Below are 109,267 nucleotides of genomic sequence, written 5' to 3'. Positions count from 1 at the left end.
CTTTACTAGCACGTTAATTTGTTAACCTCTACCTCTCTCTCTCTGTAACCTACATGGCTACATGCTGTTAATGAACAGTGGTTGCACTAACTGGTAAATGAATTTGGCTTCGAATAACCATGGCCAGACCTTGTGGATTGTGGGTGAGTTGGGCTTTCTCATCACATGGTTGGTGAACAGTTTAAAAGGTTTACACTGTTTGCTTATGAACAAAAAACCAAAGTCTATATAGATGGATTGAAGATACCCATTTGCCTTGGTAAGTTTTACGAATAAACAAAAGATGAGATGGTTATTTTAATACAAAAATAAAGCTTTCAATTAAGGCGGATTTTTAATTAACTGTACCATTCATTTTATGATATAATAATAGTTTAGACTTTTCAGCTAAAAACATTTTATTAATTTATGCATATTATCTCAGCTAAGACAAAAAAAAGGAAAAGAAATAACTGTTATATTTATGGCATTAAATTTGTAGTTTGTGAATTAAATAATTATGCATGGATAGAATCATAGAACATTTTTTATTGAAATTAAACAATAAAAATACCGTTTGACATTTGTAATTCTTAATTTATAAAATAAATTACAAGGAACCAGCTGGGCCCCCCACCTCCACCTCTCCCATTAGAGTGGTGAAGTCAACTCGCCTTTCCATGTGCTCCATGGATTATGTAAAGGTACAAAAAGGGTACACCGTCCCTTGGGTCTACCCGACAAGAACCCATATTTCGCCCAATTTCATTCCCTTAAGCAATGGTTAATGTCTAAGTGTGAGAGAGAGAGAGGACATGTTTGGCATTTTCTTGTACCAAGTATATTTCCAGTTTGACAGGTATGAATTATCAAACGTATATAATTCAAATTTAAAGGTTTGACAATTGATTCTAATGACCCTTTTGTTCCTTAAACGCAAAGGAAGCTTTATTGGAAATGGGTCGATTACTCCTACCTCCTTTCACCGAGAACTCTCTCTCTCCATCTGGTTTTCTTATTAAATTAATATAGAAACGTTGTCACATGGAAGGAAGAGCGCCAACATGCATTTCATCTCTATGTTAATCCATCGGATTCAAGCTGTCAAACTCCCAAAACACCCCACCTGCACCTGCTAAGATCTCTCTAGCTTCCTCACCTTTTCTTTCTTTTCTCTTACTTTCTTCACAATTTCATTCCTTCTCTATGCTTCCTCTTCTCATCATTTCTCTCCTCCACCACCATGTCTATGAGGATACCACATTTATTAGGCGTCATTCTCTGGCTCTCTCTCCTTCTGTTGTTGGTCCATGAATTCAATAATTTCATGCTCCATAACTACTCCATCACCCATCTATCTGTGTCTCATCATCATCATCACACCGGCTCCACGATCAACAGGAAGATGTTGTCCAGCAAATTCGACTTCACCCCGTTCCAGAGGCGTCTTCGGCAAAGACACCACCGGAGACACTCGCCGCAGTCATCCTCATACGTCGTGGTGCAGCCGGAACCAACAGGAAGCGAGATTGATCCGCTTTACGGTGTTGAGAAGCGCCGAGTCCCAACTGGTCCAAACCCATTGCACCATTGAGATTGAGGTCCCCTAGTGATCAAAATCATACTCTTGTCTTGTATATGCGTCGTCTCAATCCTCTGTCTGACCGGCGAGAACTATGGTTGGTGCATGAGAGTTCTCATATTGCTTGTATGATGATATGTTGACCTCATTCTTTTTTTTTTCTTCTTCTTCTTTCTCAGCGCACGATTTGAAAAGAAAAAGCTCTAATTCAGATCAGATCAAATAACAGCGCGCGATTGGATCGGAATGAGTTCTAGCAAGTATTAACTGTTTAATACTTAATTTCTTGGGATTAAACAAGAGTAGCTACGACGCCACGGCAAAGAGCAAGCTGAGAGGAAATAAAGCAGCACGAAATGATAAATAGATGGATGAAGTCGGTCATGGTGATAGATTTATAACTTCATATTCAGTATGATTATATATATGTGCATGACATTATTATGGTTTATACGTACAAGCAGCGAGGAACCAGATCTATTAAAGAGTTGATGATCATCTTATCATTTTTTTTTCCTACTGAAATCCCTGAGCTTCACATTAAGTCCCCGAGTCCAGACCCCTATTCTCTTGCCTATTGTTTTCCTTGTTGTTTTGATGTTATGATTCTATGCAAAAACGTTGTATAAAATTATAAAATGGTTTGACCCAAAAGAGGTTTCTTTAACGACTCGTTGTTTGCAAATTAAATTATAAAAAAATGATTTGGGCACACCACCACGGTTGATTTAATTTGATATATATGGAGGCAACACGATTGATTTACTTTGAAAAGATGATTAATTTAATGCAGACAGTTGATTTAATTTGATATGGGCAAGTCCATGGTTGATTTAATTTAATTTGATAGTGATACATCATCAGGGTTGATTTAATTTGATTTGATAAGACCACATCTGTATTTTGCACATTTTGCATAGCATCACATTACTTGCATTTGATATTGATGGAAAAATTAAGAAAATTATTATTTAGGTAGAGCTGCAAACTGGAAGATATATTTACACTACAAGAAAAAAGGGTTATAGTGAAAGACCAAATCTATCACTATAGACTGAAAATCCGTCACTATAGAATCTATAGTGACAAATAGATGGCAGAATTTCATCCATCACTACAAGTGGCACCATTATAGCCGATGGTGACGGATTTCAAAATCCATCACTAATGTTAGGCTTATAGTGACTGTTACTTTCATCACTATAGAGTTGTGTTATAGTAATAAACAACATATGACTGCCACTATAGCTATTTAACTATGGTGACGGATTTTAAAATCTGTCACTAATATTAGGCTTATAGTGATGGTTACGTTCGTTACTATAATGTCATGTTATAGTTACAAACAATATATAACTGTCACTATAGCTATTTACCTATGGTGACAGATTTCAAAATCTGCCACTAATGTTAGGCCTATAGTGACAATTATGTTTGTCGCTATAATTTTATTATAGTAACAAACAACACATGGCCATCACTATAGGTATTTAGCTATAGTGATAGGTTTCAAAACCCGTTACTAATTTTAGACTTATAGCAACGGTTGCACTTGTCACTATAGAATCTTGCTATAGTAACAAACATGACCACATTGTCATTATAGATATTTATAGTGACAATACTCTCTGTCACTATATTGGATTTTGGATCTCTTTAGTAATAATCTTGTCCATCACTATATCAAGTTTTGAGTCCTTATAGTGATGATTTTGTCGGTCACTATATTCGATTTTGATCACCTACAATGATGGCTTTTCTACCACTACAAGTTTTTATTTCTCCAACCTACAATATATTTATGTGAAAATCACCTGTCTTCTTTTCACATCATATTAAATTTATTTATTTACAAATAAATTTCTACAAAAATTTAATATATTAATTAAAATAAAATACATGACAATTTGTCTTGTTACATATAATGAACCACAATAAAAATAAAAGTATTGATCTCAGATCTCTTTATCCATGTATGTTGTTATTCTTTTCATATGCATTCAACCTGAAAAACAAAATAAAACAAAAATTAGATTTTTGATGTAATATACATGAAAATTTAAACATAAATTGGAACACATTGGATGAGTGTGACATAGTGTTGTATGATTAAGAAACAAGATATCCATAAAATGAGTGTATAGGAGAATACCAAAAGGGGGAATAACGCAAAGGAACTCTACCTAATCTGCCACATTTGAAAGAGCTTTGTATAGTCAAATCCAAACAGGTATTGTAGCAATAGTGGGTAGGCATTCTGTCACAAGCAGTAAAGTAAGAGAGATGATAAGTACACAATTTATCTTCAAAAGATCCCTTCTCTAAATAAACCATTTATCTTGAAAAGATTCATTCTCTAAATAAACCTTACTAAAAGATACTCTGTAAATTGATTAGAGTATCTAGTTCACCCATCCAAGACCAATGTACTAAACACTTGTAAACACCTCAATACTGGCCACCCACACCAAGATACTTAGATTAAGAGTGGAGATATCTGCTTAGAGTAAGCAATAAGCTGTTGGAAAAGCTTGATTTGATACTGCTTGGTGCATGATTTTCAAAAATAAAATAAAATAAAATAAAATAAATGCTGATAAAATTGACATCGAAGACCCTTGTAAGAGATTACAGAACAACATACGCAAGATGATGCAACCCATTATAGGATTTCCTATCTTCCACAAAAATTTCTTAAATGATGGCTATACTTTCTTTATAGTATTTGGTTCAAGGAATGGAGGCTATAACTTGGAATTGGAATTCCAATTCTAGAGCTGTTTCTGTTTAGCAAATTAAGACTAAAAATTAGAAGACAAACTAATCCATGTAACTGTATTTTACTATACATACAGGAATTCAAAAAGAACAAAAAGAAACTGTTTTTCCAATTCCATGGTTGGGAGAGTTTAGGAACCATAGTAAACACATGTCATTGCCATAAGGTTTCATAAGGTTTGGCTCCTTTGCAAACCACTCTCCTGCAAATCACTCAAATTATCAAGGATGAAGTAGCTAATAATCATGCATGTATTTTTGTTAACATTAACACACCTAAGTTTGTAATCTGAAAATGGAATACACCACTACCTTCCCATGATACAGAAAAGTAGATACCAATTAGCTGTAGGCTATTGCCACACGAATATAGGCTACGGTTTTCTGTCCATAGCTAAACTGTAGCTATATATCTATAGCTACGGTTTTTCTGACATTTAACTACGTTTTTGTCCATAGAAAGTCATATTTCTGGTAGTGGGACTTACCACATTCGATAGAACCTGCCGATGCCCAATTATCAATCATCTTTTATCACCATCCCAACACCAGCCTGCATCAGTTGTTCTTCAAACCTTCCGGTGTTGAATTTTACCAAACATAGAAGAAACCCCAGACATGTCTGAATGTTAGAAGTTGAAGGCAAGATGCCATAGGAGACATGTACCTTGAAACTGAGAAACTATTCAACAATCCCATGGATTTGAAGATTAGTTGATTAATTGTACGCAAACAACTAGCTGTGCCATTTATGGGAGATCCTGATTGGTGAAGAAAGGTTTATTACTTGTTTATGGATTATTTAAAAATTTATTAAAATGATTAAAGAATGAAATATATACAACATACATAGCATCCCTTCTATAAGTATGCCTACCCCATATTCAGTTTAGGCATTCTACATGTAAAGGACCCATAAGTTCCCTATTCACTCCTTGCTTCATAAGTATCAATCAAGCAACTTGCAGATCTATTAGTCCAATCAAAGGTACGTAACATTTGTCTCCCTTAGATATGTAATCTCTTCCACGATCTGCCTAGAGCATCAGTGTCCTTGTTTTTAGTTTTATAACCAACCCACCACCATCTTAGCATTTCTTTCTATTTGTAGATTGATGTAGTTCAAATATTTATCCATTCTCAGGTCTTGTAATGCTGCCATGAGTTCTTCCCTTACTGAACTTTGAGGCTTTATTGACCCTGAGTAGCACGCTGGCCCATACCGGAGAAAGATGCTCTCAACAAGGCCAAGGCCTTTGATGATCGGTAGGTTATGTTTCCAATCAGCCATTTATGCAAATACAAATAGGGTTCAATTACTGAAACATTTTACAAGTCTACAAAGAATCCAAAGATTTATACAATAATTTTTGTAGAGAATCGAAGAACAAGGAATAGGGATTCAGAGTTCACCAACAACAAAGAGGGAGATTAGAAGCAATACCTTTACAAAAGAAGACCAGAATGGTAGCACTGCGATGATGGCTTTGCTTTGGTAGCAGGAGCAGTCCAAAATGATAGCACTGCAGTGATGGGTTGCTTTGGCGGTACAAGAATCGTAAAGGATCGAACTTGAAGGGTTTGGTAGATTGAGAGGGAGCCGTCCACAACGATACTACTGCGGTGGTGAGCTGCTTTGGTGGCAGCTGGAATCGTGGAGTAAAGGCCCGAACTTGAAGGTTTGGGTAGATTGAGAGGGAGAATGAAGGGTTTCTCACTATGAAGGACAGAACTTTGAAGCGCTTCTATTTTCCCTGCATATCATGAAGGAAAGTGAAGGGTCTTTTTGTTCGTTGCATATTCAAACCGAATTCTATATTTTCATTGTATATCAAGAGGGAAAGTGAAAGGTGTTTTGTTTGTTGCATATTGAGAGTCAGAGGCGGGAGATTTTGAATGTTTTAACGATAAAAGTTTTTTATTAATTAATCTTACATATTATGCAATCATTTTTTGAATAGAATTAAGTGGATTTTAAATTGTAGTTAAATTTTACTTTAAATTTTAATAAGATAAATATTAACTAATAATTGTTAATTAATAATTAAATAACTATTTATTAAAATTAATCAATTAGCTAATTATTTAACTAGATAATTAAATAGTAAAATATTAATGATTAATAATTAAATAATTAAAGATTAATAATTAAATATACAATAATATAAGTTATTGGTTAAAATAACACTTAATTAATTTATTTACTAAATCATGATTAGGTAGGGATGGCATTTTCCCCATTCCTACCGAGTACCTAACATCAAGCCAGGGATGGGGATTGCTTTGGTGAGGTGGGGATGGGTATGGGGATTAATAGGGATCCCCAATCAAGGTCGGGGTTGGGATGTGGAATGAAGTCCTTGCCCCGCCCTGACCCCGATTATATATATTAAATGGTATTCATATTAAATATATATATTATTTATATTGTATATATATATCAAAATATATTTAAAATATTATTTATATTTAAAAAAAAATTTTATTTTAGTACATTTATTTTTCAAAAAAATATTGTTGATTAACAAATTTTGGGGATTCGGGTCCCGACGGGGAACCCATCTCTGTTAGGGATCGGGGATAGAGGACAACTTTTATCTCCAATAGGAAACGGGGGTCAAGGATGGGGATTTATTTCAAAATTGAGGTTGGGGACAGGGAATATGATCCCTGCCCTGAACCCACCTCATTGCCATTCTTACGATTAGGGATACAAGCTAGGCTCGATAGTAGGGGTGGAAACGATCGAGCTTCTGATAAGCTATTGAGCTTGACCCGTAAAAAGCTTGATTCAGAATGATCAAAATCAAGCTTCGAGCCAAGATCAAGCCCAATATATAGGCTTGTTTGCTAATTGAGCTGAACTCATGAGGCTCACCAATGATTTAATATATATATATATATATATATATATATATATATATATATATATATATATGTATCATAATACTTTTATTTTTTTATATATATGATAATAAATGATTTTTATAATTCTTAAATATTTGTATGTAAAATAAAAAATAATTTTTATATGTATGATTTTTATTTTTATAAGAAGCTTGGCTCACATTCAAACTTGAACATATGAGCTTTTGAGCCAAGCCGAATTCGAGCCCAAATCTCTACCTTGAATCGAGCTTGAGCCTGATGGATTTTTGGCAAGCCAAGCTCAAATAGCCAAATATTCGGCTCGAGTCCACTCCTACTAGGTAGCCTAGATTAGGTTAGGGATTGGAGTTAAGGCCAAGTTTAAACATTTCAACTCGAGTCTGATGGGTTTTTGGCAAGCCAAGCTAGGAATGGCAATGGGGCGGGGCGGGGACAAGGAGCCTCTCCCCATCCTCATCCCCACAAAAATCCCCATCCCCGTCCTTATCCCCATCCTCACTAACAGGGACAAAGTTATTCCCATTCCCATCCCTACGGGGATGCCTATTTCTCGTGATTTTTTATAATGTTAACCATTTTGTTTTTATTTTTTTATTTTATCTAAAAATAAAAATAAAATAATTAAAATTTACAATCCTATTAGAAAAGGTTCAAGCATATTCAACCATATTTTTTAAAATATTAATATATAGATGTATGTGCACATATATACATATATAACATATGCATACATATATACATATATATCAGTGGGGATCCCATTGGGCGGGGATCGGGGTCCCCGTGGGGCGGGGAGTGCTCTCCCCATCCTCGCCTCATCCCCGCTAACGGGGATGAAAATTTCCCCATCCCCATCCCTGCCCCATTCGGGGCAGATCCCCACAGGGATCGGGGAAATGGGGAAAATTGTCATCCCTAAGCCAAGCTCAAATAGCCAAATATTCAGCTTGAGTCCACCTCTACTGATTGGAGTTAGGGTTGAGTCAAACTTTTTCAACATCTATCTATCTATATAACAAGATGGTCCACGTCACTATGCCTCTCCTTACTCCATTACCCCCACCCTGCATTCTCCTTGACTCTCTCTCTCCCCCCTCCTTTTCCACCACTCTCATTTTGCCAATTCAGCACCCTTTCTCTCAATTCCTTAATTAACTCAATATATTACCTATAACATCTCCCCCATTCTTGGGTTGTATAAAACCAATGATTTACATAAATAACACTAATTAATTTAATTAGATTTATTTACATAATTAATAGTAAAATGGTTAATTATAAGTTTATGTAGTAATTACTTAATTTACACCAATTAATTTACTGAATCTTTAACACTTTAAACCTTTACTTTATTAGGTTGCTTAATGAAACTTAGCTAAATTGTTTAATTAACAAAATTATTTAGGGATGGCAATTTTCCCTATCCTTGCTAGCTACTCAACCTCCTCGACCTAATGGGGATTAATAGGGTGGGGATAGAGGAAGGGCGGGGATGGGGATTAATAAGGATCCCTAATTGAGGATGGGGATGGGTATGGAGAGTGAAGTCCCTGCCCTGCCCCGACCCCCGATTATATATATTAAATATTATTTACATTATATATAAATATATTAATAATGTTTTCAAAATTTTCTCTAGTTTAAGTGAATCTATTTTCCAAATTTAATTAAAATTTTTAATTAGCTTTAATTACATAATTAACAGTAAATTGGTTAAATTTGTTATCTTACTTAATTATAAGAAATTAAGAGAAAGGGTGTTGAGTTGGAAAAATGGGAGTGGTGGGAAGGGGAAAGGAGAGAGAGTTAAGGAGGAAGGGGTTTAGAGAAAGGAAAGGGTAGCTGACATGGACCGCTTTGCTTTATATATATAATATATATATATTTTTTACATTATATATAAATATATTTACAATATTATTTATATTTTGAATTATTCTTTATTTTAAGTAAATTTATTTTCCAAAAAATACTTTTAATTAAAAAAATTTGGGGATTCAGATCCCCACAGTAAACTCGTACTCGTCAGGGATTGGGAATGGAGGGTAACTTTTGTCCCTAACAGTGGTTGAGGTTGGGGTGAGGATTTGTTTCAAAATCGAGGTTGGGGATGGGGAATATGGTCTTTGCCTCGAACCCGCTCCATCGCCATTCAATTACTTATCATAAAACAGTAATTTACTTATTTTACTATTAACTAACAACTATTATTTATATTTAATTACAAAAATTAAAATAATTCATAACAATAATTGTGGTTTAATTAACCTTAAATTAAAGGTAATTATGCATTTATTATTTCACTGTGAATTACCTTCCTTATATATATATATATGTGTATACAAGAGAGAGTGAGAGAGAGAAATATATAGTATACTTTGGTTATGAATTTAGAAAAAAAAATTTGCATATTTTTCTATAATTTTAATTATAAAATTAAATTAATGTTTTATATTTGTTTTTCATATAATTTATTAATTCATTGGCTAGCAAGGTCGAATGCCAAGCCCTAGACATATTATCAAGCATAATGTATGGACCAATCAAGCCTCCACAAAATTAAAAGCCATATATTAATGATCTATAAAAACTTGATTACTTAAATGGAATAATATCTAATGTTTAACCAATTGCTCATTGTTTAAATATATCAATTTAACAATTCAAATGACCAATTCATTATATTATTTTAAACAAAATATCCTTTAAACAATGATTATGAGAAAATGTCACTACAAAAAATGTCCCAAAATGAAGATGTTGTGATTTTAAATTGTGAAAAAGCATTAATTGTCTGTTATTAAAGATAAAATATTTGTAACAAATACACACATCACTATAAATAAAAATTTTATGATTGATATTAAACTATTCATTAGTATAAATCAAATTTTATGGTTTTGTGACAGATATTTAATTGTTCGTCACTACAACTCGACAATTAGTGATGATGATTTAATTGTACGTCACTATAAATCATTATTTAGTGGCGATGATTAAATTGTCTGTCACTATAAGTCAATCAGTTGTGACGGATTTATGCTTTTGTGATGGACATTTAATTATCTGTCACTATAATTTACCATTTAGTGATGATGATTTAATTGTTCATCACCATAACTCAATATTTAGTGACAATGATTAAGTGGCTCGCCACTATTAAGTGACAATGATATTTAGTGACAATATCCATCACTATACATCAAGATTTCATGTTTTTGTGACGAACATTTAGTTTTTTGTCACTATAAATTACAATTTGGTGACGGAGCTTCAACCGTCAGTTACTATAATCTCTTTATGACTAAATAATGTATTTTTAGTGATGGAACTTTAAATTCGTCACTATAGAATTATTTATAGTGATGAACATCACTCACTAAAACCCATTTTTCCTGTAGTGTTATAATGTAAGTAAATTCAAAGTTGATTTGTTTAATTACATTCAAAATTGAAAAGTTGAATGGAAATGGTTTGTAATATATAAATAAGTTGAAGGGAAAATTCCAGAATAATACTTAGTATCACTTTGGTCCCCGAACTTTAAAATGTGCCAATTACTTAGAACTTTCAAAACATATTAATTTAGTACATGACTGCTAAGTGCATATGAAAAATCACAAATATCCTTCCATCATATCATCTAATTATCTCTATCAACCATCGAAATTAGTTTTCCTCCTTTCTCCTACCAATCTAACAACTAGATAAATCTAACTCCGCCAACCATATTCATTGTCTCCACACACTCGAGAAACACACTTAACATTTTCCTGTCGCCATTACAGCCACTCAATTTCGGCCCTCTCACCTATAAAATCTTGACCCACCCCAAGAAGCAATACAACCTCGTATTTAGAGACGACGGCTATGCAGTAATCCGACTGTGGCTCAGTCGTCACCATCAAGGTTTTTAAAACCAGACCAGACAGTGAACCGTTTTGGGTTAGGTTCCCGGGTCAAACAGTCTGACCGTTTGATCCGAAATGGATGGCTTGTTCTAACAAAAAAATTAAAAGAAAGCCAAAAAGTGACAAAAAAACCATTTCTGGGTCGAATGGTTCGATCGCTCGGGTCAGCAATTCGTTGACGAAATCAACAGTTTTTGGCCAAATAGTGATTTTGGAGTAAAACAGAACCAATCAGGTAACTGGTTCCCGGATTTTCTGATCCAACCATCCGGTTTGATCCAGTTTTAAAAACATTGGTCTCCATTGAATTTGGCGGCCTTAAGGTTCCAGAAGACATCCACCGCCTTGCCTTCCACTATAAACTGCTTGGAACCTTGTTTCCTCTTGCAGGCATCAGCTCAACTTTGCAGTTGGTTATCTTCATCCGGTCCTTTGATGGAGATAACTATTCGTTAACAGCAGATACTGAATTGGTACGTTTTAAAATTCAGGGGCCAAAGTAACACTAGACCTAAAGTTGGGTTTCAATTTGTCCCTCACAAATTCAACAACAATAGCATACTCTCTATTGCTATTTCATCCATTCACAACATTTTAAGTTTTGCATCAGTTTCCATCATTGCGAAGTAATTTTAAGGATGAGGTAAAAAAGATCTTAGATATATATTCATGTCGTCCATTCTTGAATCAACTATTGATGCATAATCTATCATTACAGGAAAGCAGACTTTTAGCAACTGAAATTTAACTACGGTCATAAAAACCGTAGCTAAAACAATGGATATAGCCACGGACAACTTCGCTTCAGTGGCAAAAAGGTTGTGATTTAGCTACGGATAGATTGTCTGTGGTTATAACCCATTTGTCCGTAGCTAAAAGATATTTATAGCCACGGTTTTAAGATGCCCGATGTTATAAGTTACAAAAGCAGAAATTGACTTATAGCTACGGCCATTTTGTCCGTGGCTAAAGAGATCTTTGTCCGTGCTTAAAAGTTATTTATCACAATAGCTACGGAATTTTAATTATCCATGGCTATAACTACAAAAGTCAATAATCTTTAGCTACATTATTTTTATTCATAGCTATTTAATATATATAACGCACTGAAAATTAATAAATAATAATCATATAGCATTAATTTAAAATATTTATTGTTTATTTATTACTATTTCTAGTAAATTAATAATTATGGATTTATCAAAACAAATAAATGTAATTGATAATTAACAAATTATTAGTTCATTATATTGAATTACAATAATAATTAATGTGATCAATTGCTATTTAATAATAAGTAAACTAGAAAATAAATTATTAATTAATAATTTCATAAGTTCATTAACAAAAAAATAATAATAATTTATAAAATAGAAACAAATATATATTAACTATTATTTACTAATTAAAATTAATCATAAAAAAATAATTCAATCATTTAAATAAATTAATAAATAATAGGATATAAGAAATAAATAAATAATAAATAATAAATGACCAACCACTAATATTTTATTAATTTATTAATAATATTTAATGATAAATGAAAAAGAATAATCTCAATTTGGACTATATTATTTAATTTCATAAAATCATTAATAGGGTAGTAGTTATATATTAAATATAGATAAGTAATTATTAATTAATAGTTAATTAATTAAGATAAGTATTTATTTAATAAATTAACACTTCATTAATTATTAAATACTTTTATAAGTATTTGATAAATTAATACTTATTTAATAACTTATTTCAACCATTATATTTCACAAAAAAAAACACATTTTCCCTCAAAACATAATATTTAAGTTTTTTATTTATAAAAGGATGAAAAACTAAAATAATATATATATCTATATAAATATTTATTCTATATATATAATAAAAACATATATATGCACTAACCAATGTTTAGGAAGTTGGACCAATTCACCAAACCGATTGACCAATCAGACTATCATTAAACCATGACCCAACCCTTAGCCAATTTGATCAATACCCTTATCCTTGTTTATCAAAAAAAAAAACATTGGGCAAAACCATATCCTCCTAACTGGTCCAAATCATATCCTCCTATCAAGTTTGATCCGATCGATCATTTTTTTAAATTATATAATTTTTAATGTATTTATATCAAACCCAATCCAATCCATTTACAATCCTAACCGAAGTTCGGGCCCTTAGTAGAGATAGGGGTGTTCACGGTTCAGTGCCTTTTTTGTAACGGAATCGGTACTATTGGTTTTTGGAAAACTAGTAACCGAAACTGAACCAAAGTCAATCGATTAACCAGTTGATCGTTTTGGTTAATTGTCAGTTTAGTTCATCGGTTTTCAGTTTTTTAATGTTTATAATATATATATATATATATATAATATTATATTTTAAATAATAAATAATATATTATATATTATAAATATATATTTATATATAAATGCATATTTATTAATTTATAATATATAAAATATATAGAAATATATGTATACCGGTCGATATGGTTAACTACCGATTTTCTATATTGGTTACCCAAAACTGAACTGGTACCTTCGGTTTTTTTAAAACACTGAACCAAAACCAAACCGATCGGTTTAATTAACTGATTTTTCGATTCGATTTTAATGGGTTTTTCGGGTATTTTTGCTCACCTGTAGTAGAGCCAAAAATTTTAGGTTCGGGCCTAGGGCTACTTTAAGCCTACTTTGGGCCCGACCTAACCCACATGTATTTAAATAAATGTATATTATATATATATTATTTTATATTACATATATAAATATAATTGGGTTGAGAAAGCTAACCCACCTGGACTTGCCTTAAGCCATAGACCATAGTTCTAAAACCCGGTCCATTGTCACCCCTAACCCTATTGTATCCAAGGTTTCCCTCTTGCCGCCCCTTCGAATTTCCCCCTCCCTTCCTCTTTCACGCTATCAAATCTGCTGTGCTCTGCAAGACTGCAACACTTTCACTGTAGCTTGCACCTTTCACTAACGAACCGTAGGTATTTCTCTACTTCCCCTTCTCTCTCGCGGTCTCTATCTCTCTATCTCTCAATCTCTTAGTCGAAAATTTTGCCTTGCTGCCTTGCAAGCAAGACCCTATACCTGGATACAAATACAAGAGTGAAGAAGCGACCTGCATATCTCCACCCCTCATTCTTTTAGTCGAATGGTGCAACCAGAATCGGGTTTCTCTGTGAAGCAAAAAAGAGGGGCATTCCAATGACGCGAAAGGAGTTATGGTAAGATGACAGCCGCAAACAATTGTTGCCCTAAAGTTCCTTATACAACGACCAAATTAATTGTTGCCAATTGTAGATTAGCAACAACTGAACAATTGTTTCTTATAAATATTTATGGCAACAATTATTATGAACTGTTGTTGAATTAACAATAATCAAGCACTTGTTGCCTTAAGCTTCCATACACAACAATCAAGTCAATTTGCTAATTGTAAAGTGGCCACAATTGAATAAATGTTTCTCATAAATATTTTAAGCAAAAAATCTTGTGAACTGATGTTAAATTACATCCCAATTGTATTTATAAAAAAATGTGTTAAAAATATATTACAATTTCCAAATTGCTTTCATAAATAATACAATTAACACATAGAAATTTGGTCCAATGCATCCACCCATACATCTAAAGCTATGTCTTGGGCTAAATAACCATGGTAATGAATTGATTGAAAATGATGAATAACTCATGAGAGGTTGATTCTACATCTTAAAGAACTCCAATTTTACTTTACATGTAACTATCTTGTGATGGAATACTTGGAGCATGTCTCATTCCTTCAAAAAATAAGATATAATAAGTCAAAAAAATAAAACAAAATGAATGAACATCAAGTGACCCTTCTTGCAACTTGTATACAAATTAAAGTTACATGAATCAAGTTCCAAGCCTCATCATTATTTTATAATGTAAACGTATTTCCATCAAAGCCGCTAGAGCAAACTCTACCTCTTTTTTGTAAGCTGGTATATTCCTCCACATGATTTCTATATAAAATTAAAATTACCACCGAATTGCATGCCATAGCAAGTTAGTAATGAATGAACAATGTTTTGGATCATACTTCAGAGAGCTTTTCTTATGATATAAAAGAAAAGACCTCTACAGAAAACGTGGTATCAATAGTAAAGGAGATAAGCAAATGAAGCATCACATTAGAGAAGTGGAAGCTCTTGCATTTAGGGTGAACATCTCATTTACATGAATCAAGAGATCAGAAAATGCTTTGGATGATAGTTTAGCTAGATCAAAGGTGGATAGAACAGAATTGTGTTAAGGGTATTCTGTTCCATATTAATAGATTGCAAATGTATTTTTCAGGGGAGTATTGTTTTTCGGTTTGTCTTCTTTGAGAGTAAAGAGGGGTCTACTGATTAGACCATGCTTGTGCTTTCTATCTTTTCATTTTTTTAACTTATTAACAAAGTACTTATGTGCTTTGCTACTGATCAAGATAAAATCAACACTAGATGACAATATACAATATATAACTGGCTGGCCTGATAATCACAAAAAATGAGGGAATATATGCCAAAAAAGAGATACTAATTGATCAAAAAGAAAAAAGAACACAAAAGATATGAAGTATCTTAGGGCTGAAAACCTGGGCATGGTTATCCCCATCAACCCTAAACAATTCTCCCCTTTTAGTGTGACAGTCAAGTCATTTGCTGATATTGGGATCCATCTAAATGAGCAGTTCAGATTATAGGGTAATGCCTTTGTTTCTCTAATACTGTGCCTAGGAATCTAGAAGCTACCTTTTATCAATAACACTTAAAATAGGGAAGTTAGAACCAGTAAAAAACAGATCCTGGCTGATTCCCTTGTTATATGATTTACACTGTTACTATTTAACGTCGGACATTGGGCCCCCAAACTAATTCAGATCTTGTGACATGAACTATAAACCATCAAATAGACCAGAATTCTGTTGACTGCAGTGTTTGAAGTGCAAGTCAGTGAGTTACATGGCAAAGCACTTGATCAGGATTAGTAGATTGATTAGTAAAGCTAGAAACCATTGGATAAGTCTGAAACTTGATTGATTCTTTATATTGAGATTTTCTTCTTTTTTTTGTTTTTTTCTTCTTTGTACAACATTGTACAACAAAAATAACTTTAGAATTTTGTACAACATTGTACAACAAAAACAACTTTAGAATTTTGTTTTAGGGTAAATTACAATGACCCCCCTTGTACTATTGGGGTCAGTGACAAAGTCCCCATGTACTTTTTTTTTGCGACAAAGACCCTCTTGGCCGTTAAGTCAGATGACATAAAGCGTTAAATTACTAAAATACCCCACTAAACTTTTTCTATTTTCTTTTTCTTACCCTTTTTTTCTTAAAACCTATTTAACCTAGGAAAAGGATATCTGGTCCTATAGAGGAAATTGCTTCTGAAAAATACAGAAGTGCATTGTATAGATAATTATAAAAGAAAATGGATCTATGGTCTGGAAAAATAATAAAACAGTAAGGTAAGTGTCTTACCCAGCCTTTTTGAAGAAATTGTTCAGTCCATCCCATCTAGACATGGATAAGCACCCCGTGTAAAGCCAAACAGCTAGGAACTGTTTTTAACGAACTGGGTGCAGGGTTGTGGAGGGCTTCTTGTGTCATATATGACCTTATCTTGCAAGGTGCCTCCTAATCTAAGCTTCAAAGGGGAAAAGGCTGAAAAAAGATTGGAAGAGTTCTACTTCAGATTTTCATAAAGAATGAGGAACAAAATTAATAAATTCAATCATTAGAAAGTGTTTCTTAAGTACTATCAGGTTTCTGTACCTTTCACTGCATTTAACAAAGCGTTGTTGTTAAGATCCTGTAAAGAGCATAAGAAATATGCAGATTTCAGAAAACCATCAAACTCAGAATTCATTTAATAACTTATATCAACCTTTTTTTTACCTTCACAAAAGGAAAAAGAGCTGATCATCATATTGAAAACCAAACCCAAATCAAATATTATGATTTCTGACATCCTGATCCATAATATCCCCTCAAACAGAAAAATGAGGTAGAAAAGAACAATCTTACCAAGAATAAAAACCAAAAAGGGGAGAAAAAAAAACGGATTGAGAAACCCACATTAAACAGGGTATGGGATTTGATAACAAGAACTATGGATTAATAAAATTTCCAGCCCATTTCCAGTTAAACGATATCATAATAATGTGTACTTAAATTTAGATGGAAAAAGAAATCGATAGCCAGTAGATAGAACTTACCAGATTGAGCATAGAAGCATGACCCCAGCTGCAAGTCCCATGGTCACATTTCTCTGGTGGCCACCACAGTCCATTGTGGCACAAATAAGATCATCGTCTATCCTCCCAATGGAAGCGCTTCCATTAATTAAGACAGTACCTTCAATAGTTCCACCTCCTGATACATTCTGTGACACTACTGTTATCGAACTGTAAATATAGAAAACCACCCAGAAGCGCAGCTGAAACCGAGAACCCATTACGGGATTCAGAGTTTCAATCAATGCTGAGGATTCTAATCCTTCTCAATGGGCGAAAACCCCCATGAAAGTGCAAAGCTAGTTGAATCTAAAGCTGCCCATTGGAGGAAAGGAAGAATGGTAACTGATTAGTTTCAAGATATTGATTTGTACACACTATACTCAAGATATTGATATGTACATCTCCCTTGCGACTAAAACTCATGAGGGAGAAATCTAGTGCCGTCGTGAGGCTGAAACTCGTGAGGGAGATGACCCTTGCTAGTATAACCCTAAGCTTGTGACTGAAACTCGTGAGGGAAAAATCCGTGCGACTGAAACTCGTGAGGGAGATGTCCCTTGTTACTGTAACTCGGGGCTTAGTCACAAAGGAGAAATCCATGGATTGCAAGGGAGAAATAAGGTGAGAAAACGTATAAATCATGAAAAAAGGGTTAAAATTTTTCCAGTAGTATGGAGATTAAAAAATATTGCAACGGCAAATTTTTCATCTTTTATCTTTTTGGACGGAAAGCTAATGGAAGAGAGTCTTTTCTTTGTCACAGACCCTAAAGGGGGTCTTTGTAATTTACCCTTTATTTTATTTTTTACTTTTATAAATTGTAATAATGAGAAAATTAAAATATGAATCCCAAAATTTTGGTTTTCCATTTGCTTCTTATTTTTGGTCATCTTCTCACTTTTGAATGTTGGAGCCTTGAAGGGAAAATGAAATAATCTACTAACCTCAAGTAGGGTCAACCGTAAAACTTGTTTCTAGTTAGCAAGGGTGGCAGTTTTAATCGCAACTTCATTTATGGGGTGATTGGACAGTTGAGATTGGTTTTTCATTTGACAAACCGCTAACATTATATATATATGAAAAACATCTACCAGTCAAACAAAATCATAAACGTAGTGAGTTTTGATTAATCAAAACTCTTTTGATACCATATCTTTCCTGAATCATAGATTTTCCCATGAGAATTCTAGAATTATAACACACGAGACGTTGTTCTTAGGAAATCCAAAAAGTGAGGGCCCAATGAGTGCATACTCCTCTTATGGCCCTATGAGAGTATGACCCTATAGCTGCACCTATGAAAGTAAGAAATTAAACAAAATTCTAAAGTTGTTTTGTTGCACAATGTATTTCATTTAATTTGACAGAGTTCATCATCCTACATAAACATCTCAAACGTGCAAGAAACACCTTTTATACTTGTCAATGAGAGCAAGGTTCAAAATATCGATATAAGTCAATAATCTGGTAAGGCCCAGTTAAGCCCATTGGTAAGGTGTATTAGCTTGTATTGGTGTTTTTTTTTGTATTTTTTAATTTTTTCGAATCTGGTTCAAAGGGATCGATTTAAGGCTCATGTACCCTCTGAACCATAGTATGACCCGAAACACCCCCTGTAGAGATATATAGGGAAGGCCATGATACGATACATATTCACCGATACGTAACGAAATTTTAAACTTAATTGAAAGATATTCTCAGTATACAGGATGTGCGGTGGGGGCGTGCTTACGAATTCCATTTGCCATATTGTGTCCTATGCCCATTGGTTGTGGATCCCCACGTAGCAGTTCACCATAGCCCAAGATATATATCACTTTGCAAAATAACAACTGGATTGGATCATGCATGGATGGACCGGTATAGGTTAGGTTTCACTCATGCCGGATGGATTGAAATTCAACCGAAACCCAACCCACCCAGTCGCCACCCCTACGTCATGAGCAATTAACCATCACATTAGCCCCCTTACCAGTAATTCTTTAAAAAAATCTAGGCATAAATCTTTCACAAAAATAAAACAAATATCTATTTTATTTCAGCACGTATATCTATTTTGTTTATATTCTCTTCCCTTTTTTCCATTATCTATTATTTTCTGAAACTTTAATCTCTTTTTTTTTCCATTTTCTTTTCTCCTTGTACAACCAGACAACCACGTCAGGATCAAGAAATAAAAAATCTCCCGACACCTTAATTTTAGAACCGAACTAAGGAGCGGAAGAATTTGGTTTATTATAAAATTTTCATTATATAACTCGACCCCAAAAGAAAATTCCTAACTCCACGTCTCCACCCCTGATTGATCCATTAAAAAGGAAAAGAAACAAGGTACAGCTTGCTAGCAATCGCATGGGCCACTTGATGGGCCTCCCGCCTTACAAGAAAAAACAAGGTTCTGAATTCTTCTTATGTCCTCAAAACTCTCAAAGATGCAACCGATGGAAGATAGCTTATTTTTTTGAAACATACCTAAATCTTGGAATTCTGTAGCCCATACATTGGCTCAATTTGCTATTACCCATTTTTCTTGTTTTTCTTGAGAGGATGCCCTCTTCTTGTTTTTCACCGTTGTCAGATGATTTGTAAATCGAACTTTTCATTAAAGGATTTGCCTTCAGGTTTCAAAAAAAATAAAATAAAATAAAATAAAAGTTAAAAAAAAAGAAAAAGGTAAATTTCTAAAACTCTCCTAAAGTTTTTGACCGTTGTTGAAACCTCCTTTGAATTTTCTGATATAGTTGCAAGTGGACTTTCTCAGTTAAAATCCTCCAATAAGAGACACAATGTCCAAAATACCTTTGTAATTACTACTTAAGCTGATTTTTATGGAAAAATACAATACGAACTTTATGACCAAAAAAAGGGAGTTTAAAGTTGTAGTTTTACACTTGTGCGATTGATATGAATGACAAATGAGGCTTGAGAGTTTGGATAGCTAGTGATTGATATGAAGAAAAAAAATTGGAAAATAAACATTTTGACCAAAAGTAATTTCATTGATATTTTGGACATTTTCATGCCTCTTATTAGAGGATTCTAACAAAGGAGGTCTACTTGCAACTATGTCAAAAAGTTCAAAGAAGGTTGCTGAAATTACCAAACTTCAGGGGAGGTTTCAGCAATTTACCCAATACATTTATTGTGGCGGTAGGGGTGCAATGCCCGAGTTAACACTTTATACTGTTTCAGACTTTGGCATTCAAGCGAGGCCCGTTTTAAATTTTAACAAGAGCCCAATCTGAGCCTGTCCAAGTTGCACCCCAAAACGATAGCAATTTGATGTTTTGATTCAGTTTCAATGCATCTATTCGTTTTGTCAATCCATTAATGACCCATTTAAATAAAAACCAAATAAATGAAACCTAGACATACATGGCAAAATGAAAGATATTGGGTTGCAACAACCCCCTCCACTATGGGGTTAGTGAAAATTATCTCTTGATATCCTCAAATGCAGGGATGCAACTGTTGTGAGGTCAGTGCAAGGACAAATTTTAATACTGAATTCGGATTCCCGCATCAACCTCCCTAGATGGCCCAATGTGTCCACACCCCACCAATTATCTGATCTATAATGGTCCGTGCATTAACGACCTATATTAAAATATTCATTTCAACCCACAAATAAAATGGGTGTGGATTGGGTGGATTAAAGAGGAAACAAGTATCCAAAAATATCTTCATTCGCCCTACTCAAAGGTTGGTAGATAGAGTACTTCGTTCTCCCTTCAACATTAAAAAGAGGAAGACGGTGAAGATGAAAATGATAAGCAAGTGCAAAAACCAAAATATTGGGCTTAATTTGTCTTATATATATATATATATTCCTTATTATTCAAACCCAATAATATATAAACATTCAGACAAAGGGGAATTCAATCAACATAGACAGTGACAGAAATGCAAATTGCGCATTCTTTTGCAAAATCCTCCCTTACTATTTTGACTACAATTTTGATTGCATATTTCGTTCTTGCAATTAGGGGTATGATAATCGGTACAAGCTTTGTACTTTGCATCTTGACCAACGACACCATTTCCTGAAGGAAATACAAAATCTCAAACGTAAGAAGATAGAAAAGCAAGCAGGAAAGGAAAATTCTAAATTCTTGAGAGAGAGAGAGAGAGAGACCTGCACACAGCACAAGAAACACCATAATGCACAGTACCACAACTCTTCCTCTTCCGGCCATTTCTTAGAGACAGTCGATCCCTATATATGCTTTGTTTGTTTGCTTATGTCTTAGAAATTCATGCATTGTCTTCCCTCTTATATATATACAGATATCAATGGGTTGTTTGCTTATGCGGATGTTCTTCTTTTTTCACTAAAAGCAATTTACGACCAAATTAGCATGTCAATCTTCTCAAATTTCTTGTCCAAAAATATAAGATTGCCTAATATTTACTTCCACTTTTGTCAGACTGCAGATTTGTTTCAAGTTATTTGAATATTTTATCTAGTAATGTTATTACATGTATTGCAATTTATTGAAATTACGATAATCATGTATATCGTACCTAGCTAGAAGTGTTTAATTAAGCTAAAATATAGAATCAGGTGAATTTAAGTGAAATATCAGTTCACTTGTTATTAATTTGTCAGGTACCATAGCGAGGACTCAAAATGAAAACATGATGCAAAAGTTACAAAGAATGTTTTTCCAAGATGAGAAAGCCAAGGTAATGGGTTCTTCAATCAAATAAAATTATGGGTTTAAAATTCAAAGAAAACAAAAATAACTTAATTAATGTTGTCTATGTTTAAAAAAAAATGTTGTCATTTGCATTAGCATAAATGCATTGCGGTGCAAATCGGTTAAGTTGTAAATTCTGATTCATTTTTTCTTATACGTAATTCAATGAATATCACTCGCATAACCCAACTGGCTAACGAGATCAGAATAACATACCGCAAGAAGCTGACCAATCTCACTAACATATTACAATAACCAACAGCTATTGGTTATTGAGTCCGAATTGGTCGGAGACAATACAGCAGGTTGGGCAATCTACCACGACTCCACGAGTGAACTCATCAGTGGTCCGTATGCATAAGGTAGGTACCATATGGGTCTCATGTCTGAATTGGGATTTGCTCTTCTAGAGATGGAATCTGCTCTTTAGAGAGCGCATCTCACACCGACCTCATAGATACATTTTATCATGTATTGAGAACATCTTTCATAACTTATGTATTATTATTCATGGGAAATGTTTTCAATACATAGAGGGATGTGCTAGTGAAGTGCGTTTTGTGAGGAACAGATCTCAGTTTGTTACTCACACACATTCCATTGTGTATATAGGAAATATCTTCCATGAATAATAACTTAAAGTTTGGGAAGTATTTCCGATGTGTAAGTGGAACATGTTGTGAGGTTGATGTGAGTAGCAGGCCCAGACCCCCCTTGTGCGAGTGGGACATGCTGTGAGGTTGCCCCCAGCACATGATTTTGTGTCCAGCCCATCTGATTTCATGATTGCAGCCAAGACAAAACCACCTGACCTGATCATGGTCCCCTTCCACTATGAAATCTTTTTAACCGTTCATTTGTGCTAACTTTCATCCTTGTGTTACAACCATCAATTCTACCCTTATAATTTTTTTGGTTTCCACAAACCAGATGAAAAAATAGGAATATTCATCCAAGATCCATGTTTTCCGTTTGTTTTGGGTGAAAGAGTGAAATAGGTGTATACTCCACTGACAAACGAAAAATCTAAGACGTGAATGAAAAAAAAAAAAAACTATCGAGAGCGTGAGAGCTGGTCTCCTGATTCCTAACCGAGCATCACACCCCTGAAATGGTCAAAATTCGGACCATTGAAGTCTACGTCTACAGCAAAGGTAGGACCTCCGGTCGTCACCTTCATCTCCGTTTTACAACATTTAAACCTTTTTTTTTATTTTCTTTGCTTGGAATCCCATTCTCTTTCTTTCTCCAGTTCAGCTTCAAATCCCCAATGTTAAGGAGTCAAATCATTGATCTCTTCATCTCTGGCGAAGGTAGGACCTCCGATCATCATCTTCCTTTGATCATCATCTTCATCTCCGTTTCACAACATTTAAACTTTTTTTTTTGTTTGTATTCTCTTTGCCTAGAACCCCATTTCCTTTCTATCACCATCTTCTTCATCTCCGGCGAAGGTAACATTGTAAATGTATTTTGTTTGCCTCATTGATCTTTCTTTTGTTTTTTTTGTTTTTTTTTTTTCCTCAAAACCTCATTTTTCTTCCCATGTGTTTCGGTCCCCTAACAGCCAAGGAATCCGAAGTTGTCTCCTTTGTCTTCAAAGTTATCTTCTTCCCATGTCTTCTTCATCTGCTAACCCCCCGTTATTGTCATTGTAGATCTAAACCCCTGTAGAATAATGGGTCTGAGCAAACAAACACAGGATACCAAAAATGAAAAAATAAATTCTCCCTTCTAATCTCATCCCATTGTTTTTCAGCAACCAAATGAACCACTAGAGAGTTTCCTGACCCAGGAGGACTAGAAAAACTGAGTCTTAATTATTTGGCCTTCTCCGTCCCTAAACACCCCACAATGTTGGAAGAAATGCACTGCCAAGAATGCATGTGAGACAAAGTTACCAGCTGGTGAGAAACTGTCGACAAAGGTATTAGTATTACGATCATGAAACCATCAGCTTATGCTGATTCAGCCTCTTCCAATGGTAAGAAGCTGTCGACAAAGTTACCAGTTAAAGTTTAGGCTGATGAGTGATGTTTATCCATCAGCTAAACTACCGTCGGGATAGGTCCGACGGCGGGTATGGCTTCATAATACATCAAGACAAAGTGGGCTAGGACCTACAGCTATGACTGCAGGCGCTGGTCTTTCGGTAGTTCATGCCGTTATATATGACTGCTGGGATAGCTTTCATTATAGGTGTAGGAAGAATCAAGGTTGAACTCTCGGCTCTTCATCAGTAAAAGGAACCACAAGTTATGACGATATGATCTAGCTAGGTCAACTGAGACAACAATACTCTATCAATGATTAAGTTACAGTTTCAAATCAAGCGAAGAATTGATTAATTAATGGTTATGATCACTGTCTTGATGGCTCAATTGCTCAATTGCTAGGATGGCTGAAAGCGTTGTAAAGTTGGTATGAGATGTGGTTTGTGAGGAACAAATCTGTTTCTGTTGTGTATAAGCCATTTTTTTAATCAAAGCCAAACCATATTAAGTTAAAACCGAAATAATCAAATAAAAAATTTCAGTTATCTTCTCAGTTAACTAAATTTTTAAATCTAAAAAACAAAATTGAAACCAAATTAACCCAAAAGCTGAAATGATCAAACCAAGAAAACTGAAACCAAAATTTTAGTTAAAGAAGCTAGTGTTCACATACATCTGCATAGGATTTGCACACAAGAGAGGGACATCATATACAACTCAAAAGCTTAAGCTATTGGGTTGTGAGCCACTCTCCTTGCATATAAGCTTATTGTACCTCTCATGCCTTTCCAATGTGGGATTCTCTTCAACTATTCATACATGACTCTCAACATATTTTATGTTTACAAGATAGATTTTATAATCATTAATTGAGATAATTTTGATTAAAAACACTTAGATTATATTATCAAAAATGAAGTTCCAAATTATTACTATCATAGGCAATTATAAATATCAAATATAATCAGGCCTAATTGGTCCAGACCCTTATCCTAATTAATAGGTTCGATTCTGTCTATTTTATGAAACCGACTAATTCAGTTCAGGACTGGTCCAGGCCTGATCCAGTTGTAAGTATATTGTGTGTAGCCAAAGGCAAAACTTCAAATATAGTTTTTCCAACAAAAGTCGCTACCATATAGTCATCTAACAACCTTATAGGATATCTTGGGTATGCAAAATATTTTCCTATTTTCCAGGTTATTCTCTGAAACTATAGCGTATTAATTGAACTTAATTTTAAACAGAATTTAGCGTATTAATATGAAGTTAGTATCATAATCTTGTAAAACCACGGATGGTACACGATCTTGATTTCTAGCAATGCATTCTCCACCCCTTGGAAAGAAATTTGGTACAAACATCTGTTAGATTGGACTTTTTTTGACTAAAATATTTTTATTTATTAATTTGGTCCTCTATTTTAAGTTCTTCTATTCCCTCTCATTAAGGTTTATATTTATTAATTATTAATTCTCATTCCCTCCAGTTAAATCCTATTTTTAAAATATATTTATAATATCAACCAAAAAATAAATATAATAAATAGGAAGTCAGCAGAAATGAAATATAAGCTTTAAAACTACTCATACAAGATACTCTGATTACTTAATTCTAATATAACTATATTAATATAAGTTTATGTCATAATTAATCTTGTGAAACTGTGGATGGTACACAAGATATTGATTCGTATCAATGCCTCCTCCTCCACCCCTTGGAAGAGAGAAATTTGGTTGAAAGATCTGTCACTCTGTTAGGTTGGACTGTCTAAGAGACAAAAAACCAAATAAGAGAATACGTACCACAAGTCTTGAGTTTGTGTCAAATGGGTGAACGACTCGCCGCCAATACATAAATATAAAGCGTTTCTGACTTGAGGGAAACACAGAGACACAAGTTGCTTTATTCTGAGACAAATTTTGGTAAACGAACTAGAATTCCACAACCATTAATTTTAGGGTATCTGGGCTTTTGAAGCTTATCAGAGTTAGTTGACCTAAACTTTGAAAATGCTACTGTGGAAGGCTACCTTCCAAATTCCATCAACCCAGAGAGAGAGAGACAATAGCTTTCATTGACATTTTGGAGCTGTCGGCTCCTGGCCCAATTCTCTCAATTACCCTGCTGGACAGGGTTGGCTTTTTGGCTTTAAGCACCCAATGAGTTGGGCCAAACTCGCATGAACCATACCCAGAAAAGCCGGCACAGCCAATGTTGATAAGAACCAAAAAACCAACATTAGTAGAAAACAAGAAAACAAAAAAAAAGAGATTTTGAAAAAAGTGGTTGACGCACCACCCTGCCGCTATCATCATGGACCAATACATATCCCCAACCATATGGGGTTGGATTTTTTTTGGTAAAATATTGGGGTTTATTATATCAATATTTTCACTCTTCTATTTTTGTTTAATGCTATATCCATTTTTAAATTGCTCAACTCATCACGCCCTAACATGCGTGTCTCATGGTTTCCAAATGCAATTAATGCTAATTGTCAGGGCTGTCAAGGGGTTTGGGTCCGGGTGAGAAATAGGGTAAAATCGGAACTGATCCAATAAGAAATATCAAATAACCAGAATCGAATCAGACCTTATAGGATCTATAATTTCAAACTCAGTAATCAATTAGTTTTCGAGACAATTGGTTTTAATTCGATAGACCCTAATGAATCAATCAGGTCTGAATCGATTCGGGACTGGATAAAACCAATTAGCACAATAAATTAGGAATCGAAACAAATCCATCAGTACATAAGGTCAGAGTCAGACCCGACCCATTGACATCACTGCCTAATACAACCTTCCTCCTTTATCCGGGGTTAAAAACCGGCGGTATAAGATTAGCTGACGCTGGTGCAATTGACAATTGCCACCCATAGAGGATAAACACCCACTGGCTAAAATAGATCACACATCACAGTCGTCCGATCAGATCAGCATTTTGAGTGAACCCATTTTTGAGCTGGGATATGGACTTGTATGATGTGTTACGATGAGCAGGTGACATGTGTTCATATAAAGCAGAGTGATTAGCTAATCAAATAATAAATACGTTTTTGGGGGAAGACGAAAGGAGAAGGAAGTGGTGGACCCTCTTCTTAAGTGAGTTGTGGTGGGCGGTGGGCTCCCACTAAAAAAAGCAAGCACCCAAGTTGAGTTGCAAATCAGGTTAAAAATTATTAATAAATTAATGATAATGATAATAATAAATAAATACCCACGTTGGTCTTGGCGTGTCGACCTCCAAAGTCCATCACATTTCACACCCTTTGCGTTGACATACCATTTTTCAACTCTCCCTCGTTGAACATGTGTAGGTGGTCCCTGGGGATTCATCTTAAACACCCAATCAGAATTATACTTGAAAACGAGTACCAATCCTGACCATCCAGTTGAGTTACTGGTTCATGGATTTGACCGTAGATGGATGGATGATGGATGATCTTCTGTGGTCCCACCAGGGACCACCGCCTTTGTCCGTTTACAGTCCAACCAGAGCGAGTTTCACTTGGCTCTTTGGTCCTCTATAAATAGACAAATAAATGTTCGGCTTTCCAAACAAAACAATCGAATTGCCATTGAGACAGGAAAGCCATGGCCGGAGAAGGCGAAGCAGCCCAAGCTCCAAGAAACCGCTTGCTCGTCTCTGTATCGGCCCTCATAGCTCTCTGCGCCAAGCAGATCAGCAGGGTTTCGAGGAAGTTTAGAACGGAGATTAGCAGTCCAAGAACACCGCCCAAGTCGCCGTTAGCAACGCCGAAGCAGCTTCTCACGACTCTCAGCAACAAGGCGATCACGTTCCGCCACAAGAAGAGAATCAGTGAAGAATCCGAAACCGGCGGTGGAGAGAAGGACGAAGGATTCGGAGACGGTGGGCTGTGGCAGAAGACGATCTTGATGGGGGAGAAGTGTCAACCGCCGGATTTCTCGGGTGTCATCTATTACGATAGCAACGGGAAGCTGATTAACGAAATTCCGCTGAGATCTCCGCGTGCAAGTCCTTTGCCGAGCTTTGCTTTTCCCGCGACCAAGGATGCTTACTGAGTCCTTAGTTCTTTCATGTACAAAAGGCTTTGGGGCACTGGCAGGAGGGGAAGACTTTTCGATTCGAACATATATGGCTTTTAATTTTTGTTGAATTTTCTTTAGTTCATTTAGTATACAGCGTTTATGTTTTGAGCTATCAGCTTGATTGTGTTTTCGCTGCGGTTTTGGCTTTTCCGTTACAGCTGCTTTAGTTAAATACTTATGACACTCACACTTGCACCTCATGACAACTAGACAGTTCGCTACTTTCAGGTAGCTCGTCACTTATAGGCAGTTTGCCATCATGTAGCACTTACAGGCAGTTTGCCACCATGTAGCACTTACAGGCAGCTCGCCACCATACAGCACTTACAGGCAGTTCACCACTAGGCAGCTCGCCACTAGGCAGCTCGCCACCATGCAGCCTAGCACCTCACATACAGTTCACTTCCAAGTCAGACCGACCACCGCATGACAACCCTGAGGAGCTCACCACCGTACCTCGCATTTTATGGGATTGTGACTTGTAACGGATATATTAGCTCACCCACTCCCCGATTTAGGCGGAAATGGGCAACCTCACCAGTTGGTGGCATTACCCCCACCTAACACGAAAACAGGTCCCATCATAGCGGGAATCCAAGAACTACTCCACCAAAGCCACGAGGACTCCAGTATATAAAAGCCTCACCCCCCAGGGGCGAGGAAGGGAGGAAAAATAAGAAGAAATGGGGGAAAAATGAAGGGTGATCTCTGCTCTCTAGCTCTCTCATTCTCTAATATCATTTTCAGCTCATTATTAACTGTTGATTTAGCCATCGAAGTGTCCTCGCCGGGTAAGCCACCCCGGGTTCTCTGATTCAGTTATTGCAGGCAACTAGTTCCCGCCGTCTACAAAGATGAGTAGATAATCTCCTACAGGGAGCAGTCGGGTTGCACTACACTAGAGAGCTCCACATCGACCTCTGAGTCATCGGCCACTTGGGAGCAGACAGGATGACGAGGTACTTAGCCAAAAAAAAAATGATACGTGACCAGAAACAATTACATATCATTTTTTTCTGGTCACATGGGAGCAGACGGTTAATTAATGTAACCATTTCTGGTCACGTATCATTTTTTCTGACGAAGTATCTCGTCATCCCGTCTGCTCCCAAGTGGCCGATGTGGAGTTCCCTAATGTAGTGCAACCAGACTGCTCCCTGTAGGAGATGATCTGCTCATCTTTGTAGACGGCGGGAACTAGTTGCCTGCAAGAATTGAATTAGAGAACCCGGAGTGGCTTACCCGACGGGGACACTCCAATGGCTAAGTCAGCACTTAATAATGAGTTGAAAATGATATTAGAGAATGAGAGAGCTAGAGAGTAGAGATCACCCTTCATTTTTCCCCCATTTCTTCTTCTTTTTCCTCCCTTCTTCGCCCCTGGGGGGTGAGGTCTTTATATACTGGAGTCCTCGCGGCTTTGGTGGAGCAATTCCTAGATTCCCACTATGATGGGACTTGTTTTTGTGTTAGGTGGGGATAATACCACCAATTGGTGAGGTTGCCCATTTCCGCCTAAATCAGGGAGTGGGTGAGGTAATATAGCCGTTACAAGTCACAATTCCGTAAAATACAGGATACGGTGGTGAGTACCTCAGGGTTGTTATGCGGTGGTCAATCTGACTTGAAAGCGAGCTGTTTGTGAGGTGCCAAGCTGCATGATAGCGAACTGCCTATAAGTGCTGCATAGTGGCGAGCTGACTAGTTGTCATGGGGTGCCAATTGTGATAATGTCATTTGAGGGCCAAATCCGCCCTCATCTGTTTCGTTATTTTCTTTTGTTTATTGGCTCTTAGTTGTTTGGCTTACCTTGTTCTTTAGAAAGAATGTGAAAGCTAGTATATAGCGAGGAGGCTATTACTAGACCGGTTTGTTGTATATAATTCAAGGGTTGAGGTCCACTTTTGAATGGGTCCAGACTCCAGAAGATCGACTTGTATTTGTATATAATTCAGTGATCTGGAATTCCCTGTTGAACGAGTCCACTAGCTTAGACAGTGCTTACACCAACAAAAATCTGAATGACAAGATGCTAATATTCCATTAACTTATTATTTCAAATTTTCAATCTTGATTTGATGATTTTAGATATCAATGTTTTGAAAGCTAGATCAGACCGACCGGTTGAACCAAATTCAATCAAAAGTGATAACAGGTAACCCTTTCTAGTTGTAAACATGAACCGCTTTTTAGATATCCAAAAAAAAAAAAAAACATGATCTGCTTTTTTTTAATTTATGATCATGTACTAACGTGACGTGACAACTAAACATGTTAAATTGGTCGACCCATGAACCAGAGGCCTTCCCCCGGTCCAGCTAATTAAATTAGAGCTACGGGTCCACTCTGTTGATGAATAATTTTATATTAAATCAATCACTGCTATAAACTGTGTATATACAAATTTCAATTAATTTTCCAAAAACACTGAACAAGTACAATGGCCGATCGACCTGGTCCACACAGGAAACAAATAAATTCTGTATCAGACCCAGAAATGGGAGATGGTGTGTTGTTGGACTTGCTTGCCTCGTTATGATTTGTTTTTTCTCTTATTAACAGGCACAGACGCAGTCATGAAAAATATATATAATATCCATGTACACATATAAACCCACGTAGTGACTAACATTCTTAGATGGTTCAACAAATTCGATTATTGAAATAATCGTGGAACAATAAGATGATTCCTCCTTAATCTAATACTAAGACTAGCTAATCGGTGATTTCTTCCATTGGTGGAGATATAAATAATTTATTAATGTTGGATAGCTGAGCCTATAATACACGTACGTACGAGAGTTCTTCCTTAACCTACTCATTCAATCCCCTTTACTCGTTCATCACAAGTTCACAACCATACTCTATAGATCGATCCATCAAAAAATTTTTTCTCTAAGATCAGTCTCGCTCATGAGCTTATCCACTTAATTCCGCCTCCCCCTTCCAAAGAGGGATTAAAAAGAAGAAATAAAAACCTCAGGAAACGAAGAAGTCCAAAGATGTAAAAAAATAATACATATAAGAAAAAGGAAAGAGTTTTGATGCAACAACAAAAAACAACAGAACCACCAAAAGCAAAGAAACAAAACCCGATCACGATCACCCTGTATCCTCATCGGAGGGTCTGGTCAATCGAGGACTCAAGCCCCAGGAGCGGCATCTCTAACCTTACTCTGCAAGTACCCACCATACTCCCTGGCGTAATCCTTCATGTGGTTGGCCGTGTCGGCGATCCTACTTCGCGCATAGTCGACGCGGTCGGAGCCCGGCGGGTGCCACCCACGGAAGTACTTGTACAACCAGGACGCCCCGGCCAAGACGGCGACACCAAACCCACACATAGACAAAAGCCCTGCGATGGACACGAACAGTATCGTCCCTGCCGGGACCCATATGGGGCTTGATATTACAATCAACGGCGTGAAGAAGATCAGACCCAACACGGTTGCCGTCAGCGTTAGCCCCGTCAGGAGAAGCAAGATTCCCCCTGAAATTACCAACGTTAGGAACCCGACTAGTTGGGTTGAATTGGGTGCATGGTCTTGGAGTCTCCTCAGAAACGTTTCACAACCGCTGCTAGTTCTTAACACATTTCTCTGGCCTTGGCCTTGGCCTGGGCCGGTTTGGCGATCTGCCATTGTTGTCTTCCCAGCTAACCTTCAATAATCTGTTCCACCTGTAAACAGCTCTTACCAAACAGGCAGACAGAGAAAGAGAGACAGATAAAGAGAGAAAAGTAGAGAGAGAGAGAGAGAGAGAGAGTGGAGTATGGGAATGTGTTTGTGCCGATTCTTTTGAAGGTGGAGGGATTTGAGAAGTGTGATGACAGATGTGAGGAAGTTCGCTTTGAGTGGCATGCAAAGCTACACATGGTAGTTGTTCAGAAGTAGTCCCAGATTAGCTTTTGGGGATGACTGTTTCTTCTTGTAGACGGATTCGGGTCCTTGTGAATTATCCAGTGTGGCGCCACGTTCAGCCATGGTCTATGATTAAGCTTTTGATACGCCCAACTGAACGTAGTTACGCCTCTCATCATCTTTGATTGGCCTCGACCATCAGATGGCCCACCAAATCATCCAACAGTTGAGCAAGAAATTAAGAACCAGACCAGCCAAATTAAGACAAACGGCAGATTCACAAGAGGATCGGACCTTCCGATCTATTCGTTCAAAAGTTCCAGCAGTAGGCCCGACTTTAATGACGCTCTGTAATACTGCAATCCACGCTACGTGCCCACTTGGGTACGCTTCCGTTCAGTGGTTTCTGTCTTTGCGAGGTGGGCTTCACATGGATATCGTTATGACGTTATGTTGGTGAAGAATCCGGAAGAAGCTTATATGTAACAATGGCAACGGGGCGAATTCGGGGCGTTGATATTTCCGTCCCTAACCTAATTATACACAGAAATATATACACATATATGTCAAATTTCAGTATGGATTAATTGCCCAACTCAGGCCCAAACCCAACCCAACCGGAGTGCATCAAATGTCACTTTGGACGGGCCTGAATTGGATAGATTAAAATTGACCTCTAAATTGGACCTTTGGGCCAAGTCTTAAGATTGAGTCTGGGTCGAATCAAAACCTGGCCCAGCCCACTCAACTTACACCCGTATCGGTGAAAACATTAAACACATAATCAATGATTCATTGTATAACACCTGTCTTGCAAATGTGCCTTCAGCCTACCTCTTTAATGCCTTAACCAAATATGTCAAATACGTATCTAACAATGATTGTGTGATTATTCACTTTGAAATAATAACACCCAACATCATCCATCCATAAGGTGTGTATTCTTCACAACCACTTTAATTTCTCACTTTCTTTGCATGATTAATGACTAATGGAACATTGTTATTGTTTAAACAGCTTCTAACACAACCATCAACTGCTCCTAGTCTATACATAAAATTGAGAAAGTAGGGTGTTCATGAAAAACAAAAAAGAAAATCCAATCCGAAATTAATAATCCGAACCGAAAAAAATGGCTAACCAAATCAAATGGTTTGGTTTCAATTTAGCTTTTTCTTAAAGATTCGGTTTTTGGTCCGACTTCATCAATCTTGGAAAAAACCTACAGCTAACCAAACTGACCAGGGCTGGCCGAGCCCCTATGTCTCGAAAATCCTCACAATACTCATCTAAACCTCATCTATATTTTGGGCCTCCATCCATGTTTACTAGTTTTTTGTCCCCAAAGAAAATCCTGCTCCATATGAAAATTGATATGTTTTTATAATAATTGTTAGTTGTTTGATTTATTCGATTGCATTTAGATAAATATTGTTGAAATGTTATATTTTTGTGTATTGGTGATAAAATATTAGTTGGTTGTTTTCTTTAATTTAGGGAAATATGCGATTTTTTTTTTTGTTTGCATGAAACTTACAATAAAACAGAAAAAACAACCAACTGAACCGATTAATTGATTTACCCATTAATTCTATTCAGTTTCGGTTGAATGTGAAAAATATATAAGAACTTTAGAGAAAGGATGCAATGAGAAGACAATGTGAAAAGGTGTAGATTTAAAATTAAAAGGTCTCTCGCTGGTCATAGCTAGTGGTGGCAATTGGGAGGATTGGTTTGGGTTGAGTTTCAACTCAATCCATTTAATCCGCCAACCCGTTAATGACTCAATTATGTAAAATTAAATGGGTTGGTTTCAAATCAAACCTGCTTTAATCCAATCCAATCCGTCCAAACTCATTAATCTTATATTACACAAGTGATGAAGGTTTAAATCACATTACATGTATTGATGGTGCACAATTCGGTCGGTCCTATTTGCCAGTGACCTCACCTCTGACGAAATTGGAGGTGCCTGAAACAAAGAAGAAAATGGGGACTACAGGGGAGGAACCCGGTTGGAACACTCCGAAGCTCAAGTTAGTGCTCTTTAGAAGGCAAGGGAAATGAGGAACTTTAAGACCAGAAAGCACAAGAATCACATACCTCCTTCTTTGGGAGATGGGGGCCTTTTATAATCGCCATGTACACTCACTCCCATACCTCTGCCAGATCGGGCATCATCACCTCCGCCGGATCGAGTGTCATCATTTCTGTCGGAGGCCAGTTCGGGTGTCATAGCCTCTGCCAGTTGCCAGTTTGGGTGTCATAGCCTTTGCCAGTTGCCAGTTCGGGTGTCATAACCGCCACTATCCTTGTCAGGGTCGTCTCTGCTACGTCTGAAATGGCGGTGGAAGGTGGCTGTTGGAGGACGCTGTCATGTGTCGGACCTCTAATCAATCAGGCGCGCCGCCTCCTTGTACGGGCTTCCTGGGCGTCAGGTACGGTTGTTCAGTCAGGCGACTTGGAGCCGAAGTGGTGTGCGAGGTGAAGTGTGGCCCAAACTGCCCCGGGGTGGGTCAACTCGGGTTTTTGCCCTTTGCGCTCCTTGTAAGGCTCAAAACCTCCAAGGGAGAGCTCGGGTTCTTCCTTGGGGAGCTCGGGTTGCTGGTTCCTTTCTTGGGGGAGCTCAGAACTCCCTTTCTCGGAGCTCGGGTTGTGCGACCGCCGTTGTGCCGAGCTGGCGTTTCTGCCAGGTCACTCTCGGTTGCTTCCACATGTCGCGTGGCCAAGGGGTCGGGCCAAATCTTCCTCCATCAATTGTCCCCTACTCCCCGTGCTCGGGGTCCTAACCCGGCGTGGGGAGTTCACGGGATGACGGGTGGATTTGCCTTGCGACGCATTGGCCTTGGTTTGGAGCTTCTTCGGTCTCACTTGCTTGTGTTTTTGGCCCAATTAGGGTCGGCTTGGTTCGACCAGGGGCCAATCCCGGGTTGCATGCAGTTCATGCGCAGGCGCCAAACGATTTTAAATTTTCAAACGTCGAAAGCGCGCGCTAAACTGACTTCTTCTCGGGGGGCGCGCAACTAGTTTTATGGGGAGCCGTCGGATGGTTTTGATCTTGGTCGTTGATGCGTGAGTACAATGGCTATAAATAGTGGGGGGGCCCCTGATCACTTTCCTTCGCCATTCTTCAGCATTCGTTTCTTGAGCTCCCAACAGCCTTAGTGAGTCCGAGGCGGGGCCTGAAGTAGAGCTCGAGGAAGAGCTCGAGTTCGAGCTCGTAGGCCGAGTCACCTCGGGTAGTTTGGCATCCACCTCCCGTCGAGGTCGGGTGCCAGACAAGTTTGAACCTTCCACTATGACGCCCGAGAGGCTTTGGTCCCTTATCGCCCAGTACAACTTGCCCGGGGAGTATACTTATATTTTACCCTCGGGCAACTTTCCTTGGGAGCACGGTCCGGATGAGATCGTGATATTCCAGGAGCAGCTTGTTGTCGGGCTGCGCCTTCCCTTCCATCCCCTTATCGTCGAGGTCATGAACCACTTCGGCGTCACTATAGGTCAGCTTCACCCAAACTCTATCCGTAACCTTGTCGAGACCATCTCCCTTTGCTGTGAACATTGCCTTCCTTTGGACCTGGAAATTTTTTCCACTATTCTCATGCTTAAGAAACAAGCGGGTCCCCTGCCCGGGCGTAGGAGGGCATACTACTTGTCACCTCGTCCGAGCTTCAAGCTCTTACATGATCTCCCAAATAAGGTCCCGGCATGGAAGCGGGACTACTTCGTGGTTCGAAGTGCTACGGGGTGGCCGTTTCCTACTGAGTGGGGGTTGGCTATTCCTGACCTTGGTGTCGCATTAGATGAAGATACGGTGAAGGGCCTCCAGGACTGGGCCCGGCTTGGACTTAAATGCGAAGTCTACCTGACGGAGGACAAGCTTATTCAGGCCGGTCTGAGTTTGGGTAGGTTTCTTGCTCAGACGATACTTTTGCTTTTGTTTTTATTCTCGTCTTTTGACATCGAGCTCCTTTTTGCAGGTGTTATGGAGGCAGAGAAGATCCGAGCTGTGAGTCTGTTCAATGGCATGAAAAGGAGGAAACGAGCTGCTAAGTGGGTCCGCGCCGATCCTTCCCGGGTTGCGAAGCCCGAGGCACCGAGAATGGAGCCTCCTGGGGAGCCCGAGGTGCCCCATCCAGTTCAGGAAGCGGCAGGGGTCCCCTATGCCAACACTGCTTATACTCGAGCTATGCCTTCAGGCTCGGGAAGTCATGATGAGGTTGAGAATGTGCTGACGCCGAGCTACATGCTCCGAAAAAGCAAGAAGGCCATTTGTTACGAGGAGGTCGCGGCGTGCACCGATCTTCCTACAAATCTCATAGGCGCTCGGGCTGCCTCTCACGCCATGGTGGTAAGTCGAAGTAGTGTTTGTCCCCCCTGATTTTTTTTTTTTACCGAGCTGATTTGTCCCCGTTCTGGCAAGTGAACTCCTCTATCCACGCTTTGGCAATCCAGGCGGAGAGGGGCTTGAAGCGAGCACAAGCTGCCGAAGCGGCTTCCCGTGCTGCGCGAGCTGAGCTATCGAGGTCTCGGAGGGACAAAGAGGCCATAGGAATGGTGGTGAGACACATGGCGGACCTGAAGTTGGACCTGGAGCATCAGGTCGAGTGCCTTCAGGATGATATCAAGGAGAAGACTCAGATCTTCTCTCAGGCCGTTGAGGAGGCGAAGGTGAAAGCCGTCGAGGATTACATCGCTTCGCCGCGCTTTGACGATATGATGGTGGGCTCCTACAGGAGGGGTTTCAAGTTGAGCCGATGGAGGATAAGGAACGCGTACCCCGAGCTCGACATTAGTGCCATAACCACTTCGCGCATCACTCCGGAAATGGCTGCTGCAGCTGATGATGATGCGGATTCCGAAGATGAAGCGGAACCTTCGGGTACTGTCGAAGTCCCTTCTGAAGGCGAGGAAGATGTACCTCCGGGCTTGTGAGCTTGTTTGTGTTTTTGTTTTTTGGATGAAGTGTAAACAAGTTTATTTTGCAATGAATAGTTCCCCTTTTTTGGCAAAGTGTTGGGCAGTTATTTTCTTTTTTTTTTTTCGTCGAGCTGACTATGTTGCCGAACTGCTAGACTTAGGCCCCGAGGTGAGCTAACGTAGTAAGGCTATGTGCCCGATCTGTTCTCCGCCCTGGTTAGTTAACAAGGCTGAATTGGGCCCTGGGCTATGCACCTCGGGATCCATTAATGTGTAGATTGCCTTCGTTGATGAGGTGTCGAGGTCCTCTTTAGCTCGGTATTCTAGCCCTTACGGTGCCGAAGTCTTTGTTAGCTCGGCATTCTGGTCCTTAGGCTCAGGTAGTGGATCATGGCCTACTTAGTTTGATCATTTATAGGTAAAATCGTCTTAAGTTGACGATGTTCCATGCTCGGGGTATTTGTTTTCCCTCCAGGGTCTCGAGCTCGTATGCTCCCCCAAGTACTCTCTTTACTCGGTAGGGTCCTTCCCAGTTCGGCCCGAGTTTGCCAACGACGGGCTTAGGTACCATGACCTTGTGGAGAACCAGGCGCCGAAGCGGAAGTTTCATTTCTTAACTTTGGCGTTGTAGTACCGAGCTACCCTTTGCTGGTACGCCGCGGTCCTAATGTACGCGAGGTCCCTCACCTCGTCAAGTAGGTCGAGGTTGGTACGTAGCTCATCGTTATTAGTATTGTTGTTGTATGCTTCCAACCGAAGTGAGGGGATTTCGATTTCGGTTGGGATGATTGCCTCCGTGCCATAGGTGAGGTTGAAGGGGGTCTCTCCGGTGGCGGTCTTCTCTATAGTTCGGTATGCCCATAGGATGATGGGCAGCTCGTCTGCCCATAACCCCTTAGCTCGGTCTAGCCTGGCTTTTAGTTTGCGGAGGATAGCTCTATTCGTGACTTCTGCATGACCGTTTGCTTGTGGGTGCGCAACCGGCGTGAAGTTTTGCTGGATCCCCATGTCTTGGCACCACTCTTGGAATTTGATGTCCTCGAACTGCTTGCCATTGTCGGAAATCAGCACCCGAGGTAGCCCGAAGCGGCATACTATGTTCTTCCAGAAGAAGTTCTGGACGTTTCGAGCTGTGATGGTTACGAGAGTTTCGAGCTGTAATCTGGCGGGGTTTTCTGCCGAGACAGAGATGGGAACAGTTTCCTCTGTTGGTGCAGCTCGCTCCTCATTCCGTTTAGCCTCTGAATCTCTTTCACTTTTCGGGGTGGTTTCATATCTAGGATGGCTTTTATCTTGTTCGGGTTGGCCTCAATACCGCGCCGGTTGATGATGTACCCCAGGAACTTACCCGAGGTGACACCGAAGACACACTTGTTTGGGTTTAGTTTCATGCTAAATTGACGCAGAATTTGAAAGACAGAATGCAAGTCTTGTATTAATTCATGCGAAAACTGTGTCTTGACGATCATGTCGTCTACATAACATTCTATCTTTGTGCCAATTAAGGGTTGAAACAGCTTATTCACAAGCCTTTGAAAGGTTGCCCTAGCATTTTTCAGTCCAAAGGGCATAACCTTGTAGCAGTACAGGCCGAACTTGGTTACGAAGGCGGTTTTTTCCTCGTCGGCTAAGTCCATTCTGATTTGGTTGTAGCCTGAGTAGGCATCTAGGAAGCTTAGCAACTCGTGTCCCGAGGTCGCATCCACTAGGCGGTCAATCCTGGGGAGGGGGAAGCAGTCCTTTGGGCAAGTTTGGTTCAAGTTGATGTAGTCGACGCACATGCGCCACTTGCTGTTTGCCTTTTTTACCAAAACGGGGTTGGCTACCTAGCTCGGGTAATGAACTTCCCTAATGAAGTCTGCTGCGAGGAGCTTCTCAACCTCCTCATCGACCACCCTCCAGCGTTCTAGGGCTAAGTTTTGTTTCTTCTGCCAAATGGGCCTAACTATAGGGTCAGTATTCATCTTGTGAGTTATGAGCTTAGGGTCTATGCTGGGCATTTTTGTCACGGACCAAGCAAAAACATCTAAGTTATTGAGTAAGAAGCATACCAGTTCGGACCGCAAGGGTTCTTCCAGGGATGCTCCGACCTGAAGTAATCTGGCGGGGTCTTCTGCCGAGACAGAGATGGGAACAGTTTCCTCTGTTGGTTCAGCTCGTTCCTCGTTTTGTTCCGCAGGTCGCTCCAGTTCGAGGTCGCCAGTTACCTTGGCTTTTCCCTTGAGGGCAGCGACGTAGCACTTATGGGACTCGAGCTGGTCATCCCGCACTACCCCGATGCCGAAGTCCGTTGGGAACTTCATCGCCAAATAGTAAGTGGACACCACGGCCTTTAAAGCATGGATAATTGGCCGACCTACTATGGCATTATAGGGGGAGGGGGTGGAAACCACTAAGAAGTCGTGCCTGAGTCTTACCGTGCTAGGCCACGTGCCGACTTCCACAGGTACCGTGACCTTTCCCAGGGGTCTGACCTCCTCTCCGCTGAAACCAACCAGCGGGGTGTTCGCGGGCTTCAAATCACTCTCTTGGAACTAGAGTTTGTCGAAGGCCGCTTTAAAAAGGATGTCTGCTGAACTGCCGGAGTCAACGAGTACGTGCCGGACTTCGAAGTCGTTGATCTTCACCTTTATGACATGTGCATCGTCGTGGGGGTAGTGGACCTCGTGTGCATCGTCTTCGGTGAAGAATATGGGGTCTTCCGTCCTACGCCACTTTGGGGGTTTTGTTCTTCTCTGGTGGCCTCCCGGGTTGATGCCCAAGCTGCTGCCAAGGTGCATCCTGCTACGATCGATCCTCCAACGATCACGTGGATTGTTCCCCGAACTGGTCTTTCCTCTAGGGACTGCTTCTGCGGTTCAGTTGGCTGGCTATTGGATTCGAGAGCATCTCTGTTGTGCTCCCCCTGCCGACTTGTCTTATTACTATTATTATTATTATGCTGTACAAAATTTCTCAAGTACTCGCGACAGATAAGTTCTATCTCGTCGCGGAGATTATTACAATGTTCGGTGCTATAACCGTTGTCTCTATGGAAACTGTAGTACAAGTTTTTATTCCTCTCGTTCGGGTTTCCCGTCAGATGAAGTGGCCACTTCACATACGGGGCATCTTTGATCATCATTAAGATCTCGGCCCGCTTCGCATTTAAGGGCGTGTAGTCCGTCCGACCTGCTAAGGGAGCTTGGAACGGATGGCTTGGCTTTGTCCCCTAAGGTGAGTCTTTCTTTCTCCTGTCATCTGGGTTGGAGGGCTCGCCTTCCCTCATCCTTTTTTCGATCCCGCTTTCAGTCCTTTGGTTGATCTCTTCCTCTATTCTTATAAATTTGTCCGTGAGCTTGAGGAATTCAGCCACGGTCGCGGGCTGGTTAACTACCATGTGCCACCGGAACTCCTTGTGTGTCACACCCCTCTTGGCTACCGCGAGCTGTACCGCGGGGTCTAGGCGCAGTATCTGCAAGCACGCGTCATTGAACCGTTTGACATAGCCCCGGATGGACTCTCCTTCCCTCTGTACTATTCCGAGGAGGCTCTCCTCGGTTCAGGGGCACCACTTGCTAGTAACGAAGTGCGCGGTGAAGACTTGCACGAACTAGGTCCAGCTTCTTATCAACCCGGGGGCCAGGTTCCTGTACCAGGTGCGGGCCACTCCCCTGAAGGTTGTAGTGAACGCCACACATGCAGGATTCATTGGCCCTGGCCAGGTGCATTTGGGACTAGAAAGCATCAACGTGGTCATTGGGGTCAAAGGACCCATCATACTTGTCTAGGGGAGGGAGTTTGAAATCTTTGGGCATGGGAACCGCAAAGAGTTCCAATGACAAGGGGGAAGGGAGTAAAAGAGCAGGGGCAACTTTCACCTCATCCGAGCTTGTTTCTTCTTTTCCTCGGAGCTCGAGCAGGACGCGGGTGGTAGTTCGGCGACCTCGCCGGCATCTTCGCTGCTTCTTAGAAGGCCTGGTATTGGCGTTGCTTGCCTCGGTGTTGTCGAGCTCGATGGGTTCGGACTACTAGTAGTTCCCGGGCAAGACGCCGAATTGGTTCTCTGCGAGTGGGAGCTCGAACTTGGAGTGCCGAGGTGCTGACTTGGTCAGCAAGGAAGTACCTGATCCGTCGGTGAGCTGCGAGGCAAGGGTAATCGATCTTTCCCTCCTGCCCGGGGATGAGGCCTGGCTCCTGGAGGGGTGTTGGAGTTGGGAAGCTTCCCCCCGGTGAAGGCGCCCCCCTTGAGGGGAGGACTTGACCGGCTTGGCAGCAGGGTGCCGAGGTGGGAGATGCGGTTGATTCAGAGGCAGTTGGGGGAACTGCTGCTGGTAGTGACACTGAGAAATGTGGTGTAGTACTTGCTGCTGATGAAGCTGATGCTGCTGGAACTGCTGCATCTGGGCTTGCATTGCCCGCATGCACTGCATCAAGTCATCAAGTTGGTTCTGGCCAGTCGCTAGAGGGACAGCGGCCGATTCGGCGAAGGTTGTCTCGATAGGGAGGGGAAGGGGAACATTCACAGGTGCCGCCATGCTTGGTGCATTGGGGCTAGGGATTCCGTCCGTCGAGAGGGGGACGGTGAATTGTCCGATACATACAGTGGCGGGCTGAGGGTGTTCCCCTACAACATTCAAGTCGGCGTTGTGCCTGTTGCTGCTGGATGAAGCCATGGAAGCTAAGGTTTCTTTGAGAGAGAGAGAAAGAGAGAGAGAGAGAGAGAAAGTTAAAGGTTAGGGGAGGCTTTTTGAAGTCTTCCCACAAACGGCGCCAAATGATGGTGCACAATCCGATCGGTCCTAGCTGCCGGTGACCTCGCCTCTGACGAAACTGGAGGTGCTTGAAACAAGGAGGAAAATGGGGACTTCTGGGGAGGAACCCGGTTGGAACACTCCAAAGCTCAAGTTAGTGCTCTTCAGAAGGCAAGGAAAATGAGGAACTTTAAGACCAGAAAGCGCAAGAATCACATACCTCCTTCTTTGGGAGATGGGGGCCTTTTATAATCGCCCTGTACACTCACTCCCATACCTCTGCCAGATCAGGCATCATCACCTCCGCCGGATCGAGTGTCATCATTTCTGTCGGATGCCAGTTCGGGTGTCATAGCCTCTGCCAGTCGCTAGTTCGGGTGTCATAACTGTCACTGTCCTTGTTAGGGCCGTCTCTGCTACGTCTGAGATGGCGGTGGCAGGTGGCCGTTGGAGGGCGGTTGTCATGTGTCGGACCTCTAATCAGTCAGGCACGTCGCCTCCATGTATGGGCTTCCTGGGCGTCAGGTACGGTTGTTCAGTCAGGCAACTTAGAGCCGAAGTGGTGTGCGAGGTGAAGTGTGGCCCGAACTGCCCTGGGGTGGGTCAGCTCGGGTTTATGCCCTTTGCGCTCCTTGTAAGGCTCAGGACCTCCAAGGGAGAGATCGAGTTCTTCCTTGAGGAGCTCGGGTCGTTGGTTCCTTTCTTGGGGGAGCTCGGGACTCCCTTTCTCGGAGCTCGGGTTGTGGGCCCGCTGCCGTGCCGAGCTGGCGCTTCTGCCAGGTCACTCTCGGTTGCTTCCACGTGTCGCGTGGCCAAGGGGTTGGGCCAAATCTTCCTCCATCATGCATTATTTTTACACAAGCAGCAAAGCCATTTAACTATGTTTAGGCTTTGGATTTGACAAACCACTTAGGTTCAAACCGATCAGACCAACTTGAACTATCTAATTGGATTGTCTTTGAACTAATCACATCAAGAGTGATTGAACCGTTTAGATCTAGACTAGGTCCCGGCTGAACCGATTTGGACCACACCAGATCAGGCCGGTTCAGCTCGATCGTGTCAGACCCCGCTGGATCGGTTCACTTCGGCCGGACCGGACCGAGCCGGATTCGTGTCGGGCCCAGGTCAGGGGCTCCAAAGGATCTAGGTCATCTAGCATTGTTGACCCGTGTCGGATTCGATTTGGGTTGTATGGATACACGCCGAACCAATGATCCGAACCGGGCAAAGCAAGTGGGGTGGTTTAGGATCTGGACTTCACCCGATTCGACCTACTTTGGATTTGGGTCGAACCGGATCAGCTTGTGTCGGGTCAGGCCGAGCTGTGTGAATAATGGTTGGATCGGACGATCCAAACTAGGCAAAGCAAGCGATATTGTGCCATCCCATTTGAGGTCTATTTCAAATTCGAGTTGACCCCAATCGATATATGTTGGATCGGGTGCATTGAACTGATCCGGACTTGGGTGAAATTGATTTGGATTTATGTTAGGTAAAGTGTGTTGATTCAAGACAAAACTAAATTTAGTCAACAATTAATAGAAAATTAATGCATTATTTATAAATTATTTAATTTAAACGAAGAAAATAAAAAAAGGCTAGGAAATTAATACTTATGTTTGTAATGGTTAACCCAACGGTTATCCAAATGGGTTGGGTTGGGTGATGGGTTGATCACACAACCCGCCAAGTAAATGGGCGGGTTAGATTCTGGGTGAGTTAGGCGGGTTCAGCGGGTTGGGTGAAAAATTGCCACCCCTAGCTAATCCAAACTCTTTAGATTTTAATAGACAATTTTCCTTTGGCCTAATCCTACATATGTACAATGGACTTATGGTGTAGGGCGTTGCTTCGTTAGGTTCTTGCTTCCTGATCTTATTAAGAAAATGAAAAAGGTTTACACCTGATTGGCTAACACGTTCACTATTCCAATTGATTGATCAGAAATTTTTCAGATATCATATTTTTTCCATATCGTAGGCGAACCTATTTATTATTCTCTCGAATTTTTCATATTGATAATATTGCGTTATTCCATCAATCTAAATGGTTAAACCGCCGAGACATTGACCGGAACTGGAGGGAAAAGCGGTTTAACCTCAGCGCCGGGTTTTAATACGGGTAATGCTTGTGCTACGGACCTACGGTCTAGGACTAGGAGCTCTGCTTTCATGGCTCGTAGCAATGGAACTTCTCTAGTTACCAACGCGCACGGTTAAAAACACCGGCGAAATTGTGAACGGAACCGCGAAATGGCATCTGTTGCTTCTCCAATTCTCCTCTCATCGTCGCTGATTCAACGAAACCCTAATTGTAGTTCCCTTGTCCAGACTCATGTGAGATTCCACAGAAATGCTCGAACCTTAATAATGGCGGCTAAGCCGGAGGAGGATCCTTCTCAGAGATCCACTAAATTGGTCACTTTCTTAGGTAAAGGAGGTTCTGGCAAGACTGCCTCTTCTGTTCTTGCCGCTCAGGTACTTCTCCTCATCTTCATTGGAAATTTAAAGCTGGTCAACTAGGGCGTCTTTGAGCTTCGTATTCTTGATAATTCGATCTGGTTCACTTACTTTTGCTTGAATTGTGAGAGTTATATTTATATTCAAGATTTTATCAAGCTACATTTTGAGCTCTCTTTATTTGATTTTCTTGAATGCAGCACTTTAGTTGTTTGATCAGTTTCAATGTTGGGAATCTCTACTACTTTTTAACCAATTCCTTAGCTGCAGTGATGACTTTCTGTTGGATAATCTGGGATGGATTTTCCTTTCTAGGAAAGTGGATAATAATTGTTTCCTTCTTCTGATGTTCAGTACTACGCGAACGCTGGGCTCAAGACATGTTTGGTAATACATTCTCAGGACCCTACTGCAGAACATCTTTTGGGCTGTAAGATTGGAACTTCTCCTACTACTTGCAATAACAACCTTTCAGCCATTAGATTAGAAACCACTAAAGTAAGTTTTGTTCTTATCTTCGTTTGTCTTCTATCTGATACTGCCATTATTTTTCAAATGGTGGATTGAATAGGGAATAATTTTCAAATAACTGCAGATGCTTCTTGAACCTCTTAACCGTCTGAAGCAAGCAGATGCACGTCTTAATTTAACCCAGGGGGTTCTCGAAGGGGTAGGTATGTAATAATTCCCTTCTGCTATTAGGCATCATGCCTTATAAAGAGCTACCTAAGGCTGACTTTTTTCTGATAGAGTATTGTCCTTAACGCATCTAGTTTATGATGTGCTAGATTGTGGGTGAAGAGCTTGGAGTTCTACCTGGAATGGATTCCATTTTTTCAGCTTTGGCAGTTGACAAATTGGTTGAATTCCTCAGGACTGCATCTCCAAGAAAGCAACCAGAAGAAAAATTTGACATAATTATATATGATGGCATCAGCACTGAGGAGATGCTACGGATGATAGGTGCGACTGACAGAGCAAGGTTAGGGAATTTCTTCTACCAACACTCCTTTCTAATCTTCCTTAGGGATCTCCATCTGGACTCAGGTATATATGCCTTTGAACAGGTGGTATTTGAAATACCTGAGGAACATTGCTGAGAACACCGATGTTGGGAGATTAATAACACCTTCAATCTTGAGACTAGCAGAGGAAGCCATGAAGTTAAGTGGTGGTAGGATGCGTTTTGATGGGAGAATGAGTGCAGAGATATGGGAGGATTTTGAATTGATTCTAGAGGTCCGGCTTGGTTGTATATCTCTTACTTATTTCTAAAGGAACAATGTCAGTTTGTTGGTTTTTAAAGGAAACTATCTTCTCAAAAAGCCTCTTTCTTGGTGATGTGGACTGCAGAGAGCATCTGTTTCATTTACCGAACCATCAAAGTTTGGCTGCTTCCTCACAATGAACCCAAGTTGTCCACTATCAGTCAATGCTGCATTACATTATTGGGGTTGTGCAATCCAAGCTGGTGCACAGATTTCTGGAGCATTTTGTTTCACTCCTTCACAATCTTCTGCAGGATTAGTGGACATGCTTGAGAAGAACTTCTCACCCATGCCTTTTGCATTCATGCCTTTTCTTTCTATAGGTTCTGTAGATTGGGATGAGGTGCTCAAAGTTCTGAACGAAGATGCAAAGAATCTCCTTTCTGTGGCATCAGGCAGCAGCATCAGCAGTGGCAATTGGTTTCAACCATCAGTTAAATTTGATCCAACAAAAAAGTCAGTGACACTTTTCATGCCAGGTTTTGATAAATCGGAAATTAAGTTGTTCCAGGTATTTCCAGTGGCTCTGTCAATGCTTCATTACAGCTGTTCATTCATGATATTGTTTGAAAAATCTGTTTTCTTAAGTGAAAATTGCTCAATACATTTGTAAATTGTCCATTCATGCTTCATTACAGCTGTTCATTCATGATAGTTGTTCCAGGTATTCAGCATTTAAGTGAAAATTGCTCAATACATTGTTTTGAATTTTGTAACATCCATCCTGCTATTGAATCTGAAAGTTCCGAAAGGACCAATCCATTACTGGTAATGATGCCATTCTGGCTATATTACATGCATTTAGGCTGTCAGCAGCTCCTTGTCTGATGATGGTTGGAAGTTGGAACTGATGCTTATTTATTGTTAACTGTGTGATCTGTGATCGTTGCAGTATAGGGGAGGATCTGAATTGTTGGTTGAAGCAGGGGACCAAAGGCGTGTCATTCGTTTGCCTTCTAAAATTCAAGGGAAGGTGGGAGGTGCTAAGTTTACAGACAGAAATCTTGTAGTTACTATGAAATAGTTGTGTGGACCCTATTGAATTCTTGTTTCTTACAAAAGAAGATAATAAGAAAAGAGCACACAGATGACAGGTTGCTATTAAGGCCCCGTTTGCTTTACGGTAAATTATTTACCCATGCTCTTTTATTTCCCATGTCAATAAGGCAATAACCATTTTAACCATAAAAATCCATTATTAAAAGGGGCATTTCTGTCCCATTCAAGTATTGGCAATTTTCCCCTAAGTGGGAAAGTTATTTACTCACCTAGGAGATGGGTATCCCTTGCCCAGGTAAGTGATACCCAGGAAAATAAACTTTCCCTACTCCCCACATAAATCTGAAAAAAAAAAGCATGAGATTCTTGGTCAATGGGAATCAAACTTTCCCCCCTCTCAAAATCCAGAAAAAGAACACCCCCTAAGAGTTCATCTTGTTTTGTTTAAAATTTTACCTCTATTCGGCATTTGGAAACTCATTTACCCGTATCAACGTAAGTAGAAAATATTTGGCCATGCCAGGGTTTCAAGAAAATGTATGAATTTCTGAAGTTTCATCACCCTTCCAGTTCCAGTGATGAATGCATTTTGTTTAATTATTTATTTATTATTTTTTTTATCCATGTGATGAATGCATTTTAGGTGAACTAATGCAGCTTATGTTAAGAAAAACTAGAGAAGTGATATGATTTTATTGCATTTGGCTTTTAATGTATTCCATATGTGATTTGAAATAACAGTGGAATAAGTTGGAATTGAGCCAAATGGTTATCCATAGCTCTCAGTATTCCTACTAATGCATCCAAGCATCTTGCTATTTGTTTCTAGGTAGATATCAAGTTTGTTCGCTTCGCATTGACCTTACGCAGGGGCAGTGAACTACACAATCTTTGAAACAATTTCAAAAATACTTACAAGCATTCTTTATCACTAATCAGATAACTTTTAAAAGTTTGGATGATTACAAGTATAACTAAATGAGATTAGTGTGTAATATGTAATACCTAAAAAAATATTCATATTTGTTTTTTAAGGTATATATATATATATATATATATATATATATATATATATTTGGGATTTAGCATATTAATATATATTTGGGATTTATTTGAATTTTTCAGCATGTACATATATTTTTATTTTTTGCACTGTATCCATGCATTTCCAAAGTGTGTCAAGACTCCTAAAATTGCCTTTCAAAACATACTGATAATTGGAACTCTGATCAGATCTATGCGACTTCTATTTTGCCCAACCGGTGGTTGTTACACGCTGTAACTTACACCGTCCAATACAATGGCGATCAAAATTCAATATACAACAAAAAGATAACAAAATTGGGAAGAATAAATCTCATATATCTGGCTTACCAGCCTCTCCTGTTTGTGTATGAACTCGGCTTCTTAGTTCTTCAAAAGCTCGCATGCTCTCTGCGTCAAAACCTCCAGCAAACTGGAAACAATTTTATGTCAGAAATTCATCCATACTCTTGAAATAACGTTCAGCTTGACAATCTCAATGTTAGTAATGGTATTCATTCTAGGTGGGAAATTTGCAACTAATAAAAATTTGTTGACAGAAGTAGTAATTAAGAACTGGCATGTCTGTTCATTTTGTGTCAGATAAGATTGATTCTTAGAGTTCGTAGCGAGTTTGGCTTCCGTCGGGGAAAAGCCCATTCAAGCAGACTTTACAGCCTTGCATTGAAAATATCTCAGTACTTATGTACTTTATTTTATGAGGAGATATTCGCAATGCAATGTTGCAAAAACGGTGTGTGATGAAGGGGAATTTGGCCCGACCTCGCAATCACCCGACATGTGGCAAAAACAAGCAGCTCGGGACAGTAGAGCGCCCGAAGCAAGCATCGAAAGCAAGTCCAAGCTCATTACTGAGCCCGAACTGCAGACCGCCCTACTAGGAATCCGAGCTCCCTACCAAGAGCCGAGCTCCCTACTGGGAGTCCGAGCTCCCTATTAAGAACCCGAGCTCCCTGCAAGGATAAACTATTTGGGCCCCAAGCCTAGCAAAGCAGTGACCCGAACTGGCCCATGGCAGCTCGGAACACTCCCCAAACCGAACTCAAGACACCTCGCTCGCCACTCCAACACTTCGCTTCCGAAACACCAGGCTGACCAAACGTACCTGACACCAAGGACGTCTGTATCCAAGGGCGACGCACCTGACTGATTTGGGATCTGACGCCTGACAGCCGCACTTCAAACGGCCTCCTGCTACCGCCACCTACAACCGTCGTTACTAGCCGCAGAGACGGCTCCAACAAAAGGAGCAGTGGCGGTTCTGTCCGGCCAGAGGAAATGACATCCGAACTGGCAAGGGTTCAGAAGTAATCATGCCCGATCTGACGGAAACCTGGAAGTGAGTGCGCGAGGTGGTTATAAAAGGCTCCTACCCCCCAAGAACGAGGTATGCTAACTTTTGCGCTATCTGGTCTATCTTGCCTTTGAAAGACTCTAACTTGAGCTTCGGAGCCCTTACGCCGGGTTCTCCCCGGAGCTTCTCTTCTCCTTCCGTTTCAGGTCCCTGCCACTCAGTTCAGAGGCAAGATCGTTGACAGCTAAGACCGGCCGGATTGTGCATCATCAATTGGCGCCGTCTGTGGGAACGCTTCAAAAGGCCTCCCTCCAAAAATTTCATACCCCTTTCTTCTTCTTTGAAAAACTCAATACTCATGGCCTCCTCCAGCAACGCCGGACGCGGCACAGAGACAAACACCACCGGGGAACAGCCTCAAGTTCCCGTGGTGTGTGTTGGACAATTCACCATCCCCCTCTCGGTGGACGGAATTCCCAATCTAAATACGCCACCAGCAGTGGCGCCTGCAAACCTACCTGCCACAAACATCCCATTTCCTCTCCCCATCGAAACTACCCTCACTGAACCAACCGTCGTCCCCCTGGCAGCTAGCCAAAATCGGTTGGACGACCTAATGCAGTGCATGTGGGCAATGCAAGCCCAGATGCAACAATTCCAGCAACACCAGCACCAAGTGTTGCACAACCTCCTCCCAGTATCACTATCAACAGCAGTTCCCCCAACTGCCACCGAACCAACCATTACTCCCACCTCGCCACCCTGCTCCAAAGCCGGTCAAGGCCTCTCCGCAGGATGGACGCCTCCACCAAGGAAAGGCCTCCAGGTCGATGAACCTTGCCCGGAGAGAGAGAAAAGTCATCCCCACCTCGCAGCTCGCAGACGGGTCGGGAACCTCGCCTGCGAGATCGGCACCTCGGGGCTCCAAACCGGAGTTCCCACTCGTGGAAAACCGATTCGGCGCACTGGCAGCAGCGGACTACCAGCACTCCGGGCCCATCGAGCTCGGCAACACGGAGGCCAGCAGCGCCAGTACAAGGCCCACTCAGCAGCGAAGGCGCCGTCGAGGTCGATGAACCACCACCCGCGTCCTGTCAGAGCTCAGAGGCAAAGGCGAGACAAGCTCGGACGAGGTAGGAGTTGCCCTGATTCTCTCAGTTCCTTCCCCCCTCGCGTCAGAACTCCTTGCAGTCCCCCTGCCCAGAGATTTCAAGCTCCCGCCTCTAGACAAGTATGACGAGTCCTTCGACCCCAACGACCACGTTGACGCTTTCCAGTCCCAAATGCACCTCGCCAGAGCCAGCGAATCATGCATGTGCGTGGCTTTCACCACCACCCTCAAGGGGGTAGCCCGCACTTGGTACAGGAACCTGGCCCCCGGGTCGATAAAGTGTTGGGCTCAGTTCGCGCAGGTCTTCACTACACACTTTGTCACCAGCAAACGATGCCCCAGAGCAGAGGAAAGCATCTTCGGGGTAGTCCAAAGGGAAGGAGAACCCATACGGGGCTACATCAAACGATTCAATGAAGCATGCTTACAGATACCGCGGTTAGACCCCGCGGTGCAGCTCGCCGCAACAAAAAGAGGGGTGACGCACAAGGAGTTCAAATGGCACATGGTAGCCAACCAGCCCGCGACCGTGGCCGAGTTCCTCATGCTCGCAGACAAGTTCATGAGGACGGAGGAGGAAATCAACCAGCGAACCGAGGGCGGGAACGAGAAAAGAAAGAGGGATGGCGAGCCCTCTAACTCAGCCGACCGAAAAAACCCGGCCCGGGACCCAAAACCGAACCAGTCGTTCCGAGCTCCCCTGCTAGTTCGGACGGATTATATGCCACTGAACACGAGGCAGACCGAGATCTTAATGACGATTAAGGATGCCCCGTACGTGAAATGGCCAGCTCGCCTAAAGGGAAATCCGAACGAAAAAAACAAGAATTTGTAGTAGTTTCCATAGGGACCATGGTCACAGTACCGAGCGGTGCAATAACCTCCGAGACGAAATAGAGGGGCTCATCCGTCGCGGATATTTAAGGAACTTTGTACAACGCAACAATAATAGCAATAAAGCAGATCAGCCAGGCAAGCACGAAAAGGACGCCCCCGAGACTAGCAGCAGGCCTGCCGAACCGATGCAGCGATAGCCTCCGGCAGAGAGGCCAATTCGGGGAACCATCCATGTAATTGTGGGAGGTTCGGTGGTAGCGGGGTGCACATCGGCGGCAGCCCGGACTTCAGTTCGCGAAGCGGTCCTCGAGGAGCAGAACCCTCCGAAAAGGCCAAAGACCGAAGAGCCAATCCTCTTCACAGAAGACGACGCGCGAGGAGTTCGCTACCCTCACGATGACGCGCTTGTCATTAAACTAAGGATCAGCAACTTCAAGGTTAGGCACGTACTCGTAGATTCGGGCAGCTCGGCGAACATCCTCTTCAAATCGGCGTTTGATCGGCTACAGCTGCCAAGGAGCGAACTAAAGCCCGCAAGCACTCCCCTGGTGGGCTTCAGTGGAGAGGAAGTCAGGCCCCTTGGAAAAATAACGGTGCCTGTGGAAGTCGGCACGTGGCCTTGTGCGGTCAGACTCAACCATGACTTCCTGGTGGTCGCGACCCCCTCCCCATACAACGCCATAATAGGGCGGCCAATCACGCATATCCTGCGGGCGGTGGTCTCCACATACTATTTGGCCATGAAGTTCCCTACAGACTTCGGTGTGGGAGTAGCGCGGGGCGACCAGCTCGAGTCCCGCAAGTGCTACGTTGTCGCCCTAAAGGGAAAGACCAAGGCGGCCGGTGACCTCGATCTGGAGCGGCCCGCGGAACAAGGCGAAGAACGAGCCTCGCCCACAAAAGAAACAGTCGCGATCCCGACCTCGCCTACGGACCCAGCTCGCGCACTCCGGATTGGTGCTTCTGTCAAAGAACCCCTACAGACCGAACTGGTAAGTTTTTTACTCCAAAATTTAGATATTTTTGCATGGTCTGCGGCCGATATGCCCAGTATTGACCCTGGTCTTATAACTCACAAACTTAACACTGACCCTTTAGTCAGACCCGTTAGACAGAAGAAACGGAACTTAGCCCCAGAGAGCTGGAAAGCGGTCGACGAGGAAGTCGAGAAGCTCCTCGCGGCAGACTTCATAAGGGAAGTCCATTACCCGAGCTGGGTGGCCAACCCTGTGCTGGTGAAAAAGGCGAACGACAAGTGGCGCATGTGCGTCGACTACACCGACCTGAACCGAGCTTGCCCGAAAGACTGCTTCCCCCTTCCTAGGATCGACCGCCTAGTGGACGCGACCTCGGGACATGAATTGCTAAGCTTCCTGGATGCCTACTCAGGCTACAACCAAATCCGGATGGACCAATCCGACGAGGAAAAAATCAGCTTCAAAACCGAGTTCGGTCTATACTGTTACAAGGTCATGCCCTTCGGGTTAAAAAACGCCGGGGCGACCTTCCAAAGACTTGTAAATAGGCTGTTTCGGCCCCTGATCGAAACAAAGATAGAGTGCTATGTAGACGACATGGTCGTCAAAACACAGTTTTCACAAGAATTAATACAAGACTTAGATTCTGTCTTCCAAATCCTGCGTCGGTATAGCATGAAATTGAACCCCAACAAATGTGTCTTTGGCGTCACCTCGGGCAAATTCCTAGGCTACGTTGTCAATCGACGCGGTATCGAGGCCAACCCGGACAAGATAAAAGCCATCCTAGATATGAGACCACCTCGGAAAATAAAAGAAGTCCAGAGGCTAAACGGCCGCATAGCCGCTCTAAGCCGCTTCATGTCCAAGTCGGCAGATCGCTGCCTACCCTTCTTCAAAGCAATCAAAGGCAAAGGGTTCGAATGGACCCAAGACTGTCAGCTCGCGTTTGACGAGCTAAAAGGCTACCTCGCCAGTGTGCCAACCTTAGCTCGGCCCGAGGAAGGCGAAGTCTTAGAACTGTACCTCTCGGCTAGCGACGAGGTGGTCAGTTCGGTACTAGTAAAGGAAGTAGATCGGGTCCAACGACCCATATATTATGTTAGTAAAATCTTGCAGGGAGCAGAGACAAGGTACCCGCAGATAGAAAAGCTAGCGTAAGCACTGGTGGTAGCAGCACGGAAACTCCGCCCATACTTCCAGGCTCACACCGTCATCGTCCTGATCGACAAACCTCTGAGACAAGTTTTACTCAAACCCGAGGTTTCCAGCCGACTGACGAAGTGGGCCATCGAACTCAGCGAGTACGATCTCCAGTACAAGCCAAGAACTGCCATTAAGGCCCAAGCCTTGGCAGATTTTATTGCAGAATGCACATTTAGCCTCGAAGCCCCTGAGCCGGTCGAGCCCGAGATCCCCAGTTCGGGCAAACTCGGAGCTCCCAAGCCAAACGAGTCCGAACCCCGTGAAGTAGCAGCCAGTGTGGCATCCCTCCTGGTTAGACCAAGCGCGAACTGGGATGAGGAGCCCTGGATCCTTCACGTAGATAGCTCCTCGAACCAACAAGGCAGCGGGGCTGGAATAGTGCTACGCGGCCCGAGCGGAACAAAACTGGAATACGCACTACGCTTTGAGTTCGTGGCATCCAACAACGAGGCGGAGTACGAGGCACTGATAGCCGGGCTAAACTTAGCACACAAGGTTGGAGCAAAGCACATGGTTATCTGCAGTGATTCCCAGCTCGTGGTCAACCAAGTTACAGGCAAATACGAAGCGCGCGAGCTCACAATGATTGCATATTTGGCAAAAGTAAAGGAGGCTCTGCTCAACTTCCAGTCACACTTCATCAAGCAAATCCCGAGGTCAGAGAACGCTGAGGCCGACGCCCTGTCCCGACTGGCTAGCACGAGCCACAACGCCAGGAGAAACGTGTACGTAGAGGACTTACCTCGGCCCAGCATCCTCGGTGGGGCAGAAGAGGTCGCTCCCGTCACCGAAGCAGAGCCGAGTTGGATCGACCCACTCGCGAGCTTCCTGTTGGACGGAACCCTCCCCGCGGACCGCAACGCAGCCAAGAGGGTGCAGCGCCAGGCAGCCAAATACATCATGATAGACGAACGGTTGTACCGACGATCCTACACGCTCCCCTACCTACGATGCTTGCGCCCAGCCGAAGCCGAGCTGGTACTCCGCGACACCCATGAAGGCTTGTGCGGCGGACACCTGGGGGGCAGAGCCCTCGCCCAAAAGGCACTTCGACAAGGATACTACTGGCCAACAATGAAGGCAGAGGCAATCGAGCTCGTCAGAAAATGCGACAAGTGTCAGAAGCATGCTAGCATCCACCATCAGCCCGCTGCCGACCTCAAATACCTCACCAGCCCATGGCCCTTCGCCCAATGGGGCATCGACCTCCTGGGGCCATTCCCACCAGCGACAGGCGGGAGAAAATTCCTAGTGGTGGCAGTAGATTACTTCACAAAGTGGATAGAAGCTGAACCCCTGGCAATAGTTACAGCCCAAAACATACAAAACTTCTTTTGGAAGAACATTGTATGTCGTTTCGGGCTACCTCGGGTACTGATCTCCGACAACGGCAAACAGTTCGAAGATATCAAGTTCCAAGAATGGTGCCAAAGTATGGGAATTAGTCAGAACTTCACGTCGGTCGCACACCCGCAGGCAAATGGCCAAACAGAAGTAATGAACAGAGCCATCCTCTGTGGACTGAAAGCACGATTAGACCAAGCCAAAGGTTTGTGGGCAGACAAACTACCAAATGTTCTATGGGCTCACCGAACCACGGAAAAAACTGCCACAGGAGAGACCCCCTTTAACCTCACCTACGGCACCGAGGCGGTGATCCCGGCGGAAATCGAAGTGCCTACGTTGCGACTAGAAGCGTACGACGAACAGACAAACGAGGGCGAGTTACGCACCAACCTCGACCTACTGGACGAAGTGAGAGACCTCGCGCACATCCGAACTGCGGCTTACCAACAAAAGGTAGCTCGGTATTATAACACGCGAGTAAAGAAGAGAAACTTCCGCGTCGGCGACCTGGTTCTCCGTAAGGTCATGGTGCCCGAACCCGACGTAGGAAAACTTGGACCAAACTGGGAAGGACCCTACAGATTAATGAAAACACTCGGTGGGGGAGCATACGAGCTCGGAACCCTAGAAGGAAAACAAGTACCCCGAGCATGGAACGTCGTCAACTTAAGAAGATACTACCTATAACCCACCAAGGCAAGCACCCCGAAGCCTAGGTAGAAAACGAACTGAAGGACCGAAATGGTCAGTTCGGCAAAAAACGCAACTCCAAGACGACCAGAAAAACAACCATTTCATGTCAGAAAACGAACTGAAGGACCGAAATGGTCAGTTCAACAAAGAACGCAGCTCGAAGACATAACCAGCACTTGAACAAAAAGCCATTTCATTTCAGATAGATGTGTACATTCAAAAAAAAAAAAGCCATTACAAGCCAGGGGCTACTTCATCATTATCAGAAGCCACTTCGACAACACCCGAAGGACCTGCCTCCCCCTCGGAGTCCGGTTCGGCATCCGCAGCATTAGCCATCTCTTGAGTAATGCGCGAAGTGGATATGGCACTGGTATCGAGGTCGGGGTACGTATTCCAGATCATCCACCGGCTTAGCTTGAAACCCCTCCTGTAGGAGTCCACCATCAGATCATCGAAATCCGGCGAAGCAATATAGTCACTGACAGCTTTCTTCTTCGCGTCTTCGATGCCTTGAGAGAAGATCTGAGTCCTCTCCCTGATATCCTCCTGAAGATACTCGACCTGGTGCTCCAGGTCCAGCTTTAATTCCGCCATATGCTTCACCACCACTCCCATGGCCTCGACATCTCTCTGAGACCTCGCCTGCCTAGACCGCGCGAGGCGAGCAGCAGCCTCAGCAGCACGAGCATTCTCCTCGGCAGTTCGAGCAGCCTCCTCGGCAGCTCGCGCCTGCCTCGAGCATCTCTCCACCTGGTTCGCCAAGGCGTGAATGGAAGAGTTCACCTATCAAAGGAAAACGGGATCAAAGGAACGAATAGAAGAATAAAAGCCAAACTCTAAAGAAGGGAGCACTTACCACCATGGCATGAGTAACAGCACGGCAGGCCACTTGGTGCAGAGGGAGCTCGGTCCACGCCGCAACTTCCTCGGGAAACATCGCCTCCTTACTCCGTTGAAGAGCATGAACAGGCGACAGCATGCTCCCGAAGTCCCCCGGGGCCTCCGAGCCCGACGGCCCAGCTCGTGTATGGGCAAACTCGGAGTAAGCGGGAGCCCCTGTGTGTGTGGTTTCGGCATAAGGAGCCCCTGCCGGCTCCTGCATAGGAGGAACCATCTCGGGCTCCGCCGGATAGTCCGGCACCTCGGGCTCCGCACCCTGGGATGGTTCGGCACGAGCTCGCTTAGCCACCCGTTTTCTCCTCTTCATGCCCTGGAACAAGTGCCCACCTCGGGTCCCTCGAGAGTCCATCGTACCTGCGAAAAGGAGTTCGGCATCAGTAAGACACGTAAAAGAAGAGCAAGACAGGATCACTAGGGAAAGAACCTACCCGAACTCAGGCCCGCAGCAATAAGCTTGGCCTCCGTCAGATACCGTTGACAATCCAGCCCAAGCCGCACCCATTGTCGAAGGCCCTTCGCCGTCTCCTTATCAAGTGTGACGCCGGAGTCGGGAGCGGCCATCCCCCAGCCGGTCTGAAACGGCCACCCCTGCGCACTTCGCACCCCGAAATAGTCTCGCTTCCACGCCAGGACCTTATTAGGGAGTCCGTGTAAGAGCTTGAAGCCCGAGCGAGGAGACAGGTAGTATGCCCGCCTACGCCCAGGAAGGGGACCCGCTTGTTTTTTCAGCATTAAAATAGAGGAGAAAATCTCCAGATCCAAAGGAAAGTTCTCGTCACAAAATAAGGAGATCGTCCCCACTAAATTCCTAATGGAGTTCGGGTGAAGTTGGCCGACCGTCACACCGAAGTGGTTTAGAACCTCGACGAGAAGAGGATGAAAGGGCAGTCGCAGCCCCGCAGCAAGTTGTTCCCGGAAAATCACGATCTCATCAGGACCGTGTTCCCAAGGGAAGCTACCCGTAGGGATGAAGTAACCGTGCTCCCCGGGCAAGTCGTAATAGTCTATGAGGGATTGAAGTCCCTCAGGCGTCATAGTCGAAGGGCCGAACTAATCAACAACCCGGCCACGACGGGAGGTGGACGCCGACCTACCCGAAGCACCTCGGGCTGTAGGCTCGACCCCTTCCTCAGGACCTACATCAGGCTCACTTGAACTACCGGGGGACGCAAACTGGTTCATAGAACCTACATCAGACCCGCTTGAACAGTCTGAACCCTCTGAACTAGACATCGGGAAATGGAACGGGATTCCAAAAGCACTCACCCGGGAAGAAGACTGAAGTAGACCACGAAAGCTCGAACAAGCAAGGAACCTGGGACGCGAGCTGAAAAGCCTGGACACGAACTGAAACTTAGGCGCGAGCTCAAGAGGTACAACAGTAGCAAGGACGCCCCCCCCCCCCCCGCGCTATTTATATCCATAGCGACCAGAAAGCGACGGCCCAGATCAGAGCCAATCCAACGGCCCACAGTCGCGCTAAACCGCACGTCTTCCGAGGCCAATCAGCGCACACCTTTCCAAAACTGACGGAGCATCACGCACGTCCTGTCAGCACGCACCTTCTCGAAACTGACGGGGTGTCGGCGCACGTCTCCTCGCAATAAAAGCATCTGCAGCTCAACTCTCGAACGACTGCCGTCACGTCTCCCAAACACGCGCCCTTTTTTGAAAATCAAATTAAAGCAAGCGCGCTCAGCACGGACCAAAACCCTCCTGCTACCTTACGAACTCCCCGCACCAAGACGGAACCCTTGTCGCAGGGAGTGGGGGGCAATTGATGAAGGGGAATTTGGCCCGACCTCGCAATCACCCGACACGTGGCAAAAACAAGCAGCTCGGGACAGAAGAGCGCCCGAAGCAAGCACCGAAAGCAAGTCCAAGCTCACTACTGAGCCCGAACTGCAAACCGCCCTACTAGGAGTCCGAGCTCCCTACCAAGAGCCGAGCTCCCTACCAAGAGCCCGAGCTCCCTACTGGGAGTCCGAGCTCCCTACCAAGAGCCCGAGCTCCCTACTGAGAGTCCGAGCTCCCTATTAAGAACCCGAGCTCCCTACTGAGAACCCGAGCTCCCTACTAAGAACCCGAGCTCCCTGCAAGGATAAACTATTTGGGCCCCAAGCCTAGCAAAGCAGTGACCCGAGCTGGCCCATGGTAGCTCGGAACACTCCCCAAACCGAACTCAAGACACCTCGCTCGCCACTCCAACACTTCGCTTTCGAAACACCAGGCTGACCAAACGTACCTGACACCAAGGACGTCCGTATCCAAGGGCGACGCACCTGACTGATTTGGGATCTGACGCCTGACAGCCGCACTTCAAACGGCCTCCTGCTACCGCCACCTGCAACCGTCGTTACTAGCCACAGAGATGGCTCCGACAAAAGGAGCAGTGGCGGTTCTGTCCGGCCAGAGGAAATGACATCCGAACTGGCAAGGGTTCGCGAGGTGGTTATAAAAGGCTCCTACCCCCCAGGAACGAGGTATGCTAACTTTTGCGCTATCTGGTCTATCTTGCCTTTGAAAGACTCTAACTTGAGCTTCGGAGCCCTTACGCCGGGTTCTCCCCGGAGCTTCTCTTCTCCTTCCGTTTCAGGTCCCTGCCACTCAGTTCAGAGGCAAGATCGTTGACAGCTAAGATCAGCCGAATTGTGCATCATCAATGTGAGTACTGACTTGCTCTAATAGAAGTCGATCTCCATCATAGCATGCTAAAAGTTTGATTTAAATTGGAAGGGTAAATCTATTATGCCGGAAAGAAAAAATGATACCAGAAGGGCTTTTGACCAATCAACCCCACCCCCCACCCCCAATGATTTTGATTTTTTTACGAATATCACCTGGTTTTCACATTTATAATATTGGTTGATATTCAGAATTTTTTGGTAGTAAGAGTTCTACTAAAAAAAAAAAAAAACTACTCTCTTTCCTACTTGGCTACAAAATGGTTTTCAGATATATTTAAATACTATGGCAATATAGCTGCTTATTGCATCCAATGGAATGGTTAAACCTTCAAAATCAGGTTTTTGATATACTAGAGGAAATGAGTGCAAAACCATAATTTCTGACCTGATGAACACGGAAGGCAAAGCGTACACCTTGCAGATGCAAAAATTCTCTGTTTGGCTCCTCAGGTCTATCCATGGCATCAAGCTCCGATGCCACCCGTTTCATGTATTTCCTCGCTAACTGTACAGATGAGAGCTTGACCTGCAGTACGGAATAAAGGTTTCTTATTATAATTTAATTCACTGTTTCTGTTAGATGATGTATGCCAAAACACTGGAGTTTTCTCTCACTTCCATTTCTTTTTGAAATTTCCTTCTTTTTATTGTTAAAAGCATACTGTCCATAACTATAATGATTTTAAACCAATTCATGGCAAAAAGAAGAATCTCTAGCTAGTATACGGTACACTTCCTCGATTGATGAGAGGAAACCCGAGAGTCTATATGTTTCTTCAAGTAAACTTAAAAATCCAAACAAGTTCTTTGCAAAAACCCTGCATGGGTACCGTCAAAGTTTCCCTTCATCTGATTTTGCATCTTTCTTCTTTTTCTTCATTTTCCTTTGTTTCCTTAATAACTTAAACAATACTATTAGCCTTCACAGATTGTTGATTCTTAGATTTTTGAGAAATGTATAGCATAATCAGAAATGAAACACACCTTCCCCACTGCACCAGAATCTAACAACCAATCAACTGGAATTCCAAACTCCTTGTATCGAGAAATGGCCATGTCCCGTGTCTGTATGAGTGCATAGACACTTTGTTCCATCCTGAAGAGAAGAAGAAATGAAAGCTCACTTATTTGAGTTGATAATTATTGTATCATAGTAAAAAATGAATAGCAGGCCAAGTTTTATAACATGATCGGAAATTTTCTAGACCTACTAACGTTAAATGACAACAGAAAATGTGCCCATTCATTAATAGAAACTCCTTACTTTTCGAGCAACGAATACATCTTTTTCAGTGCAGCTTCACAGGAGAGCTTGGGATCATCAACAAAAGAGGAAACTTGCTTCTCCAACTTCATTAGGTCCTGATACTCAAAAGCTGCCTCCCGCAATGCATCTGCTTTCCCTTCAGGCCAGTTAAAGTGCTTGAGAACTGCACGCTCATCAACCTATGAGAAAATAAAGGTAAAATTTACAGAAGTAATCCCTAAAAATATATGAGTGGATCCCTGATTAAACATTTTAAAAAAATATACATGCACCTTTCATAAACAACTATATTACCTCTTAACTAGTGAAATTGAAATATGTACTAACCAGTGTTGCATGGACTCTCTTAAATGGACAACATGTCATGTCGGGCATGTGTCCAAGTCCAAAACTCCATGGATTCTTGAGGGCACTTCAACATAACATTTTTTTTTATCTCCTAGTTTATTTGATATAAATAAAAAGCTAATCTATGAATCTACTTTTGGTGTCAAATGTCACTCAGTAACAAAGGAAACAATTTTTATAGGTAAATAATGTCGGAATTCAAAATATATGAATTATTTTAATAGTATATACTTTTCCATAGACATTTGAGAGTCCATGTTTTCTCATCTTGCCGAGTCAGACCCAAGGACATAATCAGATTCCAACTCCCATGTTCATGCCCATGCAACTTTGCACCAACTACTAAGTACCAAGTAAGCAGCATCTAGAATGATTTTTAGATTTTTGAAGCCTCTTTGCTCTTTGTATAGTGTTGACAGCAATTTTCTTTTATTTATTTATTTATTTTCCGTTGTCTTTTTATTATTATGCAATCTGCCCCAGATTTGATCTCAAATTCACACTTATCCAATACCTGACCTAGTGTAACATTATGAAAGCTGAACCTCAGAATGCATACCAAGAAAGAGAGCTCCTCATCAAGCCAGTTTACAAATAACATTAGATCTTCTATATTAGTAAAAGAAGCCGCTTGGACTTCAGTGGCCAAGGACTGGACAAAATCACCTTGTGTCTCCACGTCAGCTCTCACCTGCATCCAGCCAAACACGTTTTTTTCTTTGTTAAGTTTAAAGCCCAATCAATGGCACAAAGTATGTTTCCAAAGAAAAGTGAGAAAACAAAAGATCTCAAGCAAAAAGGAAAAAAAAAAAAAAAGGTTTACTTACAGATAAAAGAAATGCTGATCTATTTTCAATCTCCCCAATCATATTGCTCCTAGTATCTGATGCATCGGATGTAAATAAAGTCAAAGAAGAGGTATCCTTCTTTGCCTCACGTTTCATCAAAGTCCGATAGAACTCAACTATCTCAGGAGCCCGGTGAACTTTATCACCAGTACTGGATCCTCCTGGCAGACTTCCTGGTGGAGGAGGTGGGCAAGGTGGTTCACCAGGAGGAGATAGTGGTGGTGGGGCTGGTATTCCATTTGACAGATTAATGTTTGTACGAGAAGCATTAGAAGCACTACCTGAAGGTTTAGGGGGCGGCCTAGGCACCCTTGAAGCCCTCTTTTCAATGTGGGCAAGTTTTATCTTGCTCACCACTTGGGAATCAACTTTTTCACCATCACTAGGTTGCTCACTTGAATCATTAGCAAAAACAACCTTCTCCTTTATCTGAGCTAGTTTAGGTGGCAATGTGCTTGAATTCAAACTTAAACCATCTCCAAATCTCTCTGCTCTTGCTTGTTCAGCTTTTTCCTTGATTGTCTTCTCCCTTTCTAAGGCCAACTTGTGCCGGTCCTTGTATGCAGGATATTTGTCATCAAGCACCCCTTCAACTGACTTAGACATCAGTTGAAAAGAAGATGCCACAGTGTTCAGGGAATCAGCAGAAGAAACTTGTGTTCGAAGGGGAGGAAGATTCAGTGTTTCTGGAGATTCAGTAGGATCCGGTTCTTTCTTTCCAAATGTAGTTATGGACAAACTGTCACCGGCATTCCTTAGCAACAGGGTTTCTAATGGACCCCTTGACATGGATGATCTATGGCCCATGCCATTCCCATTAGGTGAGCCTCCCCCCAAAGACCTGGCAGATGATGAAAGAGAACTTGAATCACCCTTTCTTTTTCCCCACCTCTTCAGTTTCTGGATTAAACTAGGCTTCTTACCGAGGCTGCTATATCTACTAGTGGAACTATCTGTAGAAGTGTTGTCAAAGTCATCGCTACGAGGAGAAGATGGGTGAGAAGAAATTCTGTCCAGATCAGTGTCTCCCTGCCCATGTTCTGATCTGGCATACTCTAACATCAGTTGCTTAGCTTTCTCACGAGATCTTGGGCTCAGACTCTCACTGAGCTCATGAGCAGACATCTTTCCAGCTGGTGTCTGGTAATTCCGGAGTTCATACCTCAAGCATGCATTGACCCAACGTAGGTATACTAGCTCTTCAACTTCACAGAACCTATTCATTTGAAGTCCTTCCACCTGCTTCAGTAGGTCTTCATTTGCATGCCTTAAACTACTGACCTCCTCCCTTGCTTTGGCAACCATTTCACTCTGACGTAACATGAAATGGACTTCAGTATGGACAAGCTAACAAAAAGCATTCACATAGTTAATCACATTTCATACATGAAGTATTATTTGAGGACAGTAACCACCTCCACCACATACTGATCTCATGGATCAAAGAAACTACATCAAGACTGCTTATTATAGACTCCGGGATACTTTATCTTCAGCAATAATGGCACTCAATCTTAAATGGCATTATGTTGGACAAACATTTGCAAGCATCTCTCCTTACTCTCACAGCAGTGGCATAGCAACAACATTAGGAATTTACTTAGCAATGAATGTTTCAGTAATTTCTCTTGGAATATTTGTTATTTTGTCCATAAAAGTTCCCCCATGCCTGCCAATACATTTTACACTGGAGCACTGTGAATTTCAGCATTATCTGACACCAGTTCAGACAACCTCTAAGTTGCATAGCTTTACCCCAATTGGATAGATTAGTAGCAAAAGAGTAAAAACTATGCAAAATGCATACTCTTTACTATTACAAGTATTTAAACCACAACCACATTGAAGTTCCTGGTTTTGAACCTTCCGATCTAGGGAAAGTTCCTCAAGATCTTATGATAAAGTCAACCTGATAGTTTCTTTGAAATTAAAATGACAGCGATGGCATTTAAATACATGCCAAAATATAGAGAAAAAGGTGGTTTTCCAATTTTTAGAAATCTGCATATTCAAAAATTCAAATTTGCATAAGCAATCATGTTAAAATTCCAAAGGATAAATCCTAGACACCAGAATATGAGCAAAGAGGTTAATATGTTCCCCAACACACAAATATGATGAGCATGCTTCTCCTAGTTATTCGTATTCATGTTTATATGAATTTGTAAACAGAAAAAAAAAAGAACATAAAAGTACATGTAAGCATCTTACCTCTGTCATATTGGAAAGAACTGTTATTCTAGCTTCAGCAGCATCCAGTTTAATAGTCAACTCTCTCTTCTCATGTTGAAGTTCTTTATTCATTCTCATAAGCTCCACAACTTCCAGCTCTAATTCCTTCACAGCTTTCAGCTTCTTCTCAACCTCTGTATCTTTCTTGAAGGCTTCCTCCTCCTTTCCCTTAAGAGTAGTAACCTGCTGTTTAAGCATCAGTAATTGACCCCTGGTCTGGTTTGCATCAAGTTCAATCTGTCTCTGCAATTCCTTGATCTTGTTCCTTGCCACCTCCAACTCCTCCCTTGCTGACACTCCCTGCAAAATCTCTTCTTGAAGTTTTTTCCTCTCAGCCTGCAAGGAATTAATGGTTATATTCAGCATGTCAATCTCAACTGTCTTGATCTTCAGCTGCTTTTGTAACTCAGCAATAACTGACTCCTGTTCCTTCAGGCCATAGTACTCAACCAATTCACCTTCAAGTTTTACTTCCCTCTCTTCCAATTCCTTTACCAGGTTCTGCAATCTTTCCAGTTCATTTGTATTGTTCACCGTCTCAGTTTCATACCTTCTGTCATTTTCAGATTGGTAACCATTCTTGACATGAAACTTATCACCGGGTAGTGGAAATTCAATTTTCCCAGAAAGAAGATCTTCAAATTCTGATAAAATCTCGTCTTCTTCAAGAGCAGGAACGTTACACAAGGTAGGGCTGATTACACTACTAATTCTTTTAACCTCTTCCTCTTCTTCATCATTCTCCCCCTGAAACAGATAGAATGTATAGTATTAAACTCAACTTTATGCTAAGGTTAACAGAAAGGACATTTGAAGCTCTGTCGAATTCAGAGGGGGAAAAAGAATAGTTCTGGAGGGCACGTAATGGTACTCACATGTTCCTTTTGCATGTCAATACTAAAATCTTTGAACAGTTCCTTCTCTGCTTCTTCCTCTTCATTCTGCTGTTCAAAGCTAGCTTCACCATTTTCTGAATTCAGAGTTTATATGGCAGAAATGAGGAAAGTGCAACAAAATTCAAAAAAAAAAATCCAAATATTAGCCACTGACGTAATACATAGAAACTGGATTTCTCAGAGACGCTTTGTCAATTATCCACAAGCAGAACTTTTCTTTTTCTGATTCCAGCTTTTACCAAGAAAAATCATAATGAAATATCAATAATAAGGTATCTGCTAAAAAAGAAAGGCATAGTATCATTACCTGGAACATTGACTAAAGCAGTTTGCGGCTTTGGGGATTTAACGTTGATTTGCTTAACTGCATAGGCAGCAATTGAAGCAGCAACCAAGAAGCCTAACCTGACTACCATGGGGATTTTGCTAACGGGTAGTTCTTAACTTTTGTCTCATCTTTGTAAACTGCAGAGTGCAGAAACAACCAATAACCCATTTCTCCCTACCTCCATTGATGAATCAGACCATCAGGCCACCATAAACACAAAAGCAAGACAACACAGTCACTGCAACAGCCAAAAAAAAGTTCTTAAGTACACAGTTGTTGCTCAATCCTAGAAACTAAAAAGAACCCAGGTTCCAGAATTGGCAATTAAGTACAGACAAGAAAAATCCTGTTCAAAACATTCTCATGGTTGCATCACCATTATATTGTCAAGTTCTATTCAATACCAGTCTCTGATGCCATGAGCTACAGCAACCACCAATAGCTAGTAACCAACCTTTATCCAGACGAGACAGCTTGAAGGTTTTACTCTGAGTGGGTTCATCATATTAAACTACCAAACCTGAATTAACTAACAGAGAGACCAATAACTATAAATCTGAGTCAAGACAATCTCTAGATTTCTTCCTTCCTCGCTGAGATAGGTCTGTTGTCATCTTTGTTCTTTGTACATGTTATGGTGGTATCCATTGTCAACACAAATTTCATGTATTTGATTAACACAAAATATGGAGACAAATTACAAAAATAAAATTGTAATAAAGAAAGATACAAGGGATTTGAACTCTCTTTGGTTCTCGCTCGATGGCCTGAGCAACCTCTAATTAACAGTCGAATTCGGTGAAGACAAGGGTCGCTAGCATGTTTCTCGTACTTCTTGAAGTGCTGATGTAGATTTCCTTAATTTTTCAGAAGAGTTGATGTAGATTTCTTCACTCCTGGCTTCACGCTTGATCAATCATAAAGGATACTTCTCTAAGAAGGACCTTTTCGTAGTGGCTTGATCTTTTTGGGTGAGCTTGAATCCAAGTGTGTTTTAGAGAACTAAGAAGCTTTTTCCCTTCTTTCTTCTCTCTTGATCTTGAAGTAGTTGGAGTTTGCAAGAGCTTGTGGTTGCTTGCAATCCTGAAGTGTTGGTGTGTGAGAGCTTCTTGTAATGTGATTGTGAAAAAAAAGAAGCTCTTTCTCCCTAGGCAAGGGTATTTATAGCCTAGGATTAGGGCTGCCACCTCTGCCCACTTTGCTAACCAATCCCATGTGAGTGGGGTGTTGGATTAGGGTTAACTCCCATACATGCACCATTATGTAGGAGTTAGTAGTCTTGCCAATGGAACCACCCTATTACAATAGGAGATGGGCCTAACTGGACTTAGTACACTTGGATTCTTGGGTCAAGGGTTATATTTATGTAGACTTGGGCCTTGAGCCCATAGAAGCCCATATTATTTTAGAGGTTGTCATGTAAATTAAGCCCATTTATTTGGCTTTGAAATTCACATGTCTACATCCATATACACCAATTAATAAATGATATATACAGTTGGCTACTTGGCCGCTCTTCACCACCCATCTATTTTGTATGTCATTGATCAAATACCTATAGGCACAGTCGTGATAGAGATAAGACTTACATCCGAATATCACACTAATCAAACAAGGACCTTCTAGTAGCACCTGCTCAAATGGCTACCATTTCCATGCAGATGGAGCCCACATATGATAGTTCAAGATTCTTGTGGGACCAAGAGCAATTAAATGATCTGGTTCAATGACCTAGATTTTGGGTCTTGTATGGTAATTGCACATTTTAGAGGGTGATAATCATGTTATTTACAAGAGAGAGTGTGATACAGCCCTGTAATCAATGAAAGGGTCCCACAACATATTCCCATCTGCCTCATTAATGGCTGCTTGCACGGCTGATCACATGCCATCAGCATCACAGAAATAAGTGGGTGAAAAAGGTATATTTTTCATCCAACTCCAGTCTCCAATAGCCTCTTGTTTGCTCGTATGCTCAGATTATACAAATATGCAAGCAGAAGAAGAAAAGCAAACCGAAGTTTGGTCCTCACATTTAAGATTAAAGACTTTTGGCGTCTCTTTGTTTTAGGTTTTCATTCATATAGGGGAACAGACCTTTCCAAAGGCCTTGGAAGCTTTCATATGGCAAGAGCATGGATAGCTCTAATGAAGCTGTGACTTGTGAATTGTTCTGTGCTTGACCAATACGCCAAAAGCCTTAAGATTGATGGAACACATCAAGCCAAGCACTTTAACCATTTAGGACCGTACCATACCACCATGCTTCCATAACCGACGTCTCGACAGCTTCACTCTAGGCAGCTCTCACTCTCGCGGTAGGTCTTCATGACGGCTCTCACTCTGGCAGTATGTGGCCCTTTTCACGATAGCTCAAACTCTGGCAGCAGACAGCCCTTTCCCTTTGGCGGCTTTCACTTTGCTCCAAGTATCCCTTTCCATGACGGCTTTCACTCTAGTCTAGGTAGCTCTTTCCATGACAGCTTTCACTCTACTCTAGGTAGCCCTTCTCCCAAGTAGCCCTCTCTGTGATTTGAACTGGAGTATACGCCAAAAGGCTTAAGACTGATGGAACGCATCAAGACAAGCACTTTAACCATTTAGGACCACAACATGAATCGCCATGTATGCCCCACAAACTAACATTCATAGAAGGCCAGCTCTAATCTAAAACTTATCTCAAATTTCTTCTCTGAGTTCCGGCCATGTAAGGATCATGAGGTAATGCTTTAACAACACAACAGGAGAAAGAAGTCAAAGAAAGAAAAGAATAAGGGGAAGGGGGGAGGGGTCCACTTCCACTGCTTCCAGTAGCAGCCAAAATTTTATCCCAAGCACCAGTGGCCCATATAATTTGGTCCTACACGAATGTAACCAATGAGGATCATAATCAACATCCAAGTCATTGGATTCCTCTACAGTATGTCTATAGAATCAGAGTAGAGATGAATGAAATAAAAGGGGAATCCATATGTGGACCCAATAGGTAATAGAGGAAGAAAACTTGTAATCTACCCAGTGAACTAATCTAGTGAAATAACTAGCTGATTTAGAAAAATTCTTCTCTGAATTCTACACGTGTAAAAAGGAAGATGAGGATTGGCATGCTGGAGACATTTGGTACCCACAAAAAAATGAAAAGAAAGAAAAAAAAAGGCTTTGAACAATGTAGATAACTTGAGAGAGAGCTTTACAAGTGGAGGTTAAGTGATTCTGGATTACCATAATTTAGACTATTTGGGAAACTACTATTACAGCTTGTCTAACAAAAAACTGCAAAACATAATATTGTTCACATAGTCTTAGAATCTAGGACAAAAAGGGCATCTTAGCAGTAATCATAAAATATAATGAGCAAGGTTAACCCATAGAAATAATGAAGTGCTAGCTTAGCACCATGAATGGAAGTTTCAAAATTTTTAGTGTTAATGGCTTCAATTGCAAAGAGTAAAAATAGGTTAAACATTGCCCTAGCTAAACCTGTTGCTTGCCCTTCTTGGACATTAAAAAGGTTCAAAGGGATGTCTTATTAGTTTGTGCTCCCTACTGCTCCACTTGGCAATTCCTTTACTTTCAATTTGTATGTAAGAAATTGATCTTCAAATTAAACAACCTTACCCATTTTGTTTAAAATTCTAATTCAATTTTAACTTTCTCATTTAAGTGATCAAAGTCTCTTGGACAGTATATCCATGAAAATTTTATTAATATGAGGAAAATAATCAATTATAATGTACAAGTGAAAAGTGCCAAAGCACCCCTTCTATAGAGGGGACAAGCCCCCATCCCCGCCCCTCATTAAACTAGTACTTGAATTACATCATTGTGCAGCAACTCACTTGTGGAACCCCATAAAAGCTGCCAAAAGCATACCAACCATGAGATGAACTTGAAGGTTCAATTCCAGCTTATTCACCAAAAAAGAAATATTTGGTCCCACCTAATATAGATGGCATCCTCAATTGGTGATTTGTCTCGACATCTAATCATCAACTGTTTAACTGAACAAATGTTGTGGCACCCACAAGAGGGGAAATGCATAAAATTCACACCATGTCAGAGTCAAGCCGGAAAGACAAAGATAGAAGAGAGAAAAGAACAAACAGTTTGGTGTGTGTCTCACCTTATGATTGTCAACACCCTAAAAGAGATATTTATATTAAAGAAAGTAAAAGGACAAATCTGCCCTTAGTGTACAAAAGAAAGAGTACAAAAAATAGATGTACAACAAAAGAAGTACAAAAATAGCCCTGCGACTAGATCTTCTCACTGTCTCTACAAGAGGAAGAAGAAGAAGCAGAAGGCCGGAACTCGCTGCCGCTAGTTCAACGGAGGAGTCACTTGCCACCATTGATTCGCCATTGCGTCAAGTGGAGAAGATGAACGGTGAGAGGGAGAAACACAAGCATGTTTTTAAGGGTATTTTGGATTTTCAGCCAGGTCTGAAATGCTTCTAAACACATTCAACGCCTGGCCCAAGTCTTATTATTTCAGATCTGAAAATAATTTTCAGACCCAAATTCAGATACACTTCCAAACACCTCTGACGTCTGAAAAGCAACATTTTCAGAATTCAAAGGTCTGAAAAGTGTAACGCCACCTTACTATCCTTCAGAGGATGAGAAATATGCTAAGGATGGAGGTAAATTTTGCTCAACTTAGTGACCAAAGAAGAAAAATAGATTCAGTGGAATTACAATTTATTATAATTTTGATGCAAGAGGACTGGACCCTTCCACAATAGAGAAAATGGAGCAGAGTGTTTGGCAGTCTAGGAACAATAGTATAAAAAATGAGTGTGGATGAGATGCGAATTTTAAGAGTGGAAAAACTTTTTAAAGGATAGGATCAGAGAAAAACTTACTCAAAGGATCATGTCATCATGGGAGTAGCTCCAATAGGTAATAAAATTAGTTAGACTGAGATGGTTTGGGCACGTACAGAGAAGACCATCTACAGAAGCAATTAGAAGTGGTACAAGAAGTTGAAGGGGCTAGAAGAGATAGGGGCAGACAAAAAAGGACAAAGGACATGGGTTGAAGTATTGAGAAATGATTTAAGGGCCAATAGTTTAAGAATGCATATGGCACTGCCAACCCCATGTAGCTAGGACAAGGCTTAGATGAAGATAAGATTATGAAAAACAATGTTAAGAAATGAGAGAGAAGGGAAACTTAATTTTTCCCAAAGGAATTATCCAACTCAGTTTGCAACTCACAATATTTTGCCCCTTTGAAGAATGTTCTTCCACAAAAGAGCAAGTGCTACCTTTCTTAGAGCTACTTGGAGCTCGAATTAGGCATAAGTCCATCCCACACCTCAGGGAAAAAACAAGTTTATATTTTATTCCATCTCTATGGTCTGGTAATGGGTAGGTGGTTATTGATAATAAAACCAACTGAATGATCTGGGATCAGCAGAAACCCTCTTCTTTGTAAGAAAAGAAATCATGCACTGTCTTTTTTTATCAAATAGTTAAGGTGCTGAGAAACCCAAAACATTAGTATAATCCTACCAAATAGTATACAAGAATGCTTCATTTATCACCAATCCAGAGATTCTGGTTTTATTTATGGGTATATTGAAATTGAACAGTCTAACAACAAAATCATTTCTTTTTTTATCCCTTCTAACAAGAACTCACCTCTTTCTCCTAGTCATAAATCCATCTTTCCAAACCTAGAAGTTGTTAATTTCTTGATCTATTTGAAACACTTCAAATTAATAAGGGCTACATCAAAGCTTCAGATATCTTGCCATGTGACAAAAATACAATCACCCAAAAAGTCAAAAGTGCCAATTATACTAACCTCTAAACAGGCCATGGTTGTTCATGCTTATATTATACACAATTTCAAGCACTCAGAGATACCTAAACAAGGTATAGTAATGGTGATGATCAAGTTATTCATATCATTTCTTCCTAAGCTACATTAGATATAGTTAACTGTAATTTAAAAATATCATGAAAATAGTACAGTTACTCCAGAACCTGGTTATTTATTATTTTTTTATAAATACCTGGTTATTTATTATCTAAGAGCATTGATTATCAATCTAGGATTGAGATGTGTGAAGTGTCAAATCTTAACATTTCAAAAAGAGTGTTACCTGACCCAGTGAATCTTCCAAACCAGGAATCATAATGAAAATGGTATTTGTTTGTTTCTCTAAGAAAACGCATAGCTCGATTTTAAATCTACAGTTGAATAAACCAGGATATCCCTCTCAAGGACTGCTGGATGCAAATACAGGACCCTTCATTTAACCCTTGATTATGCACAAGAATTGAGGTAATGCAAGTAATAAGCAAGCTAACACGAAAACCCCATGAACTCAATGTTACAGAAAAGAATACAATCTAATGGGATCATCACAACTTATGAAGTATGCCTCAATTTCAGCTCCTTCTTTTCCTTACCTTGTGAGAATCTCTATAGACAATGCACTCGAATGAGTTCTTGAGTAACTCTAGCTCTGCTTGAACAAAATTTTGGATTTGATATCCCAACTTGGTCGGATAATTGGGTTTTGTGCAGCATGAATAAAACGGAAAAATACCAGAGGAATGTGAAGGAGAAAAGAACTCGCCATGACGGCAGCACGGGAGAGCTGAAACCCAAAAGCGACGCGGCAAAAATTTTTGAACCGTCTTACGCTCTTCGAAATGACCTAGTTACCCCCACAAACTGTCGAATTCCGCCACATGATCAAGTAATCTCCCCCGGTCCCCCGGGTTGGATCAGTGTCATTATTAAGCCCATAATAGAGTTAATTTGGGGCTGACGTAGGCCCAATTAAAATTGGAACCCGTCAAGACAGGGGTAAAAATGTAATTATGTACACCATATAATAACTCTCCGTCTCGAATCGAGCTATTGTGTTGTTTTTTGCTTGATAGCTTGGGCATAAAGTTTCTGCACTTGGTGTTAGAGAAAATCTTTTCTTCTAAGAAGAAGAAGAAGAAGAAGAAGAAGAAAGAGAAAAAATGGAAGGCTCGAAGACGATTGCTCACGAAATTGGAGGAGTCCAAAACGATGCTCTTCGTTTCGGATTACAAGGTGTTAAGAGTGAGATTGTTGGCGCTCATCCTCTCCAATCCGCCCTGGAATCGGTAAAATCTGATATTACTTTCTCTTCTCTTTAACATTTCTTCCTGGCGATTTTTTTCTCTGTTCCCCTACTCATGGTTTTTTTTCCTTCTCTAACTTTTTTTTTGTTTTTTTTATTCGATTTATTGATCAGACGATGAATACCCAATCGGAGATGAAACGAAAAATCCTGGCTAACACTTACGGGTCAGCTTTTACTCTGAAGATGGATCTGGACAAACAAATTCTTTCCAGGTATGGACTTACAGCAAATTTTTGCGAAAAGAAGGCGCAGAAGGATATTGCTTTTTCTATCAATTCATGTTCTGAGGGTTTCGTGATTCGAATGCTTGATGAAATGTTTTTACCGGTATGCTTGTTATAGTTGGTTTGTTTGGTTCTGTGAAGTAATCTTCTTTTTATTTCATCCCTAGGGATGTCGATAGTTGGTCGAACTATTTAGTTTCAGCCACATTGGGAGAAATCAAGATTATTGGAGATTTAGGTTGTTTATCTATGTTGCTTTTAGTTTAATCTTCCGATCATTGAAATTGAAAAGATCATTCGGTATTCATAACTCGGGGAAGAGTTAGGGGATATTTGCAGGCTTGAATATTGAATGTGAAGAGAACGATGCTCAGGGGCCATAAGAGAGATGCATTCAAATTGATTTTTCAAGGTTAAGATGTCGCATAATATTTCTGAAGGTGAGTAATAACCATTAATAAGATAGGTAAGTAAAGGCAGAGGAAGTAGGCATTCCATCAAAGTTTATTGGGAGATTACATGTTGAAACTTGATTGTCTGCTAGAGTAACTTATACGAGTATAAAGATATACAGTTCAAGGTTGTTCCTTTAAAATGGGCGGTTATCTTCTTTCTCAACCAGACTGTTCCAGACTTCCAGTAGAAAGGGCATCAATAAGGAGATTGCTATTTTTGTGAAACATCTAGAAACTTCACTCATCTATCATTGCAACAGAACAATGTCGCAACACGTTTATGAAGAATTCTCTAATGGTGAACCCTTGCTCATTTATAACTGCACCTAAGTGTCCATGGAATGCAGCATCATACATAAAATGCCCTAACATAGCACAAAACAATTCAGAATTAGTTTTCATATTGGATTAGCTGAAGGCTTTTATGCCCGATCCCAATCTGACAGCGACCTCCTTTATGCGGGCTTGGGAATTGGGACCAATAGTGTATGACAAGTTAACAGTGCTGAAATAAACAGAAAAAGTAGGAGACTTATAGACTGAACTGAAAATGAACTGGATGCTTTTTCTGTTCTTTTGAGTATTTAGAATCCAGAAAATGAAGAGATTTCATTTCGAAAATGAAGTTTTTGCATTTTCTGTTCTTTCTGTTTTTGAAATTGAAGAAAAAAGAGAACATCCTTGGAAAATGAATCCAATGCCTTTGCTGTTCTATTTTGGAATTGTGGAACTGAAATTCTTCACAAAGCATTTAACAAATTCCTGGAAGGAGTCTTGCCTTTATCAAACATACCTAGCTTTTTCTTTTGGTAACAGAAGAATATATGTAACTGTAGAACTTGAATTGTTTCATTAGATGTCATTATTTGTATATGACAACTTGGTTTTCCATTCATAATATGAAAAGTAAGGATGTGATGAAATATAAGGCATGCTTCCTTGTTTGGTTAGAAAACGAATCCAATGCTACTACTAACTTGGTCTAATCATGTTTAATTCTTTTTGTTTGTTTCCATTGCAGATTCCAGAGGCCTCCAGGTGCATTGCCATCTTCAATGCTAGGTTTGGAGGCTATTACTGGAAGCTTGGATGACTTTGGTTTTGAAGATTATCTAAACGGTAATAATGCTCCCCCCCCCGGCACGGGAATCCTTAATCAGTATATTAGCACAATATTCTCCTGATAATGAAATAGCTAGAAATCTACTTAACATATTATATTAGAACTCTCCAGAAAATTGATTTAAGAGGTACATCTCAGGCATATGTAGGCTCACTTGCCTAGGCCCAGGCAAAGCTCCTCTGAAAAGGTGCACACCAGGTGTGCCTTGCACCTAAAGCTTGAGCCCAAGCATGTACCTTGCTTGCTCATCCTCACTGAAGTAGCCCCCCTTTTGTTAGTATTGTTCTCTCATTCTTCTTAATAGAAGACATTTTCCATCAAACCATTTGATGGAAAATCCTAAAATATAATGATTTGCCATTAAAATCATAAAACCAATCTCATTATACACTTTAAGATCTTCACATGAATTTGTCTAGGCTTGTCTCAAGGGGCTTGGTATAGGGGTGGATGTCTGATCTCGTATATATAGGAATGCAATTGAGAGAGAAATAAACAAATTGAAAATTTGTGATTCTTGAATTGTTGAGTGCTTGAATATTTTTATATGTTATGTTTGACTATTTTAATTTTATCCAATGAGCTTTTTAAAATGTTTAATTTCTTTCAAAATTTAAGCTTGCATCTTGTATCAATATTATTTTTAATTTATGGTTTTTTAGAATTTTTGAAGAAAAAATGCGTGCTGTTTTAAAAAGGTTCATGTCTTAGGTGCAAAAAGCCAGTTTTCTGTTTTTTGAACACTGTTCCAGAAGCTTTCTGTAAACAATATCCTAAAATGTAAATGATTAAAATCTACGAAGAATATTGCTGACTAAAAAAGACCGAGGAATATCTATCAGGCAAAATTCTTAGGATGATTCTTGAATTGTTGAGTGCTTGAATATTTTTATATGTTATGTTTGACTATTTTAATTTTATCCAATGAGCTTTTTAAAATGTTTAATTTCTTTTAAAATTTAAGCTTGCATCTTGTATTAATATTATTTTTAATTTATGGTTTTTTAGAATTTTTGAAGAAAAAATGCGTGCTTTTTAAAAAGGTTCATGTCTTGGGTGCAAAAAGCCAGTTTTCTGTTTTTTGAACACTGTTCCAGAAGCTTTCTGTAAACAATATCCTAAAATGTAAATGATTAAAATCTACGAAGAATATTGCTGACTAAAAAAGACTGAGGAATATCTATCAGGCAAAATTCTTAGGATGGTTAGTTTTTATGAGGTTTGCATGGCTTAGGTGTTCTCAAAAAGTGAATGGAGATTTCCTTGTGAGTTTCTGTTTTAACATTTTTCTATGTTTGGTTCCTGGCGTACATATCTGTTTGGTTGTCCAGAAAATGGATGCAAATAAAAGAAAATTTTACTAGATTTTCAAGAAATTCCTAAAACAAATGTTTTGTTGACTTATGAAAGTTCCAAAAGTTTTCTTTTAAAAGGTATTTCAAGACCATTAGAAAATGCAAGAAAAATGTGTGCAAAGTACAAAACCGGGTGGATGTTGCCCATTACATATCTGTCTTAATATTCTCTTTGCTGCCACTTCCAGATCCACGTGACTCAGAAACTTTCCGGCCAGCAGACATGCATCATGGAATGGAAGTTCGTCTTGGTCTTTCTAAGGGTCCCGTCTGCCCCAGTTTCATCTGATCGTGGCCTCTTTCAGGACAAAAAATCTATCTTCTGTTTCTATTTTGGCTGTTTGTGGTGGTGGTGGTGATGGTGATTTTAACCTTCACTTCTATGATTTGTTATATGCATTAAAATTTGAATATACAGTAACTAGACTCATGCAATTGAACATATAGCTAGTAGGATCGCAGTTCAAATCATTTACTGATCTCCCCTGCCTAGTCATGCATACAATTCCAGATGACCAAATATTCAGGACGGAACAAATAGAGAGGCACGACCAAGGTTCTGTTGATGGGCCTGGCTCGGGCTTGGGTTTTGCCAAAATTCTAATGGGCCCAGCCTGAAGGCTAAGCCTAAGCCTGAGACGGTGTAAACTGTAAAGTTGGGCCCAAAGCCTGGCCTATGAACAGGTCATGTCTATACAGACAAATACTCCGGATGGGGCATATTCTTCTATATCTGTATTTATGTCCTTTTTACTTTTTTTGTCAAATTCAAATCTGTACAGGGGGGTCAGTATAAGGTATGTCTATCCTTTGAAGCAGGTCAAACTCTAAAATGGGTGGATCAATGATATAATACATATTGGCCGATACATCTTTACAGTGCATAGTTATAGTGTAAAAAATTTACAAATGGTTGCCAAAATTCTCCAAACCTACACCACCTTGTGAGTGTGACATCTTCAAATTCATATTTAAACAAACAAGAGAAAAAAAAAATACTGATATTAATGATGAATCTTCTAAACCTTTTTAATGGACAAGCTATATAAACACCGCCCAGAAAACGAAACAAGGGAAAACACGGTCTTGCCCTAATCCCATGGTTTGGACCTAATGGGATAGGGAGGAAATCCACCTGCCATTTCAAAACCCCCACTCTGGTGAAAACCACTGTCACCAATATATCCACAATCAGCGCATCCCCCACGCCACCTTGTTGGGTTGTAATAACAGCTCTGGCAAGGACCCAACTGTCTTCTTCCAAGCTCATTTGGGCCGCCTGATAGCCTTCTGTGTCCACCTCCACCACCACCCTTAAATGGGGTTGGTAATCTTGAGGTTGAGGGGGGGTAGCAGGGGTGGAATTGTTTCTGGTGTTGTTGACTGGGATTAGGGTAGCTAGTGTTGGCATTGGCAAGACTGGACAGGTTGGGTGAACTATGGACCCTCTGCATAAAACGCCTTTGACCAAGATGTTGATCACTCGAGTGCTCAATTGATACATTATGGTCGGTGGAAACGCTCTCTGGGGCTACTGATTTAGGGGATGAGCCACTAGATGAAATTGAATAGCTGGTGCTGGGATGGCTTATGCTACCGGAGGTTCGTTTTGTATTGATGGGGGTGCTGCGTACAACTCCATTGATGGCATCAATATAGCGCTGCTCGAGTCCTTGGTTGTCCATGGTGTTGTTAGTGGTCGCTGCTTGGCTTTCAACTACAACTGGGTTGGGGGAAAACAAGAATGCTCGCAATCTCGGCAATCCACTGCTTTCAGTCGACTTTGTGTCACGACGATCGTGTTCATCGAGCATGTGTTGGAGGTCCTCATCACTTGTTACAGACACTAAGATATCCATTTCTTCAGGTATCAACTGGTATTTGAGGACTACGTCTCCGTTGTATATTGCTCGTATTTTCTTCATCAACTCTGGCAATGCAATTCGCCACCAAATTTTCAAATAACCAACTCACATCAATCAATTTATAATCTGAAATTAAAATGACAACAAAAAATCGGTTGTTTGGTGATAACTTAGTTTTCGGTTTCAATGGGAAATATATGGATTACATTAGATGTCTAAAAAAATAGAAAAATTGTTGCTGACTTAAATTTTGGCCATCTTTTCAAAATTTGAAACTACTGAAATGCCTGAAATTGAAAAACTTGTAAAAAAAAAAAAGTATTACTTCTGAGATTTTAAAATAATATGATTTCAGATATCCTAGAAGAAGCTCCTTAATTATAATGAGTATTAGAAATGTAAGGTTCAAAATATTAGAAATGTAACGAGTATTAGAAAGACAGTTTTAAAAGATGTATCAGATACGCTTTGGATACATATGGATATGGTGGAAAAAATAAGACACACATGGATATCAAGGAAACTAAAATAAACCCTAAAAATTATATTAATAGCAATAAATATACGTTTTAGATGACTATAAATAAATTATTTACACAAAAAATATATATATAATTTAATGGTTTCTCAATAAAAATAACACAATTTGTGCTAATATTAATCATAAACATAGAGAAAATTTAAAGCTAAGAATCAAAAGGAACATTCATCATTCTCTTAGGGTTTTTTAAGAGTTAAATGCAACAAGGACCAAAAGGAACATTCATCATTCTCTCTTCATTCTTGATCAGATCAAATGGGATTTTTTTCTAATTATTCTACATTTTCAAGTGATTTTCTTTGTTTTTTTTTTTGCATAGATTAAATCAGTTAAGTTGTTTCCTTTCTAAACTATTGAGCAACCAGAAATCTAGTATCAATTTTATGGATGATTCATCATATGTTGATAATTTAAAGTATTGATTGGTAATTTGAACAATTTGAATTTTTTTTATGTTGAAACTTGAAATATAAAGGTTTATGGTTGCTTGTTGATTAGTTATTATTTTGTTGAATGCTAAAAGCCTAAAATTTGTTGCTTAGTCTCAGCTTGAGAAGAGTACATTACAAATATGTACAGTACAAATACATACAAAATACAAGGTTTTGCACTCTACATATTTATTTGTATTTGTACTCTTCCCAAAATGAGCCTTATAGATTTCTATTGTATGAATGCTTGTATGTTCTATTATTATCTTCTATCATTGTAAGAAAGCTTAAATGACATATCAAAACGTGTCAAAAAGTCAAATAGACAAATTCAGATTTTAATATTACCTTAATAATGCTAATTTGAATTTGAATGGTTGCCTTAAAAAGGGGCTAATTAGAAGTTAATGCATAAATTTAGAAATTAATGAGAAAAATTAGGAGACAATTTTGAATTTGAAAAGTTGCCTTAAATGTAATAGTTAATGGGAGAGAGAGAGATTATAAAGGTTATTAATAAGAGCATGTAGAGGGGACTCATATGGACCTGAAACAGGCAGAGACGCAGAGTGCCTGAATTGACCGAATGTCTGTATGAAAGAGAGAGAGAGAGAGACCTGAGAAGTTAATGTCACGAGAAACTGCGACAACACGGGTTTCACCACCAACATATTTGAGCTGACCATCTGTTGGTCTCGGTAATATCTTCCCACCATAGCTGCATAAAAATTTCACCTTGTTATCTGATGATAGCGCGACAGCCTCTTCATTCTCACCTACTGCCATCACACTTGTTGAATAATTGCCAGATGCTGGGCACAAACTACCTAATCAGATTTCTTATTGCCAAGGAAAACACCTTCCGAAGCTCACACCAATTAACAAGGCTGTGAAGTTTGTAGGAGCAGTTTGATTCAGATTAACGTTAATGGCTTGTCCAATCTCCAAATTGTATGGACCCTTGACTCCAATATACAAGCAAAATATTCTTAACCAAACTTATACAGAAAGCTATTAGATATTAAACAATTGCAGAGCCTCTTGGGATGTAAATGTGACAAATCTTGCTTCCTTTTCTTCTACACCCTGATTCAAATAGATAACTGTTTCATTAACTAAATAAATGTTAAACTTAATTATCCTCAATAAGGAAATTAAATAGTATATCAGAGAATCTATACTGTAAATACTCAAACTAATTTTTAATGAAGTTAATTAGGTTAACCATGAGAAATAGGAAATTCCTTCTTAACACACACACACACACCCAAAAAACAACCACCATGATAAATTTGGTTAGATAGCTAAACATGTACAGTACAAATCTATATAGGAGAAAATTCAATAAAAAAGGCCAATTTTTCTTGATTAGTTTTACATATTCTTATTTGTTCACCCCTGTAGTTACTATAGGGAAATCCAATTAGTTCAGTACTTATAACCTTCTAGCTGATTGCAAGATCTCATATATAGACCACAAAGAAATGGGAGGATAACAATGCCTATAGAAAATATATTCAGATAACAAACACAGGGTCAGTATAAGGCTAATGAGAGAATTCTGAATATTGATGCAATATAAGAACAGAAAAGCAAAGCATTGACTCAAGTCTTATCTGTTGGGACAAAGTCTTAAACTCCTCACCAACACTAAGACTTTTCTGAAGATGATCATCAAATATTTAAATCTGTCAAAGGAGAAAATCATTGTGATTAAAGTGATTGATTGCTAATGTATATCAGAATAACCATTATACCGATTGTGATTTATGTTCAGGAAGGATAAATAAACCACTATGAACACCAATGGTGAAACAGGATTCATGTAGCCGACCCCATATAGTTGGACAAGGCTTAGATGATGATGATGCTCTCGATTTATCAAACCATAAACTGATTTACTGATTTATGGACAACAGTTTCTAATTACATTTCTGCAACTGCAGGTGAGTTAGATTAAGTTGAATCTGGGCCCAAGTTACCTGCAAGAAGAAAGAAACAATATTTTGATATAGATATAAAGCGGGTCATTCTCATGAAATCTTAGCATCTTAACCAAGCGTATAATAATAGTGTGAAGCAACTCCTTCAAAGCTTTATTCTCGTCAACCCTAAAAATGCCTATACAATCGATACGACAGAAAACAAAAGAAATAACGAAAGGAAAGTGAAGAAAAAAGAAAAAGACAGATAAGAGTAGTGGTGTATTACAGATACACGAAGAGAGAGAGAGAGAGAGAGCAGAATTAATCAATCGTCCTTCTCTACACGTCTCCGTCGTGTCTGCAATATTGTTGTTGATAATTCGCGCGAAGAGGAAATGAAACTTTCCTTGATCTTTTCTGGTGATTAATAGGTGAACTTCTCCGTAAGAAAAGGATTGAAGAAGATGAAAAGTGGAGAGAGCCCGCTTTCATTGGATGGTAGATGGAGAGAGAAAGAGATTTTAAGTAGAGAGAGAAGAGACGGTTCAGAGAGGTTGGGAGAGATTCTAGGGACGTGATTGAGATGATGTTAGACGTCTCTCCATCTCCTCTACCACCCACAAACCGATATTCCAATTTTAATACTACCCACAAACTGTACCCGCACCCTACCCATACAACACCACTGTCCTGTATTAGAAACATATTGGCAACGGGGCGGGGACATATGCCCCGACCCCGATCTCCTTTGTGAATAAAAGTTGTCCAATTGTCCCCCATCCCCAGGGACTTAAATCCCTAGGATTTTTTAGTTAAAAGTATTTTTTGAAAAATAAATCTATTTAAAATAAATACAATTTTTAAACATAAATAATATCATATATAATATATAATATATATAGTTGGGGTCAGAGTGGATCAGGGACCTCATTTCCCATCCCCAATCCCGACCCCTAATATCCCTCCCTATTAATCCCCATCCTCATTCTTGCCCCACCAAAGCAATTCCCATGACCTATTCCTACGGGTGGAAACAAATTGTGCTTTTCAAGAACTATTGGACTTTAGTTTGTGAAAAGATCGATTTGACTCGATTTAAATAGAGCTTTGAGTCAAACTTGAGCCCAACATATAGGTTCATTTTCTAATTGAGCCAAGTTTGAGACCAATGAAGCTCAACTCGTCAGGCTTGTGAGCCTAATGCATGCATGCATACATACATATAATCATTTTTATTATAATCTATTAATAATATTATATAATATTTTATTTTTTATATCTACGATAATAAATATTTTTATGTCTTAATTTTTTGTATGTAAAATAAAAAATAATTTTTATATGTATAATTTTTTTATAGAAAGCTTCGCTTGCAATTGAGCTCGAGCCGAGTTGACCTCAAACTTTCAAGCTTTTGAGTCGAGCCAAATTTAAGTTTAAGTCTTTAGCTCGAATCAAGCTCGAGCCCAAAATTGTTTTGGTGAGTCAAGCTCAAATAACTAGGTATTCAACTCAACTCAACTCAAATCCGTCCATACGGATGCAAACGGATCGGATCATATTTGAATCATGGTATATCTGAATTTGATCCAACACTATTCATATCCGATCAGTTCTGATAGGCCTCGATTTGAATACGAATCATATTGGTAAGTTGGATCTTTGTATATGATCCGATCTGACTTTGTTTTCTTTCAAAATTAATAAATTATTAAAAGAAGGATAAAATATATCAATTTAAATAAAGAAAAAAAATACAAGTATTTTTTAAATATTTTCATCATATGCATACATGTTTTTATAAAAAATAAATAATATAACAAATTTATAAAAATATAATATAAATAATATATTTATAAATATATAACATATACATAATCGGATGTTATCATATTGGATAGGGGTGATCCGAATCCGATCCAAATTTTTATCGGATCCTATTATACAGTCGGAAGACCCCGAACATGGGTGATCCAAATTCCACCAAGTGTGATTAATCTCATACTGGATCAGATCATGATCCAATCCATTTTGCATGTCCATCCATCCATACCCATCCTTGACCCATTGGGTCGGGACGTCAAGTACCCATCGAGGATGAGGAAAATTGTCATCCCTATTCCCTAATCTCTCTCTGCAGCTCTAATGTCCCGTGGTAAAGATGTGGGTAGTAGATAAGAGTGGTTGGACATAGCATATCACCTTCAAGGGTGCAAATTGGGATGGGTTGTATAGGGTTGGAGACCAATCCATATCTAATCCTGAAGGTACAAATCTTGGGAGGTTAAGCCTAAGTTAATCAATTAAAGTCGAATCCAAGCCAAGGTTAAGCTTAAGTTAATTAATTCAGACCCAACTAAAGCTTAATTCAATACTTGTAAGTGTGCACTTTACAATTTTTAATGATGACGAATTGATGATCATAGTAAATAATATATTTCTGTTTTTTATGTCTATACAAACTATTCTTATTTGTCACACTTATTTTTGTTTAATATGACAAATATACAATATGAGACGTGCCCAAATAATTGCTACATTTTTTTCATTGTTTTATACTTTTGTGTATTTTCATCTTTTTATTTATTTTTATTACTACTTAATTATGACATGAAGAGTTGACACATTTTGATGCAAAATATTGAATTGTTGATTCACCACCAAACAGAAAAATAAATCCAGTTTTGGGTAATTACCAAAACAACACTCCGTTTTGGGTTGGTTTTAAATTTGTGTACCAATTCATGGGTAGCTAAGATGGTTTTTGGCTGACTTGTTCCAATAGAGATTTGAGATTGATTTGGTTGGGGGGTAATGGGTATGGGGGATGCATTGCCCCTTATTGTGTAACTCAATGAACCAAATAAAAAAATTGTATTTTATTTTCATCAATAAAAACAATTATTCATTGTCACATATATTTTTCTTTAATATGGTGAATTAATAGGGGACTCAATGAAATAACGAGGGTTAATGCTTAAATATAAGATTTAATAGGAAGAAATGTAGTAGTTACGATTTGTGCCCTTACGGTTAAAGAGAGACCAAATTTACAAAGAAGGGTATTCTAGTTAGATACAATGAATGTTAATGAAAATAAAAACTTCAAATTACATTTTGATTCTTACGATTAGAGAGCGAAATTGGAATATTCTAGTCAAACAAAAATCTCATAGTATCATTCACACTTTTCATAATAGTATGGACATAGACATGGATTTGAATATAGATATGCATAACCTTGGTTGAGTTGGTGGGGCGGGTCACACGTGGGTTCAACTTTTCCATTCCTTTGTTTGGAGGGTCAAGTTGAGCCCAAGTTGGGCTTAGTACCTTAAAAGGGAGTTCGGGCCCGAGCAAGGCCTGGCCCGAACCTAATTACCAACTTATCTGTACTTTCGCTGTCACATAAATAAAGGTTATACTTTGATCCAATTCCTTTGTGGGTCCTTAATCTCTCAGCAACACCCACGTGGTTCCCTGATCCTTCAATTGGCCCCACCCCCAGCCAGAATATCTCATCTCATCCTTAAAATTTAACATCTGCCCACCTGAAAGATGAAACATCATACTCCTTGAACTTTCTCTTTCACAGCAATTATATATCCTAATTGATACCAATCTGACGGTTATAAAACTCAATGTCACGTGAGTAGGGTAGGCTCGTAATAGTTACGGAGACAAAAGGCGTTGGCATCAATCCTGTAAGTGCCAAAGAATAAATAATTAAAGAAGAAAAAGAAAAAAAGATTCTGGTTTCTGGACGGGACGGACGTTTGTTTTCTTCCTATCCTATGCAGCAGGGGCAGAGCCATGATCACTCTTCTCTTTTCTCTCTGCAACCTGTCGACGTCGAATTCGAACCCTAGCGTCTTTTCAATAGAAGCAGCACTCCTGCAACTCAATCAACAAACCCTACATTTTTACTTGTAAGAAGTTTTAATGGAAGAAAAGTTACGACGATTAGAATGCATTAACCTTTCGAAATCCTAACATCAAGTACTTTCTCATCCATGGATTCCCGTCGAGCTTCGAGGATGGTGATTGATCCTAAACCTAAAGTACGTCAGGTCGGCTTCTTTACCCCCGGGGCGCCGCCTGAACGCACAAAGTCCAGTCCGGCTGAGTCCTTGTCGTCGCCTCCCACATCTGACATGTCGCCGGCCGGGAACTCTCTCTCTCCTGTCATGATTCCTCCTCCCCGTCACGCCTCCGATAACCTCTCGTCTTCGTTGGGTCTTAATTCGTCTCGTGTGCTTCCGGTTCCAGTTCCGATGTCGCCAATCCGGCGGCCTTCGACTGGGGACAATCTCAACTTGCCACTTGGGAGCTACAATCCTTCGGAGTCGCTCTTGGGGACCTCTCTTTCTCCTTCGAGTGGGTTTGACGACGAGGGACTCTCGGAGGATACGTCGACTTCGGGCTGGTTTGTCAGGGGAAATCCTGGCAAAGTTGCCTCGTCGTTTCCGAGTGGTGGATTCGATACAACGGCAATGAAATCGCGTAACATTCCGGTGGTGAGCAATCTGACAACTGTTTCCGTGGTGAAAATGCCTCCTGGATTGTCTGGTGAGCAAAAACTCCTTTTTATCTTAACTTTTATTTTATTGTTATGGGTGTATTTATTTATTTATTGTTGGATGCCAAAATGCAATATTGCGGTATTTAAAATCAACAACCAACACAAGCAGTGTCATTTTGTTCAAAAGTTTGAATTGCTCGGTAAATTACCCCTTGCATGTTTCAAAGTTGGATCGCTTGTCCTATCATTAGTATTATCTTATCCGTACAGATGGGGGATTAACGCATCCATTGGAGGCGAAAGTTTAGTTTTCAATTGGATAGAGTGCAAATTGGGTGTAGAAATGAAATTGATTGCCAAATTATTTGATGAACTTTCACCATGGGTTGAATTTGGAAATTTGTGACGTCTGGCACTTTGATCCATATACCATGTGGATGGGAGTTAGGGGACTGTTAATAACAAAAGAAAACACACCTAAACATGGGTTCGGAGGTGTTTATTATCCAAATACCTCATTTTTTAATTGTTTTATTTTTTAGTTTCATTCACACAAGGGACCATACTGGCATTCTTACCAACTATTTATCTTTTCTTACTTTTCTACAATGAGTTTCAGCATTTGTTAACTAAGAGGAAGAAAGGTGGCATTGCAGAAAAAGGTGGAACATTGGTAGAGGTGCAACATGAACAGGTGAGAGATTCAAAACTGAAGGAGAAAACATCAAAAGCTGAAAGACGTGCCCTTCAAGAGGCTCAACGATCTGCAAAAGCTGCTTCTAGAGGTGATCTAGTCTTTTTTTTTTTCCTGGATCAATTTGAGCTGGTCTTCTTCCATTTCCTTTTAAGATATTAAAATTTTCCCTTATTATGTGAGTCTGTTATTTGATATTGTAGATGCTTCATATTACTGTGTGGTAACTAAAGTTTTTGTTCTATATTTAACTTGTCTGAAAAAGTAATTCTTTTTTATTCAAATACAAGGCTAGATACATATTATGTACAGATTGCACACATTGATTATTCATGTAGATAGTGGAATAGACATAAATGCATTTATTATATATTAGTGCCATATAATAGAAGAGAATGCAATGTAATAAATTATTTCAATTTTGTTAAGGTATTTTTGGCTTTGGAGGTGTATGGCCAAATTTTAATTTCGCCCCATAGTTGGAAGTCATATAGGCAATTGAGTGTGGCTAGTCAGCTTGGTGATTGAATTCAGCAATGAGATTCTAATTCTGGGTGAACCAGTCAAGTTCCCTTGAAAAATTGAGGCATAATGGGAGTGGATTTCTAGGTGAAGGGCACTACTGTTAGGAAGAATACTGATGGGGATATCCTGAAAGATGCAGGGCAAAGCAAAGAATGTAGTTGGACATAAGAAATGTAATCCATGCAAAGCAGAGAGTGCAATTATTTGATATATGGGTCTAAGGGAGTTGGTTTGGTAAGTAGAAGTCATTTGGAACCCAAACCACGATGTATGGTTTGGAAAAATAAGAGCTTTTGAGAAATTAGGGTTTAGCTCAGGTTTTACATGGCATTAACAATTCTTCCCTAGCAAAGTTTATGTGCATCAAATAATGGTCAACTATATCAATGCCTTATGCACACAGACAGACAGTTATCAATGTTTTTGAAAATTATTTTTTTTTTCCTACTTGGTTGGTAAGAACATGTGGTAGTGAAAATCAACAATTCTTCCCCAGCGAAGATTCTGTGCCTTGGAAGATGGTCAGCTGTCTGCCTGCCTCAATGGTTTCTGTACAAAGATGAAGTGGAATAAGTTATTTAGAGATTTGTTATTCTTTTTTTTACTTGCCTTGGTTGGTAAGAACCTGTGTTGTTAACAGGTTTTGAGTTTATGTGTCAACACCAAACATTTTATTTTGCATGTTTTCCTTCCTAATGTTGTTTAGCCTATGAATTCTGTTGGCACAAATTTGGATCTCTCTACATCACATATTCTGAATAGGGACATTTAATGGTTCATATAAAAAGAGGTGCATTTAGTGTGCAACTTCAAAGCATGTTACTAGTTTAAAGAGTTGATGAGATGGAGGATATAAGAAATCTATGAAGGGGAGAGATCATAAAATTGTATCCCATGAGATAGATTAAATTTTGCATGTTTCTTGATAGCCTTGAGCTTATTATGTTGTCTTCTCTAACCTTGAATGGTAGAAGCTTTTTCCATATTTCACATTAGTACAATTCAAGATTAATGATAAAAAGGGTGGAGATAATTATAATCCTTTAAGTTGATAATATCATTTTGGTATCCTTATAATGGTTATTATTCTTGTAGGTGAGATTAGGTCACAAATTTGGTGAGAGGTGAGAGGTGAGAGGTGAGAGGTGAGAGGTGAGAGGTGAGAGGTGAGAGGTGAGAGGTGAGAGGTGAGATAGATGAGACTCTTCTAATTCAAGAAATTCTGGTCAGGTTTGATTAGTTTTAGCTTGTTTTCCTATTTAATTAGCAAGTGTAAAACTATTAAAAATGGTCTAAAATGAAACAATCAAACATAAAAGTACAATGTGAGCAAAATTAAATTGCAATATGAACAAAAAACAAAGCAACTTGGTTGTTATCTCCAATGCAATGGAGATTCAGAGTGTGTGCATGTATATGTTAATTACAGAGAAAATTGGAGAAAATGAAGGGCTGAAACAGATGCAGGGAGAAGAGACTTAGGATAGTAAGTAGAAGAAGATGGTTATTATGAAGAATTCCATGGTGAAGGCTGAAGCCCTGTCTCATTTTATGGTTGTTTTGATCTTTTACAATATTTGTCAAAAAAAGGTAGGTCTTTTACTGTATAATTTGTAAATTCCTATGTAAAAAGAATACCCAGGCAAGGCACGGCATGATCCAAAAGAACACCTTATTGTCTATGAGATGCTTTGACGATCATGATGAGTTTGTACCTGGTGAAGATACACAAACTTATTTTTTGTTTTTATTGGCATTGTAATTATTTTCCTTTTGCTATGTGAATAGGCCAGACAACTGGGGGGTGGGTATGGGGGGTCGTAACCCTCCCCTAAATCCTGTACCCCCAAACCCTAGTAAAGGTGGAATTTGATCCCAGGTTTCTGCTACAACCAGCCAGAGACTTTACCAGTAAGCTAGCTGGCACCATTGCATTGTAATTAAGGATGTGTATGTTTTTTTCTAGGTTTGGGTTTTTTTCTTTTCAGCATTCTGATTAATCTTAGAGTGTGTTTCTACATTCTTTTCATTCTTTTTTCTTCTTTATGACTGTCTTACCTTTTAATCTATTTTCTTTTTCATTTTATTATTAAGAAAAGTGTGTTATCACTGCCTTGAAGGTTATTGGATACACCAGATATTTTCTTTTGATTGATATTGTAGTCCAGTACCTTGAACTAATGCATTGCAACCATGATGTTATGTGCCAGTCTGGTTTACTCACCAAAGAGGGACAAAGAAGTTGGTTTCATTTTGTCATACCTTACTTCCTCTGAAAACAAATTAGGAGACAATTCAAATCATGAACTTGGAGATCAGAGAGAAAATCTCACTAAATAGCACCATGGGCTGCCACAGGGGTACAATACAATACCTGATATCACATCAATACTTTTAGATGTACTCTAGCTGTCTAGAATTAACACTTTTAAAATATGTAAAATGGTATGTTTTAACAAATTGTATTATAAAAGTTGGCAGGAAATAAGTCTTGAAAATGACATTTAGTTTCAAAAATCAGGTATAAAGTGTGGAATATCTAGAAAAAAATAAAGGGGTGGGATGAGAAAGGAGGAGAAGAGAATTATCAAAAAAGAAAAAAAAAAGAAAGGAGGAGAAGAGGAGAGGTTGGACGAGATTGAGTGAATTGGGGGGAGAAGTAAGACAGGGAGAAGGGGAGGAAGTTCAGGATTCTCTGTTGGAACAGTAGCAGTTTGAAGGATAGAAGGGGGGAGATAGTAGGGACATGCTTCGAAGTGTCTGAAGAGAGGTAATTCTATTCTAAGAAACAAATTCGGAAAACTTATGATGTTTAATTGAAAATAAGTATGGGGTGAAGAGGGAGGTGACTGGGTGGAAGTGGAACTTAAAGCTTAGGGGTTGTCAAGGGGAGCTGTATTTTATGAAATTCAGGGGTCTTTGGAGCACTTTGGAAAAGAATCATTGTAATTTTGTTTCTTTCAGTGTATTTCTGTTATGTTGTTGGTTTGTCAACTTGACAACCAGCATTTTGAGATCTACTGATTTTTTCAAGCTTAATGAATTTTCTTTTTATCCTTAAAAAAGCACGGAGAGTCATATCCCCATTTCCATATCAGTGGAAATATAAGCAGCAGTCTCATGTATTATAAGCATATTACATGAGATACCTATATCCATATGCGTCCAGGATCTTAAGAAATGGAGAGTCGTATCCCCACTTATGATATTCATGTCCACACTGGCATGCTCGCACCCATGTTGGCCATCATAGTTAGTATTTTGTCCTCCCTCCTCCCTCTCCCTCCCTCACCCTTCTCTTAGCACAAATAAATCTGTTGTCTTTTGCATTTTGTTGAGCATTGCTTTGATGTGTTATGTTTGGTACTAATCATGTCTACAAGTCATTATTTTCTGGTCTCTGTCATATTTGTACATGGTCTGCATATATAAAGTCTGACCTTTATGTGCACTTATCTCATAATTGTGACCATAGCTGAGGGAAGTAAGACTGCTGCTACTTCTGGAGGAGTGACTGCAGCAAATGCAAAACCAGCTAAAGCTAAGGCTTCACAAAAGAAAGAGGGTTCTTCAGTGGCATCTTCTGATAGGAAGGGACCAGAAAAAGATAGGAAGAAGGATGTTCCTCATCCACGCATGCAATTTGATGATAAGCAAAGGGTTGAAAAGGCTAAAAGGCGTGCAGTGGTTAAACAAACTGAAGCCAGAAATAGAGTTGAGTTATTTAGACATTTGCCCCAATATGAGCATGGAACTCAGCTTCCTGACCTTGAATCAAGGTTTTTCCAACTTGAGCCAATGCATCCTTCTGTTTACAAGGTACTTGTTATCTAAATGATGGATGACTAGACAATCAGAAAGCCTGCAATTTTTTTTTTTTTTTTTTATCAATAAAATTAAAGCCTGCAAATTTAGACATGTAAACCTGCTTATCTGAAGGGTTTCTATCTTAGATTTTTAATTCATTATGCACTTCTTCCTTCCTAGTTTCCAAAAGGATACTTCGTTCTTCAGCATCATGGAATGACGTCATAAATAACCAATCTCTATATCTGGAAGCAATCAAAATCAGCTGCTGTCATGATGTGAATGATATTCAATATTTTTACCATTTACTCTTCTCTAATGTATTGTTTATCAATTATTATCAGGTTGGGTTGCAATATTTGTCTGGAGATACATCTGGCAGTAATGCACGTTGTATTGCAATGCTGCAAGCTTTCAAAGAGGCCATCAAGGACTACACTACACCACCAGAAAAAGCTCTTGGTAGAGACCTGACTGCGAAAATTAGTAGCTACGTTTCATTTCTGATTGAATGCAGGCCCCTTTCAATCAGCATGGGATATGCAATTAGATTCTTAAAGAATCGAATTGCAAAACTACCTTTGACATTTTCTGAGACAGAAGCAAAAGCAACTCTTTGTTCAGATATAGATCGTTTTATAAATGAGAAGATAATACTTGCTGACAAAGCTATAGTCAAGCATGCTGTTACAAAGATAAGGGATGGAGATGTACTTCTCATATATGGGTCATCCTGTGTTATTGAAATGATACTTCTACATGCTCATGAGCTTGGGAGACAGTTTCGTGTTGTGGTAGTAGACTCACGGCCAAAGCTTGAAGGGAAGGCCTTGCTACGGCGATTGGTGTCAAAGGGCCTCTGTTGTACATATACACATATAAATGCTCTATCTTATATAATGCATGAAGTGACATTGGTTTTTCTAGGGGCTTCATCAGTTCTGTGTAATGGAACAGTTTATTCAAGGGTTGGGACTGCATGTGTAGCTATGGTTGCTCATGCATTCCGTCTCCCAGTCTTAATATGCTGTGAAGCATACAAGTTTCATGAAAGGGTGCAGCTGGATTCAATTTGCTCTAATGAACTTGGTATGTCTGTTCTGAAACATGCTGATGTTTGGGGTGGATTTTGTTACTTGATTTTGAGTGTCATATTCCCTTGGGTGCTCATCTTCTGTATTACCTTGCAGGTGATCCTGATGTCATTGCAAAGGTTCCTGGAAGGGAAGATGTTGATCATTTGGAGAATTGGGCTAATAATGAAAATCTGCAACTTCTGAATCTTATGTGAGTGGTTGGAACCAAACAATAGGAAGCTTTAAAAGTTTTATCTCGGTCCAGCTGCTTTTTTAAGCCCTAATATTTGTTTGATGTTCTGACAGGTATGATGTAACACCTTCAGATTATGTGTCCATGATTATCACAGATTATGGCATGGTGAGTTGTATTTTAATTTTAAAATTGCGCCCTTTGAGCCTCTTTCCATTCTCAAAATGCTTTGCAGAAGTCTATATATAATATATTACTTTTATGTTTGTTGCATTGCACTTTTCTTCTTTCTTATGTTCACAATCATGATCATGATCCATGAGCACTGGATTCCAAGTTCTGGTGGTAGGATGCACATAGAAGATTAATGACTGCACCATTGGGTTTAGTGAGATCAAAGGGTGAAGGTGGCATTTCGGGAATGCCTCTAACAACCAGCCAACTAGGCCATCATGAAATGGCAAACGAAACTGTTTATTAGGGCTCCTACCTCAACATGATTAATCTTTCTAGTTATTAAATTACGCCAAACAAGTTAAGGGAAGAGAATGGAAATACAGAACTGTTCCTCAACAATTTCAGAAACTGATGTCTATTTGATATAGACACTCCCATCTTTTTTGGAGTTTATCTAATGTTCAGGGTTCTTACAATCTTACTCTTGAAACAAATGACCAGATGTGAGATGTCCTTGGGGTTTTCTAATTTCTTTGTCTTAGTTTTTCTAGTTTCCTTAGCATACAAGTTATTGAAGAAACAAATACTGAATTGGTTGGTTATAATTATATTTTGTGATTTTTGCTTCGTCCAGATCCCTCCGACAAGCGTGCCAGTCATTGTGCGGGAATACCGAAGAGAACACTTATGGATGTAGAGGGGCCGACATGGTCATTTTCCATTATTGAAGCATGAAACCTTGTCTGTTTTCACTCCTTTTACAAAAAAGAAGGAAAAAAAGACTCTACTGGCCTTTGTTCATGTGGTTGGGATAATAAGACCCTGAGTTATTCTAGCTCACTTGGACTTGGGGGCTCTTTCCCCTTTCGGAATTGGATTTTCTACTCCCCATCCCCCCTTATTTTTCTCATAACCTGACTCAGTGAAGAGTGCGATTTCTTCGCCTCTCCGAGCAGTTTTTTGGGTATGCATCCATTTCAGTTGCAGTGAGTTCTTTTCCCTTATTAAGTTTTCCCTCAATGTTGCATTTTACGGGATGTTGTTTTATTTTTACACGGTATTACCATTACCATATACAGATTATCTGGAAAGAAGAATTACATGATTTCCTTTCCCAAGTTCCTCTTTTATGTGTTTTATGCCTTTATGGTGGATTTGTGGTTGCATGGTTTTGCTCTTCTTCCCCCCCTTTTTTTCTTTTTGTAATGGGTTTTTTAATGTCTGGTTGAGCTTCAGTCTTCCAGACTCCAGAGCCGATAAGTCCAATACATTCTCTTCGGTAAATAAGCAGAAGTGGTAAAATGGAGTCTAAGATCATTTGTTTACGGAGTTTTATTTTGTTGGATGGGGTTTGTTTGGGTAAAAAAATATTAGGGGGTGTTTAAAACAAACACAAGTGTCAATGGTGTTGGTTTCAGCTTCCCTAATTTGAATAGTGTTCCAACTTCAAGTTGATACCTTGTTTGACAATGTTTGTAGCTGCATGTCGGCTCCCTGCTTCCCCAAAGCATCGACACGCAAATTCAAAGGGGCTATGCTCATGGAATAAAATTGTTTCAAGTTTCAAGCTTTGAACCAGCCAGCTCATCTCTATGGGTTATCCATTACACAAAAAAATGGTCATTTGTCTTAAATCCTATCCTAGTATTTCGCATTTTGTTGGGTCTGAGCTATGTATGGGTACTTAGAAGGTTGAACCATGCCTCAAACGAGATATCGGGATATGCTTTGAATTGAAATTGGATCTTCTCCTGACACCTGGTGCCTCACATACACATTCTACTATGCATTGGAAACATCTCTCGTGATCATTTTCAGCCCGACACATAAATTCCTAATTTGAGTCCAATACTTCATGTCTCACTTGCTCATATTTACATGTTTATGTATGTTATTTTATATTATATGTTATAATTTATATAAAAATATTATAATTTGATATATGCATAAAGCTCGCAGGCCTTGGCCCGGACCTGGGCCTGGCCGATGAGACCGGATCTGTTCTTCACACAGGGTGCCTCACACCAATTTTGCACGCACATCCTATCATGCATTGGGAACATTTTCCTTACTTATAACTTATAAATTATTATTCACAGGAGATGTTTACAATGCACGGTGGATGTGCCTGTAAGGCGCCCATGTGTGAGGAGCAGATCCCGTTCCCTGGCCAATAGCCCTTACCACATGTGCTAAGCCCAACCCAACCTATGATCGCCTCTACTTTAGATACACAGATGTGGAAAAATTAAGATACATACCCAATAGAAATTTAATAAATTTCAAAAAATACATTTTTTTTTTGGCTTCATGGATCTATACAATGGAGGGGGTCCCAACATTGGTGGCAGAGGAATTTGATCAATAGGCCTCTGCTACAAGGAGTTGGAGATCCTACAATTTCCAAATTTACATTAATAATATGACAAAAACAAAGTATATATGCTTGATGGTTTATACTAAGATAAGAGGACCCCACGTTCCCCTTGCTCAGTCCCCACCCTATGAATACCCCCTGTATTGCATGTCATACGATACTCCTCTTCCTAGAAAAACTAAAAATATAGGGAAATTGTCCAACTTTTAAATCCACCTTAACTTTTCAAAATATGTAGAACTTACCATGTCAATGAGATAAAGGTGATTTGATTAACAGGCATTGTTAATTTACCATTTTACCCTTCATCGGCCGCTGCTTCCCCCTTCGTTTGAGAATTTGAAGAACAGGAAAAATCAAAGTCCAGCTGATTATTAGATAGATAGATTGACGTTGCTGTTGCATTCTCCCTGAACAAAATCGATGCGTCCCCGACGAGATTGTTATACGACAGATCGATTCTTGACACGTTAAATTGTCCCAGAGAGCTGGTTGTGAGACAGAAACATGGAGAAACCACCATTGAATCCCCCAAACGAGTTGGGTATGTTTCCGGTGAGTCTGTTCCATCCCAGGCTAAGAAGCTTCAGTTCATTGAGGTTGACGAGGGAAGGCGCGATCGAGGAGGAAAGCTGGTTGTAGGGCAACTCCAGCTCCCGGAGATTTTTGAGTTGGCTGAGGAACTCTGGAATGGGGCCGGAGAGTGGTGCTACGTATGGTGAGGGATACCAGATTCTGAAGCTTTGTGATTGATGAAGGGATGGAGCCAGTGAGGTTGGGGATGTCATAGAATGCAAGGGCCAAGATGTGGGAGAGGTCGCCAATGGCTGCTGGAATTTTGACGGAGATTTGATAGAATCAAAGACCATATTCTGACTCAACGACTTGACTCTTGCTCCCAACATTATTTATCAAGGGGAGGGCTGAGGAGGCGAATTTATATCCTGCAATTACTAAGCGATTGATCTGCAGAGAGAGAGAGAGAACGGAGAAACGTTTTCACGCAGCAGCTTCGGAAGGGAATGTATCTTCCTTGCTTGAATTGCTTCGAGAAGACCCGCTTATTCTCGATAGGGTGATTGTATCTTGCGTCAGCAAGACTCCTTTGCACGTAGCGGTGTTGCTCGGTCACCTCAATTTTGTGCGAGAGTTTCTACGGCGTAAGCCGGAGCTTGCTCTCGAAGCTGACTTAAGAAGATGGCAGTCACCTCTTCACTTGGCATCAGCCAAAGGGTATGTTGATATTTGTTGTTGGTTCGCCCCAACACTTGCTTTGCTCGTGACAAAGATGGGAATACCTCGCTTCATCTAGCAGCAGTGAAAGGCCGAGTTGAAGTCCTGAAAGAATTGGTTCAAACAAAACCACAAGCAGCTTGACTATAATTGGATCGTGGAGGGACCATTCTACACCTCTGTGTGAATTATGACCGCCTGGAGGCACTGAAGTTGTTGTTGGAGTCGGTGGGTGATAATGATTTTGTAAAGCTGAGGGATGATGATGGGAACACAGTTCCTCATCTCGCTGTAACGAAATTGAGGTATATATATATGTCTGGTTCACCTCTTTGTGCCAAAGAGACGTCATTCTGACAAATACTAAATAAGGTTAACACTCTTCATTTTTTTTCTAACTTTCAATTTCCAGAAATATGCATTTAGGGGCAGTTTAGTCATGAAATATGCATTTAGGTTGACGTGGACAACTTGGGTAATTCAATTTTAACGGTGTTGTAAGGGATGGTGAGTTTTAGAAAATCAATATAATTCTTGTTAATTTTATAAATGTATAAATTTGAATAACCATTTCTTTAATAATTGTTGATAGATATACTCTAATTTCTAAAAGAAAATATCTAAGGTTAAAATTTGGAGCCCGTGCAATTATAACTTGGGAAAATATAGTGTATGGTGGAACTTTAGCCCTTGAACCCCTACCTTTTGGTGGAACATTGAACCCCTGATACTAATATATGCAACAATTGAAATTGACAGTCTCATTGTTTAGCATTTGGAGGACCCTGAATACGAATATAATACAATACTTTGAACCTTGTTTCAGTCATTTTGCTTGCACTTTTTACACCATAGCAAGTCACGAAGTATTTGAAAGAGACGATAATAAGATAGAAAAACATTGGAAGCAAGAACCAATTCGTTTTCAGTTTTGAAAACAACACATGCACACCCAACATGTTTTCGAAACAGATGGCTCTCGTTTGTTTTTGGAACTCACAATAAGAAAAATAATTCACTATACGAGAACACCCCCTTCATCATTTTCTTTCAGTATTTTGAGAATCATCTCTAGTTGTTTTTAGATGCAATCATACAATGGAATGACAAGATGGCACATAAATTTCCAAAAACGAAAAACTATGAATTTTATTCTGTTACAATCTCTCACTAAAAGAGCAAACCCTCTGATTTTTTCAGATAAAAATGCATCTCTGTTACTGGTCTGTCAACTGCAAAAAATGGATGTATTTCCTATTCCATTGGCCGGTAGGCATCACCTTTGCTAATTGTGGGAGTAATAACCGCAAGAATAACAAAACCACCCATGACAACGATCAAGATGCCGAGGGTATTCACCAACAAAGCCTCAGTTGAGTAGCGTGTGATTACTTGGTTGGTTTGAAGGAAAGTGGCCTTCTCTAAGATACCAGTGGTAGCAGTAGCAACAGCTAGGGCATAAATATAAACCCCAAAGAATACATGCCATGGGAGTAAAGCAGCTCTGCTGTTTCTTCCACCACCAGGATACCAAAAGGTTGCAAATCCAGCAGCCCACTGTGCACACGCAGTTTAGAAAACTCAATCAATGGAACTCTAGAAGCAAATCATCCATGACGAAAGTAATTTATGTAAAAAACTGCTGCATGATAGTTAAGAAAAGACCTGGATGCCAAATAGGAATAGGCAAGCTAGACCCAGCCATGAGTGCAAACTGTAGAAATTGTCAATGCCCTTTTCATTGTGGAATTTCAAAGCAGCCCAAACTCCAATAACACTCAAACAGAGCGCAAGAAATTGTACTGCAAGATGTACCGCCTTTTTGAAAGTTTTGGTTCCCATGACTGTCTTGTATGCTAGCATGGCTGTGGTGAACCCATTGTTAGAATTTAGGACCAAGAATTGTAAGGAATTTTCTTTAGACAAGTTTACAAACTCTTTTCAGAATACACCAAAACCTTACATATTTTATGAACTTCTGGTTAAAGGATACCCTACTTATATAGTTAAATTGCTACTCCCGTAAAGCCACAAAGATTGTGACAAAACTGAAGCAGTTTTATTAAGCTTTAGGATTTTTCTTGCATAAATATTAGAAAATAAAAATTAAAGAAAACAAGTCCATAAAAATAAAAGTTTAAGATCACAGAGATGATTCAAGTCCATAAAGAACAAGACATATGACCACAAAAAACTGACATCATTCTTCTGATACGTTAAATAACAATAGCATCACAGATGGATAAAGAAGCAACAGATTATGATTTATGGGTCTGTGTCAGAGGCATGTCATGTCAACTTCCTCTCAGTTTAATCTTCATGGAGTTTTATCATATATAATGGAGATTGTCTACAGCTTAATGTTGCTTTAGTGATGGATCTGCAAAGATATTAGCAAGTGTTGAGAGTGACAGCCAATAATATAATGTGTATGTGCAAAGAAGAAAGAAAAGTGAAAGAGCAAAAGGCCAAAGAAGAGAGAGTATGGGTTGACAATACATCGTCTAGCAAAGGATGAGGCTGGGACATTCAAGATAATATAATGTGTCATGTCAACCATCCTTAGTGGTCGTCCCTCTCCACATTCAGGATGTACATCGTAACACATCATTCGACACCTCCAAACCCCATCAACCTCCTGATCGAAGATCCATCAAATTTTAGATCTTAAAATGGCGTTTTAACCTTTATTCAAAAAGATTCCAAATAAACCATCCTCATTGACCGTCTCTCTTCATATTCTATGTCGTAACACATCATTCGACACCTCCAAACCCCATCAAAACCTCCATCAAAACCTCCATCAACCTCCAGATTGACGAGCTATCAAATTTCATATCTTAAAATGACTGTTTTACCCTTCATTAAAAAATATTCCAAATAGACTACCCTTATTGGCCACTGCTCTCCAAACTCAAGATTTGCATCGTGATAGGTCATCCAAGACTCCCAAACTTTTCCAAGACCTTCGTGAACCCCCCACCCCGATCGACAATCCAATAAATTCCAAACTGAAAATACCCATTTTACCTTTCTATCAAGAAAGATTCTGATTCGATGACTCTTATTACCCCACATCCCTTTGATCACAAAATCTCACCTCAACACACCCTCCAAGATTGTTGATGCCCCATCTAAACCACACGCAGCCCCACGTCAAGTTTTGTCACAAAATTTCCCATTTTGCCCTTCTTTCTAGGAAGGTTCCAATTCTCACAATCTCATTGGCCGAAACACTTGGGCTATGTTTGGTTTGAAGGAAAAGGTAGGGAAAAGAAGGGAAAGGCAAAGGAAACCTATACAAGATTGTAAAGGTTTCCTTACCTTTCCCTACTTTTTCCTTCAAACCAAACACAGCCTTAAGGTTCGCTTTCCCTTTTGATCCCAACACTTCCAACACCTCTGACACTTCCCAAATGACCTGACCCCACTAAATTTCCTTCCATAAAAAATTCATATAAAAATACCCTTCCTACCAATATCAAAACTTGAGATTCCATTTCCTTGAATCCCATTTGTTCTCCCCCATAGTCCAATGCACTTTTGACCACATGGGCTTAATTTCCCACCATTAGATCTCTTTGGGAGAGAATTATGCAATCTTGGGCGTTCATTTGTGCTTAGGACCCCTATATTTCCAAAAATCATCCATGGACCTTTCTCCTTTAAATCCCCCCCTAAACTATGGTTTTTTTTTTGTTTTTTGTTTTCCAAAAGGTCCCCTGACACTTGGCAGCCCCCTAGCCATTAGATTTCCTTGAAAGCTTCAAGATCAATCTAGGATGTCCAAAAGGATCATTGTCCTTCCTTTTTTATGAAAATTACAACATAAGCCCTCCCCTTGATCCCTTGACTTCAAAATATTTGCCAAGGGGTCCCAACACTTGTCAAAGGTCAAAACCCTAGCCCTTGGATTTCATTTTTTAAACCCCTTTGAACCCCAAGAATAGATAGAACCTCTCTCCTTTTAGCAACTCCTAGGTGCCCCACTCTTTTTTAGGAAATTCCAACACATCCTACTCCCTTCCCATAAAAGGCCACGCAGCCTTGCCTTTTTCAACAAGAAAGAGATTAGAAAGAAAACTTTCTCTTTGACTTGGAAAAGGAGAAACATTAGGCACGAAAATGGAAAGCGAGTCTTACACTCCATTCCATTCGAACCTAGAGAGAAGGAAGGCCCTCACAATGTCCAAAAGACTCCCAAGGAAGGGTGGTCCCCTATTGGGGTATCTCCGTAACTATGGGACAATAAATGAAGAAAAAGTTGTAAGTGATTATATTGATAAGGAGAAAGGGGTTTGGATGGAGGAAAAAAATTCGAAATGTAGTCCCAGTGAACTGCTGGAACAAAATTAAAGTCGTCTTCATTCCGATGGATGGTGAACAAGATAGATTAGTCTGGGGTTTAACTCCGAGAGGTTCCTTCACCATGAGGTTGGCTTACGAGCTGTTAGGCAATAGTAACTTCCTTTGCAAGTCTCCTTTGAACCGGTTTTCGACGGTGTGGAATGTTAGTTTCCCCCCAAAGTTAAAGGTTTTTTTTTTGTATCTTTTCCTTAACAACAAGCTCCTCTCTAAGGTCAACCTTCGTAAGAGGAGTGCTAATATTGTTGAGGACTGTGTTTGGTGTGGGATTAGGGAGGATGTTAAGCATATTTTCTTGGACTGCATCATTGCTAAGCAAGTTTGGGGTTGGGCTGAGGTCAATCCTGTTAATTTTAATGGGGAGAGTAATCGAATGGTTAATTGGTGGACTACCATTCACAAGAGGGACATGACGGAGAAAAAATTTCCAAAGGAAAAGTGTGTGTTCATTCTATGGCAAATATGGAAGAACAGGAATAGGAAAATATTTGAAAACAAAGAGGATGATCCCATGCTTATTGCCGAGAAGGCGGGCAAGGCGTTTGCAAAATTTCAGGAGCTTATAGACAAGTTGGATCACGTTATAGAAAAGAAAAATGTAATCGTATTACTTGGATCCCCCCAAGTATGGTGAAATTAAGATCAACTTTGATGCCTCTCGTTTGAGAGATGGTTTTTGTTCTGTTGTGGCAATTGTAAGAGACCATTTGGGCAGGGTCTTGGATTCCAAATGTTTCACTCTTGGCACAACTTCTATTAATGTGGCTGAGGCTTGGGCTACGCGGGAAGCTCACAATCTGACCCTTAACTTTAATGACCGCCCAATTATGATTGAGGGGGACTTGAAGATTGTTATTGGCTGCTTAAAAGAACAGATTTCTCTACCGTGGAATCTTAGGAACATCATCTTGGGTTGCTTTAAGTTGAAGGAGTTTCTAGAGCAAGGTGTTTGATACAGGCATGTGTTTAGAGAGGCAAACCAGGCGGCGGATTGGCTCACTCACAAGGTGATGTCTTCTACTCCTATTTTTTCGTTTAACTCTTGTAATCTTCTGAGGGATCTTTATTTTATTTGCTTTAGTGACTTTTGGGGTCGTGCTTCCCCCTGGCTTGTGTAGCACATTTTATTTCATATAAAAAAAAACAAAAAGAATAGCTCTTCCTCCCACCTCTTCCTAGTACCGAAAAATTATTCCAACCGAAATCCTTCTCCCTACTCCCTCTCCCTGCCTGTTCCTCCCTCCATACTCTTTGTCACAAGAAAAAAGAGAAAAACACAACTAGCAAGAGCTCTCGTACGGTAATACATGGTTCGGAGTTAGAAGGAAGAAGATTAGAAAAAGAAGAAGCAAGGAGGAGGTTCGGTTTTGGTTTGCAGCCCCCTCATCTCAATGAGTTCAGCATAGCCTCTTCATTCTTTCTACTGTCAGTCAAGCATAAGGCATTCCCCACTGGTTCATTCATCAAAATCCTTCTCACCACGATCCTAACACCTTGAAGGAAAAGCCACACATAGAGGTACTCAGGTCCAACCCCTCTAAACGATTTACAGCAGCATTCCCTATCCCCTTCATGATTGTTTTTACTTTCTTCTCTATATGTTTCTCATAAAAAAATGTTTTAGGTTGGATGTCTCTAGTTTATTTTTCCATTACTTTAAGGATTTGATGCTTTTTGATTTAGTTTGATGATGATTGAAGAAGACTAGGCCGAATATTAGTAGTACATGTATCATTATCTCCTTGTTCTTTTTTGGACTATTTTTTGTTTAACAATGGAGAGAGAGGGCTAGGACGAATGTCTATGGTTGTGTTGTTTATCTTGTTTGACCTTATGAAGTTGATCCTCCTAGTAGTTAGGCTAGAAATTGTGTTTGTTTAATAGGTGTTTTGGGTATTTTGATTTTTTTGCTTTCATTCAAAGTTTAAAATAGTTTTTTTTCTCTCCCTCTCACTATTAGCTTGTTGTTTGCATCTTGCATTTGTTTTTACTTTGTTGGACTCATGATTCCAATTCGAAGGGAAATTCATGAGGAATATGCTCCTCATGCTTTAATCTCCCTTCCCCTCAAGTAGGAATGTGGGAAGCCTTGGATAAAGAAGGGATGGGTGTGTCCCTTTGCTCCTCTAAGGGCTTCCCGCACCCGGAAAGAGGAAGAAGAGAGGACTGAAGCATGGGAGAAGACATTCCATCAATGGTAAAGCCTTCATAAGATTGGGGGAAGTCTCTTTTAGAATTAACTTTGGCATTCACAAGATAAGAAAGAGAGAGGGGTGCCTAGTACCTTCCCTCTCCCTCCCTTGAGTGCCTAGAATCTTGCCTTGTTTTCAGCTTGGGAGTCATTCTTGCCTTCAGATTTTTTTTCTTCCTCACAAGGGAGGCCCATCACTCCCTTGTTAACAATTGATGAGTGGCAGCTCCTCTCACTTAGCCTTTGAGGTGGAACCCCAAATTCATTGGGATGTCCACAATGGCCAAAATCTTTCATAAACATAAAATCACCAAAAATGTAAGTGTTTATCTATAGTTTCCAAATGCTCTTTATCCAAGATGCTAACATCAATATTTGTACATTTAGGGAGGCCGGGTTCATGAAGATGGGGGAACAGGAATCAAAAGTGTCCTGAGCATGATATGGAGGAGAAACTTTATTCTATTTCCCTCATTATAGTGATCCATTAGATAGTTAAGAAAATTAAGTAACTGGGCACACACACACACAAAAAAAAAAGAGTACATTGAAACAACAATAAAAACCAATATAGGGGAAATTATGATGGGTAGAGTTGATGCAAGTTGACACGATGAGGTACACAACCTGCTTTGTAACCTACTTCTCAGTTTTATATAGCAACCTATGACCATAAAGGTATGCAACTTCCTAATGTAGATGACTGATTTCATTCACTACAATTAGTGATTAATGGTTTTGCCAGTCTACTTCTTTGAAAACTTCTAATATGTTTTGATAATAAATTTCAGCTTTTATTGCTATCTACTTCAAAGCCTATACAAGGCATGCTTACCTTCACCATTCAGGAGTATGAGACCAATTACCATTAGTACAGGATGGACCTACAAGAACACAAACAAATTCACCAAGATAAGTTATTATACGTTCCTGCAAACCACTCCACGTTAGTATTTAGTAAATATACTGAATATTATGACCTTATTAGTCAAGGCATATGTATAAGAAAAAACTTTGAAACGAAAATGTCAATATTACAAAAAAAAAAAATGTAAAGCCAAACAAACAAAACAGAACAAATAAATAGATGATCAAAATATAGATTCAGTAAAGATTGTCATGGTATAAGAATTTAATAATTCATTTAAAATCAAACATCTAAATGCCATCCAACTATTTTGATCAAGTGTATAATCTATTGGGACTGTCAGGAAATATCTTTGTAGTCCAAAAGTAGTCCATTTTAGAAATTAACAAGGATCCCATGTATCAAATTTTAAATGTTAGTGTAAGTGCATAACACCACCTTTTCATTCTTAAGCAGATATGTAAATTTATAAGTTGTGTACAGAACACTGATGTGGGCCCCACATCAGTGGTCCCCACTGTGTTCGTAGGACAGCATGTGTAGTTATTTGTTTTCAGTTATAGTAGTGTCAGTTTGGGTCAGTTTGTTAATTCAGCTGTTATTTATTGCAGTTTTTATTTACTTTATTTATCATGTAAGTACTAAGGGCAGATCTGTCATTTCCATTATGTACTGAACATAACCTATAAATGCTAAGAGAGTGGGGGCGGCAGATGTGTTAGAATCTGTCCCTCCTTTCAACTCCTTGTGTTCTCCTGTTTCTCTTCTCTTCCTTCTCCTTTCTCTCTCTTTTCTTCTACTTTTGCAAACCAAAAACCTATTAGGATTCAAGACTGATTACAATCTTGATCTTCTACTAGTTGAACATCCTTTAGTAATTTATAAATTCTTGATCACAGATTGGAACAGGAAATATGAAGAATAGGAGCTATTACGTTTGAATTCAATCACGCCACAGTTTCCTTCCTCTTCCCTTTCCATTATAACAATGACACTGTTTCAGTGAACATAGTTGTGAGAAAAGACTTGAGGACTTCTAATTTGACAGAAGAGAAATCCCTTGATAGGAATGGAAGAATAAGATACAACGTAGCTGATACAAAGTAATTCTAATAAGGCTTAGAGTACCCATTATCATCAAGAATACATCCTACGAACCCCACACATGACAACAATTATATTGCCTCCATTCAGCTAAGATGGTACCCTTAAAAATATACTTACTTCATATTCACGACTTCAATAGGCATACATCCTTTTTCTATTGGGAAGAAGATGAATAATGATTTAGTTGGAGAACACCTGGCACACTTGCATGAACTTCAATATCACTAGAGAAACTTGACTCAGTAGTCAGTGCTACCTGAAACTACGGCAACTCAGTCCACTAAAAGTCCCTGGTCACATTGGAAATTCAACTTGTAGGACTAAGAAAAATGTGATTTCTATGTTAACCGCCTAGGATGCTACACGCTCCATGGTTGAAAGAGGACGATAGTACTAGAACACCCATGCAGCACCATTCACTTCAGCTTTCTGAAGAAGAGCACGGTGTATTTCTCTTTGTCAACTCTCACATTGTCCCGGCGTTTCAAATCCATGACCAAATAATTGTGGCGCCATAAAACACTTTATTGTTTTTAAAAAGTTAAAAATTAATCATATTAGCACCAAAATCAAGCTCTAACTGAAAAACGCCGATATGGGGGAAATATAACTATATACGACAACTAAGACCTAATTTTACCACTCTATCATCTCGAATAAAGGCGCTAGTAGATTTAGTTGTGAATGAAGAGAGAAGAACACTTTTCCTCTTCAAACAGGTCAAGAAAGCCCTTGAATGAAAAGGAAAAAAATGTGAAATCAAACAGAAGTAATCGGATCGAAGCATTGAGGGCATATGGAAGACTTACATTAAAGATGAGATCTTTGTTTTCGGAGATGAGAGCCAATCCTCCCCTGTAACGCAAGGCCCATGTAAGAACCAGAATGGAGACCACGATCCCCATTACCCGCACCAGAAGAATGATCGGGAACCGAACGACAGGAACCGCCATTTTTGACGTTGATCTCAGGACAGGAGGTGCAGATGATCCTTCAACGGAGATCAAATAGTTGCAGGGATCGGGTCGAATAAGCTGACTTTAAGGAGATTTGCAGAGTAGGGGTTTAGACTTTAGATCATCTTCGGATCCATGGGGAGGAGCTTCAGTTCTACTATTCAAATTTCAACGGGGAGAATCTCCTATGAGAATCCACGTCGGAAAGAGCCTCCGAAGTGGTAATATCGTGTTTATTTTTCTTTTTTTTTCGAAAAAAGTGGTGATATAGTGAACACGCTCTCATTTGGTACCCCTACGGTGTTTGTTGATCATTGGATAAAAAAATAAAAAGTTTGCAAATTTATTTTTACCTGAATTCTCTTTCTCTACTTAATAAGTGATATAAAATACGATAGGGCGCTCATAACTTACACAATGAGAGCGCTTTCATTGGATCATTACTTGCTTCTGGTCAGACTGACCTTGGTTCATTTTAGACTGGGCCATTGGGATGAGGGAGGCATGTGATGAGGTGACGGGATCTGCTCCTCACAAATGGGCGCCTCACAGCGACATCCACCATGCATTGGAGCATCTCCCGTGAATCTATATGTGATGACAAAATATATCTTTTTATATTTAAATTTATTGATAAAAAATAAGAGCAAATAGGATAATTAGTTATTGATATTAAATGAATTGAAAAGATTTATTTTAAGATATTCAATGCATTCAATTATCTTTCATTAAATCCAACATTTAAGATATTAATTTATATTCATCTTCATTGAATCATATATTTAAGACTTCTTTATTTCTCCTTGTCATTGAATTCTATAATTAAATACATACATAATAAATTAATAATTTTAATAACATAAAAACTTACTTTTAAAATCTACCTGAAAAAAATAGTGTTTTTATCTAGGTGGTAGTAGGAAATTAAACCATTTGGGTCAAAGGGGCCAATCCATGTTGTCACAATTAAATAATAAAATTCAAAAATATAGAAATTAAGAAAATGGGAACGTTTTTAACATCATATATTTGACATATTAAACAATAATAAGTATGATAAACAATGTTTTAAAAACCGACCCAGAGGTCGACCCGCTTTTGCCTTCGAGTCACAGGTCACCAGTTTGACTATCAACAAACGAATCAAACCGCTCTACGTCAACACTATGTATGTGTGTGTAAAATTATATATTTTATCAATAAATAGTATAATTATGTTTTAGTTATATCATAGTTATGTTTTACATATATTACATAAAATATATGTATTATGTTATATTTATTTATTTTTTTAATCCGTTTTTTATTTTTTATTTATAAAAAATATTAAAAATAGCAATTTAGGGCCAAATAAAAGTTTTTTTTTTACAAAAATAGCAAGGCAAGTCACATAATTCCCTTGGGATGTATAGATCTTTAAAAGTTACTCAAAATAAAAAAAAAATATAAATTTCTTAAACTACCCTTATGATTTAGCTAATTGACTAACTTTACCTGTTTAAAAATTGACTAAATGTACCTTTATTGTTTCTGAAAATTGACTAAGTGTACCCTTGACCGTTAAATATAGACAAAAAGGTAAAATACCCATTATACCTCTATGCGCAATTACATTTTTATCCATGTTTTTAACTTAACTTCCCTCCCATATAGATTGCCATCGCTATCGTCACCGACGGCGGTCACTGCAAATACCGGACGGCGGAGGTCCGGCGGAAGTTGACTCAAGTCGCCGACGAACGGCGTTGGAACCACCACGGACTTCTACCGAATGGCGGTCATGCCCGTCTAAGAGAGTGCAACAAGCGACGGGATCCCACTTCTCTCACCAACAATCCTCTGTTCCGTACACTATCTACGCATAGTTGCAGAAGCGTCAGTACCGCGAACTCTTTCCCTTTCACCAACCCATCTTCGATCGCTTCAACCAAAACTGCAATCCCTCCTTCAACTATGGCAGTTCTGTCCCCTTGGATTGCAACTAAGCTGCTCAGAACCACCACCGCTTTCTCCGTCAAACCGCTCCCTTGCTCTGAAATCAAAGTCCACCAGCGGTTTCACGGTTCCTGCATTAACGACCCTCTCTTTGTTTTGTTTCATAGAACAGAGCTTGTAAAGGGTTGTAAGCGCATTCTTCCCTCGATTTGATCCGTTCTGGAGCAAAGAGACCAACGGCAAGATCACTCCGCAAGCACCGATTAAAACCTTGTTGTCTTCAATTAACGAGAGGCTGAATAGAGCACATGCGGTGTTCTGCTTCGACACCTCTGTACCAGTTTTCAAAACGTAAACGAGAGGCTTTATGGCTCCGACATTCGTGATGGGGGACTTGTTCCCTTCGTGGAGAGAGAGGTTTAACAAAGCAGTTACTGCGTGCTCTTGTGTCCAGGGATCGATACAACAAAGGAGAAGTATCAATGCTGGGATGGCACCGGATTCACCGATCAGTGCTCGATTTTCGGATCTATTCTTCGCCAAGAGACGCATTTTTGCTGGTTAAGCGTTTTACGGCAATTGACGGCGATTGAAGACCGTCCACGCAGATCTTCACTGCTGGTTCAAGATTTTTCGAAGAAATGTTCACGAAGATCTCCGATGAGAGATTCTTCCGTTGCAAAAATCCTAATCATGACTCAGGCTCCAGATTCGAGGATACGCATTTTTGTTGATCTTCAGACGATGGAAGAGAAGCCAACCTTTGCAGCTCCCCTGAAATGTTGCTACTAGAGGCCGAGAGGGAATAAGTTAAAAACAAGGATAAAAATGTAATTTCGCATACGGGTATAACGACCATTTTACCTTTTCCATCTATATTTAACGGTTAAGGGTACACTTAGTCAATTGTCAGAAATAGTAAGGATACACTTAGTCAAATTTCAAATAGTAAGGGTAGAGTTAGTGAATTAGCTAAACCATAAGGATAGTTTAAGAAATTTATCCTAAAAAAAAAGATAACCTTAATCGGACGTCGGAGTGCAAAGTTATGGCTTTCAAAAGTTTGCACATAATTAAGTGTGCAACCTACGACTTGGTTATTGGGTCAAACATGTCAATGGTTAAATTGTCTAAGTTAGACATTTTTTAACCAAAAGGGAGAGTTTCAACAAAAACCAAACCTAGAATCACAGTCGAGTGACGGATCGAATGATTCAATTGACCAAGTCAACAACAAGTTGAAAACATTGATGATAAATAAGAAATATTTTTATTAATGATGGAAATAAAATGGAAAATTTAAAACAAATTAGAAGTAAAGCTATTTTCCTACTATCTCTTATTAAATCTCATATCTAAGGTATATTCTCTTATTAAATCCTATATTTAAGATATATTTTTTTCATCACTAAATTGTACTAATTAAATCCACAACATTAACTTTAATAATATAAAAATAAATATTTTAAAAAATAATTAAAAAAAAACTATTTTCTTCCCTCTCGGTGGTGGGTAAGCAATTAAACCATTTGGGGTCAAACCCAATAAGAATTAATACCATAATTAAATAATAAAAAATTAAAATATATAATACAAAAGAATTGGGCATGTCATTAATATTATATATTCACTATACTAAACAAAAATAAGTATGAAATGTAAGAAGTATTTTTGTAAATGATGAAAATGAAATGGAAAAATTAAAATCAACCTACAAATGAAATTATGGTAAAGTCAAATAATAAAATTTATAAAAATAGATAGTGCAAAGAATCACAAAACTAAATATTATACATAAGATATAATGTTATATATTTATAAAAAAAATATTGGATATATACATATATATATATAATATTATACATTCATTATATTAAACAACAATAAATTTTATACATAAGATATAATTTTATCAATGATGGAAATGTATTACAAAATTTAATGTCAACCTAGAAATCAAACTATTTTTCTTTTTGGGTCATGGGTTAGTGGTTTAGGTCCAATGGATTAATCGATAATATAATAATTAAATAATAAATATTTAAAAAATAATAAAAAAGTACAAGTAATCAAAAGAATATATAAAAAATTATATATTAATTATGTCAAACAAAAACTAAGTGTGATAAGTAAAAATTATGTATATAATGTAGAAGAAATATGTAATTTAAAATTGATCCGATAGAAAAACTATTTTCTTATTTAAATGGTGGGTCAATAATTCAACTTTTTAAAGAAATTCATAATGTCATAATTGAATAATAAATATTTAAGAAAAAGATAGAACACAAAAGATAAAAAGTATAGAGTTTTGTCAAAGACATTTTGGAACATTTCTAATGTTTTATAATCATCATATTAAATAAAAATAATTGTTAAAATAAAAATTATTTTTATTTAAGACAAAAATGGAATACAAAATTTAGTAGTAGTAATAGTAGTAATTGTTATTGTAATTTAAAATTTTTGCAACTTCACATTTAGTACAAGTTTTTTAGTTTATTTTTAACCATATTGTTACTTTTATTAATTTCCAATTTCTGTCTATGATATATCTAAACCTCAAGTAATTAATATGAAAAAAAATTCATACGTGCAAACGCACATGCTTAATTACTAGTAATAACTAATAAGTACGGGAGATGTTTCCGTAGGATGTGTGTGTGAGGCGCTAGGTGTGAGAGCAGATCCGGTCTCTGTGATGAGACATCTTGAATATATTCGCTCACCTTGCAAGATACTTTGGTCGGAGGTTATTTCAGTAATTCTATGTTTCACTTAGTTCCTACTTCATTCCTTATACTACCCTCAAACCCTGTTCGCCTTCAGTCCAGGCACCCTCAGGGCATCGTTCGCGCATTTGGAGTAGGGCTGTTCATAAGAATGCCCAACCTAACCAAACCGACCAACCCGGACCGACCCAACCCGAGTTGGCCGGGTTTTCATTTGTACTGGTCAGTTTCGGGTTGGGCACATACAAAAATCGATATCTCGGGTCGGTTTCGGTTTTCACATAAGAAAACCAAAACCGACCCGAACTGAACCGAACTAGTCTTTCTTCTACTAGTTTGGTAGTTCCTACTTCCTAGTTTGAATAGTTTCCTAATTCCTACTAGTCTTCTAGACTTCTGCTAGAAATAGAAGGTCCATTAGGCAATTACAATTAGAATAATTAATTAGGTGTCCTCTTTTAGTTTTTTACCTAGATTAGGCAATTACAATTAGAATTCAATTAATTAGGTGTCATTTTTTAGTTTTTTACCTAGATTAGGCAATTACAATTATAATTCCTACTAGAACTAGAAGGTCCATTAGGCAATTACAATTAGAATTCCTAGTTTCCTACTAGTCTTCTAATTCCACTTTTGTCTTCTCTTAAAATCTTCTATTCTCTAACTTAACTTGGTTGGTCCGCCCCCCTCAACTCAAGTCCTCAACTAATTCAGAGTTTATTCGGCTTTGTACAGGAGCAAAACTGAAACCGACCCAAACCGACCCAACCCGATTCAAACCGAACAGGTCGGTTTGGCCTATCAGTGGGTCGATTTCGGTTCCCACCTTTGGTAACCTGACTAGGTCGGGTCGGTTGGAAAAATCCCATGAAACCGACCCAACCCGACCCGTGAACACCCCTAATTTGGAGGGCGCTTCATGCCGTTAGTTAACAGCGTTAATTAACCAAAACTAAGATGCTTCACGCCATTAGTCAACCAAAACGAGATATCGTTCTATTCTCCTCATCTCTC

The 109,267-nt window shown here is 39.8% G+C and overlaps 8 protein-coding genes, 1 long non-coding RNA gene and 1 pseudogene across 20 annotated transcripts; 4 read left to right on the top strand and 6 right to left on the bottom strand.

The window, feature by feature from the left end:
* Window positions 1–15,707: 15,707 nt before the first annotated feature.
* On the bottom strand, window positions 15,708–18,111 carry LOC148801005 (uncharacterized). The gene is made up of 3 exons (XR_016084306.1): window positions 17,392–18,111; window positions 16,949–16,985; window positions 15,708–16,837 (listed from the first exon to the last, which is right to left on the bottom strand). It is a non-coding gene; the product is annotated as an uncharacterized LOC148801005 (long non-coding RNA).
* A 9,594-nt stretch (window positions 18,112–27,705) lies between these two features.
* Window positions 27,706–28,155, top strand: LOC104603373 (uncharacterized). The gene has a single exon (XM_010267394.1). It carries the CDS (start codon window positions 27,706–27,708, stop codon window positions 28,153–28,155), a length of 450 nt encoding a protein of 149 aa, XP_010265696.1.
* A 3,030-nt stretch (window positions 28,156–31,185) lies between these two features.
* LOC104601149 (oleosin G-like) lies at window positions 31,186–31,960 on the bottom strand. The gene has a single exon (XM_010264384.3). The coding sequence runs from the start codon at window positions 31,821–31,823 to the stop codon at window positions 31,326–31,328; it is 498 nt and encodes a 165-aa protein (XP_010262686.1). The 5' UTR covers window positions 31,824–31,960; the 3' UTR covers window positions 31,186–31,325.
* Window positions 31,961–43,827: 11,867 nt separating this feature from the next.
* On the top strand, window positions 43,828–46,578 carry LOC104601141 (P-loop containing nucleoside triphosphate hydrolases superfamily protein). Of its 3 annotated transcripts, XM_088899684.1 has the most exons (8): window positions 43,828–44,175; window positions 44,512–44,655; window positions 44,753–44,827; window positions 44,946–45,139; window positions 45,225–45,396; window positions 45,511–45,628; window positions 45,749–45,936; window positions 46,318–46,578. In XM_088899684.1, the coding sequence occupies exons 1-8, from the start codon at window positions 43,951–43,953 to the stop codon at window positions 46,447–46,449; spliced, it is 1,248 nt and encodes a 415-aa protein (XP_088755810.1). In that variant the 5' UTR covers window positions 43,828–43,950; the 3' UTR covers window positions 46,450–46,578. The 3 variants fall into 3 exon arrangements, with proteins under 3 accessions (XP_088755810.1, XP_010262674.1, XP_088755809.1); XM_010264372.3 differs by having other exon boundaries at window positions 45,511–45,936; XM_088899683.1 differs by lacking the exon at window positions 46,318–46,578 and adding an exon at window positions 46,090–46,241 and having other exon boundaries at window positions 45,511–45,936.
* Window positions 46,579–47,573: 995 nt separating this feature from the next.
* LOC104601131 (protein CHUP1, chloroplastic-like) lies at window positions 47,574–71,209 on the bottom strand. Of its 2 annotated transcripts, none has more exons than XM_010264349.2 (10): window positions 70,864–71,209; window positions 64,422–64,680; window positions 64,094–64,188; window positions 63,198–63,965; window positions 60,966–62,333; window positions 60,698–60,829; window positions 59,788–59,969; window positions 59,508–59,619; window positions 58,909–59,049; window positions 47,574–47,880 (listed from the first exon to the last, which is right to left on the bottom strand). In XM_010264349.2, exons 2-10 carry the CDS (start codon window positions 64,528–64,530, stop codon window positions 47,782–47,784), a joined length of 3,006 nt encoding a protein of 1,001 aa, XP_010262651.1. In that variant the 5' UTR covers window positions 64,531–64,680; window positions 70,864–71,209; the 3' UTR covers window positions 47,574–47,781. The 2 variants fall into 2 exon arrangements, with proteins under 2 accessions (XP_010262651.1, XP_010262661.1); XM_010264359.2 differs by having other exon boundaries at window positions 47,575–47,880; window positions 60,966–62,297.
* A 115-nt stretch (window positions 71,210–71,324) lies between these two features.
* Window positions 71,325–75,204, top strand: LOC104601123 (cyclin-B1-2). Its single transcript, XM_010264337.2, has 4 exons — window positions 71,325–71,556; window positions 71,688–71,788; window positions 73,277–73,374; window positions 74,922–75,204. The coding sequence occupies exons 1-4, from the start codon at window positions 71,431–71,433 to the stop codon at window positions 75,020–75,022; spliced, it is 426 nt and encodes a 141-aa protein (XP_010262639.1). The 5' UTR covers window positions 71,325–71,430; the 3' UTR covers window positions 75,023–75,204.
* A 257-nt stretch (window positions 75,205–75,461) lies between these two features.
* LOC104603364 (uncharacterized) lies at window positions 75,462–80,125 on the bottom strand. 7 transcript variants are annotated; one of them, XM_088901908.1, is made up of 4 exons: window positions 79,782–80,101; window positions 79,328–79,552; window positions 78,188–78,656; window positions 75,462–76,663 (listed from the first exon to the last, which is right to left on the bottom strand). In XM_088901908.1, exons 3-4 carry the CDS (start codon window positions 78,354–78,356, stop codon window positions 75,825–75,827), a joined length of 1,008 nt encoding a protein of 335 aa, XP_088758034.1. In that variant the 5' UTR covers window positions 78,357–78,656; window positions 79,328–79,552; window positions 79,782–80,101; the 3' UTR covers window positions 75,462–75,824. The 7 variants fall into 7 exon arrangements, 6 of the variants coding, with proteins under 6 accessions (XP_088758034.1, XP_088758035.1, XP_088758036.1 ...); XM_088901909.1 differs by having other exon boundaries at window positions 79,405–79,552; XM_088901910.1 differs by having other exon boundaries at window positions 79,501–79,552.
* Window positions 80,126–83,229: 3,104 nt separating this feature from the next.
* On the top strand, window positions 83,230–91,607 carry LOC104601107 (uncharacterized). Of its 3 annotated transcripts, none has more exons than XM_010264306.3 (7): window positions 83,230–84,064; window positions 84,662–84,802; window positions 88,712–89,055; window positions 89,388–90,132; window positions 90,234–90,330; window positions 90,426–90,480; window positions 91,124–91,607. In XM_010264306.3, the coding sequence occupies exons 1-7, from the start codon at window positions 83,509–83,511 to the stop codon at window positions 91,184–91,186; spliced, it is 2,001 nt and encodes a 666-aa protein (XP_010262608.1). In that variant the 5' UTR covers window positions 83,230–83,508; the 3' UTR covers window positions 91,187–91,607. The 3 variants fall into 3 exon arrangements, with proteins under 3 accessions (XP_010262608.1, XP_010262617.1, XP_088758063.1); XM_010264315.3 differs by having other exon boundaries at window positions 83,232–84,064; window positions 84,674–84,802; XM_088901937.1 differs by lacking the exons at window positions 83,230–84,064; window positions 84,662–84,802 and adding an exon at window positions 86,411–87,147.
* A 3,399-nt stretch (window positions 91,608–95,006) lies between these two features.
* On the bottom strand, window positions 95,007–103,785 carry CYB-1 (cytochrome B561-1). Its single transcript, XM_010264296.3, has 4 exons — window positions 103,440–103,785; window positions 101,491–101,539; window positions 95,765–95,964; window positions 95,007–95,656 (listed from the first exon to the last, which is right to left on the bottom strand). The coding sequence occupies exons 1-4, from the start codon at window positions 103,581–103,583 to the stop codon at window positions 95,354–95,356; spliced, it is 696 nt and encodes a 231-aa protein (XP_010262598.1). The 5' UTR covers window positions 103,584–103,785; the 3' UTR covers window positions 95,007–95,353.
* Window positions 103,786–105,234: 1,449 nt separating this feature from the next.
* On the bottom strand, window positions 105,235–106,485 carry LOC104603352 (U-box domain-containing protein 4-like; annotated as a pseudogene).
* Between the last annotated feature and the right edge of the window lie 2,782 nt (window positions 106,486–109,267).

The sequence above is a fragment of the Nelumbo nucifera genome, chromosome 3 (genome assembly GCF_055504915.1).
Source record: "Nelumbo nucifera cultivar China Antique chromosome 3, China Antique-T2T, whole genome shotgun sequence".
NCBI lineage: Eukaryota > Viridiplantae > Streptophyta > Magnoliopsida > Proteales > Nelumbonaceae > Nelumbo > Nelumbo nucifera.
This window is presented reverse-complemented; position numbering and strand designations above follow the sequence as displayed.

Coding starts and splice junctions, on each gene's coding strand:
- LOC104603373 (XM_010267394.1), top strand. CDS start 27,706: ATGGCCGGAGAAGGCGAAGCAGCCCAAGCTCCAAGAAACCGCTTGCTC.
- LOC104601149 (XM_010264384.3), bottom strand. CDS start 31,823: ATGGCAGATCGCCAAACCGGCCCAGGCCAAGGCCAAGGCCAGAGAAAT.
- LOC104601141 (XM_010264372.3), top strand. CDS start 43,951: ATGGCATCTGTTGCTTCTCCAATTCTCCTCTCATCGTCGCTGATTCAA. Junction 44,828..44,945: donor CCCAGGGGGTTCTCGAAGGG/GTAGGTATGTAA, acceptor ATGATGTGCTAG/ATTGTGGGTGAAGAGCTTGG. Junction 45,140..45,224: donor GGTGCGACTGACAGAGCAAG/GTTAGGGAATTT, acceptor GCCTTTGAACAG/GTGGTATTTGAAATACCTGA.
- LOC104601131 (XM_010264349.2), bottom strand. CDS start 64,530: ATGGTAGTCAGGTTAGGCTTCTTGGTTGCTGCTTCAATTGCTGCCTAT. Junction 62,334..63,197: donor TTCTTTCCAATATGACAGAG/GTAAGATGCTTA, acceptor GCTTTTTGTTAG/CTTGTCCATACTGAAGTCCA. Junction 59,970..60,697: donor ATGAGGAGCTCTCTTTCTTG/GTATGCATTCTG, acceptor ATTTTCTCATAG/GTTGATGAGCGTGCAGTTCT.
- LOC104601123 (XM_010264337.2), top strand. CDS start 71,431: ATGGAAGGCTCGAAGACGATTGCTCACGAAATTGGAGGAGTCCAAAAC. Junction 71,557..71,687: donor TCCAATCCGCCCTGGAATCG/GTAAAATCTGAT, acceptor TTTATTGATCAG/ACGATGAATACCCAATCGGA. Junction 71,789..73,276: donor GACAAACAAATTCTTTCCAG/GTATGGACTTAC, acceptor TTTCCATTGCAG/ATTCCAGAGGCCTCCAGGTG.
- LOC104603364 (XM_088901908.1), bottom strand. CDS start 78,356: ATGGCAGTAGGTGAGAATGAAGAGGCTGTCGCGCTATCATCAGATAAC. Junction 76,664..78,187: donor TCGTGACATTAACTTCTCAG/GTCTCTCTCTCT, acceptor TTGCATTGCCAG/AGTTGATGAAGAAAATACGA.
- LOC104601107 (XM_010264306.3), top strand. CDS start 83,509: ATGGATTCCCGTCGAGCTTCGAGGATGGTGATTGATCCTAAACCTAAA. Junction 84,065..84,661: donor AATGCCTCCTGGATTGTCTG/GTGAGCAAAAAC, acceptor AGAGGAAGAAAG/GTGGCATTGCAGAAAAAGGT. Junction 90,481..91,123: donor TTATCACAGATTATGGCATG/GTGAGTTGTATT, acceptor TGCTTCGTCCAG/ATCCCTCCGACAAGCGTGCC.
- CYB-1 (XM_010264296.3), bottom strand. CDS start 103,583: ATGGCGGTTCCTGTCGTTCGGTTCCCGATCATTCTTCTGGTGCGGGTA. Junction 101,540..103,439: donor ACAAAGATCTCATCTTTAAT/GTAAGTCTTCCA, acceptor GTGTTCTTGTAG/GTCCATCCTGTACTAATGGT. Junction 95,657..95,764: donor TATTCCTATTTGGCATCCAG/GTCTTTTCTTAA, acceptor GCGTGTGCACAG/TGGGCTGCTGGATTTGCAAC.